The sequence below is a fragment of the Mesoplodon mirus genome (assembly GCF_964341445.2).
Source record: "Mesoplodon mirus genome assembly, chromosome: 13".
Classification (NCBI taxonomy): domain Eukaryota; kingdom Metazoa; phylum Chordata; class Mammalia; order Artiodactyla; family Ziphiidae; genus Mesoplodon; species Mesoplodon mirus.
The window spans coordinates 87,036,757-87,160,501 of NC_138989.1; the positions used below are offsets into that span (position 1 = coordinate 87,036,757).

The 123,745-nt window shown below is 46.0% G+C and overlaps 1 protein-coding gene across 6 annotated transcripts; it reads left to right on the forward strand.

Moving 5' to 3' along the window:
- Window positions 1–24,962: 24,962 nt before the first annotated feature.
- Window positions 24,963–119,655, forward strand: ZNF236 (zinc finger protein 236). 6 transcript variants are annotated; one of them, XM_082641184.1, is made up of 32 exons: window positions 24,963–25,365; window positions 38,233–38,279; window positions 39,511–39,675; window positions 48,943–49,121; window positions 51,660–51,784; window positions 52,087–52,259; window positions 54,491–54,634; window positions 57,622–57,825; window positions 58,786–59,014; window positions 66,988–67,260; window positions 68,578–68,781; window positions 77,486–77,627; window positions 78,271–78,531; window positions 81,329–81,573; window positions 82,285–82,386; window positions 82,898–83,049; window positions 84,902–85,005; window positions 86,422–86,573; window positions 87,331–87,543; window positions 89,615–89,897; window positions 92,126–92,229; window positions 93,947–94,312; window positions 95,060–95,205; window positions 95,297–95,537; window positions 95,936–96,115; window positions 99,094–99,249; window positions 108,364–108,551; window positions 112,181–112,309; window positions 113,128–113,325; window positions 115,455–115,584; window positions 117,255–117,431; window positions 118,259–119,655. In XM_082641184.1, the coding sequence occupies exons 1-32, from the start codon at window positions 25,311–25,313 to the stop codon at window positions 118,381–118,383; spliced, it is 5,592 nt and encodes a 1,863-aa protein (XP_082497310.1). In that variant the 5' UTR covers window positions 24,963–25,310; the 3' UTR covers window positions 118,384–119,655. The 6 variants fall into 6 exon arrangements, with proteins under 6 accessions (XP_082497310.1, XP_082497314.1, XP_082497309.1 ...); XM_082641183.1 differs by having other exon boundaries at window positions 24,964–25,365; window positions 38,137–38,279; XM_082641186.1 differs by lacking the exon at window positions 24,963–25,365 and adding an exon at window positions 26,908–27,166 and having other exon boundaries at window positions 38,137–38,279.
- The last annotated feature ends 4,090 nt before the right edge of the window (window positions 119,656–123,745 follow it).

Consider the following 123,745-nt stretch of genomic DNA (forward strand, 5'->3'; position numbering starts at 1 on the left):
GTAGGGAACCACGAGCCCCAGGGCTGTCGTTTACTAGCTGACTGTTCCCTTCTGCCTGTGTCTAGGCTAACCGGCACCAGCTTTAATGGTCCAGGGAAGATCAGAACTCTTGGCGCTTTCCTCTGGAACATCTTTCAAGCGGCTAAGGGTAATGATGATTCATTTATTTATTTAAAAAATATTTTGGATAGTTTAGAAAAGGGTGGGAAAACCTACCCAAATATTCATAATGAAGTAGTAAGTGGAAAAGTACACGGTAACACTGTACATAGTAAGTCCTGAATTAAAAAAAAAATTGTCCCCATATGCTCAGCCGTTTATGGCTGGTGAGATCACAGGGCTTATTTATTTCTTCTTTTTGCTCATGTGAATTTTCTTCGATGAGATGTATTCATTTGTAATAAGGAAAAACTTACAATCTTCTAAAAGATCAAAAAGAAGCTTAAATTGTTTATAGAACCGTGAAGTATTTATATTTCAGCGAGCTCAGCATTAGGAAAGAATTCGTGTAAAATGGAAAATTGTGCACATAAACATAGAAACGGCTGCTCCTGGACCCGGGAAGGAGGTCCACTGTGGCGGGCATCCGCGGAAACCCCGGTTCTGGAAATGCTCCTCAGGGACCTGGTCCCGAGGGAGCCTCAGCCATGCGGTGCTTGGCTCGGGGAGGCCCGGCTGGCAGAACCCTTGCCGTTCAAAGTAAGGTTTCTGGTAACGCCATAACCAGTGCTGCTGTTTCACCATGAAAACTGAGGGGGATGTTTCAGAGCTGACCTCAGAATTATAAACGTGGACCCCATCCCTGGGCCTCCGGGAGGCCCCAGCCCCGATCCTCCCTCCTCTGTGGGAGCCCTTCCCTCCCTGGGCCCGGCAGCCGTCCATGTGGAGAGGCACGGCCCCTTGGCAGCACTTCTCGCCCCTACGTCTCACCCTCGTGGAGCTCCGTGGCACTCAGGCGCTCCCGCCGCTTTACAAACGCGTTTGCACAGGTGCGGTGGGTGGGAGTGGAGCTGCTCTCGCTGGTACCAAAGGGAGTCCTGGATCCTCCTGGCTCTGACCTCACCCAGCCAGCCGTCCCCGGGCCCGCAACCCAGCTGCGCGGCTTCGCCCAGCCCGGCGGTGGTGCGTGGAAGCTGCGCCGTGCCGCCCGTGAGACAATCTCCCGGGGTCTGTGGGGCTCAGCTTGTCAGAGCCCAACGTTCATGAGGGATTTTAACTCCCTAGAGGTAACACACAGGCCTGAAAGGGGTCCTGGTCCTGGCAATGAGTTTTCTCCACTGAGATCCTGGTCCCAGTGCAGGTGGAGGGGCAGCTACCTGGGGCAGCACTCCCCGTGGGGGTCACGCTGTGGTCACAGACACATGGTGACATCTATGTCATGCCCTCCGAGGACCACACCTGTAGGATAATGCTCTGCGTTAAGTTCACTCACATCTTCATAGGTGTGATTTCTTCTCCATTTGAAAACGTTATGGACAATACACACACTAGAAATGTTTGCTAACCTGGTTTATTTCAAGATACTATATATTTTGTTGTAAGTTTAAAAAATTCTGTAAATAGTCATTCATCTCTCGTATTTGGAAAAAGGTTTAACTTCATGTGAAAACCAAGCCTTAAACAAATACAAAATACTGCACGTGTACGTGTACAGCTGAATTAGTTCCACCCACAGGGGGAGACCTACACCAGTAGATGCTAGTGGTCCTACCAGCTAGAAGCCACCTGGATAGCAGGTAGTTCTCCATCTCATTGAGCTACCTGCCTGGAACCCTCTTTAGTGGTGAGTTATTACTGATACAACAGCCTTCAGATGTCAGATCCACTTTCTTCAATACATTTAAAGCCCCGTTTCCCAGTACAGACCTGCAGTGGTTTGCTTCAAGCTGTACTCATGGCGTGGTTCCAGTCCCGCCCATTTCCAGGCAAAGCGATGAGTAATGACCCACTAGTGTGGCAACATCAAGGACTGTGGTAACTTAAAATTGCTTAATTTAATTGACAGCTTCTCCTGATGAGCCTGTGACTTTACTACCCAGGAGGGCTGGGCAGAATTAATTAGGTGAGGGAGGAGAGAGTCCAACAGAACCATGAGTGATTGTGATCTTTTGAATAAATTAGGTTTTTTTCTCCAGGTCGCTATGAACATAAATGACGACCTCAGAAATGATAAAATAAGGTCACTCCACTTTTCAAATTCGAAAGGAAGATTGAAAATATTTGGGGGACATAAGACTTGCTTAGGGGGAGGGGCTGCTCGTGTGGTGATGTTCAAGCAGCCCAAGAGCAGCCAGTCCACGTGGACAGGAACCCGTCCCCCCGAGACACAGGCCTGTCGGTGGTGCGTCCTCCGGCCCTGGACACCCTTTTAGAAATGAAACCGTCCTTAAAAGGGTGGGTCGTCGCCTCGTCATCAACGTGATGGCTCCCTTGGCTCTAAACACCAGCAGCACTTTTTTTTTTTTTTTTTTTTGCAGTATGCGGGCCTCTCACTGTTATGGCCTCTCCTGTTGCGGAGCACAGGCGCCAGACGTGCAGGCTCAGGGGCCATGGCTCACGGGCCCAGCCGCTCTGCGGCATGTGGGATCTTCCCGGACCGGGGCACGAACCCGTGTCCCCTCCATCAGTAGGTGGACTCTCAACCACTGCGCCACCAGGGAAGCCCTCATTGAAGTTTTGATATACATTTCCTTATTGACTGATGATATTAAGCATTTTGTTCATGTGCTTATTGGCAGTTTGTATATCTTCTTTGGAGAAATGTCCATTTTAATCCTTTACCTGTTTTTTAGTTGGGTTGTTTGTCTTTTCGTTTTTAAGTTGTAAGAGTTCTTTGTATATACTAAATGTTAGATCCTTATCAGATATGTGATTTGCAAATATTTTCTTCCATTCTGTAGGTTGGCTTTTCATTTTCTCAGTACTGTCCTCGGATGCACAGATGTTTTGATTTCGATCAAGTCCAGTTTATCTATTTTTTCTTTTGTTGCTCAAGCTTTTGGTTTCATAGCTAAGAATCCACCGGGACATTGATAGGGAATGCACTGCATCTTACATCACTCTGCTGATGCTAACATCAGAACAGTGTCTTAACCATGTCAAGTCTTCCAGTCCCCCTGATTTTCACAAGGCTGCTTCTCCTTTTTACTCAGATTTCAGCACTTAACTGCCTCCTTCTGTTTTAACTCTCGTATGGTACCTACCACTGCACAGTGCTTTCCTTATTTACTTGTATTTTTGGTTGCTTCTGCTCCGTCTTTGTCCACTGGAATGCAAGCTACTTGATAGCAGGGTCATCATGCCTGTTTGTTCGATGCTTTATCCCAGCATCCGGAATTGTGCCGGCACCTAGTAGACTCTTAACAAATACCTGTAATGACGAATGAATGGATGAACCAGTGAAAATCGGCTGGGTGAACAGAGCACGTTTGCCAGGGAGCAGAGGGGGAAAGTTATTCTCTTGTAACCAGAAGTGACGGCAGGGTGATCTCGTGCCCCCGACACGCAGACGCTCTGCAGACAAGCCTTGTCCTCTCTTACAGCTCTGAACTTATGAAATGGATTAACCTTCAAGCATCAGCTGTGAGAAAGTAGGTGGAATTGATTGCCATGGTTGCTAAGAATTCACGAAAGGCACCTGTTGTTACATTTACATTTCCTTCCATTTTGTTGTAAATTGTGTTTTATCCATCAGTCTATTGATGCTGCTGAAAGCCAAATGAAGTGAAAAATGTGTTTTCTCCTTAATCTAGTCTAGAATCCCTATGGGAAGAGGAGCTCTTTGAATCAAGAGGCTGTAACCTCTGTCCTCCAAGTGACAGTGTGGCATCAGCAGGGTCAGTGGTTCACGCCGTTCTCCGCCCGCCTGATGTTCATATGAAACACCCACTCGCAGTGGTATTTCTCCCCTCACTTGCTGACTTTTCACCGGCACTGACACAGAGCATCCCAGACCTGACCCCTAGTCCAGCAGGTGGCCTGTCATGTAGTGTGCGGGCATTAAGAAGACAGGCCACCAGAGGGGCTGGTAACGGGGCCTGAGTGTGCGCAGGGTGGCCGAGACTGACGATTTAGGGGCTGTGAACCCAGGCCCAGGTCTGCTCACAGAGCAGAAGATCTCAACAGCTTACCGTGAGCGCAAAGCAGAGGCCAGATGCTGGGCGAGCACAAGAGTGAAGAAGCGGGTGTCTGTTCTGAGCCCCAGAACAGAAGCTGCCTCTAAAATGAGGCGTCTCATAAAAGGAGGAAGAAACAAGAACATGCCCCGGGCGCCTTTGGGAGCCACGCAGGCCAGCGAGAGGGAGCCGGGCGAACGGCGATCTCTGATTCTCTCTGCTCTTGTTTACTCTTGCTTGGAAGATACGGTAAAGCGTACAGATATGCAAATGCATCTGGAGCCAGGAAGATGCCGAAGCACGTGGGTGCCAGCTGGACCCGATTTTGGCAGTGGCCGCAGAGAGTCGAGCACTGCTCGAGGTGCAGGGTCGGCACAGGTGCGACGCACCTGTCGGAGGGGAGCGGGGTTGCTTAGAATCTTGCGTCACGCTCAGCTGTGGGCCTGGGTAAGCAAACACCCATCGGTGTACCCTTGCCAGCTACGCCTCGTGCTCCAGTCATGCCGGGGTGCCGGGGCCGGGGTGGGGACTGCCTCTCTGCTGCCCCCCCAGGTCCTGCACCCACACCTGGAGTCCCCCCACCCCGCCCACCGTCTTCTTCCCTAGCGTCCTCAGTCCCGTCCACCCTTCAGGTGTCTTCCCCGGAGAGGTCCTTTCACCCAGGGCTGGTTAGCATATAGGAGAAAACTGCTTTCCTGTTTTGCTCAGTGAATCAGTACAGGGAGTAAAACGGAGAAGGTACTTCGACACAAGGGGAGAAGGAACTACCTGCAGGAGACTAGTTATATCCCTGGCGGCCGACAGGTGCCCACAGGAAGCACGTTTCAAGGATGAGGTCACGTCTCCATTGTAGCGACAGTGTGGAATCTCTCCTCTATTTATAAACAGACCTTGAAAAACAACAAGTGATTTAACCAAATACCTCTTTAATAGGACGTTATAAAATGACTTGGGTAGAAATGAAAATTTATGGCTTTCTCTTTTAAGAGGGGTCAAACGTTGACCTCCAAGGAGGGCAGGACATTTCCCTGTGCTTCTATCCTTTCCTCTCTCTCCTGCTCTGCTCTGTGCTCCATCTGTCCGTCCATCCTCTTGACATGAGGCCTCCTTTTCACTGCTAACAAGCGGAGCCTCCAGTTAACCCATGTGTGGGGAAAAAAGCCTTTCGGCATCTCCACATAGGCTCCAAGTATGGTGTAGGAGGATTCATGATTCATTGACTTGACGCCCGTGCACAAGTTGCTCTTTTCTGGTTGTATAACTGAAACATTGTCCTCAGACTCCAAGAGGAAAGTGCTTGTAATGTAAGGATGGAAACGAGAAGCAGCCTCCTAACCAGGACACCATGAGAGCTCGTGGCGCATGTGAGTCTGGACACAATGGGAGCCTTTCACACTTCAGGGCAAATCCAAATGTCAAATAATTCTGGAAGCATAATGTGTGGCTTGTTAACGCGCATGAGCATCTTCACGCTCTTTGTGCGCTGAGGAAGAGGCAGTTGGAGCAGGGGGCAGTGAGAGGGGGCGTCTGTTCAGAGCCCCTTCTGCCCGCGTGTTTGCCCTGCGGCACCCGGAGCTTGCCGGGCACACATGCCGCCACAGAGCAGGTTCCAGAGCCAGGGCGCCGGGCCCAGCATCCTCCAGGGGTCAGAGACGTTCTACCAAGCTCACAGTCGGAGACCATGGAGTGCTTTGGTTCAGTTACTGATTAGTCACCATAGCGATGTGCTCATGATTCAAGTATAAAATACCCTTACAGATCAATGAGAAGGCAGCCCAATGTCTCCACCCCAACAACAAAAAAAGGGTCAAAGATCCAAGCAAGTATTCACAAAAGAAAAACTGGGAAGGACAATGAACAAATATAAGAGGTCCAGCCTCACAAATTGCTAAAGAAAGGCGAAATAAGAACATGGTAACGTGCACCTTGTGGCTGCACAAGATGGTAAGGACTTTTCTCCCCTAAATGGTAACGCTTTGTGTTCCTGAAGATTCCGGAAGTAGGCACACGGATGTGCTGCTGGTGGGAACACGAGTGGGCTGTGCTTTCTGGAGCGTGATTCGCCCTCATCTGTACAGACAGAGGCTCGGCTCCAGTGGGGTCACGTCCGTGTCACCGCTCACCCTTAGGAGGACTCGTGCGTAAGTGTGACATGGCATTTCTCCATCACCACGCTTTCCAGGAGGTGGAAACTCAGAAGTCACCTCGGTGCTGGAGGGCAGGACTCCCAGACACTGCGGGTGGTTCTGTCTCGTCTCCCTTCCGACCACGGGAATGGGATGTGGTGATGCTTGTAGTTACCTTTTTCTTTCTGGATTCCTGTGCACCGAACGGAATTAATCATTATCCCGGCTTCATGAAACATGGTCCTGGTTAGCCCATGCCTGGCGCTTTTACAAACTTGTGCCTTTGTGATAATGTAATATACGCCTAGCAGCCCACCACTGCACATGAACGCTTGAACTCGGCAATAACTGCGTCTGTGTGAGTCCCTCCCTGCTCCTGGCTGGCCAGACCCCCCGTTCTTCTTCCCTTGTGCTCCTTTTTACATTATATTACATCACATTATACTATATACGGATGTATATAATATTCCAGAAAATAGATTTCTAACTTTGCAGAAAATGTACCATGCTCATGATGTCTTGGAAACTTACTTTACTCACTGAATATTTACTGTTGAGATTCATCCATGGTGTTGCATGTTGCTGTAATGTCTTCCTTTTCACTGTTTCTGTTTTCTTATTACACCATAATTTGTGAGTCCATGTTCCCATTGATGAGTACGTGAAATGTTCCCAGGTTTCTGGGATGCTGCTGAGGGCAGACGCAGCATCCCCGTATACATCTGCTGCTGGTGTGCCTTTGCGGTTTTCCTCTGTTGTGTTAGTTTCCTGGGGCTGTCATAACAAAGTACCACAAACTGCGTAAAGCAACAGAAATTTATTATCTCACTGTCCAGAGGTCAGAAGCCTGAAGTCAAGGTGTTGGCCAGGCCAGGCCCGATGGGAGGAGGGATCCTTCCCTGTCTCTCCCAGCTTCTGGGGGTTCCTGGCAATCTGTGATTCCATGTACTTAACATTTTTTAGGTGACAACGTTTTAGAAATGGAGAACAGATTAGTGGTTGTCAGGGGTTAGAGGTGGGGGAGGGGAAGGTAGGTGGGTTAGAAAAGGGATCCTTGTGGTACTGGGTCTGTTCAGTGTGGGGTTGGCGGATATACAGACTATGATGTGATAAAATCATATGGAACTCAGTACACGCGGAAATGAATGTAAGTAAAACTGGGGCATCTGAGCAAGATGGCTGCATGGCATGTTCTGGTTGTGATTGTGGTGCTAGCCTTTTGCAAAATGTTACCGTTTAGGATTTAAAAGGGAATTTATTTCCCCCTATGTTTGTTTACGTCTTTTTGGAAGAATTGTTTGCCATAAATACCAAGTAAGTAAACAAATAAATATATAAGCAAATCTGTTGCCCCTCCCCCGGGGGCTGCTGCTGCTCGGAGCTGCTCGTCATTAAACCAGGAGCTGGAAGAGCAAATCCATGCTTAGTGGGTGGAGTGCCTGCCCCCCTGACTTTTAATTAGGGCCTCAGATCAATAGCGCGGCTTGTGTTTCTCTGTCCCCAGCAGCTTCGTGTGTGCGGCATTTCTCTTCAGAGTAGCAAGGACATGCCTGGCACTGCTGCTCAGGTTCAGCCGCCCAGGAGGACAGCTGCCCATCTAGATGAGAACCGCCCAGGAGGACAGCCGCCCATCTAGATGAGAACCACCCTGGCACTGCCCAAGTTCAAGTACACGCCGTAGAGCAAAGGCACCCACCCAGTCTGGGGACAAGCCCTCCAACTGGTGTTTCCAATGCAGTCATAAATGGATATAAACTTCATTTTATTTGCAAGAGTATCTCCTTCTGGTGCACATAAGCAGCTATGACTTCCTTCTTTCCTGTCGGTTTCGCACGTGTTACACCAGTGGGGCGTGAGGAGGAAATGCAGGGGGAGGAGAGACACCTGAAGCGAGGCCCCGGTTGGTGTTGGTCACTCAGGTCCGGAGTCTCCCGGAGAGCTTGACCTGCCCCACCACCATCCTAAACCCGCCCCGTGTTTGTAGAATACAGTTCGGGGGAAACCTGCAGCCCCTCTCAGTGTCCAGACACCCGGCAGGGGAAGCCCTGAGCTGGAGGAGGGAGGACGCCTAGGCTTGGAGGCCCCCGCGGGGCAGAGGGCAGGGGTTCTCCAGCCTGGCCTGATCGCAGCCCAGGTGGCTCAGGCTCGGGACCAGGATACGAGCCTGGGGGACACGCTCCATCGGACGGAGGCGGAGCGCACTCACCGTCTACCGTCCGCATCCGGCCACGGGAGCGTTTCCCACAGGTCACGTCAGCCGGCTCGACTGCACGAGCCCAGATACCAAACCTCGGCGTCACAGTTGAAGTAGTAGTCTTAGAGGGGCCATCCCACCTGCCCCACACCCTGCAGAGCTAAGACGTGGCTGAGCCCAGGCACAGTAGCAAATCATGGTCCTGGGAGCTGAGTCGCCTTGCCAGTGCTGCTGCTGCTGGATCGGTGATGCCCCCGTGGCCCCTGAAGCAGCCGCCAGCTCCCCCTCCAGCCAGCCCAGCTCCTCTCTCCGCAGCCAGCGCTGCTTGTCCGTCTGTCCTGCTACTTCTCTTCCCCTGTGTGGCTGCGAGGTGAAGGAAGCTGGGTCTCTCATAGAGTGAAAAGCCTGCCCTCCAGGGTGACAACTGCTAGATGCCCAGAGGCCCTGCTTTTGCTGCTGTCGGGAGTTTTGTGTTTTTATTTCCATGTTTGAGGTCCCGTTTCACATGATGGCGGTCGACAGAAATAGTCATGCTATATCCACAGTGCTCGGTTTATGCCAGGCTTTACTCGGTTAAAATAAAACACTGTTCACTGGCTACAGGATTCACCTTCCGTCTTCACCTTTCAGCACTTCTGACCTCTGTCACAGCCCCAGGCCAACAAGCCCTAACTTTTATTTTTATTTCATTTTATTTTTTGGGGGGGGTACGCGGGCCTCTCACTGTTGTGGCCTTTCCCGTTGCGGAGCATAGGCTCCGGATGCACAGGATCAGCGGCCATGGCTCACGGGCCCAGCCGCTCCGCGGCATGTGGGATCTTCCCAGACCGGGGCACAAACCCGTGTCCCCTGCATCGTCAGGTGGACTCTCAACCACTGCACCACCAGGGAAGCCCCCTAACTTTTATTTTTGCCACAGCACAGTTCATATGTGAAACTTCTGGCTAAAGGTGTTCAGGCAAAATCCAGCATCTCATCCATCTGAGGCTTCCTGGGTTCCCTCTTCTTTTTTTAAAAAAATTATTTCTTTATTTTTGGCTGTGTTGGGTCTTTGTTGCTGCGTGCGGGCTTTCTCTAGTTGCAGTGAGCGGGGGCTACTCTTCATTGTGACACGTGGGCTTCTCACTGTGGTGGCTTCTCTTGTTGCGGAGCATGGGCTCTAGGTGCGCAGGCTTCAGTAGTTGTGGCATGCAGGCTCAGTAGTTGTGGCTCGTGGGCTCAGCAGTTGTGGCTCGCGGGCTCTAGAGCGCAGGCTCAGTAGTTGTGGCGCACGGGCTTAGCTGCTCTGCGGCATGTGGGATCTTCCCGGACCAGGGCTTGAACTCGTGTCCCCTGCATTGGCAGGCGGATTCTTAACTGCTGCGCCACCAGGGAAGCCTGGGTTCCCTCTTGACTTCTCTGCTTTGCCCGTTTGGGGCTATTCCTTCCTGGTTCCAGTACGTTTGCCACCACTTACCCTGACTGTCCCCTGCTGTCCCGTCCCCTGGGGTCTGAGTCCAGCTGGTGTCCTCCGTGTGCCTCTCTCTAACTTATGGCCTCCGACTGCAGTCCGGTCCCCGGGCGCCGGAGCGGGCCCGTCCCCGAGCCGTACTCCAGGCCAACGGCGCCACCTCCACACGCTCTCTCTTCTGCTCCCCGTCTCCGGTCTGTTGTTGGGTGTCACCCCGTACCCGGCGCTGACAGGCACATCTGGTGTCTCTCTGTGGCGCCGACGCCCCTGAAGCTTGAGCCCCTCTCGTGCAGGCTCCTCTGCCCTCCTCCCCGGCATCCTCCCTGCCCCACTGCACTCCGCTGCCGGGCCCCACGTGGGCTCCGTCGTGCTCTGCCCAGCTGCAGTCGGAGGACATCCTGCCTCGGGGGCGAACCACACACCCTCCCACGGTCACAACCCAGCAGTGCGGGTGTCAGAGGCCAGACGCCGGGCTTCTTGATCGAGTCCATCGGTACGAGTGGTGTCCGTGCTCTAAGTGACTGGCACATCCTCATATTGGCTGCTTGTCCTAAGGAACAAGAGCCATTTCTGGTAGGAGGGGCCGAGTAGACGTCCCCCAAACGGACCCAGTTTCCTTTCAGCCCCCAACTCAGTGACTCTGGAGCACAGCCGCGTGCCTGGAAGGGCTGCCCAAGGTCAGGGTCCCCGCCGAAGACGGGATGCAGGCGACGTGTCCCCTCACATCTCTGTTCAAACCGTTTGTCCTGCAAAAACAAACAAACGAGGAAACGAAGCACAGCAGAGCACCGGGTGTAATGTGGTGAGGGGCTGCGGACGGCCGTGGGGACGCTCAGAGTCTCGGGGATTGTGACGCCGCCTCCCGTCAGCCACCGGCGCCTGCGCAGTGGGCTTTTCGAGCACGCAGAGCTCGGCGGTCCAGCTCCGGGGGCTGGGCTCTCAGGTCAGCCTTGGGCTGTTGACATTAACTGTCTAAGGTGACGGCGATTGTCTCATTCTAGACTGGACTTTTCACTGAGCTTTTTCATCGCGTTTTATTCGTATGCACTTCTGTTCCTAAACGTGTTCAGCCCAACAACAACACACAAAGTGCAAGCTTGTCACAGTCGCCTCGGATGGGCTTGTGATTTTCTACCTACACCTTTGCTGTCTGTTTCAGACCTTAGCTGAGGATAAAGCGAAAGCTTCAATTTCCTTCCTCTTGTAGTGAAATGTCAGACATATCCCTCAACTTTTGTGGACTTCTTAAGGTAGCCATTTCCTGTGTCTTAAAGGTAAGTTTCAGGGCTTCCCTGGTGGCACGGTGGTTAAGAATCCGCCTGCCAATGCAGGGGACACGGGTTTGCGCCCTGGTCCAGGAAGATCCCACGTGCTGTGGAGCAGCTAAGCCCGTGAGCCACAACTACTGAGCCCACGTGCCACAACTACTGAAGCCCGCACGCCTAGAGCCCGTGCTCCACAACAAGAGAAGCCACCACAATGAGAAGCCCACGCAGCACAACGAAGAGTAGCCCCCGCTCGCCGCAACTAGAGAAAGCCTGCGCACAGCAACGAAGACCCAACACAGCCAAAAATTAAAAAAAAAAACTTTATATAAAAAAGGTAAGTTTAAAAAATATTTGAATCATAAAAGTGTTAGAACTAGCGAGAACATTAGCAACCACTTGCTTTATGTTAATAAACTGAATCTCAAAGACGTTAAGTGCCTTACACCATGAGTAAATATGTCACCATAAGAACTCTGGCCTCCTGTCTCCCACTCATTGGTGTCACTATACAGAACATTTCTTGGAAAGATCTGGTATGCAATAGAAAGTTGCATCGTCTTTGCTACACATCATTGGAACTTAAAACTCACCTTTGGTATAGTCAGCATGTCTACAGTCATGCTATTCACAAGACCTACCTCTGGGAGCAGTAGGTATTGTTACTGTCAACTGAAAGAAAAAACTCACAGCAGAAGAGCTGTGAGTTTAAGTTTTATTCAGGGTCTTACTGAGGACTGCAGCCTGGGAGACAGCCTCTCAGGAGCTCTGAGTAAGCTGCTCTGAAGAGGCTGGGGGAGGGTCCAGTGCTTGGGCTCAGGCATCAAGTATCCATCTTGGTAAAACACTACTTGTTGCTAGTCACAAAGAACAGACATCTCAAGTTAATGATTTTAGTGCTTTTCTATGTACGGAAAGATGCAAGAGTCTGAGTTCATTGAAATTCTTGCTAAAGTACCCTTTTGCCTGTCTAAGGGGCCTGCTTGTCCAAGCACAGAGCACCCTGGTACCATCATTCCCCCCGTCTGAGGCAGAGGATACTGTTGGTCAGCAGCTGTAGTGGGTCAGCCCTTGCAGAACTGCACAAAGCTCTCTGCTCTTCTTTGTTTACATTGTGTATGTTATGTATGTTAAGGTATTGTTATGGACTGAACATGTGTGTCCCTCCAAAATTCGTGTGTTGAACCCCCCCCGTGTGATGGTGTTAGGAGGTGAGGCCTGTTGGAGGACATTAGGTCGTGAAGGCGGAGCCCTCATGGTGGGATTAGTGCCCTTGTAAATGAGGCCCCAGAGAGCTCCCTCGCCCCTTCTGTCACGTGAGGACACAGCAAGAGGATGGCCATCTGCAACTCAGAGGAGAGCCTCCCCAGAGCCCGACCATGGTCTCACCTGATCTCAGGCTTTCAGCCTCTGGAACCATGAGAAATAAATGTCTGCTGTTTATGAGACATGCAGCCTATGGTACTTTGTTATAGCAGCCTGAATGGACTGAGGTATGAAAAAAACTAGGAAATAAATATAATTTCAGTCTGCATGTTGAGTTCCCCAGGCAGACAGTGCTGAAAGAATGTTGGTGTGTGTTAAGCCTCCTGCACCATGGGTCATAATAGTCCATCTGTTTGAAAGTAGAGACATCTAACCGAGGCTGCAGCCCATGAGATATGAGCATCCGTGGATACTATGAGGGTTGTTTAGCTTTAATCATATGTCCACAGAAATGATTCTATGTTATTGCTGCTCTTTTACTTTAATTGGGAGATTTAAATAATATACCCCAAAATGTTGTATGCATACAACAGATGGTATGGGAAATAATTTTAGGCAACACCCCAACAAATGTTTTATTTAAATATCTCTGTATTTCATATGTATTAAAATGTATTGCACAACACATGTTGATTAAAAAACTGGTACCCAAAATAAAGTTAAAACTCAACACCAAGAAAACAAACAGCTCAATTTTAAAAATGGGCAAAGATCTGAATAGTTACCTCATGAAGGAAGATATGCAGATAGCAAGTAAGCATATGAAAAGATGCTTTGAATCATATGTCATTAGAGAATTGCAAATCAAAACAGCAGTGAGATACCAGGACACACCAATCCGGAACGCTGACAGCACCAAATGCTGGCGAGGATGTGGAGCAACAGGAACTCCATTCACTGCTGGTGGGGATGCACAGTGGTGCCGCCCCTTTGGAAGACAGTTTGGCGGTTCCTTATCAAACTAAATATAGTCTCATCACGTGATCCAGAAAGCACACTCCTTGGTATTTACCCAAAGGAGGTGAAGACTTACGTTCACACAAAAATCTGCATGGATGTTCATAGCAGCTTTATTCATAGTCGTGAAAACTTGGAAACAAACAAGATGTCCTTCAGTAGGTGAATGGATACATAAACTGTGGTTCATCCAGACAATGGAATGTTACTCAGCACTAAAAAGAAATGAGCCATCAAGCCACAGAAAAGACACGGGGGAATCTTAAATGCACATGGCTAACAGAAAGAAGCCAGTCTGAACAGGATACATACCGCATGATGCTGACTATATGACATTCTGGAAAAGGCAATATAGAGATAGTAAAAAGAGCAGTGTCGGCCAGGGGTTCAGGGCGGGTGGGGAGAGGGTGATTAGGTAGAACACAGAAATGTGAGGGCAGTGAAACTATTCTCTGTGATACTGTAATGGTGGATACATAACACACATTTGTTAAGACCCATAGAACTGTACAGAAATGAACCTTAAATTATGAAATTTGGTTAATACTCGTGTCAATATTGGTTCATTAACTGCATCCAATGTAACATACTAATGTAAGGTCTTATTAATAGGAGAAAGTGTGTATATGGGGGGGAGGGTATGTGGGAACTCCCTGTACTAGACGCTCAATTTTTCTGAAAATGTAAAACTGTTCAAAAATCAACTATTAATTTAAAAAACCCTCAGGCGCTCTCCTCGGCAGCACATAGACTAAAATTGGAACGATACGGAGAAGATTAGCATGGCCCCTGAGTAAGGATGACACACACATTCCTGAAGCGTTCCATATTAAAAAAAACAAAAACAAAAACCTCCTCAGAGTTGTTGCTCAATGAATATTGTTATTATAAGCGTCCACTGTGTGCCAATCACCGCTTCAGCGCTGGAGGTCAGGCCTGTATCTTAAATGGCCCCGGGTCTGCGCTGCGGCGGGGAGAGTGCAGGCGGCGCGATCTGCCACCAGGTGGCGCTCCTCCTCCCCGACTCTGTCTCTCTCATTTCTTCTTCTTTTTCTCCATTCTGCTCCTGTCTTTTCCTTCTTTCCCTTCCGTGTGTACACTGTCATCCCTGGATCTAGTCACCTGGGGAGGGAACCCAGACCCGCCGTTTCCACGAGGGCGGCCTCCACCTTGGCGGGGGCGGGGGGGGGGCGCGGGGAGCTCCGGTGCCCCGGGCGGCACGTCGCAGCCTCTGGGTCCCGGCGCGGGTGGGAAGTGATGGTGACCGGCCAGGGCGCTGGGTGAGCGCGCGAGTCTGCTCCACCTGCATCAGTCCCGGGCCCGGGTCCCTTTCCCTGTTCCTCCCACCCCGCCTCTGCCTGTGTGATGAATCTCCAGACCCTGCAGCTCACCCGCTGAGACCCGGCCTCGCCCCCGGCTCCCCAGCCCGGGGTAGGGCGTTCACACCCGGACCACCCCGGGCTGGTCCCCAGCCTCACGGGCCTTGCCTCCCCTACAGATCTCCCCGCCTGGGGAAGCGGATTCGACAATCCAAAACCTAGCGGAGGAGACCGACCGACCCTGCGCTAAGAGACCGGACAGCATCAAAGTGATTGTGTGACTGTGTGGCTGGGGGCGGGGTGGGGACGACGCGCTGGATGCGACAGAGGGAGGGCAACCAGCGGGCCCAGAGCGGGGATGCCCAGGTCAGGTCACCGCAGCGCTGGGGACACAGGCTCGGGGCTGGGGAGGGGTCTCCGGGGGAATTAGAAAGGATCACGATGAACAACTTGGATTCTTCTTGCGACAGGGAAAAAGGCTGGTCCACGAAATTGTTACAATTAAAACTTGCATTTCTCAAATGACAAACCAAAATGGGCCACAGAATGGAAAGACGTTTATAACACATTTATCTGATAAAAGATTAGTATTCAGAATATGTAAAGAATTACTATAGATCTTATAGTAAAAAACATAAACCTAATGCTTAAAATAGGCAAAAATAAAAACAGGCAAATCAGTGAAGAGGAAAAACAAGGGAAGAAAAGTTCAACCTCACTAGAAATTAGGAAAACTCAAATAAGACCCCACAGGTTGACAAAAATTAAGAAGTCTGGTCATACCAGACGGTGATGAGGGTGTTTTCAGACACTGCTGGTAAGAATGTAGATTATTACAATCACACTGGAAAATCATTTTAAATCTCAGTAACTCCACTCCTACAACCCAGCATACTTATGTCCACATGTATAAGAATGTTCAGAGCAATTTTATTTGTAATAATAAAAAAAAGAGAAATAGCCTAAATTTCACCAACAGAATAGATAAGAAAATTTAATATAGTTACATAACAGAACTGTTTACAGCAGTGAAAATGAACAAGATACATATCTCATCACAATATAGAAAGAGAAAATAGCTGCATAAAGATACATACATTCACAGGCACTGGGGCTGGGTGTGTTTAGGATTCAGGGCAAATGGGGTGGGATGTGCCCTCCCTTTAAACGTGGCTGGTTCTGTGGGCCCGGCCTCCCAGGGAGGGGCTGCTACTGAGCCACATCGTGAAGCTGGGCTCTTGAGTTTGCTAGTGAATCATGAGTACATTTTCATTTTTCTTACAGCCCAGAGTAACGCTCACACCTGTGATCAGTGGGCAAGCAGGACACCCCGACCCCTGATCCCTGGAAGTGTCCTGCTCGAGGGCCACTGACTTTTAACTGTTATCCAACAGACTCTCCCTGGGGGAAAAAAAATAGTGTTTGATGGTTTTTGGTTGAAGCATAGAGCAGTCACAGAGTTAAAACTGCTCGGGATGTCAGAGAGACACTAATTCAGCTTTCTCATTTTACGGTCTGAGACCTGGAAAGGTAAGGCGATTTTCCTGGGCTCACACAGCCTGACACCTCTGTTTTCTGTCAGCAACTCTGAGGAATCTATGGGAGAAAATGTGTTGGAAGTTGTAAAGCAATTGTTGGTGTCTTAGAGTCTCCTCACTGATGGCAAACCTGATTTTTCCCGCAGTTCCACCCCATCACTGCTGATCAGGATCCACATCTGCTTTCCTTATTATCCAAGACACTCTCCCCCTGCACACATCGTTTGCTTCCTTACTTGAGTGGTGTTTGAATGACGTCATTCCTTACTGCACATCAGCTGACTGTGCTTTTTGAAATCATGCTCTTGGTAGCTCCGTAGTTTACCCCTAACTGCCCCCCCCAGTCACTTTCTTGCTTGTGCTCACACCATCCCATCCGTGTGGGCCTGTGCCTGTTTTCTTGGGCTACTGAGTGCTTCTTGAGAAAGTCGTGAGACAGGCTGATTGGTGTTACAGTTCTAGCTTATACCTAGTAACCATTTTATTTATCTACTTATCATAAGTTATTATTTCTATTATCATGTTATTTCAATTTTCTTAGCTGCCAAACTATACACCTAGTAACCATTTTATTTACTTATCATAAGTTATTATTTCTATTATCATATTATTTCAATTTTCTTAGGTGCCAAACTAAGTCGGTTTACTTCTGAAAGTACTCCAGGCAGTTTCAGCTTCAGGCAGATTTCAGAGTCTAGTTCAGTTTGGAATCTGTGAATTCAAGCAACTCTGGAGTGAACTCGGATTCCCACTCCCAGATCTCAGCTTCTCAAACGGCGAGGTATGTACTTTAATTTGCTCATCTGGTATGGGAAAGAGCACAGGGCTCTGGATACATAGGGACCTGCTTTCCAATATGAACTCCAAGACCTACTGTGTGACCTCAGGCAAGTTATTTAAACTCTTTGAGAGACTTTTGTAAAATGGGAGTCTACACTTCTATTCCTGGGACAACTGAAAGAGATTAAATGTGTAAATGTGCCTGGTGGCAAATTAATACCCAATGGTTTTGCTTGCATCTTCATTTTAACTTGAAAACTGGCTGCTGGTATTTAATTCTTGACAGATGAGAAACAAACAACAACAAATCAAAAAACCTAAACATTATTTCTATGACTTGAAAACTGTGCTAATGCTAAACTCTTCCATAAAATGCAAGAGGAAGGAATACCTCACATTTCAATCTATGAGACCAGTATTACTCTGATAGTAAGACCAGAAAAACACATTACCAGGAAAACTACAGACTAATAACTCTCATGAACACAGATGTGAAAGTTCTTAACAAAATTTTAGCAAATCAAACATTCATTCATGATAGGAACTCTCACCATCTAGGGAAAGAAGGGAATGTCCTCAACTATAAAAAACCTATAGCAAAAATATAATTAATGGGGAAAGACTGAATTCTTTCTAATATGAAAGAGGAAAAAAAATTTGCTGTTATCATGACTGTCCATTAGTACTAGAACTATTATTAGAGGTTCTAGCCAGTGCAACAAAGCAAGAAAAAGAAAAAATGGCTCCATATTGACAAATAAGTAAAATACTTAATTTGTAGAAATCATAATCATTAATTTTAAAAACCCTTGGGAATCTACAGAAAAAGCTAGACTGACTTATAAATAAGTTTAACAAGGTTTCTGGATAAAGAGACAATATTGAAAAATCAATTGAACAATCAAGTTGATGCTAGATAAACAATATATTTAATAAAACCTCAAAAATACGAAATGGGAGGAATACATTTGACAAAAGATGAGCAAGACTTGATCACTGAAAACTACAAATTGTAGCAAAGAGAAATTAAAGAAGACTTGAATAAATAAAGATACTGTGGTCATAGACTGGAGGACTTAATATTGTTAAGGTGTGAATTTACTCCAAATTAATCTAAGGATTCAAAGTAATTCTACTCAAAAACTCAGATTTTTTTAAAGAAATTGACAAGCTGATTTTAAAATTCAGGAAATGTCAAAATGACTTAGAATAGGCAAAACAACTTTGCAAAAGAACAAATTTAGACAACTTAACACTACTTGGTTTCAAGACTTATTATAAAGCTACAGTATTAAAGACAGTGTAGCACTGGAGAAAACATAAGCAAAAAAGTAATAGAACAGAATAGAGTTTAAAATAGACCAATACATATATGATCATTTAATTTTAAACAGTGTTGGCATGGCACTTCAATGGAGAAATAATAATCTTTTAAATAAAAGGTGCTGGAACAACTGGATAGTATATTGAAAAAAATAAAACTCAGCCCTTACTTCATACCATATACAAAAATTAACTCAAGATGGAGAAAGACCTAAAAATAAGAGCTAAAACTTCCAAAAGAAAACATAGAAAATCTTAGTGACTTTGGCAGAGTTTCTTAAAAATGATAAAAGTCATGGAACAACTGGTAGTTTAGACTTCAAAAAAATAAAAACTTATGCTATTCAAAAAACACTTATGGAAATAAAAAGGCAAGCCACATACTAGGAGAAAATATTGCAAAACATATATCTGACAAATAAATTATATTCGGAATATTTAAAAAACTCTACAATTTAATAATAAGGTGACAATCCAATTAAAAATGGGCAAAAGATTTGAACAGACAATACATCAAGGACAATACACGGACAGCAAAGAAGCAGATGAAAAGATGCTCAACATAATTAGTTATTAAAGAAAGGCAAATTAAAACCACAATGAGATACCATTACACACCCACTAGAAAGACTAAAATTCAAAAGGCTGACCATTCCAAGTGCGGGTGAGGAAGTGAACCAACTGGAAGATCATGCATTGTGGGTGGAAATGTAAGACAGTACAACCACTTTGGAAAACAGTTTAGTAGCTTCTAGAAAAAGATACGACTACCATATCACCCTGCCATGCCACTCCTAGGTATCTACCCAAGAGAAATGAAAAGTATATGTCCATGCCGAGACTTGACACAAATGTTCATAGCAGTTTTATCTGCAATCAGGGCTGGTATGAGGGCAAGGCAAGTGGGACATTTGCACAAACCTGACAGTGAGCACCTCCTTAAGTTTGCACACAAGGTGCCCTGCTTCTCTCACCCTAGTCCGGATCCTGTTTATAACAGTCAAAACCTGCAAACAATCTAAACCTCCATCTAAGGTGGGTGGTTAGAGAAGCCGTGGTCCCTCCACACACCGAAACACTATTCCGTGCTTATTTCAACAGCGCGAAAAATGGGACAATACAGAGAAGATGAGCATAGTCCCTACACGGGGACGACTGCAATTTTGTGAAGCATTCCGTATTTTTATAAAATAAATAAGTCCTAGAAATATAATGTAACCATAGTTACTAATGGTAACTATAGTTAGTAATACCGTATTGTATATCTGAAAGTTGCTAATAGATCTTAAAAGTTCTCAGCATGAGGAAAAAACTGTAACTGTGTGTGGTGATGGATGTTAACTAGACTTATTGTGATCATTTCACAATATTTACAATTATCAAATCATTATGTCGTACACCTGAAACTAATACAATGTTATATGTCAATCATATCTCAAAACAAAAAGAAATAATATTCAGCAATAAAAAGTAATCAATTATTGATTCATGCAACAACACGGATAAATTTCAAAACAATTATTCTGAGTGAAAGAAGTTAGACAAAAAGCATACATATTGTATGAATTCCATTTATACAAAATTTTAGAAAATTCAATTAATCTATAGTAACAAAAAGAAGATCAGTGGGTGCCAGGGAAATAAGTAGGAAGTAGGGGGTAGGAAGGAATACAAAGGGGAATAAGGAAGTTTCAAGGGTGATAGGATATATTCACACCTTGATTGTGCTGATGGTTTCACATCTGTATGTGTCAAACTTATTAAACTTCACTCTTTAGTATGTGCAGTTTATTCTATGTAAATTACATCTCAATAAAGCTGTAAAAAATAAAATGAGGCACAATAAAAACTTAAAGACATTAATCCTTATTGGGTCCTGATTGGGAAAACAAATTTCAGGGACAATTAGGAGCATCTGAATATGGACTAGGTATTAACCATTTTAGGAGATTATTGGTAATTTTTGTAGGTATAATGTATTGTGGATATGTAAGAAAATTCCAGTGTTCTTAGGAGATACATGCTGAACTATTTAGGGGTAAAATGGGATGTCTACAACTTATTTAAAATAGTTTGGAAAAAAAAAGAAAGAAAAAAATAAATAGATAAAGCAAATATGGCAAAAATAGTAAGACGCTTGAATCTAGGTGTCAGTATACAGGTGTTCATTTGACTATTCTTTCAACTTTTTGAAAGGTTTGTTTGATAATTTTATCATTAAAAAGTTGGAAAAATTTACCAAATGCATTTGAAAAAGAACCAAATTACAAGAGATACAACAGAAAATAATTGAATTATCAAACTCAATGAATAGGTTTAACTCTAGACATGGCAGAAGATAAAATCAGTGAACTGCAAAATACATCTTAAAAAAGTATCCATAATGCACTACAGAGAGAAAAAGAGGCAGAAAATATGAAAGAAAAGTTAAGAAACATGGCAAATAAAATGAGAAGGCCTATGATAAATCTGGTTGGGATTCCAGGAGAAAGAGAAATTTCACTTACACTTTTCAATGAATTCTTGAAAGTGTAAATAAAAAGAATCCATACTTAGGCATACCATGATGAATCTGCATGACACGAATGGCTGAGAGAGGCCTTAAAAACTTCCAGTGAAGATGATAACCTCCAAAGAACAAAGACTGATAAGACTCTTCATCGCCCATGACAGAAGCCAAGCTAAAAAATGGAACTTTCAGTGAGTGGACTGAAAGAAAATGATTGTCAACCTAGAATTATTTAACCATAAAAAGTACTTTTAAGAATGAGGGCAAAATAAAGTAATTTTCAGGTGAACAAAAAATGAGAGTGTTTGGCACTGGTCATGCTTACTAAGCGAAGCTGTGCAGTACGTGCATGAGACAGAGGGAAAGAACAGATGAAGGTCAGAGGTGCAAGGAATGTGATGGACAAAAAAAGTGGAACATGGAGGTATATTTAGATAAATTAGACTAAATAAAATAATATAATAATATCTTCTAAAGCTTAAAAGTAGAATTAAAACACAGAACTACGTGGTATATAAATTAGGAGAAGGGTAAAGATATTTATTAACATTCAACTTTTGTAAGTATCATCTTGAAGTTTCTAGGGTTCCCTTACAGAATACAGCATATAACTTTCAAATCAGAAAGGAGAAAAAGTAGAGTGAGAAAAAAATGTCAATCCAAAAGAAGGCAAGAAAGTAGAGAAAAGTAAACTTAGATGACGGAACAAATTGAAAGCAAAAAAAAAAATAATAGGCACAAATATTTTTCATACCGTGTTTAAAAAATCAACACCAGAAGGCAAGTACAAGACTACTCATAGCCGCATGTTCATTGAAAAACAAAACCATAGGACTCAGCAATGCCACTCCTGGGCATATACCTGGAGAAAACCATAATTCAAAGACACATGCACCCCAATGTTCACTGCAGCACTATTTACAATAGCCAGGTCATGGAAGCAACCTAAATGTCCATCGACCGAGGAATGGATAAAGAAGATGTGGTATATATATATATATACAATGGAATATTACTCAGCCATAAGAAAGAGCAAAATAATGCCATTTGCAGCAACATGGATGGACCTAGAGATTATCATACTGAGTGAAGGAAGTCAGACACAGAAAGACAAATATCATATCAGTTACATGTGGAATCTAAAAGGCACAAATGAACTTATTTACAAAGCAGAAGTAGAGTCACAGATGTAGAGAACAAACTTATGGTTACCAGGGGACGGGGGGGAGGGATAAATTGGGAGATTGGGACTGACATATACACACGACTATATATAAAATAGATAACTAATAAGAACCTGCTGTATAGCACAGGGAACTCAATATTGAGCAAAGAAGCAAGAAGCAGAATTTGGAAGAACGTTAAGAAAAAGTTCCAAAGCTGGGCCAACTGACGAATACTTCATTTATTTAAAGACATCTAAATAGACTGTACAACCATAAAGGCAAGGGGATGATTATTATAGTATCAGGAGAGCAGGTATCTCTAGGGGGAGGACATTTTCAGTCAGGATCCCATGTGGAGCTTCTGCGGTGTTGGTCCTGTTTTCTAGCTGTGCCCTGTGTGGTGATTCTTGGGAGGATATGTTTTATGCCCCCTTTTTAAAGTCTGATATAGTTATCAACTTCAAAATGAAAAGGAGGAAAAGCAGTCCTCCATGGAACCCTCTGACACACCCAGGAGGGTGAGTATAGAAAACCAACCTATATACAACCTACCAAGGCTGAATCATGAAGAAAGAGAAAATTTAGATAAGCCGATAATGAGTAAGGAGATTGAAACAGTAATCAAAAACCTCCCACCAAAGAAAAGCCCAAGATTAGATGGTTTCACCAGTAAATTCCACCAAACATTTAAAGAAGAATTAACACCAATCCTTCTCAAACCCTTTCAAAAACTGAAGTGAGGAACACTCCCAAACTCATTTTACAAGGTCAGAATTATCCTGATACCGAAGCCAGATAGACACAGCAAAAAAAGAAAACTATAGGCCAATACCTCTCAAAAACATGGATGCAAACATTTTCAACAAAATATCAGCAAACTGATTTCAACAGCACATTAAGAGGCTCATACACCATGATCAAGTAGAATTATTCCTGGGAAGCAATGAAAAACAATAAACGTGATATACCACATTAATAGATAGAAATCATCTGTTCATTTCCATAGATGCACAAAATGCACTTCACAAGATTCAACATCCTTTCGTGATAGAAACTCTCAACAAATTGTGTAGAGAAAGAATGTACCTCAACAAAATAAAGGCCATATATGACAAAACCACAGCTAACATCTTACTCATGGTGAAATGTTCAAAGCTTTCCCACTATGACTAGGTGCAAGACAAGGGTGCCCACTCTCACCACTTCTATTCAGCATTGCACTGGAAAGTCCTAGCCAGAACAATCAGGCAAGAAAAAGAAATAAAAGTCGTCCAAATCAGAAGGGAAGAAGTAAAGATGTCTCGCAGATATGTGTAGGTATGCATGTATGGTGAAGAAAGAAACCTGTGAAACTACATGGGGGGCACAGTGATAGAGGTGCAGCCCTCTTTCATGGATAAAGTGAGAATCTTGTAACTAATCATGTTTACTTTTCTGCTTGGGCTAAGAAACCTGGAGTTTGATCTTCTATTTGCCTTTTATAAGGATTTTATTAGTTTGGGTGCTTACTCACTTTTTCTGTTTTTTCCATTGTCCTGATTTCCTCCTGTTTTTCCCGATATAAATTGCTTCAAATCCTTTTCAGAACAAAATAGGATATGCACTCACAAACACATCACCATCATCCAAATTGATTTATAAATGACCAAGGATTCTTATTATCTGCCTCCGATCTATTTTCTCAGCCTTACAAGGTACTCCAGCCCTAACATGCATATGGTAGTACTGTCATATTTTGTCTAAACTTAATGTAGACTTCTGCTTTGATGCAACTAGGATCATGGGATTAACAGGTAAGCAGATTTGGTTTGGGTCTTGGATTTGCTTACAGGCTATGTAGCCTTAAGCAAATTACTTAACCTCTCTGAATCTCATTCGTAAAAGAGTACCTTGAAGGAATGTTGTATGGATTAGAAGTATTTTACGTAAGGCACTAAAACATACTAAGAACAGGAAATGTCAATTGCTAAATCCCATTTGCCATTCACTGGCTGCCTGATGTTGGGAGGTTGAATAACCTGAGCGTGTTTAGTTTTTTCAGGAATTGGATGTATACAAAGCCCGTAACAGATAAGACTCTTCATTTTAGGTTTTCCTTCTTTACCCTGTTGCTTCCACGTAGAAAACCCTTTACCATCTGTTAGCACCCAACCACTTACTAAGTTTCAGTTAAGACAGGGGTCTTTTGTATTTATTTTTCTAACTATAATTAACCTTGTGCTTCTCAAGGTTCTCTGTGGATTCTTGACTAGTTTTGTTTCTTGCCCCATGGTTCCAAGGTTTTCGGGGGGACAGATTGTCTTGTTAAGCTTTGTATTTCCTCATAATACCCTGCGTGTAGTTGGTGGTCATTATTTATGGCTTTGCATTAATTTTTCTGAGGATACTAAGACGATGTTAGACTACTTTCTTTCGGCTTTGCTTGACCTCACCTAACACTCTGCCGTCATGCTCCTGTTCGGGTTTTGGGTTAAGTCAGTATGGGCAACAACAACAAAAACCAGATGGACACATCTGAAATTGTAAACTTTAATGCATTACATCAGAGGATGGGAACATAAGTGACTTCTGGGTGGGTCCTCCTCAGTCCAAGGTCGATGTTTTGGGTCAATTTAGGCTCCCAGTCGTTTTGCCCCTGTGGTTTTCCAGGGATGCTCTCAAAGGCCTTCCGGAAGCAACCCGGGGAGATGGAGCGCTCAGTTTTCCTGGAATTACACGAGCATATACACACACAGGACGCAGACTACGCACGAGGCACAGGAAGGACCCGTGGCTGGGTTGTTTCTTTTACCTGCCTCCACCTGGAAAGCTCCTTCTCACCACCTCTGCCCGTTACAAGGACACCTTTCCTACTTACTTTCCCGGCGGCCTTACCGGCTGCGTTGACTTCGGCTGCCCAACACCTCAGGAGGCCCCGCCGCTAGGTGACCGCGGCCCCTCGCCCTCCGTCCGCCCAGGCCCGAACGGCCGACCGCGCATGCGCACGGCGCCGCTCCCCGCCCCCACCGCGCGCCCGCGCCCAACGCCCCTAACACGGCCCGCCGGGCCATGGAACCCGCCGAAGTTGGCGCGGTTCGACCTCTCCCGTTCGCTCGCTTGGGCGTCTTCCCCCCGTGAGGCCCGCGGGCGCTCGGCCGGGGCTCGGCGGCCGCTCGAGCCGCTCCGCCCGCCTCCGCCGCTCGGCCGGGTGCGCGCCGCGCACCCGCGCCCGGTCCCCGCGCGTGCGCGCTCCGCCGAGTGTATGTGTGTGAGTGTGTGTGCAGCCGAGGGGTGGGCCGCCGCCGCCGCCGCCGCCGCCGACGATGCCGCGGGGCCGCCCCCCGAAGCCCAAGGAGAGCAAGGCGCGCGGCGACACCGGTAAGCGGACCCGGCCCGGCCGCGCTGTGCCGCTCCGCGCGAATATAGTCCCCCGATGCGGCGCAGAGGGCGCCGGGAGCGGGCCGGGACAGGGGCGGCGGAGCGGGCTGGGGTCTGGGGCCGGGGGCCGGGCCCGGGCCGGGGTGGGTGCCCCGCCGCCGCCACCACCACCGTCGCCACTGCCGCCGCCGCCCGACTGCCGGGTCGCAGGGTGCGGGCGGAATGATACCGGCGCGGCGCGGCCGGCCCCTCCGCCGGGCTGGGCCTACTTTCCTGGGCCGCGCGGGCGGGCGGCGGGGCCGGGGGCGAGGCGCGCGCCGCCGCCCTCCTCTCCTCTCTCTCCTCTCTCTTTCCCTCCCCCCCGCTCCTCCTCCCCCCTCCACACCCCGTACTCCTCCCCCGTCCTCGGCGTCTTCCTCCCGCTCCCCCGCCCGCCACCTTTCTCTCGCTTCCCCGCCCGCCACCTTCCTCCCGCTCCCCCGCCCGCCGCCCTCCCGGCCCGGCTGCCGCAGGTCGTGGGAGGCCTTTCTGACGAGAAGGCGCCGGCCCGGTGTGCGTTCCCGGGGGTGGCGGGCCCGGTCCGACCGCGAGCTGCCGCGGCCCCGGGGGGGCGCCCGCGGGGGGCTCGGGAGCCGGTCCCCCCGCGGTGACACGTGGGCCGAGACCGTGCGGGGCTCGTGTCCAGGTGCACCGTCTTCCGGCCCCGGGCTCGGTGGCCCAGCGTCACCCTCCCCTGAGGCTCGGGACCCAGGCGGGCGGGCGCTCGCTCGCTCCGGTTTTCGGAAGAGAAAGAGGTCGTGTCTGGAAAGGAAGGCCGTTGCGTCCGTTCCATTTTGCCTCTGCGGCGTTTGGGAAGAGAGGGGGAGAGACTAGGTGTAAGCTTAGCGGCGTTGTCGGGAGAGGTGTCGCTGGAGAACAGTCCAGGTGTGCACGTTTGTAGTTGGCTAGTGGCTGCTCAGAGTTCTCGTTAGTGGCTGAAGTGTCTGGAAGGAGGTCTTAAAGGCCTTGCTCCCTGATCGGGCCTTATTTTGGTCAGTGTTAATTTTTTTTTCGTTAATATGATTTATGCAAAAAATAACGTAAAGTGCAGTGTCCCCAGTCCTTAGTCACTTGGAAAAGGCTTAGGGTAGAGGAAGAATGTGAACCTTACACTGGAATACGGCTGGGACCTCTTCTTCCCCCAGTCTTTCCCGTCTGGGCCAATGGCATCACGTTCACCTGCTTTTTCAGGTCCTAAACGGAAAACTACTTCTGTCCCTTACTCCCCAAGGCATTGCATAATTTTGTAGCTTCTCCCGCAGAGGCGTGTTTCCAGTCGGCAGTACTCCCTCCCTCTCCAGTGTGACTGCGAGGCGGGCCTCCGTGGGAGCCTTCTGACTGGTCTCTGCTGGTCTCCATCACCTGTCCGCCTGAGGCATCTCTTTCAAATGTAAATAAGATGGTCACACCGTGGTTAGAACTATCCAAAGGATCCTTCATCCCTTTAACTTACAGTCCCACTCCTTGCAGGCTCTGCTTGATCTGGCCTTCGTCTGACTCTCCTTTCCCTTTCCTTGCCCTCAGTCCTTAGCTCCTGGACGAGGCCACGTTTGTTTCTGCCTCAGGGCCTTTGCTGTTCCCTATTCTGAGAATCCATCCCTTGCTCATTCTGGGCTTCAGCTTCCTGAGAGAGGCCTCCTTCCTCAGACCTTTCTGAAAGTTGCTTTCCCTGCCTTACACCAGTCATTCACTAACACAGTGGTTCTCAGAGTTGGTTCATGGGCCCCTGGGAGTTCTGGAGACAGTTTCAGGCATCTGCAAGGTAAATATTCTTGGAGTGATACTAAGTCCATTGGGCTTTTTCACTTGGTTAACAATTGCACTAATCATACACAGGCCGTTAGGGGTGAAACTGCTGACTCTTTAGCAGGAGCCATGGTGGCGACACCCAGTCCTGTGAGGCTACGCTACATTCATGTATTTCACTCAAAACAACATATTGCAACAGAGAGAAAGCAGAAGCAGATATGAGCATCCACCTGTCTTCTGCTAAAGGAGACCTTGAAAAAGATGTACAAAAGTGAAGACTCCTCTTAACTATTTTTTTGGAGAGTATGTTTTACACAAAAATATGTATTTGTTAACACGTAATAGATTTATTTTTCAGTGAATAAGTGTTTTGAAAGTTGCTCAGTTTTAATTTCTAATAGGGCAGTTGTCAATAGGTATAACCTATAGAAAGTTAAGGTCTTTGGGGTCCTCAGTGATGTTTAAGAATATAAAGGGGTTCTGAAACCAAAAGGTTTGGGGACTGTTGCTCTAACAGTGTACGATTTTAATTACGATTTTAATGTTTCTCATAATCTGAAATTATTTTGCTTGTCTTTCTGTGTCACTCATGAATTTTATTCTAAGAAAAACATGGAAGGTAGGAGGTGGGGATTTTTACACAACACCTATATTTCCTCTATATTTTTATAGGGGAAATGAGGCTCAGAGAGCTTAAGTGACATGGAAGGTCTACCCAGCTAGTAAGTGTCAGAGTTGGATGTGAATCTGCCTTTGAGTCCAAAGGGTCCATTGCGTTGCTCTGCCCTCATAACTATAAAGCCCTACACGTGGGTTAATTCATTTATTCAGCAAGCATTTTGAAGCACTTCTTGTCGTAGCTGGGCACTGTGCTAGGGGCTGAGGGTGCAGGGTTTAAGAAGAGAGACGAGGTCTCTGCCTTGGGTCTCAGGACAGTGTGTGTCCTCTGACGGCGGGAACACTGTTTATGGCAACAGATAACAGTCACTGGTGGTCTAGGCTTCCCAAGGAAAATGATGTCAAAACTGAAACCTCCAGAAATGAGAAGGGGAGGCCTGCTCAAAAACATTTCCTTTTTTTTTTTAATGCAACTTAGCAAAGTGATTATTATACATATACATATATTCTTTTCGAGATTCTTTTCCATTATAGGTTATTATAAGATAACGAGTGGAGTTCCCTGTGCTATACAGTAGGTCCTTGTTGTTTATCTGTTTTATATATAGTCCTGTGAATATGTTAATCTCAAACTCCTAGTTTATCCCTCCCCCTCACCCCAGTCCCCTTTGGTAACCATAAGTTTGTTTTCTATGTATGTGAGTCTATTTCTGTTTTGTAAATGAGTTCATTTGTATCATTTTTTTTTAGATTCTACATATAAATGATATCATGTGATATTTGTCTTTCTCTAACTTACTTCACTTAGTATGATAATCTCTTGGTCCGTCCACGTTGCTGCAGATGACATTCTTTCATTCTTTTTTTTTGTGGCTGCATACTATTCTGTTGTATATATGTACCACATCTTCTTTATCCATTCCTTTGTTGATGGACATTTAGGTTGCTTCCATGTCCTGGCTATTGTAAATAGAACTGCTGTGAACATTGGGGTGAATGTATCTTTTCGAATTAGAGTTTCTCCGGATACATGCCCAGAAGTGGAATTGCAGGATCATACAGCAACTCTATTTTTAGTTTTCTAAGTAACGTCCATACTGTTCTCCATAGTGGCTGTATCAGTTTACATTCCCAGCAGCAGTGTAGGAGGGTTCCCTTTTCTCCACACCCTCTCCAGCATTTGTTATTTGTAGACTTCTTGATGATGGCCGTTCTGACTGGTGTGAGGTGATACCTCATTGTAGTTTCGATTTGCATTTCTCTAATCATTAGCGATACTGAGCATCTTTTTTTTTTTTTTTTTTTTTTTCCGGTATGTGGGCCTCTCACTGTTGTGGCCTCTCCCGTTGCGGAGCACAGGCTCCGGACGCGCAAGCTCAGCGGCCATGGCTCACGGGCCCAGCCGCTCCGCGGCATGTGGGATCCTCCCAGACCGGGGCACGAACCCGTGTCCCCTGCATCGGCAGGCGGACTCTCAACCACTGCGCCACCAGGGAAGCCCTGAGCATCTTTTCATGTGCCTGTTGGCTATCTCTATGTCTTCTTTGGAGAAATGTCTGTTTAGGTCTTCTGACCATTTTTTGATTGGGTTGTATGTTTTTTTGATATTAAGCTGTATGAGCTGTTTGTATATTTTGGAGATTAATCCCTTGTCAGTAGCATAAAAACGTGTCTTAAAGTAATAATTAGCTTTAGGACATAAGTAAAGAAGTAAGCCTCATCTATTACATAAATTGATGGGGGAGTGTTTGTTGAGCACTTGCCTTTGTGCCTGGCACTGTCCTGGGAATATAAAGATGAGTGAGATAGGATTTTTTTTATCATTGTTATTTTAGTTTACTCTTAATAAGCCGTAATGTGATCTGGATGGAAACTACATTTTGGGATCTTGTATGGCTTCTGTTTTTCCAATAGAATGGTGCAAACCTTTTCTCCCTAGCTTGAACCTGTAGTTGGCCTCCTGCTAAGTTTCTGTTTTCTGTTGAAGGGATATTTGTTAATACTTCATTTCCAGAGAGCTGAGACAGGCAGACCTTGAGCCAAACGAATAAGCAATTCCTTTCTTGCTCAGATTACCAATTCAGGCCATTTTAGATTTTCTCTGATGAATTCAGTAACTCTGTATCCTTCCTTCAGGGGGAGGAGACTGCTAGCGTAGCTAACAGAGGTAGAGCTTGAACTTCTTACAGGGCAGCAGGGGAAGTGCTCTGAGGCTCTAAGGGGACTCTGCTTCCCTGGCAAGACTAGGTGTCGTTGGTGGGTAACAGTTAAGGGGAGATAGATCCTGCTTAAAATAATTACTCTCTATCAGTATCAGGTATTGAAGGATGAAAAGATTTCTTCAGAAAGGAGCAACCTGTCCTCTCCATAATCGAACTTTTTAGGTAGACAGAAACTTGGAGTATTTAGTATTTTGAAGAAAGTGTGATTAGATAAGACACAAAATCTGAAGATTTTATGACCCTGGAATCAAGTCGTGAGTTAACATGGGTTCAAAATCTTGGTCTTTGACACAAACCTAGCCTGGGAAAACCATAGTAAACCGAATTCTTCATTAGATAGAGTCAATTCTGCAGTTTTAAAATGCTTAATGTATATCAGCGTTTTTACATTGTCTCCATACGCAAAGACAGTGCTCAAGGAATTAGCAATATTTTTCACACTTCTTTTTTGTGGTAGAACTCTCTCACGTGAAATATCGCAGCAAGACCTCGGGTGGTGGTGTTCACCCTTGGAGCGCATTATGGAGTCATGTGGGGAGCTTTTAAAGCTCTTGATGACCCGGCCTCATCCAGTGACATCCGAGCCTATGGTGGGACCCAGGCATCATGGCTTTTAAAGCTCACAGGAGATTCCACTGTGTGGTCAAGGCTGAGGTCACTCTGCTGGGAAGGAGGGAGGGAGGGAGCTGGGGCTCCGAGGTGCCTTCCTCTAGCATTTCTCTCAGCGAACGTGAAACCTGTTGCTTTTCTGGGTTAAAATGAAAAATGTATGTAATCTAATAAACTGCAGGAACAGACTGTGCTCTCTTAATACCTCAATTCTTTAACTGAATTCAAAACCTCAGTTGTCTGTGGGTCAGACACTAATGCATACTAGCGAGGCAGTTAAAGGTAGTAGGTGTTAGCAGTTAATAGCTGGCTCTGGGGTTTCGGAGAATTGGAGTTCCTGTTTTTTCTACAGGGGCCGGCTCCTACTTTGCTCCATTTAATGATTGCCACAGCTAATACTTCTCCACAGTGGCTGCACCATTTTGTGTTCTCACAAGCAATGAATGGGAGTTCCTGTTGTTCTACATCCTTGTCAGCATTTGGTATTATTGATTATTTTGGATTTTTAGCCCTTCTAATAGGTGTGTGTTATTGGGTATCTCATTGTTTTAATTTGCATTTCCCTTATGACTTATGATGTTGAGCATCTTTTCATATGCTTGTCATCTATATATTTTTGGTGAAGAGTTAACATGTATTTTTATTATTGATCCATAGGAGTTTTTTATGTATACTGCATATGAGTTCTTTGTACTTTCGTGTTCACTCTCTCAAGGATAATCTTTTCCTGAAAGAAGTTTTTTTTATTTTATTTTTTTTGCTGTACGCGGGCCTCTCACTGTTGTGGCCTCTCCCGTTGCGGAGCACAGGCTCCGGACACGCAGGCTCAGCGGCCATGGCTCACGGGCCCAGCCTCTCCGCGGCATGTGGGATCCTCCCGGACCGGGACACGATCCCGTGTCCCCTGCATCGGCAGGCGGACTCTCAACCACTGCGCCACCAGGGAAGCCCGTGAAAGAAGTGTTTAACCTTAATGTTGTCCCATTTATCAGTCCTTTCCTTTATGTGTGGTACTTTTGGGACCTGTTTAAGTAATTTTTGACAATTGTAATCATGAAGACATTTTCCTGTGTTTTCATCTGGAAGCTGTATTATTTTACTTCTCGCCCTTAGCTTGATACACCAACCCAAATCGATTTTTGTTTTTGGTGGAAAGGTCGAGGCTTTGTACACGTGGGTCTAATTGATCTGCACTATTTATTGGAGAGATCAGCCTTCGTCGCACCGCAGCATCACCTTTGTTGTCAATCCGGTGACTCTGGAGCTGAAGAATTGTGTTTGCACTCAGTTCTCTTCCAGTGTGCGTTTGTTTCTGCCTATTCAATTTCTTATTGTCTTAATTACTTTTAGTCCAAGTTTTGGTATCTAGTATAAATGTAAGTCCTCTACTTTGGTTTTCATTTTCATGGTTATCCTGATAATTTTTGGTACTTCTCAGTTTCATCTAGATTTTATTTTTAAAATTTTTTTAATGTGATTTGAGAGGTTTTAAAAAATATTTATTCATTTAGGCTGTGCCGGGTCTTAGCTGCGGCATGCGGGATCTTTTTTTTTTTTTTTTTTTTTTTTTTTTTTGCGGTACGCGGGCCTCTCACTGTTGTGGCCTCTCCCGTTGCGGAGCACAGGCTCTGGATGCGCAGGCCCAGCGGCCATGGCTCACGGGCCCAGCCGCTCCGCGGCATATGGGATCCTCCCAGACCGGGGCACGAACCCGTATCCCCTGCATCGGCAGGCGGATTCTCAACCACTGCGCCACCAGGGAGGCCCGCATGCGGGATCTTTTAACTGCAGCACGCAGGCTTCTTAGTTGTGGCATGTGAACTCTTAGTTGCAGCATGCATGTGGGATCTAGTTCCCCGAGCAGCAATCGAACAAGGGCCCCCTGCGTTGGGAGCGCAGAGTCTTACCCACTGGACCACCTGGGAAGTCCCTCATCTAGATTTTAGAATCACCTTGTCAGTTCCGTAATGATTAATGACACTGAGCATCTTTTCATCTACTTGTTGGCCATTTGTATATCTTTGGAGAAATGTCTATTCAAACCCTCTGTTCATTTTTTAATTGGGTTGTTTGTTTTTTGTGGCTTTTGTAAGAATTCTTTATATGTTCTGGTTACTAGGCCCTTATCAGATATATGACTTACAGATACTTTATCCCATTCTGTAGCTTGTCTTTTTACTTTCTTGATAGCATCCTTTGATGCACAAAAGTTTTAAATTTTGATGAAGACCAGTTTATCTACTTTTTCTTTCGTGTCATATTTAAGAAACCATCACCCCTCCACAGTCATTAAGCTTTTTCCTTTTGTCGTCTTCTGAGAGTTTTATAGCTTTAGTTCTTAAATTGATGTCTTTGATCCATTTTGAGCTATTTTTTGTGTGTGGTGTGGAGTGAGGGTCCACCTTCATTCTTTTGCCTGTGGATATCCGTTTGTCCCAGGACCATTCGTTGAAGAGACTGTTCTTTCAGTGAATGGTCTTGGCCCCCTTGTTGAAAAATCAGTTCGCGATGGAAGTATGGGTTTGTTTCTGGACTCTCAGTTCTATTCCATTGGTCTGTATGTCTGTCCATGTGCTCGTACCTCATACTAAATTTCAAGTATACTTTATACTAAGACATTTTAAAATAAATACACAGCCAGTAAAATTGTGAGTTCTTCTTGTGCTGCCTAAAATCCCCTCACAGACGGCTGGTGGTACGCTTGTCACACTTAGAAAACACTATCTCTGCACATTTTTAGGAAATATGTAGTTGCTAATCATTGTGTAGCAAACCAAGGCCCTGATGCTCATTGTTGCATTTATTGAAAATGCTTGGCGGAAAGCCTTTAGCGGGTGGGGTAAGAAGACGTGGAGTGAAGCACGTAGGTATCGGGCAGAATGGTGAGATACAGAGAGAGCTGCCTTCATTGTGCTGATTTTCTGAAAACTATTATTTAGGGGAATGTCCAGTCTTTCTCTCCCATGACTAAGACAAAGGTCTTAGTTTTAAGGAGATTATGCCTAAGTAAATGTTAAGGCTATTTACTGTAGAAGGTAAAGCATGGTATATGTCAGCCCTTTATGCCTTTATCACTCTGGGGCGTCCCTGGGGTGCCACGGAGCTTGGAGGGTAACAGACATTGCAGGGATTGCGGTAGTGCTGGCTGGCCGGTGTGGAACCCCGGTTTACCCTCTGGGACAGGGGCAGCAGGCTTCTTCTGTAGCGCCAGATGGTAAATGCTTTAGACTTTGTGGGTGTTAAGGTTTCTGCTGTAACTTTGAATTGCTGTCGCAGACCCAAAACCACCACAGTAATACGTAAACCAGTGAGCGTGGCTGTGGTCCATGAAACTCTGCTTACCGGAGAGGCTAGACCCTAGTTAGTTGACCCCAATCTGGAAGAGAAAACAGGAATAAAAAGGGAAGTTGCATATTAGAGCACTTTACTTTGGGGTAAACCTTCTATTGATATATAACGTACAGAGAAGAATAGAAATTATGTTCAGTTCAGTGAATTTTCAGAACAAGAACTTTCTCCTATAATCAGCACCCAGATTATATGGGTTATATTAATAATTCATATAATTATTTATATAATTTCTTAGATTAAGAAATGGGATGTTACCAGCACCCTAGAAATCCCCACGATGCTCCATCCGATCAGTACCCTCGTAAGACTAACCACTGTCCTGATATCTCACAGCCTGGATTAGTTTTGCCCATTTCACTTCAGAGTTTTACCTAAAAAAGCTCAGCTGTGCTAAAACCTGAATGCTGACAAATGTGGGAGGAGCAGTAGAAAATGGGAGAAAAGAAAGTAGAAAGGAATTTTAAAAAAAGTAGAAATGAGGGGAAGGAATGGTGGAGATTAGGCAAGGTGGTACCGATCTGAAGTGGGGGGGGGGGGATGCCTGTCAGAACTCCCAGAGGCCTGCTTGGTGACTTCAGAGAGCACTGTGGTGTCAGAGGGTGACAGAGGGAGCGCAGGCGGCTGCTGGTTGAAGAGCTGGGCTCTGGGAGGAACGTGGGGAACGACGGAAAGAGGGAAGTGAGGCTGGTGCCTGTTGAGGGCGGAGGAGGGGGAGAGCAGCTCTAGTTTGGAAAGATTTTTCTTCAGAACTAAATAAAAACAGGTTAAAAGCTGGGGGTTCAGTTACTTTAGACATTGAAAATGCCTCATCAGGATTTACGGGTAGCTGAGATCTTAAATGCACAGTGCTTAAGAGTTTAAGTCGAGAGATGCGAATTTGAGTTAAATCCCTGAATGCTATAAACGCAGTAGGTTTTGCTGGAACTTGGTGTCACATCGTAGGTCTTTTGCATAGAAGAGATCCACCTCGGTTCTTCCAACTGGGGCTGTGGACGACCTTTGCCATGCGGATAAGCTGGCTGGTCTGATGTGCCGGGCCCGTTCTGGGAAGAGCAGTTTGAAAGCCGGCTCGTCTTGTCCCCGCTGTCACATGCCAGGCCTGCCTGTGGGTAGGTACCGTGGGAGAGCGTGGTCTGGAGTGATGGGTAGGGTGTAGAGTAGCAAGGATGAGCATTGAAGAGGTGGCCGTGCTCCGACACGGTTGATAGGCTCTTGTCCCCATAGCACCAGGAAGCATCATCTTGTTTCACCTGCACAACTCTGTGATAGGCTTTATCATTTTGGGGTGATGGAGACACAACTATTATTATATACTGTTTAGAATCTCTACATAAAGAGTTAAACTGATTTTGAAACTGGTCTTCAAGTTTTCCTCAAGGAAGCAAAGGTGCTCAATTTCTGATCTTCGTAAACCGGGTTTTGTTTAATTTTGATGGTGAAGTGGAGCTCTTGGTGGCAGGAAGGGTGAGCAGTTGAGGAGAGCGGTGGGCCTGTCTGTGTGTGAGGGGACGTGTATGTGGGGACAGTCTGGGTCCTGCCTGGGGTCCTACGTCTGGAAGCTTCCTTGCACCACTGAGATCTCATGACGATTCCTCCCCGTCCTCTCAGAGGGCAGAAGCACATAGGTGAAAAGTACTGTTCTGGATGAGCTCTTAGGTTTGAGCACTGCCAAATGCAGATGGCTCTGTGCTCATTCCCATTCCGTCTGGGGAAGCAGTAGGAATATGTGCGGCCCAACGTCTCACGTGAGGTTCTAGCTGCCTCTTAAAAATGCAGCCATACTCAGCAGGACTGATGTGAATTGGTCACACCTTAACCTACATCCCTAGCCCCTTAGAAATCCGGGGGCCCTGTGGCTGCAGAGACCGCCCACCCCCAACAGTGGACATGTGCACACACGTGTATGTTGGCGTGTAGTTTTCTCGGAGTTGGTGGATCTCCTGAAGCCCATCCTAAGGATACGTGAATTTCATAGACCTCTTTCTGAGCAAGTACTCTGGGGACCAGACATGTGAATGAACTTGAAGAGCTGGTGCCTAATTGGGGTTGTTTTGAGGCCTAGGACTCTCCCAGAAAGGGCCAGCTCTGAGCAGAAAGAAAGCCGAGTGTGGGGTTAGCACCCCCCAGCCCTGGAGAAAGGCTTTGCTCTCTCAGTGCCCAGAGGGACAGCCGCGAAGCAAAGTGAAAGTCTAGAGATGCTGTGGACTTTAAAATTAGACCCAACGTGGAAACTAAAACATGTTTTGTTTTGTTTTTTTCCTTCCCAGTTACACTGTAATTTGAATTGTTGTTTTAAGTTTGTCTTTGAACCAGATTAATACTATGTTATCAACAGCGGGAAGGGACCTACTGAAAAAGTCATTTTATTACATTTGGAGCTTTGTTAAAGAGCGAAGTCTTGCTGCTTAGGATAAAACTATTTTCTAGAAAAGTCTTAATTCATAAGCAAAATGACATCATTTTTCAGTTTTAAATGTACGATTTTTTATCTCAGGGATTTATCTATCAATTGCAGTTAATTAAATGAAATTAATTCTCCTTTTTAGGTAACATATTAAGTAGTTTCAGCATAGAGACTATGAAAATTGTCTCATTCTACATCCTGAAATAGCATTTTAATTTTGCGTTTTAGAAATTAAGTTGAGGGGCTCTTTTCTTATTGTATTCAGGCTTTAGGTTAAAACACTTACTACTGAGTTCTTAAAACACAGTTGTCAACAGATATTTTACTTGTGCCTTTAGTGTTTCTTCCCATAGTACACACTTTTCAAAAGGGAATAATATATCAATTAATGTGGTCCCAGCAATCATTTTATTTGGGCCTGGGGAGTCATACAACATTTTGTTATCAGTTTGGTGTAGAGATTTTGAATGTATGGGCTTTGAATGTGGATAGAGTTAAGGATAAATAGAATAAAAATTATGTGTATCTTTCTCTTAGTAGATCCACTTTGTTTCTGAATGAAGTTACACTCTTTTGAATTGCATCAGTGTTTCTCAAAACTGGAATCGCTTTACTGGAGGATCTGCCGGGAGGATGTTTTGGAGCTCTTGCCGGCTTTCTCCATCCGCTTCTACTCTGTCTCCAGCATGGTTCCACCCCACCTCCCATCGTTGGAAGTTCACAGCTCTTGCTTTTAAGCAGATTCTGCTGTAGACCAGGAGGACTGTTGGCCAAACAGGGGACTGCAGGCCATTTGCTCAGAACAGGCATGTAAAGGTCTAGAGAAAATGCTGGAATGCTGTGTTCACCACATGGACGTTTGAGAAATAGAAGACATTCCTGAGCTTTATTGAGTCTTAAAATTAACCCCTCACCCAACTTCCAAATTTCTAATATTTTGGGGGTCAAGTTGGATACAAAGAGTTGTACGTGACATATCTCTGTCTTTGTCTAGTTAATATGGATTGTGTATTTGTGCCAAAATTATAAGACTTAGAGTATTATTTTCAAGAATTGAAGACGTTTAGGACATCTTTATTTTATGACGTTCTTGGTAAATTTTTGTGATTATTGCATATTCTTGTTTGAAAATACTTTTAAGTTTATAGCCATTTACCTAAATGTAAGCACACTGTACACTGAAAGCATACTGTAAAACCTGAGGATTGTTCAAAGCACTGCAATTCTTTACCTTCCTAAAACCATAACTATGTGAGAGAACAAAAGTTTTTGCCTTTTTGACTTTATCTTGCTTTGCAGCAGTTTTCAGAGGTAGATTGAATTAGTGAATCAGCTTTTATACTTCTACTAGAGTTTTGTTTACTGAGTGATTTAAGAAACTGGGTTATTGATGAACGCTCAAAGTGACTTAGAGGAGAAGTGCCTCTGTGATTTGTTGTGACTTAGAAATAGTATTGAGCAGGCAGGCAAGGTTAAGAAACACGATGGCTTTTGTGTGTCGCTGAGTGGATATTAAGCCTCAGGAGTTTAGTTTCAGGTTTCTGACAATCCTGTTCACAGGTGTTAGAATCCTGTAGTCCATGTCTCAGTCATCTCAACGTTTCTCATTTCTAACTTAAAAACGTGTCCATTAAAAAAATTTAAGGTACCATTCATTTCTGAAATCTCTCATAAATCTGACATAATTTGGTTTCGAAACAATAACCAAATAATTTAGTTTCATTTATGTGCTGAGAATAACAACTGGTATTTATTGTTTATACTTATGCAATTTTATAGATGGAGTTTTAACATTGAATGCGGAGAACACTAATTATGCCTATCAAGTTCCAAACTTCCATAAATGTGAAATCTGTCTGCTATCTTTTCCAAAAGAGTCCCAGTTTCAACGCCACATGAGGGATCACGAGCGAAATGACAAGGTATGTATTTTAAAAAGGGATGTCAGAAATGTGAGCGTTGAAACTGGAGGAATTGTGAAAATCAACATGTAAACATTTTTCTTATTCCTAAATTGTGGAACATTCCATATTCTGTAAATAAATATTTTGATGTTTTTTTAGTTGTAGTTGTGTTTCTACCCATCATTAGATAATGAGAGAAAGTGAGAGCTAGTCTGGTGAATCTAATGAAGTTATTTATGGGTAGACAAAGAAATAATCTTAAAATACGACTTTCTTCAGTAGTTTCAATCTCCCTTATCTTGATGTGTTTTTCTCCAGCAGGGAGTGTTACCTTTAAGTGGTCTTGCATTTTAAGAAGGTATTTGAGATGTTTTAGATCTTACTTCCGCAGGGAGCAGCACTCTCTTAAATAGGGATTTGAACTCTCTTGCAGTGCCCCCTGTGGGATATGTCAAGCGTGTTAGTGTCCTAATGGAACGAGCTGCCTGATAGTTGGAAAGTGGCAGCTAAAACTACAGTGAAAAGAGTGATTGCCGACTTTTCTCCAGGTTAGGAGGCTGTAAGCTAGTGAGCCATCTGAGACCAGAAAAACACCAGGGATCTCTTTCCTGGAGGACGGGATCTGACCAACTCCAGCCTTACTTTCGGCATGAATGCTGCTGTGACTATGGTAATGCGGTACGGACACCAGTACCCACTGGCCTTACTCTCCCAAGCTGAAGAATCTGAAAATACTGACCCATTAGGGTCTTGATATTTACAAGAGAAATACCAGTGATTACTTTAGCTTTCTACTAGTAGGGGGCAGAATACCTTCCATTTGGGGGAAATTTTAGATGGGGATAAGCAACTCTGTTAAAATCTAGTGAAAGTTTTCACAGTTACTTAGTTTACTTGTGATTTTGTTCACAGCAGTGGAGGTGTCATGAAAGAGGGGAGAAAACCCCACCCAGTGAGTTGAAGTGTCTCACTTTTATTTTCATAGCGGCTACATTCTGATACGTTTATAGGCAGCATTTCTTATTAGAAATATTTTCTATATAGATGTGGTGTCTCCTTATACTCCTTTGAGAAATTCTGTAAGGAGCTTTACTGTGTCCGTTTTGGATTTATTGACTTCAGGTCCAGAAGGACTTCAGAAGTTCCTTAGGAAGCTTATCTGTGGATTATGCTGCTTGTTAATATTTGAATGACATTTATTGTGGAAAGATTGTGTTTCAGTGGCTTCTCGACTTTTTTCTCCACCTAGCCACATCGATGTGACCAGTGCCCCCAAACCTTTAATGTTGAGTTCAACTTGACACTTCACAAATGTACCCACAATGGGGAGGATCCTACCTGTCCCGTGTGTAACAAGAAATTCTCCAGAGTGGCTAGTCTCAAAGCACATGTTATGCTGCATGAAAAGGAAGAGGTAATTATTTCAGCCTATACTTTGTTCACTGAGTTTTAAAATGCATCTGAGGATTTTTAAAATGCATCAGGAGGATGTTAGGGTTAAACTAGTTTTAAAAAGCCTTTCGTATAGGTTTCAAGGAGTCAGTTATCATTAAATTTGCCTTGGCTAGTCTCCAGGTCACTGGTAAAGTGTTTGTTTCGGGGTCATGTCAGCACCTTGGGGCAGAGACATTTTAGTGTGTAGTATATTTGGGGGATCAAAGTATGTCCACAGTGGCTGGCAGAGGTGCCCCCCACTCTTTTTTTCTTAATAAAAATTAACTTTTTTAGGATTCTGAGTGCCAAAAGTAAATTTTCTGCCTCCGAAGATGGTAGAATCTCCTTGCTTGGCTCCTGGATCCCCTGACACGTGGGAATTTGGGAGAAGAGAGGAAATTCATGATGACCCAAAGCAGTTTATGCACCACAGTGAACAGTCCTGAAAGGGCCACAGGCCTAGTCTTGGGACAGAGTGAAGGGTGACAGGGCCGTGCCACTGGTGTGCACCAGAGAGGCCTGCTTGCGCTGGGGACAGGCGGGCTCCCTGTGCCGTATGCACGGCTGTTGCTTAAAGTATCACCCCCCATTGTTACCATAGAAAGCTAGGGAAATGCAAATATAAAAAGCAGTCACCCAGGGACAAGTACAGGTAACTATTTGGTATAGCTTCCTCCAGAGACAGAAAAACATACAGCGTTTAAATTGCATATATAAAATTTGCATCCTGAAAATTGAGTTTATTATACTTCGTATATCGCTTTGTGTCCTCTTTTTATGTCTTTAATTTGTTATATAAAATAATTTTTATCTTTTAAAATCTTATTGTATAAGTAATACATGTTTATTTTGGAAAAAGTTAGAAACTAAAGATTAACAAAAGTAACATAAAAGAACCAATAATCACACCAGTGGGAGAGAACGCATATGCAGTTGACCTTTGAACAACGCGGGTCTGAACTGTGCAGGTCCACTTAAACGTGGAGTTTTTCAGTCAGTATGTATGACAGTACTACATTGTGCTAAGTTGGCTGACTCCAAGGATGGGGAACCGTGGACGTGAAGGGCCACCCTGAAGTTATGCTCGGATTTTCAGCTGCGCGGGGTCGGCGCTCTAGACCCTTGTGTTGTTCAAGGGTCAGCTGTGTAGTCTTTCAGGCTTTTTTTTTTTTTTGGCTATACATATACTTTTCCATAATAGTTTATATACTTAAGGATAGTTTTTTTAGTGCAAATACATACTGTTTTGTAACCCACTCTTTTCCTTTAATACATTGTGAATACGTCTTTTCCTCTTTCACTTACTGAATCATGAGTGTTTTCCCCATGTCACTATTTTAAATTGCTTTATTAAAGTCTTCAGCATCTGGATATAGCATCATGATATTTTTACCATTTCCTTTATTATTTAACCTTTAAGTTGTTTATATTTTTTCAGTATTATAAATAATACATCTTTGCATGTATCTTTAATTGTTTCATTAGGATAGATTGCTAGAGTTGGATTTACTGAATTAACAAGGCTTTTTCAAGTTCTTTATAGAATGCCACGTTATGTTTTCGAGAGCGCATGCTGCTTTATACCTTCTCCTGCAGACTGCAGGCCTGCCTGTCTCACTCAGCTGTAGCGCTGTCCAGAAATGGCCATTGTTTTCATTTTAAAAGGCAGAAAGTGTTTAATTTTGGAATAAGTTCACACAGTGAGACTCAGACAGCAGAGAAAGGGTTAGAGAGTGAGACTTAAGTCTCCATCGGGCCCGACTTTCAGTCCTCCTCCCAGGAGCTGCCTGCACAGCAGTCTCTTCTGCATCCTCCCAGGGGCTTTCAGTGCGCGTACACATCTCTGCATCCCCACTGATACCACCCAGTAGCAGTATTCTGTGCTTTTTCTTCAGTTGACTCTATCTTAGGTATTGTTGCAGCAGCCGCATGGTGTTACATTGTATGCTTTGTGTACACCTGTGTCATAATCAACAGGTTTCTGTGTAGGTTGTTTCTGCCCTTTGTGTGTAGCTGCAGTGAGCAGTCTATTCATTGACAGGTTCTGGGTCTTACGATTTGCTTAGAAATGCTTCCCAAGTGTACAATCACTATTTTTTAAAATCCCACCGTGTCTTCTAATGCAGGTCCACAGGGTGTAGGGCGCACCTGTATTTCAGAAATCCTGAGTTCACGCTCATCCCTCCAACCCCAGCCCCTCTGCACAGGGCGCCCACCTGCCCCCCAGTTCCTGGTTGTGTGTCCCTTCCTCCACGGCGGGGCGGGGCTCCCAGCAGTGCACACGCCCCTCCCCTCGTGTGCTCGGCGGTCCTGTGTTAACACTGGAAGTTGTTTCACAGTTGCTTGGCCCAAACCGCTGTACATGAAGCGCGTTTCAGAGTTGAGGTCAGTACAGGGTTGTTGCATTCGTTTGCTTTCTCTTTTAGGCCCCCTTCCCATTCTCACGATCTGTGGGCCTCAGTTTACTGCCCTCCACTAGGGTGGGGCTCGTAAGACCAGAGACAGACAGCCCCATGCAGGCAGAGTAGGGATTGAGGGCTGGGAAGTTAGTCTTTGAACATTAGGGTAGTAAGTAGTAGCCGTCAAAAAGATAAAAACAAGGGGCACTCAGGAGACTGGCTCCTTTCTGTAACCCCGCCGCATTCCTGGGACCAGGTTCTTGGTTTTCAGTTTGACTTTGCTGTATTTCTCTTTGCAATGATAAACAAATGTTTGTATGTTTCTTATTTTACTTTTCTGGTTTATTATTAATGTGGACTTTAGAATTTTGCCTAATTAAAAATTAATTGGTATTTTAATTTTGATTGCATAAAATTTTTAGATTGTTAAAGGGGAGAATTGAACATGTTTAAAATATTGAATCTTTATTGTCAAAACATTCAGTATGTTTTGTTCAGATGGGTTCACATTATTTAAATTTGTTCTTAAATGTTTTAACATTTTTTTAAAATATCATTTAATGGCTCTTTCAAAGATGTATTATTTGTTATCTGTCTATAGGAAAGCAGTGCTTTTTTGTATATTAGTTTTGTAGCCTGCTGTTCTACCAGATTCTCTGAGTTTTCAGGTGTACAGCCTCATCTACAAGTAATAATTAGGTGATGAGATTTTTGGTTTTGTTTTGTTTTCACCTAGTACATGGGGGGTTTTAAAGTAAACCCGATCTCACCCCTCGAAGTTTCGAACAAGTTTGAAATAGTTGCAGGCATCATGTTACTACTGCGCCTCTAAGTACTTCAGCTGTATCCCCTAAAAACAAAGACACTTTTCCTCAGTATCACAAAACAGTTACCACACTCAAGAATTTAACATTGCTCTAATCATCCATCTTCAGACGTCTCCATCGGGAGGGGCAAGGACTGACTTCCGATGAGAGTAGGTGGAGAAGGGAGTTGTGAGCAGAAGCGATACCTCTGCCTCTGACCCTAGAAGAGAAGCGTGAGGACAGGTTCCGGTGGACAGGGGACGCAGGTGTGACAGTGGGAGTCCAGGCCCTTCCTGCTGGCTTAGGGCAGCTTTCCCTTTCTTGGTTTGCAGCTTCCTTAGTCTCTGTGTCTCAGCAAGTTTTCCACTGAGCCAAACACTAAGAGTTCTTTTTCTGAAGTAGTTAAATCTAAGAGGTCCAATAAGTATTTATGTCTTAAGTAACTTAGTAGCCATTTGAAAAACTACCGTATGTAAATTAGGTACTGTGTAGCTTTTTTTTTTTTTTTTGCGGCACGCGGGCCTCTCACTGTTGTGGCCTCTCCCATTGCGGAGCACAGGCTCCGGAAGCACAGGCTCAGCGGCCATGGCTCACGGGCCCAGCCGCTCCGCGGCATGTGGGATCTTCCCGGACCGGGGCACGAACCCGTGCCCCCTGCATCGGCAGGCGGACTCTCAACCACTGCGCCACCAGGGAAGCCCTGCGTAGCTTTTTAAACCCTGCAATTTTCCTGTTTCACATTGAATTTCACTCATTTTCACTCATTTAACCACAGCAACTACTGAAAGCCAGCTTCACAACATTACGATGTCATTGAAACTGAATGGTATTGAGCCAGTCATCCGTGTGACGTGGGACGGTTGTCGAGGGTCGTGTGTCTTCCCTTGAGGGCCCCTGCGAGTCTGTCATGGTCACTGCCGCCTCCCTCTCAGCCTGGATTGGGGCTGCAGAGCCTCATTTTTCTCTGTGAAATGGAGGCGTTGCCTTGTCTTCACAGAAGAATGAGGTGGTGGAGAGGCGCATGGGTGTGGGAAGCCTGCTTGTGGGAAGCGGGAGCAGAGCCTGACCGGGGACAGACACGTGGGTTGTGTTACACGTAATACAGGGGTCGTGGCTGCGAACGCATCTGTGTGTTGGGTGGGAGGGGAGCATGTGGCTTCTTCACAGCGCCCTTCAGCCGGGTAGGAGGTCAGATGGTTGTTCGCATCAAGGTTCCGGTTGACGAAGCGTGTGTGACGGGATAGCGAGTGAGTCAGGTGTTGGCAGAGGGTTGAAATGATGTAACCTGCGGTCTAGGCCGCATCAGCAAGGGGGTGAAGCCTCTGTGTGTGTGTGTGTGTGTGTGTGTGTGTGCGCGCGCGCGCGCGCATGTGCCTGTGTGTGTCAATCCTCTAGGGGGCTCACGGCAGCGGGTGGGGTGGGGGGAGATGATTGAAGCGGTTTCACCTGTCCTGGCGCCCCGGGTGGCCCCAGCGCTGGGGGTGATGGCGTAGGGCAGGTGTGCCCCCGAGCCAGGGCCCCGCAGCTCTCCCAGCCGCGCACCGCCGACGCAGGCCAGTGAAACTGCTGTGCTCCATCCTAATGCTTCTTCAGATACACCTTTAACATTTTTCTCTACCTTCTCCATGACTGGAAAGAGAAATAACGGTAATTCATCATTTCCAGACACTCTGAGGTTTTTATACATTATTTTCAAAACCTTCCCTTTATTCTGTCTTCCACACCCTTTGTCCAGATTCTTTTCCAGACTGTCCCCCAAGTGGAGCTCACAGTCTCTGATGTCTGCTTTTACGCCGTTTGCTTGTGTCGGTTTCTCGTTGCTGTGACGTCGTCTCCTGAAGTGGCAGCCCCGTCATGCGCAGCAGCTGTGACGGCAGCTTGTGCAGCCTGGTCTCATCTGAATCCTTGTTGCGTTGGTGAAGCTCCAGCTGTCTTTGTCTTTCACTGTTGTAGGACCGTAAACAGTTCATAGTTTCTGACTCCAGATTTTTTTTTTTTTCCCAAAAGGCCTTTGAGAAGCGTGTATTTTCTGAAATCAGTTGACTTTCATTTCTATTACTACTAACCTGTCTTCTATTTTCTCTCTTGGAATATAACAGATTCTCTCTTAGATCAATAGATAATCACAGGAGAGGAAAAGGGTTGGAATAGTCAGAAGAGAGGCTTTTGTGTAACTGGTTTGAAGCTGGGAATGGGAACTGAAAATGCTTTATCTTCTTGCCCTTGCGCCACTGTGCTGCCAGGGAGAAGGCTCTGGAAGTTGAGAAGTGATATTCAGTAACTTGACCTTAGTAACCCCATGCTGAACAGGAATTCAGGACTAGCGGTTTCACATGAGCAGAACAACAACAAAAAGGGTTTGCAGTGCTTACTTCTGACGTGAAAATGTGTTGGCAATATGTAAAAACTAGGGTGCTCTTTTTTTTAAAAAAGGGCTGTGTTCGGGTACAGGTTCAGAGTTTTCCTCTCTCTCCGCACAGTCTGGTGCCGTGCAGTACAGAGCTGGTGGGGTGGCCGAGGCAGTCCGGGACCCCACATACTCTGCTCTCTTTGAGGGTTTCTGTACCACGTGGCTGACGGCGGAGGGAGGGAGGGAGGTGGCGCGTCTGCTGTGGGAAGGCCAGATCCAGAGGCGGAGCATCAGCCTGCTGCCATCCCGTCAAGTGGAAGGGGCACGGTCGCTACACGGGGTGGTTAGTGTTAGGAAGGTCGGCACGCAGCCATGTGCTCAGCTAAGAAACCCACTGTATAGAAGAAGAATAGATACTGGAACACAATTATCAGTCTTTTCCATGTATGTTAAATAATGCACTTTAGCTACCTTTGCCTATTTTGTGTGTTTTTATTTCTTAGTTAATTGATTTGAATGTGGTATATCAGTATCGACTATAGGAATAATTCCTTCCCTTTAGTTGCACTTAAAATTAACCGATAAGAATCCAGCTAAGATGAAGTAGACCCTTTGTGCCCCTCTTACAACTGAAAATACCTAGAGATCACACAGCCAAGCGATCTAGAGGCTCCTGAGGGTGGGAAGAAGGCGGCAGGCAGCTGAGGGCCTTCAGGACTTGAGGACCATGTGGCAGTGAGCCCCCGAGCTGCTTTTTTGCCTGCTGTACATCTGGACCGGGTGCTGGAAGAGCCTGTAGCCTTCTGCCAGCAGGCGTAGATGAAAGCATGCCAGAAGATTGGTTGCCAACAGCCCAAACTGGGAAGAGGGTGGTCTCACAAGAGAAAATCTTGTTGACACTGCCAACCCTGTTCCAGCCAAATACCCACTGAAGAGCTCGGCGGGGCTGAGAGGAGAGCGATCGCCTGCACCGTCCTGCTCCCTGTCCCCTGGAAGCAGGTGGCCCTCAGCTCCCCTGACCCCCGGGCTTCAGTAGGGAGCTAATCTTGCATCCGTCTCCTGGCGGAAGGAAGTGGCACCCAGATCCGCCCCCTCCGATGGTGTTAGAGAGCCCGGCTGGAAGCCGGCCTTCCGTCCTCTGCCGGGCAGAAGCAGGCCGTGCTCTGATTCCCCGCCTGTGTAGTCTCTCCGCCGGCAGCACTGAGACTCAGCCAGGTGATGCGGGATGGACCGGTCTGCACGCTGCTTCCCGCCCCCCACCCAGGGCCCAGGGCAGAGGGGCCCTGAGAGGTGGCCCTCCAGTCCCCAGCTGGCCCTGCCTCTGAACAGGGTGACACCTGCCAAGAGATGAGCCCAGTGGCCTGTGATGGGGACCAGTGCTGCCGGGGCTCAGAGGAGGGCGGTGTCCTGTGGGGTGGGCTAGGGATGCTCTCCTGCACTGAGCGCCGTTTTGAGGCAGACTCCTGTAGGAAAGGAAGAGTGGCTGCTGAGAAAGCCCAGGCAGGAGCAAGGACAGCACTTGGGCATTGGAGCCTGGGGGCTCGAGAGAAGGAAGGTCGTGGGCAGCCCCGGTGGGGGAGGCAGCAAGGGCCAGTGTTACGGGGTGAGTGGCCTAAAGGCGCTTAGTACTTATCGTATTTTATACTGTGTTTTACTTTAAAAAATTATTATATCTTCAGCCAGATGGGGGCTGATAAGAGTGCTGTATGTTTCCCTGGATGATCTGCTGGCCACTTAGCGATCACTGGAATTCCCCCAGGACCACCTGCTTCTGGGGCAGGCACTAGCCACTGCCTCTGCCTAGAGGGCCTGCCGGGAGCTCCGACTGCGGGGAGCGCAGTAAAGTGGACGTCCGCCAGCTGCCCACAGGCCTCGCACTCCCCACTGAGACTTGCTCGAGGTGCCAGGTCCTGGGCAGGGAGGGAGGCCCATCCTGGCTCCTGGGTCTGGCTGGGTGTAACACAGCGGCAGCACGAAACCTTCCATCATGAGGCCTGTTTCGGTTGTGGCCCAGCATGTACTTGATCCTGCTTTCGCCGTATGAGCAAATTGTACATAAACCAGAGTTTCCACTCAGAAAATTCTGATCAGTTTCTGAGTAATATCATGTAGATGTCTCCTGAAATATACTAATCTGCTCATTTGGTGAAAAAGTACCTGAAAAGAGGATGGGTCTGAGCCAAAGCAATGAAAGAATCACGGTGCGGGTGGGAGGGTAACAAGTCAGGGTTTATCTTGTGATTGTAAGTTGTCAGTGAAAGGAGAATACTTTGCTGTACAGATTCAGGGTGTGGCAGATGCCCCCAGTGCCACACTCAAGATAGGCAGCAAATTTTGTTAGGTGGCTTTTAAATTTTTGACAGTTCCCAAGAAGAAATGTCTTTATTATCAGCAAGATACTAACAAGATAGTCCATTATTTCCTTAAATTATTATATAGTAACACTAAAGTTACTTAAATTGACGTCATTGTTGGATTGCTCAAAGTATTCCATTCATCCTTGTCTTTTCTGCAAAGGATGCTCTGAGTAGTATCAATGAACAACCTCATGTTAATGCTGTTTCTATGCACTTACGAGACTGTCAGGTGCAGTCATTAGAAGAAAGTCTGATGGGAAGACAGCTATATATTTTGTTGTTTGGAAATAATAGTTTATGCTCATTGACAGGTTACACTCATTCTTTGCCATGTTTGGATCACTTAAATAAATAATTGTATTATAGAAGGTCACATGAGTAAACTCATTGAACTTTGTACTGAGTCAGCAGTTCATTACCGGGTACTTCCTCTGTGCCAGGCACCGTTCAGCATCTTACATGCGCTGTTGTCCTTAACTTTATAACAACCCTGTGAGGGCAGGCGTTGCTGTCTCCACTGCTTCACAGACTTTGAGCGGTCAGCACCCCCAGATACACACAGCTGGTGACTGGCAGCCTTCATGTGAACCAAGGCCCAACTCCAGAACATCTGGACCAGTGCTATCCTAATTGAAATTTGAGTAATTTAAAATTTATAGTGGCTATATTTCCAAAAGTTACAAAGAAAACAGATGAAATATATTTTATTTTAATATATTTATGAAAATATATCCAAAATATTCTAATTCAAATGTTAAAAGTTGAGCTACCTTTTTTTTTTCAGTAAGTCTTTGAAATCCTGTGTGTATTTTATACTTACTCCACAGCTCTGTTCGGGTGCTCAGCCAGGCACTTCTGGACAGAGTCGCGGACTTCTCGTAATCGACTACCCATAAACCAGATTGAAAGAATGATAGGTGTTTCCATTTAAAAATTTACCAGCTGTCATTTTCTTTTAAGGTAGCCTATTAAACTGTCATCTTAATTGAAATTCTTTCCTGACCCTTTTGTGGTACTGAAGTCATTCTGCTTCTCCTTAAAGTTTTCACAGCACAGATGGACAAAATGCCGTTTACCCAGCAGCCAATTTGAAACAATTCGCTTTGCTCAGAAATTGTATTGTTCTCTCATCCTTTTCCCTATGTTTCTATCAGGAAAGAAATCATTTTTATATGTTCATATTTGGACATGATGATATATTTGTTGAGAGGTGAAATAGTGTTTGTTCCAGAGGAAAGCATACTTTGTGTATCAGCCATTTACAGTATGAGTTCTTTCACGAGGTGATGGCTCTGAAGTGTTTGCTCTGTTCATGGGCGGTCTTTGCCTTTGCAGAACCTCATCTGCTCTGAGTGTGGGGATGAGTTCACCCTGCAGAGCCAGCTGGCCATACACATGGAGGAGCACCGCCAGGAGCTGGCTGCGAACCGGACTCACACCTGCAAGGCCTGCAGGAAGGAGTTCGAGACGTCATCACAGCTGAGGGAGCACATGAAGACTCATTATAAAATTAGGTGTGAGCCTTTTCTTGGGCTAAAAAAATTATACAGTACATTAAAAATGGGCATGCTTTGCTATGATGGGTTACGCATCTTGGCTGCTTTAGAAACAAGAACTGGGCAACTCATCTCATGTGGTGTCGGGATGTCTTTCATAGCATGTGTTATGTGTCGTGTCTACAGTAGGACAGGAAAGGTCGAAAATTTAAATGTCAGACTGGTGGGTAGATGTTGTTAGCTATATTATAATGTTAAAAGGTGCAGAACAAAGTATTATTGGCAATACATTTTTATGGGCAGGTAACAAGGTGTGTAGAGTGGATTCACAAAGGCCACATTAGCACCCTGTTTACTGAATCGGTTTATTTATACTACCTATTTAGAACTTACATGTTTAAATAGTTACTGTGCTTAGTGTGTATTTAAATATATAATAAAACTTCATTTAATCATTACAAACAACCCTTCAGGCCTGATACTTTTATGTCCCCATTTTGCTGATGAGAAAAGGTAGGCTAGAGAGACCAAGTAACTTTCCCAAGGTTTTACAGCCATAAGTCAAGTGTTAGGGATTTAAACCCTAATAGTCTGGCTTAATGCTCATAATATTAGCAACCACGCCTATATTTACGTACATATATACATTTATTCCTAGTAAAACTTAACATGGCTTCGAAATTTTGTATTTGGCCTATTCCTGATTATATATATATATATTTACTGATATTTCCTTCTCAATGATATGAAATGCAGAGTTGTTCCTGGCCCTTTGTGCTAAGTTAGCTAATGCTGATGATCAGTGGTCACACTCGTTGAGCTGATCTCTACAACAAACTATAAACGCCCGTATTGATTAACTTTTTAATGACAGTATCATCAGTTTAACTTGCCACCCTTCCAAGCTCCAATATTTAGGAGCTGTTTAACAACCAGCACCACGACAGCAAAAGGTCCCACACCAGTTAATAAAGTTTGTAAAGTGCCTGAGTGCTTTGTAGTATTTATGTATTCTCTTCGGCACTGTGTTTTGGAAGCGTGGACTGAACATCTCCATATGATCAAAGTTCTCCTGTCTTTCCCCCTCCCTTCATATTGCTGGTTGTTGACTAATGTGGTTCCCACCTGATGCTTTGTTATTTCGACGATTTTTAAACTCCCAAAACATGACGCGTGTGTCTGTCACACTAGATTTTTATTGTGATGCCCTTCTAGCACAGGCTCTTTTGATTGTCCCCAGAGGTCTTGGAGAGGCGACTGAAGGCACGTACGTGGTCACCGCGCACTAGAGTGCCGGCCCCCGGGCCTCCCGGGGGCCAGGCAGACTGCTTCCATCTCACGGAGCTGCCGTTTAGCAGGGGAGACAGACAGCGGCCAAGCAATCGGATTAGCTGGTGCAGGTTTCAGGCAGTGGGCGTGCTGAGAAGGAAGTAGGATTGGATTCACCTGGGGTGATGCTCCAGGGATGGGGCAGTTGCTGAGGCACCTGTCTGGTGTAGGCCTTTCTTAGGAGGGCCGCTTGAGGTGGGACCCAGGTGAGGAGCAGGGGGAGGCGGCCCTGCAGGTCTGGGGGGGGCGGTGTTCCGGGCCTGGTGGGCGGGGAGGGGAGCAGTTGCCACCGTCTGAGCCGCAGGGGGAGGCCGGTGTGATGGGAGCCGGCTGCGGGGTGGAGTGGCGCTCCTGGGGCTGAGTGCAAGGCGGCAGGGTCTCGGAGCTGGAGGGTGCTGAGCCCACCCGGGAACGTGGGTGTTACCCAAGGGCTGCGGGAAAACCTGGGAGGGTTTGGCCCATGGATCCAGCTGCCCAGCCTTCAGGCCGCAGCCTGGCTGCTCTGTGGGTGAGGTTGAAGCAGGGAGACCCGTGGATCAGGGCCACAGAATGGCGGCGCTGCTCTCAGGCCATGCTGGTGGCTGCAGGGTGGAGAGATGGGAGCTTCTTTGGAGGTGTTTTGGGGTGAGACCAGCAGCTTCTGGAGATGGACTTGAAGTCAGGGGTGAGGGAGAAGGAAGAATCCAGTGTAACTTCTAAGGTTTAAACTTCACAGCTGGGAGCTGCCGTCTCCTGTTGTGGAAAGGAGCAGGCTGAGAATTAACAGGGCTTCATTTGGGACTTGCTAGGTTTGAGGTGCCCGGGAGCCTTCAGGGGGTGTCAGGTAGAGAGTTAGGTGCCCAGGGCTGCTGCGCAGGGGGGGGTCCGCGTTGTTGGAGATCGTCAGCGTCTAGGAGGAGCCTGGAGCAGGCAGCACACACTCGTGTCGACATAGAAACCACACTGCACAGGTCTTTGTGTTTGGTCATCACAGGGAAAGCTTTATCTAGAAGAGACATTCCGACTCTCCTCCTCCCCAACCAAAAAGATGAGTTTTATGATATTGATACACAAGACTAATACATGTATGTGTGTGTGTGTGTGTGTCCTACACACTTACATGTGATTGATTTCTCATTAAAGCAGTTTCTGATGGCCAGTCGGCTAACCTTTCCCATAGGATTTTGATTTAGAAGTGGTGGCACAAGGGATTCGACTTACTGAGTATTTTCCCTCTATTTATACTAGGGTGTCAAGTACAAGGTCTTATAATCGGAACATCGACAGGAGCGGATTCACGTATTCATGCCCACACTGTGGAAAGACGTTCCAAAAGCCAAGTCAGTTAACTCGGCATATTAGGATACACACAGGTACGAGATGCATTTACTTTTGGGTGATTTCCCGTGGGACCTTAAGGGAAGAAAAGGTGCTTTAGAGCCAGCTAGACCTGAAATTTAATCTTGCCTTTTCCATAGTTTGCTGATAACCTTGGTATTACTTGTGAGATTTTGAGTAGGTAGTGAGACGTGTGAGTCTGCGGCCACAGGGGAACGTTCTGCCTGGAGGGGTAGGTTCGGGGTCTTGAGTGAGGGTAACTTAAGTATTTTCTTTTAATCCATCAGATGCTCGCACAGTATGGAATGATGTTTTGATCATTTTTCTCCCTCTCTAGGTGAAAGACCATTTAAATGTAGCGAATGTGGAAAAGCTTTCAACCAGAAGGGGGCGCTGCAAACTCACATGATTAAGCATACAGGTGAAAAACCCCACGCCTGTGCCTTTTGTCCTGCCGCTTTTTCTCAGAAAGGGAACCTCCAGTCACACGTGCAGAGAGTTCACTCAGAGGTAAGCGTCACACTTGGGGGTGTGGTCCTCACAGGTGTGCAGTACGTCACAGGCTGCACGGATGGCTCTTGAGTTAAGAGTGAACCTGAGAAATTCTTCATTTTCAGTGTAGACAAAGTTTGTGCAGAGCAGACCCTGTTTAAAAAAATACATATATGTATATGTACACATAATGCACACAGACATACACACATACATGCAGACCCACACGTATACACATACAAGACATACACAAATATACACACACAGATATACACACATACATACACATATACGCAGACACACATATATATACACACATTTGAACCTTTCTGGCTTATACATGGGAGAAATATAAAATACTGTTTTCTGTCAACAGTATTATACCTTTGATGAATAAATGTTTGGAAATAATCATAATACCATTCTTAGTTGTGGTCCATCAATCTGAATGCTAACCTATGTCATCCCTTTAGTGAACCTGAAACAGACACTTCCAAGTGTAAGAAATTGAAAGACAAGAAATGAAATTGAGGAGAAAGTATCTTTCTGGTGCTGGTATTGCTGACCTTGCATATGGGCCCATTCACATTTTCCATCAGAGCCCTGCTCGGTGTATTTCCCTCCATGCTGCATGTTAGCTAACTATTTCAGCCAAACTGATGTTCCTAATTTTTTTGTTGTCTCCAGGTAATACTGATTTGCAAACTCTGGAAGTATTTCTCTTAAACTGGTTCAGCTATGCTCTTATTATTATTTTTTTAAATATTTGTTTATTTATTTATTTTTGGCTGCGTCGGGCTCTTTGTTGTGGCATGCAGGCTTCTCTCTGGTGGCCTGTGGGCCTCTCTCTGGGTGTGGCGTGCGGGCTCAGTAGCCCTGCGGCATGTGGGATCTTAGTTCCCTGACGAGGGATCGAACCCGTGTCCCGTGCATTGGAAGGCGGATTCTTAGCCACAGGACCACCAGGGAAGTCCCCACCTTTGCTCTTGTTAATTGTCATGATTTGGTGTCTTATTTAGTCTAATTGTAGATTATGAAGAAATATTTAAGCAACACAAATACTCCTATCATGGATCATTTATTTTATATAACTACAATACTTTGGAGGATGACAAGTATCACATTCCTAAAAGCATATGTATATCTAACACTAAAATGAAGAAAACCCTACATACTTCATATAGTTTGTAAAGAGACTGAGAATTTCATATGCAGTGAAGTCGCTTTTAAAGACTAAGCTTTATTATCTAAGACCCAGAGACACTAGGAAGAGCGTGTACGTATGCGTGAGGTCACCTTCCGATCTGAGGAGAACACGTGTGGGCTGTGTAAGTGACTCTGGTGGAGCTCCCTCTGTGTAAAGGTGATTGCTGAGGAATAACAGTGTGTTTAAATGCACAGCAACTGGAAAATGGCACCTTAGAACAGTCCCAGGGCGTGCTCGTTGGTGCTCCCGGCTTTAGGAAACCCTTTCAGGGAAGGCCGGGGACTCGCCTGCCCCCAGCCTGGGGACATCCTGGGACCTGCGGTGGGACAGGAGCAACCTCTAAAGATTGTTTGTAACATTATCTAATCCTGTGATGAGTCTAAAGCCGTAAAGTTCATTCTTAGCAAGGTGCTAGGTGGAATGGAGGTCTTAGCCAAGTTCAGAGCTGGCTGGGCTTGTTGAGTGGTGCAGAGAGGATACTGTAGGTGCTTCCTCTGTGCCTGGGTGGCCCTGTCCGTGTTACTGCTCTGTAGTCCACTCTTGGCTCTGTCATAGTGTTAAAAAGTAGTCACTATTAAACAAAAAGTAGTCACTGCCGTGGACTATTGGACTTGGTAATGGAAAATGTATACACTGCGTGGCCATCCATCCTAACTTGTATGTTCAAGGCTCAGAGTAAAATTATATCTAACTGTCTGGCCTTCGTTATTGAACACTGCTTAACCGTTGAAGAAGTTGAGAACATGTCAGACATTTTTTTTTACCAGAGCACAATAACTGAAAACTATGATTTTTCACTTGAACCAGTTCTGCCAGTTCTGATTTATAGAAAAGACTGAAATTTCAATTAATCTCATACTGCCAATATTGATTAAAGAGTTGGGTCATTGATTCTAGACCTATCTAACTTATAAGAAAAGGTATGATAAAGGGCTAGATTATTTATGTCATTTTAATTGAATGATAAATTATGATTTGCCATAATTTAAATATTTTAATCTAACAATTGTAAAAACTTCTTTTTTCTTTTTTCTTTTTTAAGGTCAAGAATGGCCCTACCTATAATTGTACAGAATGTAGTTGTGTATTTAAAAGTTTAGGTAGCTTGAACACTCATATCAGCAAGATGCATATGGGTGGGCCACAGAATTCAACAAGCGCTGCAGAGACTGCTCACGTTTTAACGGTAAGCTTAGTAAGCTGGTTGATAGAAGGTATTCTTTTACCAAATCTATCATCTTTATTATGACCTTGAAAATTGAATATTATTAATAGTATTTAGTACCGTAAAGGTGCTATAAAAGTTTCCTATATGGAAGTATGGTGCTACTTTTATTTGTTTAATGAGTGGAAGGAAATCAAATTTTTAAAAACTTTAGAATAATATTACATGATTCTGATTTATGGACTGTCATCTGAACTGGTTAGAAATAAGACAAAATGTAATCGTGTAATCATTAATTTATGAACTTGTAATTCCTATGGTCAGTGTTATTGATGATTATTATTGAATATTCTTTATCCTTATGTTATATTTTAAGAATCACTTCTCTCTTTAAAGTAATATTTCTCCAGGTCTAATGTGACAGTGATCCTTTTTCCTGAGACCTTGGGCTTTTGGGAAACTCAACTGTATTTTTCAGTGCATGTATTTAAAATTGTATGACCCCCAAACACACCCCCTTTTACTCCTTTCAGCCTCGATCTGCCACTTCTACTGCGCTCCCAATTGATCCTAAGTGGCAGCATCTAAGCATAGAGTTTGGTGTCCTGACCAACAGCAGAGGCTTTGGACGGACAAGTCTCGGGAGTGTTGAAGTAGCTCATGAGTGCCTTCAGCCGATAGTCTGTGTTAAGTCAGCAGCTGCCTCCTACCAAACGAGAAAATAGGCCTAGTTTGTATTTAGCTCCCAAACATGAGGTTCACATTTAGTGTTTACTTTTTCTTTTCTTTTCTCGCAATATTTGCAGCTTAGGATGATTCCTCAACTTACTCTTGATCAGGGAGGACGTTGTAAAGAAGGTCTAAAACTGGAGAATAATTAGAGTCTAATAAATTATGTCTTAAATTCTATTTTGGACTGAGTATTTTTTAAATAAAATTTTCAGTGTATAAATCAAGCAAATATTCATTTCCTTTGGCAGTATGCAAATCAAATATGTAGATGTAGTGAATTACCTGGAATGATAATGCAAATCATTTTTAAAATTTATAGTCTCAGCAAAAAACTGAAAATGTAGTATAGGGGTTTGGAAACCTGGGATCCACGCCACCTTTTACCCTCATCTGCGTGTGTAAGAGTGCTCTGTGTCAGGTTATACGTACTGTTTTTCAGGACTGTCTAGGGATCTGTGTTCAGCCTCCTGAACACTGTCTGTTATTTTGCCTCTCCCATTTTCTGAATCTTGACCTTTTTGCTTTACCTTGGAGGGTTTTTTGCAACTTTATCTTTTTTTGTTTTTAATTTTTTTAATATATCTATTTATTTATTTATTTATTTTTTGGTGGTATGCGGGCCTGTCACTGCTGTGGCCTCTCCCGCTGCGGAGCACAGGCTCCGGACGCGCAGGCCCAGCGGCCACGGCTCACGGGCCCAGCCACCCCACGGCACACGGGATCCCCCTGGACCGGGGCATGAACCCGCGCCCCCTCCATCGGCAGGTGGACCCCCAACCACTGCGCCACCAGGGAAGCCCTCAACTTTATCTTATAATTCTTTCCTTGAATTTGTTTTAAGCTAGTGAGGTTTTTAATTTCTCAGATCTTTCCTTGTGATCTGATCGTTTCTTTTTCAAGATACTCTTTTCTGGTTTGAGGTACTTTCCTTTGGAATCTAATCAGCATTTTCTTTTAAAAGTTCTCTTCTGGTCATTGAATTGTCTCTCTTGTGCATCTCCCCACTCCTCCTTCTTTCCGATGTCTTATAGTTCTTGGTTGCCTGTATTTAAGAAGGGGGGCATCAGGAAACCTGCCTCTGAACTTCTTATGCATCAACAGAGCTGGTTGAACTCCAGGGTTACTTATAATTGGCCAGGGAGCCAGCTCTTAAAATTGGGGTCCCTGGTGGCAGAATGTAAAAGATTTTTTGTTTAATCCAGGGAACTAAGGGCCACAAAAGGTGCCCTAGCTCTCCCCAAATAGTTTTTTCATTTTTATCTCTTTTGGAGGCAGTCCCCCATTTTTTTGCCTGAAGGTAAGTGCCTAATTGCCATCCGTTCTATGGAGGAAGACAGGGGATTCATTGTCAGTGTTAAGTATTTTAATTAATAGACTTTATTTTTTGGAGCAGTTTTAGGTTAACAGTAAAAGTGAGCGGAAAGTACAGAACGCTCCTGTAGACTCTGCTCTGCAGCAGCTCACATGAGTTACTACCCCCATTGTTACACCTTGCACTGGTGTGGTGCATTTGTTACAATCGATGGATGAGTACTGGTGTATTGTTGTTAACTAAAGCCCACAGTTTATGTTAGGGTTCACTCTCGGTGGAGCATGTTCGTCGGTTTGGGCCAGTGTATCGTGCCCTGTTATCCACCATTACAGCATCGCACAGGGTAGTTCTCTGCCCCTACCCTCTTCTGTGTATGCGTTTCACATTCCTGGGTTTCTGAGGAATCAGATCAGCTCTCTCTTCACATGTTCTTGGCTGTAGCTTTACAGAGCATTTATTCCTCCAGTGCCCCTATTTTTCGGGAATTAAAAAAAAAATTTAAACCACAGTGATTTCTTGCTTATTTTCTATATTTTGTAACTCTTTTACTCCTTCATTTTAATGGACTAAGAGGGAGATGAGGTTTGTGTGCTTCATCCCCCATCTTGAAGCAATAGTCTTTACCACCACTTACAAGACTTGAATTGTAGTAGAAAAAATTCATTGAATATATTTTTTTAAGGGCCAATTTTGTGTCTAACTTAAAAGTCAGTGAGGCATTTTATTTAAAATTTATGTTTGGATATGTATAGCTGACTCACTTTGTTATAAAGCAGAAACTAACACACCGTTGTAAAGCAATTATACTCCAATAAAGCTGTTAAAAAATTCATGTTTGGGGCACTAATTTTGGGATTTTAATGCTCATAAGGGAGATATGCCTGTTTATTTCCTTTTTTAAAAAAATGGGTGTACAAATTAACGTAATCGTTTATATTTTTAACGAAATGTTGCTGTGTTTCAGGCCACGCTGTTTCAGACTTTACCTCTTCAGCAGGAGGAAGCCCAGGTCACATCTGCTCCAAGTCAGCAGAGTTCCCAGGCAGTGGCCGATGTCATCCAGCAGCTGCTGGAGCTGTCAGAGCCGGGGCCGGCGGGGTCCAGCCAGCCACCTCAGGCTGGCCAGCAGCTGAGCATCACGGTGGGGGTCAGCCAGGACATCCTGCAGGTGAGACACACTTACCTGCTCCTGTCTGTGTTTGTCAGGGACTGGGTATCATCACTGAAAACGAAATATTCAGGTCTTGTCAAAGGAAAGGGATCTTCATTCAAAATGTGTCGTAATTGAAAAAAATATATTGAAACAAAATATGCTTGTTTGATTACTTATGGACAGTGCAGTATTTGAAATGATTTATTACTCGATAAATAAAAAGTTTAAAACTCGATCATTTTTTCTCTGTAAGTGAATTTTCTTGAAAAGTGTAGGCTTTTCAGAACTTCCTTTTATCTATCCTGGTTGACAGAGGGTAAGGAATATTTCATCCTTTCCCGCCGCGCTCCTTGGAGATAGCACTGCCTGTCTTGACAGTGTATGAGCGTCCCTGCTCGTGTGGCACTGGAGCGCGCCGAGGGCAGAGGGCTCTTCTGAGTCTTCCCAGCCCAGCTCCATAGCCACCGCCTTCATTCCCAGGCAGAGACAGCCTTCTCTCTCCTCTCCCTCTGTTTACTTGCTGACGTGAACACTAACCTCTCCCCTCTACCTTTGTGGTGACAAGTTGGCCGGGGTGTGAAGAATCTCAGGTTGTCATGACGGCTGACGTTGTGAGGGTGACCCCGCTGTAGTTTCAGCCAGTGATTCCTAAACGTGTTACAGAGAGCTAGAGTTGTCTGAGAGAAAATTTCTAAAAGGCAAGTGAATTAATTTCAGTGCCCTTGAATTTAGAACTGTAAATGCTTGCCACACCAGATTTTGGGTGGAGGTGAGATGTTATATCAGGAGGGATGTTTCAGCCTCCAAGGGCTGGGCGTTTCGCTCAGAGATGACTGCTTGGCAGTGTAGCTCTTAACGCCCAGTGGGATGGAGTCAGAGTTCCGTAGGTCAAACTTGGTCGCGTCTTTGTAATTGACTTTGGTGGGCAGGTGTGGGCATCGTGCCTCCTAACCTCCTAGTTCTGTTCTGTCTCAGCAAGCCTTAGAAAACAGTGGGCTGTCTTCAATTCCAGTTGCAGCGCATCCCAGCGACCCCAGCCACGCCAAGGCCGCGGCCACTCAGGGCCAGACTCCAGACGCTCCCAGCGTTTCAAGGGAGCCAGCTGACCCTACGGCCGCAGAGGGAGAAGAAGAACAGGAGAGCCCAGAGAAGTTGGATAAAAAAGAAAAGAAGATTATAAAGAAGAAATCGCCATTCCTACCTGGTAATTTTAGTATGCTTTAAGATTTAGACACTTTGGGTGGCCTATTGCTGCTTTTTAAGAAACACGCCCTCCTTTTTCTTACTGAAGGTGGTATGTTTGTTGAAGGCTCTGATAGTGTCTACCTAATAGCATTTGTTTATCGTAAACTTCGTTAAACTTACCCACGTCCCTGTGATTAGGGCCCCTCCTGACTCGTCCCTCCACTGCTGTCAGGCCCCTCCTTCCCTCCAGACCTTCCCGCCAGTCTCTGCCCCTTTGTCCCCCAGTGCCGCCGCCTGATGCTTCTAAAGCCCCTCTGCTCGAAACCCTCGGCCCTTTCCTGCCGCACCTGCTCCGGCACCTGCTCCGTTTCTCGGCCCACAAGCCCTCCGCAGCCTGCCCCAGCGTGCATGTCTGTCTTCCCTCCCGGGTCACCTGGATGCAAGCTTCCGTTATGGTAAACTTGGATTCCTGCAGTTCTCTCAACATTCTCACGTCTTCTGAATGGCACGGGTTTCCCCAGGCTTTTCTGCATCATGAATGTCTTCTTCCTCCTTCTCCTCTCCTGTTCTCTGTGCAGACTCTGGTGGTCATTTGAGGCCAGATCATGGCGCCTCGTTGTAGGAGCACAGGTCTCCCCCCTCTCAGTCCTGCAGACTAGAACGTTTGGGACCCCCGCGGTCCCTCACGTCACTTGTGGACAGCTAGAATACATTCCCTTCATTTCCGAATACCCCACGGTGCTCAGTATGGCTCATTGCACGGGAGCACGCATTAATGCATCTTTCTTGAAAAAAATAGATTCCTGCCTTCTGGGAAAAGCATTCCTTTGAGAATATTTTCTCAGTGAATGTAACTACTCTGCCCCTCCCAGGTGTCTTGGGAGCAAGTGCTTTCTTTCTGGAGAGCATGGAGTAACCCTGTCATCTCTATTAACACTTCTTTCTGAGAATGTATTTTCTCATTGTTAACGTGCGATTGTGAGATTCTCGTTTCTCAACCCACAAAACATTGTGGCCCTACTCTCCTTTTTCTTTTGATCTGGCCCCTCCTCCCCGAGTGAAAAATAGGACAATGGAATCTAAGCAGTTTATTGTCTGGGTTTTCCTGGGATCTAGAGAGGCAAGAAGGAAATAAAAGGCCATTGCCACATATTTTTAATAGCTATATGACAGCCTTGTAGGTTACACGTTTAGCTGTGCATTCTTGAGCGTCTCCTTTATGTGCCCCTGATAAACTGATGGAAACCCATGGTCCTTGCGAAACATTTTGTATGAGTTAACTGCTAGTCGTCATGCTGAGCCTATGAACATGCTCTGATGTGGCTGCAGGCAACATACACCTCTTCAAGTGAAAGGCCAGACCTGGCTTCCTGAAAGTAACGAGGAAGGGAGACTTCATCCTGGGCCGTCCCATATCTTCAGGTGTTAGAAACAGCTTTCTCTTTTGCACTGAGCATTATTAGATGGAGATTTCAAAATGGAACTGCAGTTAACCTTATTGTACATTGTTTTAATGTGGAGTGTTGTGTTCATCGAGTTTGTAAAGATTATGCAGATTAATTTTTTTTTTTTTTTTTTTTTTTTTCCTTTCTTTTTGCGGTATGCGGGCCTCTCACTGTTGTGGCCTCTCCCGTTGCGGAGCACAGGCTCCGGATGCGCAGGCCCAGCGGCCATGGCTCACGGGCCCAGCCGCTCCGCGGCATATGGGATCCTCCCAGACCGGGGCACGAACCCGTATCCCCTGCATCGGCAGGCGGACTCTCAACCACTGCGCCACCAGGGAGGCCCCCAGATTAATTTTTGAAATACTTGAATAAATGAAGTACTTAGAGCACTTAGCAACTTTATAGAGTTCTAGTAAATTTTAGATTAAATGTGATCCTTACTACAGGTTGGAGCCAGCTTTTTTTGTTTTAACCATCTCTCTGATATTGTGATGAGAAAATTATTATGGGGACATGTTTCTGTATAAAGATATTCCTCTTGATTAAAACTTTATAGGGACCAGTATACGTTTAATGTAACGATTGTTTCTGAAAATACCTCTTCAGGGGTAGTTGACACCATCTGATACCCTAAGAAGACCCTGAGCAAACTATTCTTGTCTCGTAAGTCGTAACATTTTCTTAACAGCTTAAAATTAGCCTTAATTACATTTCCAAATTGAACTCTGCCATCTGTAGCTATCACTATTTGATTTATTCAGTTTTGTGAGAGTGAATATTTTTAGTAGAATTTGCTTTGTTATTTTAAGAGGTATTTTGTGTATCAGTTAAACGTTTAACAAATGCTGTTATATTTATCATAAAACTTGTGACGTATAAATCATTATGAAGCTTTAATAAAGTCAGTTAACCTTTAAAATGTCAGCTTCCTTATCTGTAACAGGGGTAGATAAAAGGGATAGAATAAATGGAAGAGAACTGAATAGCGCCTGACACATACCAAGTGCGTAATGAATACGTACATTTTAAAGTTATTTTTTATTTTTATTTTATTTTTTTGTGGTACGCGGACCTCTCACTGTTGTGGCCTCTCCCGTTGCGGAGCACAGGCTCCGGACGCGCAGGCTCAGCGGCCATGGCTCACAGGCCCAGCCGCTCCGCGGCATGTGGGATCTTCCCGGACCGGGGCACGAACCTGTGTCCCCTGCATCGGCAGGCAAACTCTCAACCACTGCGCCACCAGGGAAGCCCTTAAGTTATTTTAAAAGCAGGTGAAACTTGCTCATGCCCCACAATTCAAAAGGTACACGATGGGATACAGTGGAAAGCGGGGAGTCCCCTCCCTGCTCATCTTGGTCCTTCACGCGCCCCTCCCTCAGGCAGCTGCCGTCACTGGAGTCCTCTGTGTCTTTTAAACAAGCTTAGGCATATTATTATATATTATATATTACTGTTTTTTAGCAGGATGTATGGCATACTGTATGTATTATTTTCTGGTTCACTTTTTCCCACCTGATAGCTTCTTTTACAAGATGCCTGAATAGTATTCCCTTTTATGGGTAAATAATATTTAGGTATTTGCCAGTACCAATAATACTGTCATGGATACGTGTATAGCTGTAGGGTACATTTCTGGAAGTGTCAGAGCTTTCAGAGGGTAAGTTCTGTAAAGATTGTTTTAAAGTACTGATTTTGAAATAATTGCAGGCTTACCAGAAATATTGCAGGAACAGTAAATACAGAGAATTGCCTTTTGCCTTCATCTAGATCCTCCCAAGTGCTAAATGTTCTGCTGCATTCGTTTTCCCTTTACCTAGTAGTATTTTTTGAGCTGTATCTATGGCATGTATTCTTTTCTAATTTGTTTGGCTTTTGAGTTAAAGGGGAGAGGTATTTTCTTTTTGTATAGCAGAAGGGGGAGAAATGTTTTTATGTAGCCAAATTTGTCAGTGTTTTATGACTTCTGGACTCGTGTAATACTTAGAATTCAACACTGACATTATGGAAAAAGTGCCTCTTTTATCTAACACTTATACTTCCGTTTTTTTATACATCATTACAAAATGATCACCATGATATGTACAGTTACTATCTGTTTACTCTCATATTTTAAACCAAATCTTTGACTCAGTTTTATTTTTTGTTTCCAGATGGGCACCCAGCTGCCTAGACACCATTTTTGAATAAGTCACATTTTCCCCACTGGAAAGCAATGCTGTCTTTATCATATATTACACTCTCAAAACTGTATGGGTCTTTTCTGGACTTGATTCCAGTAATCTGTCTTTTTATTCATGTGTTGTGATACCAAATGGCTTTAGCTTTATCGTGTGTTTTATAACTAGGATACCTAGTCCTCTCTCACTACACTTTTCTTTAAAGTGTATTTTTTACTGTTTTCACATATTTATTTTTTCATATGTACTTTAAAAGCGACTGCTAAACTTCCAAAACTAGTTCTAAAAGAATTCCTATTGGTATTTGTATATAAGTGATTTAATCAGAGAGAATTGATGCCTTTATAAATTTTTGTCCTTATACCAAAGAATAGGGTTAATAGGAGATTATATGAAATCATGTGTGTGAAACTTTTGAAAATTGTAAAGCACTATAGAACTTAAGGAATCTTTCATTCAATAAAAAAAATAACTTAAGAAAAAAGAATAGGGTATGCATTTCCATTTTCTCAGATCTTTTTTTTTTTCCATATTTTAGTACTATTTTAAAATCTTCTTCTGGATTTTGTTGGTAGGTATGAAGGATGTTGATTTTCACGTATTAAAATGTGGGCCTCTTTCTGAGTTTTAGTTTTTTAGGTGTATAATCATATCATTTGTAAACAATGATTTTACCTTTTCCTTTATAGTTATTACTGTGCATTTCTTTATCTTAACTAGTTACGTTGGCTAGTATCTCTCAAACATGATAAATTAATGGCAGTGTGATAGTGGACTCTTTCCTCACCTTAATAGGATTGCTTTTAGTATTTTCCTGTCAAGTCAAATGTTGTATTGATATGTTTTATTCACCTCCTCCTGTTTTTAGGTAGTTTTTTAAAACTTAAAAGTAGACGTTGAATTTTAGTAAATGCCTTTTCGTCTTGAAGATGACTATGCATGTTTTTTCTTTCAAAATTTATTAATGTGTTTGAAGAGAAAAGCTATTGCCCAGCACCAAGAAAGATTGCCACGTGGGAATGCAGAACTGGTTTTCCAGATCATTCAGTTTGTCAAAGGGTCAGAAATCTGGATTCAGTTTTCTGTTTCTAACACTGCCTGGGCCAAACAAAATATATACAGGCCAGATTTGGAGACAGCTTCAGGTTTGAAGCTTCAGCTTCAGCTTCAGCTGCCAGTTTGTATCTCTCTTCCAGTTCATTCCCAGAAATAATTAGAACCTGGTGACAGTTTTATGTCATCTTATGTAATTAAAGACATATTTTCATTTTTGTTTGGAAAAAAAGTCTGATTTGGGGAGATGATTTCCAGATTTTAGCTGACATATTACGCTTCTGTCTTATCTTTTTGTACGTTGTTTTTCTGATTTGTCATGATAAGACCTTTAGGTAATTATTGCACTTCTTCTAATACCTATTCGTTTTAAGCAATCTTAAGTTTTAGACTTCCTTAGTATAAGCAATATCACCTAAAATAAATATCTTTCTCTCACTTTAAAAACCAATTCCTTTGTTTTCTACTCTTTGCCCCCCACCTGCCGTGGTGTGTGTATGTTCTTCTCTTTGTTCTCGTTATTAGAAAAATATTACTTTTCATTCTTTTACCTAACCTCTTTCTCTATGTTAATTAGTCCCATAAAGAGTGTTATATTCAGGAAAATACATTTTCTCTCCTTACAGATTCACTGGCACATAAGGAGAAGTCCTTGTATTTACTGATAACAAAGAGAAGGAAACAAAGAGCTTTTCTTTTCCCTAATAAAACTATGTCTGTAAAGACACAGTTAAATAAAGAGTGAAAATTTTTCTGATGAATTTCATCAGCATGGCCCAAATCTCTTTGATTTCAAGTGGATTCCTTATTGTAGGTGTCTGTTTAATTTCTGGCTAATACATCTAATTGAAGTTTAAAAAGCTGATTCTGCCAAATTAGAAATTTGCCAATTTAGGTATTATTTTACTAATTATATTTCCGTAAATTCCACTTGCAATTTTTCTTCTGAGAGGAATAGCTTCAAACCTGGATCAAGGTTGAATAACAGTATGGGGTTGGCCAAAAGATTTGTTTTTTTTGTTTTTGTTTTTGTTTTTGTTTTTGCGGTACGTGGGCCTCCCACCGCCGTGGCCTTTCCTGTTGTGGAGCACAGGCTCCGAACACGCAGGCTCAGCGGCCACGGCTCACGGGCCTAGCCACTCTGCGGCATGTGGGATCCTCCCGGACCGGGGCACAAACCCGTGTCCCCTGCATCGGCAGGCAGACTCTCAACCACCGTGCCACCAGGGAAGCCCCGTTTGGTTTTTTCTGTATGATGGCTCTAGTAGTACTTAGTTGTTTTTAACTTCATTCAAAACAATTTTGTTAGATTGTATGACGGCTGTCCTATCAGCATGCATTTAAAAAAAGACTTAACCAAAACTGGTGAATTTTTGTGTAGCCATTTTAATATTGAAGAGAAGAAAAAAAAGCAACATTTTCAGCATGTTACGCTTTATTATTTCAAGAAAGGTAAAAACGCAACCGAAACGCAAAAAAAGATTTGTGCAGTGTATGGACAAGGTGCTGTGGCTGATCAAACGTGTGAAAAGTGGTCTGTGAAGGTTCATGCTGGAGATTTCTCGCTGGATGATGCTCCACGGTCGGGTAGACCACTTGAAGTTGATAGTGATCAAATCGAGACATTAATTGAGAGCAGTCAACGTTATACCACGCTGGAGATAGCCAACACACTCCAGATACCCAAATCAAGCGCTGAAAATCATTTGCACCAGCTTGGCTATGTTAATCGCTTTGATGTTTGGGTTCTACATGAGTTAAGCGAAAAAAAACCTTGACCGTACTTCCACGTGCAATTCTCTAGTTAAACGTAATGAAGAGAAAGCGTTCCGTTTTTAAAACAAATTGTGACGGGCGATGAAAAGTGGATACTGTACGATAATGTGGAACGGAAGAGATCGCGGGGCAAGCAAAATGAACCACCACCAACCACACCAAAGGCCGGTCTTCATCCAAGGAAGGTGATGTGTATATGGTGGGATTGGAAGGGAGGCCTCTATTATGAGCTCCTTCCGGAAAACCAAACAGTTCCAACAAGTACTGCTCCCATTTAGACCAACTGAAAGCAGCACTCGACGAAAAGCATCCAGAACTAGTCAACAGAGAACGCATAATCTTCCATCAGGATAACGCAAGACCGCATGTTCCTTTGATGACCAGGCAAAAACTGTCACAACTTGGCTGGGAAGTTCTGATTCATCTGCCATATTCACCAGACCTTGCACCTTCAGGTTTCCATTTATTTTGGTCTTTACAAAATTCTCTTAATGGAATAATTTTTAATTCCCTGGAAGATTGTAAAAGGCACCTGCAACAGTTCTTTGCTCAAAACGATAAGAAGTTTTGGGAAGATGGAATTATGAAGTTACCTGAAAAATGGCAGAAGGTAGTGGAACAAAAGGGTGAATACATTGTTCAATAAAGTTCTTGGTGAAAATGAAAAATGCATCTTTTATTTTTACTTAAAAACCAAAGGCACTTTTTGGCCAAACGCAATATTTAGCGTTGCAAAAGAATCTTCTATATTTGATCATAAATCCTGAACTCATTCATGATCAAATATGCTGTTTCTTTGTTTTAACTATTTATCAGTTCCTTTCTATAGCATAAGAATTTACCATTTCCTCATTATTTTTATTTGCATTTTTTTTTTTTTTTTTTTTTTTTTTTGCGGTATGCGGGCCTCTCACTGTCGTGGCCTCTCCCTTTGTGGAGCACAGGCTCTGGACGCGCAGGCTCAGCGGCCATGGCTCACGGGCCCAGCCGCTCCGCAGCATGTGGGATCTTCCCGGACCGGGGCACGAACCCGTGTCCCCTGCATTGTCAGGCAAACTCTCAACCACTGCGCCACCAGGGAAGCCCTTGCATTTTTTTATTAGTGATAACAGATCAGCTCAGACAGTACTTACTGTAACTTCATTCCTTCTTTTCACGTTCTCTGAGTTAAGTTTGGAGTCATTTGATCACACCTACTGTTACTTACACTTAGAGCAGACTAAGTCTGCCCTGCTAATTCTTGATTTATGTCATAGTACCTGTCTAGTTAGCGTTCTTATCTCTCTTAGGCTATGATTTGTGTTCGTATGGGGCTGTTAGGATTTTCTGCAAGATTCAATCATAGTCCTCAGTCATTTCAGTTATTACGGAAATTTCATCTTTTCCCACAGTTGATCATATATCCTCTGCTGTGGAAAAAGGTGTATAGCTTTTTATAGGTATGGTGTGCTGTCTAAATCTAAGCCTAGAAGGACATTAATAATTGGTGTAATGCGGTTTCGAGGCCAAGCTGGACCATTCTTCTTGTAATCTTCCTCCAGGGTCGATCCGCGAGGAGAACGGTGTGCGATGGCACGTGTGTCCCTACTGCACCAAGGAGTTCCGCAAGCCCAGTGACCTGGTGCGCCACATCCGCATCCACACCCACGAGAAGCCCTTCAAGTGCCCGCAGTGCTTCCGGGCCTTTGCCGTGAAGAGCACACTGACGGCCCATGTCAAAACGCACACGGGCATCAAGGCGTTCAAGTGCCAGTGCTGCATGAAGAGCTTCTCCACCTCGGGAAGCCTCAAGGTGCACATTCGCCTGCACACAGGTACGGGGGCCCCCCCGCCGCAGGGGGTTCACAGCGGGGTCTGTGGTGGTGGCTGAGTGTGTGGAGCACTGGTTGCTCTTTATTTTAATGAGTGTGACAGTGACCTTCTGTGGGCTGGGCACACGGTGCATGCTGTTCAACAAAGTCCACGTGGCCTTGGTCCTCATGGAGCCGATGGCCTAAAGAGGGCGCATTAAACTGTACCACGAACGAGTGGGGGCAGGAGTGCAGGGAGTGAGGAGGGGAGACTGCTGTGGGGGACGGGATTCAGATGCAGCCCAGGAGGGCCTTCCCGAGGAGGAGGCTGGCATCGCCCCCGTGGGGCCTCTGGGTTTTAGCTGGCACACTTCAGGCTGGGAGTGTCTGTGCTGAGACCTTAATATCAGTACCCACTCTGCCTTTCAGATATTTTGTCATCAGTATTAAGACACAAGAACTTTCATATTCAGGCTCCAGTTCTGTTCATAGCAGTTTTATTGAAATATAATTCACAAATCATAAAATTCACTCTTTTAAAGTGTGCAGTTCAGAGTTGTGCAACCGATGCCACTATCTAATTTTCGAACATTTTTATCACCCCCAAAAGAAACCCTGTACCCATTAGCAGTAACTTCTCCTAACCCTTTGAGGTTCCTGGGCTGAGCTGAGCATGTGAATGAGTATTTGAAAAAGCTGAAATGAGACTGTTTTGATATATGCCTTTCTTTGGAATCTGCATTTTCATTTGCCAATAAAATTGTAAGAAAAGGAAGTTTCCTTCAGAAAAGGGAAGTCATAGCAGAGGATTGTTAAGAGGATGTTATTACTGTCATCATCATCAGCAGTGACATTATTATTTATAATCAAACCACCACCATTTACTGCTCGTTTACCAAATGCTGGGCATTGCTAAGTGCTATTCAAACACAAGTGTATAGAATCCCCGCAGCAAGCCTGGGGCCCCGTCGTTATTCCAGTTACAGACAGGATGATGTGAGAGAGGAGAGCAGCCTTACTCACGTTAGCGTCTTAAGGACTACTAGTTGTTTGAACATCCGTTTTACAATTTTAGGCTTTCTCCTGAAAATAGTAAATGCCCCCTTTTTTTTTTTTTTACTTAAAATGCTCTTATTACATGCCTAAACATCTGTAACGTGCACTGTATGCAAACAAGGGAGAATAACTGTCAATTTATAATGTCCATGAAATTATAAACGTATGGCGTGAAACAACAAATTGAGAATTCAAATCAGTATTAAAATACTAGAATTTTATGTTGGCATTAACTGAGATGTATTTCTTTGGAATAATTCTACAGTCTGTTTTATTTTTTACCAGGAGTCAGACCTTTTGCTTGTCCTCACTGTGACAAGAAATTTCGAACCTCAGGCCACAGGAAGACTCACATTGCTTCTCACTTTAAACACACGGAGCTCAGAAAGATGAGGCACCAACGTAAACCTGCAAAAGTTCGTGTTGGCAAGGCGAACGCTCCAGTCCCCGATGTTCCTTTGCAGGAGCCGATCCTCATAACAGACGTAGGTAAGATTGTCCTCCCTTGGTACTTTGCAAAGGGCGTATGAGCATCATGGTCTGCGTAGTTAGAGAGTTGTCTGTGTGGTACCAGTGGAGTTGTGGTTAAGCACTGTTTTGCTTTATGGGCCAGCAGGTTTCACAATGAAATTAAGATCCTAGTTCTGGCTCAACTGCTACTCAGATTATGTTCTCGGTAAGAGGGAAGTGCTGTGTAACTGAAGATACTTATATGTGAGTCCTCACTAAGGAAGACTGTACCTCAGTGGACATGTGGGGTGGATGGGTGTCCTGAGTGGGGCACACAATATGCTGTGTCATTTACGTCTTAGAAGCCCTGCATGCTGTGTAACAGATCATTATCTGGGCTGCTTTAACCTTTGGATTAAAAGGTAAATCTGCCAGCTTTTAAGCTCTTTTTAGGCTTGGTGTTGTTATGATCAAGGTAAATTATGATTTTGTTAGAACTAAAAAAAACCCACTGTTTATGAGAATCTTCAGAAAAATGATTTTTGTAGGTCCTAAAACAAGATTAAAGGAAACTCATTAAGTTCTGTGCAAGAATTTACATTTTTATGCAGTTCTTCTGTATTTCATCGTCTTAGGCAAGATAATCTAGTCTGTGAACAAAATTAATATCAAACAAAACATAATTTAATATAAATAAAGCTTAAATGGTAAAAAAAGAGAGATACTGTAGACATGTCAGCTATAGTCCACTAATAAGGTGATCAATAGTCATGAGCTTTTATGTATCTAGGAGCATAGCATCAAAACATACAAACCAGAAACAAAAGAAAGGAGAAATATTCAAATTCTGAACCATAGTGAGAGACCCTCAATTAGACTGGTGTAAACACAGTGAGACTGAGGAGGATTTGAAGCACACATATAAAAAGGGTGAGTGAATGGCTTTAAAGCCTTGTACTCCAAAGTACACACTCTTTTAAATATGCATGAAATAGAAGTTGATCACATTCTAGGGTATAGAGAAATTTCAGGTTTTCAAAAATAGGTACTGTGAAGGATACAGTCTTTGATTACTGTTCAATGAAAACATAAATTAATAGAAAGTAGCTATCTAAAGTTTCATTATATGGAAAAGTAAGACTCAAAACTGCAATTACATCCTAGAAATGGGAACTTTTTTTTTTTTTTTTGTGGTACGCAGGCCTCTCACTGTTGTGGCCTCTCCCGTTGCGGAGCACAGGCTCCGGACGCGCAGGCCCAGCGGCCATGGCTCACGGGCCCAGCCGCTCCGTGGCATGTGGGATCTTCCCGGACCGGGGCACGAACTCGCGTCCCCTGCATCGGCAGGCGGACTCTCAACCACTGCGCCACCAGGGAAGCCCGAAATTGGAACATTTTTATAAACAGTTTGATGGACCAAAACTATTATCAGAAAAGACTGATAACAGCTTTTAAGAAGTATTTCTTACTAAAAAATAAGAACAAAAATAAATAAAATATATAACTCAAAAAGGTAGAAAAATAAAAAAGCAAGTAGCAAAAAGTAATAAGTATAATAATTTAAGATAGAAGACAAAATTCTAGTGAACATAATTTTACAATTTTTAAAAAGTTAACAGTAGAATAGATACCTTGACACGTCTCTAGTAAACTAAAGACCAAGAAAATATCTGGAATATTAGGAAGGAGAGTCAAGCTATAAGCACAGGTACAGATGAGATAAAAATTGTTTGCAGATGCTCTACAACATTTTGCTAATACACTTGAAAATTTAGATGAAATGGATTTTTTCTAGAATAACGTGCTTATCAGAACTGACTCTAGAAGAAATGGAAAACCCCCGAAAGACAACAAGTTTAAGAGCATACTCCCCAAATACCAGCCTGCAATGATTTTACGTATGATTTCTACTAAGCTTCCTAGGAACTGTAATTCTTAGGGTGTTTAATTGTTTAGGGTATAGACACTGATCGGAACTCCCATGGTAGGTTAGAACACTCTGATGTCCTTGTGCAGTTGTGGCAGCTCACAAAACAACAGACCAATTTCACTTAATGTGTATTTAATCTTCACCGTAGTCTCTAGGTTCTCAGTGATTTGTGTTATTCTTGAAATGCAAAAAAATCTCTGAAAGTCAGGACAGACTAAAAACTTACTTAGCAGCCCTAGAATTATCCTTCATGCTTGAGGGTAACCCTCAGATTACCAGTTTTTTCAGGTTGCCATGACTCAGGTTACACACCTGTGGGTTTCTTGCCGTTAAGTTTACAAATCCTCAGTTGAGTTGAACTGGAGCCCTGATTCTCCAAACTTTTTCCAAGGTTAAAATGGAGAACATTGTGCTTTTAGCTTCACAGACACCTGTATCTTAGACTAAATTAGTGGAAGCAGGATTCTCCTTTGTTCTAGGCTGAGTGGGACACATGGGGGAAGTGATTCATAGAGCTGGCTTCACATTGTAAATGTAAAATATTTCAATATTTATTTTACACTTCGTCGTTATTTGTATTTGTGTCTGTCTCTTCTCTCAGAAGCTGAGCTCCTTGGGGGCTATGTCGAAACAGTGTGACTGTAATTATGTTTGGGGGACAGATCTTGATAAAAACACGACAGAGAGGGTTTAGCATAGATGAGTTACAATTATGTGACTTAACTGGGAGATGAGATGCTCCAGTCCAGTCTAGTTACTTGAAGCTCAATACCTTTTACACTAATTACTGTCACTTAGGAAAGTATTAGAATGCATCAAAAATTACTACAGCAAGTAACTTAATCTCTGCATATTAAGGGAGCATTGTTGGATGGAATAGTCCCGTATAGTTGTGTAATTCTAAAAACTTCCAGAGGTGCGTGGGAACTTAAAAATAGTCTTTCCCAAACTTGCCTACATTCCTCACTCTTCATTTTCACAGATGTAAAAAGTGGGCCCTAGAGAGGGTTCTAACATTGCTTTTAGGTTCTACAACTAGAGCTCATGGTAAAACTAGAACCTGGGTCTTCAGACTTCTGGATCAGGGTGTGGTCAGTAAAGCTTACTTCCTCCCACACCCGTCGCCTTGCACCCCCAGCGCAGGAGTGTGGAGGAGCCGCCAGGGGCCCAGATAGCCACTGGATCTTGGCATCGAGCACCAGTTGTCTTTACTGAACACAGATACCGCGTAGTTCATTGCACTTGGGGCTGTTTTCACTAGACATGCGGTGTACTGTACTCTAAATGCTTTCTCTTCTAAATTCAAGAACTAAGTTTAAATAAAACAGTGTGCAGACTGGGGAAGTATTGGAGTCAGGGTGATTGTAATATTTTGATCTGTAGCTGCTTCTGGATTTTCAAATCACATGTGTACATGACATATCTATTTTTTTAAAAAGAAATCACTGTGTTTTCTATATATGACTGTGCGTATGTGTGAGTGTGTGTAATGGTGTATGCTCCCACCATTTTTGTGGAGCATAGATGTTTGAAAAATATTTTCTTCGAAGTGAGCCAGGCTTTGGTTACCTATTATCTTTTAAATTTATTTATTTTAAATTAAAAGTGGGCTTTTGTTTTGTTTTTAATTAATTAATTAATTAGTTAATTATTTACTTACTTATTTGGTTGCACCGGGTCTTAGTTGCAGCAGGTGGGCTCCTTAGCTGTGGCTCATGGGCTCCTTAGTTGCAGCTCGCCAGCTCCTTAGTTGCGGCATGCTAACTCTTAGTTGCGGCATGCAGGATCTAGTTCCCTGAGCAGGGATCGAAGCCCGGGCCCACTGCGTTGGGAGCGCAGAGCCTTGACCACTGCACCACCAGGGAAGCCCCTAGTTATCTATTATTTTAAACCTCAGCACTGTAATGATTGATCTTCCAAGTTTATACTCATGTTTTAATCACATTGATATCAGTGCATTTATCTTGCTTTTTCTTTCACATATTTGTCTAACCTAGTATACCAGATTTATTTTAAATGTTGTGTGTGATACACGTGTTATGCTTGTCATCATTCTGTTCTTCTGTGATTTGTGGTAGCTCTTGTAAGACTAAGTTGTAGTTTCCCCCAAGCACCATAACAACATAAAGCTTTTTCTTCTGTTAGTATAGAAGGAATTTTAGGAAGTTTTAAGGACATTTCTAGTTTGTTTTTGAGGCGTATTAGCTGAAATTTATCCATGCCTTTCTTTAAGATTAGTAGTTTCCTTAAAATAAAATACATATATATATATAAAGGGACTGATGGTCTAGTAGAAATGACATAATGTAGCCAAGACCTCCAGAGTGTTATGTATGTTTAATTCACCTTTAATTTTTTTCTTCAAAGATTAAGACCATATAATTAGCCTAGCTTTTTTTTTTTTTTTTTTTATTTTTTTTTTTGGTACGCGAGCCTCTCACTGCTGTAGCATCTCCCCTTGCGGAGCACAGGCTCCGGACGCGCAGGCTCAGCGGCCATGGCTCACGGGCCCAGCCGCTCCGCGGCATGTGGGATCTTCCCGGACTGGGGCATGAACCCGTGTCCCCTGCATCAGCAGGTGGACTCTCAACCACTGTGCCATCAGGGAAGCCCCTTAGCCTAGCTTTTTAACAGAACTTTGTAAAATTATTAGACGTGAAAAATAAAGCATCGGAAAAATGAAGCCTGTTATTTCACTTTCTGAGGAGCTCAAGGTGGGACCCCTCCCCTCCTCCCCAAAGATCTCAGAATTATCTGGGGTTCTGTTTAAAAATAAATATGCCTGGATGCTGCCCAGAGACTGTAATTCTGTGTCTAGCGGGGAGAAACTAAGGTAACAGTTGTATATACTGGATTGTTTATTGCAGCCCTGCAGTAGTGTACAGTTAGAAACAGGCAGAATGTCCGCCAGAAGTGCATTAAGGGAACTGGGTACACTGGCACAGTGGAATTCCTTGCCAGCATCCAAAGGGTGATGGGGATGATGTCATATGTAGTGACTTGGAGAGTTAAGTATATGTATGAAGTATGAACAGGTCGTTCCAGAACGGTGTGTATGGTTGATCCCACTTACGTTTTTGCATTACAAACTCTTCTGCTAGAGTGGATACTAAACTGTTCATTGTGGTGGTCTCTGACGGGTGTTACTGGGCACGTTCTTTTGCTTTTGTTTTTATGATCTTGTGAATTATTTGAGAAAGGGCCAGAGGACTTGCACAAGAGCATATTGGAAGGGACTGGGTAAAGGGATTCGGTGCGTGGAGGGCAGGTGGGGCTGGGGAGGACGCGAAGACAGGCTGGGAGGTAGAGCTGGGCCGGGACAGGAGCCTCGAGGTCCTCAGGCTCGGAGGGGGCCTCAGGGGCCAGAGCATCCAGGCCAGCTGCTCGGCCACAGACCTACTGTTGTGGAAAAGAAAGGAGCAACTGAACATTCTGTTCATGGGACCTGTTGATGATGGAGAACTTGTTTGCTGTGGAACGTAGGTTCCAGAAGCCACAGGAGAAAGAGCTGGGAGAACAGTGGGGCTGGAGGGGGGACCCTGCACCAGAATGGGGGTGACTTGGAGAGGAGGGACGTCCGTGGGCCTTACAGGGCTCACAGCTTCAAGGCCTGGCGCAGACAGCCAGTCTGAAGTCTCCCGGTAGATTCTGGCGTCAGGCTGCTTCAGTGCAGTCTGGAAGTCAGGGCCTGCCGCAGGAGACGGGTGGCGAGCTCTCTGAAGGTGCTGAATCGGGTGCAGCCTGGAGCCTTAGGGGCGCAGCCCGGCTCTGCCGTCTGACGAGCTTTGTGTCTGCACTGCAGGCTAGGGAGGCGCTCACCTGGAGCCCTGCTTTGCTAACTGACCTCAGGTCTGACTGGGAGGCAGTGAACCCCTGCACAGCCCTGCCCCCAGCACCCAGTACGGCTTTTTTTTTTTTTTTTTTTTTGATGTGGGAAATGGCAAAAGCAATACTTTGTTTCCTTATTTGTGAATATCTTATTTTTTTCCCTATGAGACAGATAGAAGACAACTATAGGAGGGCTTTTTACTTTTTAAAAATTACCTTGTGAATTTTATTTACTTTACCTACTTTCACGAATTTATACAATTTATATAAATAATTTATATAACTAATTGCTTAAAATTATTTCACTTTCCTGTGTTGCTTTTTAATGTATATCTTGTCTGATGAAGTCTATAAAATTAATGTCTCACGTTTGTATATTTGTACAGTCCATTTTAATTGTGGGAGGACAGTTTTAAATTTTTTTATTGGTGTTTTTCTTAGAAATCACTCATTCCGTTAAGTTCAGCAATGAACAAGAAAATGGCTTATCTGATATTACTTGGCGCTTATAGTTTTAATTAGGTGGTACTTTATGCTAATAGTTACTGAACCTGTTTGCATAAGATACCGGGGAACTGTGCCTAACAGTTGCTATTATGTGTTGCCTGTGGACCTTCCTTGCAGAGCATTTGAGGTTCACAGTTTCACAAGCTTCGCAGTGACCAGAGGAGCCACCCTTTTTGGCTGCCAGTTTGGAAAATACTCACTTGAGTTTTCTGTTCTCTTCATAGAATCTAACATGATTCCATGAAAGTAGATGTCCAGTAAAGGTTGACCGTCAGACTGTGAATCAACAATCTTGGTTGGAATTTGTGCATGCTTCTTTCCTTCCTTTCTTTCTCTGATTTTGTAAACACTGAGAACAGGATCATTAATGTATTCGATCGTATCTACGTGTCCTACTTGGCCGGTGCTCTTCGGCTCAGGGCTACATCTATGACCATGGGGCAGCCCCAGGCTCCAGAAGCTTAGCCCAGGGAGTGGGGAAAGAGAAAAGAGAACCAGCAGTGACAAGTGCTGGGACAGAAATGAGTCAGCGTGTGAAGGTGGGAAAGTGAGGCTCGTTAAGAATCACAGCACGCAGCTGCCTGGGTAGGAGCTGGCGGTGGGTGTGGAGGGAGGTAGGGACTGGTGCCAGGAGGCCGAGCCAGGTGGTCGCGGTGGCCCCGTTCTCGGTGGCAGACCACGGGAGGTGGCTGAGCAAATTGCCATTCGGGTCCCGGCGCACCGTGCCAGGGACATTCTTCTGCTGGTGACACGAGAAGGCAGAGCAGAACGTTCAGGAGGCTGGTCTAGGTGCGTGTCTGACACACAGCCACGCAGAAGAGTGAACGTGCATCTGGGTTCGGGAATCGTCCCTTGTACGGCCAGCTTGCCTCCGAGCGCCAGGCGTGTCAGCCTGTCTGCAGCAGACTTAGCGCATGTGTCCTGGGGAAGGTGGTGGGGTGGACTGAAGGACTGAAGTTTTCTCTTCTTGAGCGCCAGAGAGGAGTTGTTGGGAAAAAGGGCGAGGCCGTGAAGGATAGAGCGATGCTGGAGCTGCCCGGAGGGCAGGGCTTTGTGTGGTCCCCACGCAGCTCCCCAGTCCTGAATCCTTGTGAAATGGGAGAAGGTTTGGCAGCTCTTCGAGTGTGTGCCCTGTGGATTGTACACACATCAATCACAAGGGAGGTTCTGTTATTTTTTTAAATTATTTTTTGGCCGTGTCACACAGCATGTGGGATCTTAGCTCCCCAACCGGGATCAAACCTGTGCCCCCTGCCTAGGGAGGGCAGAGTCTTAACCACTGGACCGCCAGGGAAGTCCCACAAGGGAGGTTCTGAATTCTCTTTGCAAAATAAATGAGCTCTCATGCAGCATCGGGAAGTGCGGGTCCGTTCAGTTACGTCTCACATACGAGCGAAGCAAAATAGAAATAGCAGTGGAAACGGCAGTGGAAATAGAAACGAGGAAACAAGTTTAAGAACACTGGAAAGTGGGATCTCCAGGACTGGCAAATGGCACACTTAACGAGCGGCTCCAGGAGTCTGAAATCCCTGGCCCCCGCGTGACTAGGTGGATGGGGTTCCTTACGTACAACTAGGAGAGTTGGGAGGAACAAGCAGGTTTTAGGGGACAGGATTGAGCTGTAACCCGCACTGTTAGGGACAGTCTAGACAGCAGTGTGTTAGGAGGTGCCTGTTGGTAATCATTGCATGGAAGTGCATGGCACAGCTGAGGGAGCAGGGAGTGTGGCCAGTCCAGAGTCTTGGCTGACAGCTGCATCGTAGAATGCCCAGGTAGAACTGATAGCGTACGTCTTCCTCTTGTTGTTCCAGGTAAACGTTAAGTAATTCAGAGTGTTCAAATATATGTTTGTCCTGAATTTCATAAATAATTCAATTGCTTGATCAAGACTTACTTATTACACGGTCAACCTAAGGGCATTCTTTATTCACTGAAAGTATGTAAAACCTGAAATATTTAAGGTTGTAATTTTGCTGTTTACAGATTTTCTTTTAATAAAATTTCTATGAAAACCCTGACTTTCTTAGAACAAAAGATCATGTTGGAATCATTTCTGTCTTGAGTTTGTTATAGTACCTAGGGTACAGTCTTCATACTGAACAAATAAGGGACTTAAAAACTCTGATTAACCTAAACGTTGATGTAGTTATATAAATTGCATGCCAACAGATGCTCATATAGAAAGTTAAATGTAGAAATCCATGAAAAATTGGCTCTAGAACAAGGAGAAGTAGTTGTGACGATATAAATGTTCCTTATGTCGAAAGAATATCTATCTTACGTTAACTTTAACTCTGTAAGTGTTTCCTGATAGGTGTTCTTTAAATAGCGAGTTCCTAACACAACTAAAATAGCCATTAGTCGCAACACTGGAATCTAGCTCCTCAGGATTTTTATCTTCTGGGTAAAGCAGATGCCTTTTGACATTTCTTAGTAGCACTGACAGTGAATTATTTCTGATTTTCTTTTGGTTTCTAGGTCTTATCCAGCCCATTCCAAGAAACCAGCTTTTTCAAAGTTATTTTAATAATAATTTTGTAAATGAAGCAGATAGACCGTACAAGTGTTTTTACTGTCATCGTGCCTATAAAAAATCTTGCCATCTTAAACAACACATCAGGTAAGGTAATGTAGATTCAGAGATGGAACTTTACAGTTACAGTGATTTAGTGATCTGGTGACTCGTGGAAATACTAAGAATGGTAGTGTTAGCTTTTGTTATTTAAAATGTCACTTTTGACCCCAGAATATTTACTGATAATTGATGTTTTCATTCTTCAGTGTCTTGACCAAAATGTTTTACCCACAAACCGCCACTGAATTTTATTTACGCTCCTATTATATCTCAGTATTTGCGATCTCTGGGACATGTCAGAGAAGTATTTGTTACATTAGGATTATGCTCTTTCACAGTTCCTCGGGTGTATTCATCAGGTTAATTCTTGGTGCTAGCAACAGTGAGAAGGAAGTATCGATAGAAACCTGCTCACACGAGGCCATGAGGGGTCACGGGAAGAGCACAGAACGTAGAAGCGGGTGCGGGGTCTGGTTTTGTGTCGGCTGTGTGCGAGCCCCGGGACTTCAGATGCGCCGCCTGGGCGCTGAGTCTCAGGTCCCGTTGTGGGGACGTGAGAGCCGAGTCTCTCTGCTGCTGAGCTCAGAAAAGGGGTGGCCAAGTGAGATAGTTACCAGGGTGCGTTCTAAATTAGAAAGCAGTGTGAAAGCGTAAGACGCTTATTCATTACCGTTTTTATTCTTTTTAGATCACATACAGGTGAAAAGCCTTTTAAATGTTCTCAGTGTGGAAGAGGCTTTGTTTCCGCAGGAGTGCTCAAAGCACACGTCCGAACGCACACTGGACTTAAATCTTTCAAGTGTCTGATATGTAATGGAGCTTTCACTACTGGAGGTAGCTTACGGCGACATATGGGCATCCATAACGACCTTCGTCCCTATATGTGTCCCTATTGCCAGAAAACATTTAAGACCTCACTAAATTGCAAAAAGCACATGAAAACCCATAGGTAGGTATAATTCTGATGGTCACTTTTTAACAATCCTTATAATTCCCAGATGATGGTGGGGAGCGTTTTGAAGAAAATAGTTGTCTTTGTTTCCTTTATTATTACTTCTAGCGGGAGGTGTATGAGCTAAAGAAACTTCTGTATCAGTGTTTAATGACCTATTGAGAACCATAGACTAAAGCACATCATTTTTATTTTTAATGTAGTGTTGAAGTAGTCAGTGTTGGCCTAAATGCTTTCTAAACTCTCTTAAAACTGATAATCAGTGGTAGATAAAATGCTAGATAGACAGTGTCTACTATAATGAGGTAATGAAGGTTTCAAAAAAAATCTTGGTCAACTCTGTGACCTCTAGGCATATCATTAGTGTTATCTGAATGGTAATTATTGTAGGTTGTTGACAGAAAGAAAATATGTTTTAGCTAACACATAAATCCATCATTAAAGCTAACTTAGATTTTTTTTTTTTTTTTTTTCGGTATGTGGGCCTCTTACTGTTGTGGCCTCTCCCGTTGCGGAGCACAGGCTCTGGATGCGCAGGCTCAGCGGCCATGGCTCACGGGCCCAGCCGCTCCGCGGCATGTGGGATCCTCCCAGACTGGGGCATGAACCCGTGTCCCCTGCATCGGCAGGCGGACTCTCAACCACTGCGCCACCAGGGAAGCCCTAACTTAGATTTTTGCTTGCTTAGAGGGCTGCCTCATCTGTAAATGGAGGTGACCCAAAGAGCCCTTACAGAGACTCATTTCTGACTGTTTCTGGAGCTTATTCAGTGGTGCTTCTGTGAAGCCACAGAATTCTGTATTGTAACGGAAAGCCTGGACAAGGTGACCACGACCACCTCCTAGGAGACTTTGAGAACAAGAGTTACCAGGCTTACCAGGAAAGAGTATTAGCCTTCTGCCCTAGAATGTTTACCTTTGAGCCGTATTTTAACCTAGATGTCTCTGTCCAGGTCTTGCCTACCAAACAAAACTCCCAACTGTTAGAATAAGGTAACTCTGAGAAATAGTGTTTTGGTTTTATCCCTCTGGATGCCGAAGCACACTTGACAGAATTGACTCTCCTCGATTTTGGCGCTGTTGATCGTGTAGCGAGGAGTTTAAGTGCTTCTCGAGACCATCTAGGGAATATGAGCTTGGCGGTGTCAGTTAGGGGACTCTTGCCAATTATATATCCAGTTATACTTGGCTGCATTTTATGGAGGAAGCTCTGTGCTTCACACGCATTCAGGAACTGGGGAGTTCATGGGGGTGGAGATGCTCAGAGCGTGCGCTGCTGCTCTCCTGCCAAGAGAAATGGGGTGTGGCCACAGCTTGCCCAGAGCGCGGTGAATGACGCCTCTCCGCAAGACGCCTGGCCTTCACAGTGTGCTTCAGCGGTGGTGGTGGGAGTACAGTTTACAGGCTCGGAGGTCAGTGCTGCAATCTCTGGGAAGAGGGTCAGCTGTTTGTAGCCGGGTCATTTCTGTCAGTGGAGTGTTGCTTTGGCCACTGCTTGTCCAGGGTTCTGCTGAGGGTCACGTGCCACGCTTACGCCAGGGGAGAGTGTGCGTGACTCTCAGGTGGCAGCGTAAGGACGGGTAGGTCTGTCATTGCAGAGTTGGGGTTTTATCTTATAGATGGCGTGTACTGTGAACCTGCCTGCGAGCAGGCAGCAGCTCCAGTCGTTGGATCCCTTTGTTTGAAGTCTTGGGAATTCCTAAAATGCCATATACACTTACATTAAAAATAAAAAGTCGCTGTAGTAAGAGTTGTGAAAACACCCAGGCAAATAAACAGAAAACAAGGCTCCACCAGTCACGACAGAGGGCACACTTCCTCTCCTTCGGGGCGGCAGCGGGGACCCCGTGAACCCATGGCACCACTGTACAGTCACCCTGTGGTGGAGGTTGTGACAGTGCGTGTTCTCTCCTTTGCTGCTTGTCAGTACGTTTTTGTTCCCCCCCCGCTCAGTAAGAGTAGTCGAGAAGTGACTGTTTTTGATATCAGAAAATAGAGAGGAAAGGCTTTGTTTGGAACTCGGAATGGAATCCTGAACCGGCAGATTCACGGGATTCTGGCATCCAGCGTCCGGTAGAGCTCGTGTGAGTCTGACTGGAGTAGCCCCTTCATGGCTGAGATACTGTACAGCCTGTTACTCAGATCATTGTCGGACCTGGGTTTTTGTTTGTTTGTTTTTTCCCCAGTTTTTTTGATTCATTCACTGAATTCATTGTCCATTTTTCTCTTTGAAAGAGAAATTGCTGGCCTTGATGAAAATATGCCAGGTATGCTTTGTACACGTAAAAGTACTATTAACAGGAATAATGATCTTGCAGAAAACCATCGCGGCCACATGCCTCGTGGTCCAGGTTCTGCAGCCTGTGGCCCGCTGGTCAGTGAGCCGCGCACGGCCTGGCAGAGACCCGCACGCTCCTCCGGGTCTCTCCCACGTGTGTGTGCAACACTGAAAGCAGTCTGTCAAGGCGCTGCCTCATCTCATGCAGTTCTTGTTTTGAACACCTCAGCTCATCGCAGAATTTGAATTGGGAGAGTTCAGCTTTGAAATGTGGCGTCTTTTGTACCGTTCAGACTTTGAAAAATCCTTGTTGCCTTCAGGCCCCTATAGTCTGTGAAAGTGCTTAGGGATGAGGGCACGTGGGTTTTCTTTCAGATTATTTGTAGTGTTTAACTCTCAACTGGATTGCCGCCGCGACTTCAAAGTGAAACAGTTTAAAGTGCAAACTGTCACTGAATAAACCGCACCTCGCGTGCCCGCGGTGCTGACGCTGCGGACTGTTGTCCATTTTTTGAAGATTTGAGCTGGCCCAGCAGCTCCGGCAGCACCAGCAGGCCTGCCCGATAGATGACGGCGCCGTGGACCAGCAGGGCATGCGCGTGCCCGCCCAGGTGCCGGTGGAGATTGAGAACGCCGTGCTACAGCCGACCGCTGAGGCCGTGGCCGACAGCCCTGGGGCCGTGCTGGACCTGGGGCCGCCCACCGGCGTGGAGGCGGGGCTCAGCCAGCAGATGGCGGGTCAACCTTTGGAAGCAGATGAAGGTGAGGCGTTCAGGGCTTTTAACTCTCAGGAGTTTTGCAGCCCTTCGTACTCCAGTCCCCGCTGGCCCTCTCGTCTCTGACCTTTTAAATAAAGCGCAGTTTGTGCCGTGTCTGAGCGTGAGCGAGTCTGCGGTGCATTTAGAATGGTAGACATGGGACCTTCTGATACGTGCTGCTTGTCACCCACTTTCACCCCGAGCCTACCGCGAGAGAGTCTTTGGTTTCCACTGAGTGCCCATCTGTGTGCTCACGCGTGTCCTGGTGCGTGGCTCCCGGACTTCCCGGCGTGAGGCTGTGGACTGGGTGCTGCTGGCGGCGGGAGCTGAGGCCCCTTGGCCAGCGCGCTGCCTCTTGTGGGGAGGTCTCGCTGCAGAAAGATGCCGGCTCACCGGGGAGACGGTGAGCTCAGTGACAGAGTCGGCTCAGGCTTCCGGCCTCCTGCGGGCCTGACAAACGGTTGGCCGGGTCAGCTTGCTGTTTACTTTATGGGCGTCCCAAGAAGTATTTGGTCTGTGAGCAGGGTTTTGTACTTTTTAACCCAACATGTGTAAGTTTGTACCCTCTGTATGAATTGTGTTCCTACTGTCTTTTCCAAACAAGGAGGCTGCTTTTTGGAAACTCACCGAAGCATCCTTTTGGACAGGTTGGTAGATGTGAAGCAGCTTCCGGGTTTACGAATTTTCCGCCCCCGTCTGTGCTTCTTGTCTTCAGACAGGCTTGTGGTCCCGCAGCACACTCTGGAAGGGCACGTGGGCCAGTACGAGGAGCAGGCTCCCCCGCCGCAGCCCTTCGAGCCAGCGGGTCTGTCACAGGGTCAGTGGTGGGCCTTACCCGGGGCTCTCCAGTGAGCTGCGCCTGGTTGGGGTTAACTTTACAGCAACCTTGAGTGTTTATTTTAGTGCTCTTCTGAAATTTATGACCAGTTACCGAACCAGATAACCTCTTGTGTGGGTAGTGTGTGTGTGTGTGTACACATGCACACACCCGGTATTTTGTAGTCTGTTCAGATTTTCCAGAAAGGAACTTTAATGACCATTCTACACCTGGTTTCTAGCCAAGGAAAGGTAATTGAGTAGAAATTGGGACTTATCTGTGGCTGGTGTGTCAGCCTGCCCTTCAAGGATGGGAGCTGAGCGTAGCCTCTTGCCTGTGAGCAGATCACTTTAGAGCCTGCTGATAAAAACTAATAATCCTGATTCCCGTTCAGAAAGTAGACATGTTCCTTTAAATACCTTTATTTGTAAAACCAACCTTTTTTGGTTTTGTATGTGTGTGTGTAACTTTAGTATTTTTTGTAGAACTCATGTCTTCTAATTTATTTCAGGTTTTACAGTGACTGATACATACAATCAACAGACTCAGTTTCCACCCGTCCAACAGTTACAAGATTCTAGCACACTGGAGTCTCAAGCCCTGTCCACGAGCTTCCATCAGCAGAACTTACTTCCAGTTCCTAGCTCTGATACGATTAATGTAGTGAGTATTGCAGAAGTCTCATCATTGAGCAGATTCTATCTTATTCTTCACTGTAATTATTTAAAATTTGCTTACTTAAGAGGGCATGCTAACTTGTTGCAGCTTTAAGATTGCTGCATCACCTGTGAAAACCTCAATGTTTATCATATAGGGCTTCTATTCCCTTAAAACATTTTTGTTTTAAGATTTCATTCCCATGATGTGGCTTTACCTTTTTGGTTAAAAGTCAGGAAAGTCAGGAGAGTGTAACTGACTTCCGTAACATCTGAAGGATATCACCTTGCTTTAGCGAGAAAACCTAAGCATTTTAATATGTGGAATCTTAAAAGAAACATGATAGAATGAAAATATAATGAAGGCTGACATACTAAAGATACATATTTAAATGCATCATTTAAAATTTTCATCTCTTAGTCAAGTTGGAGGCATTTAAGTTTTTGTTTTGGTATTGATTTTGCCATTTTTGGAAATCTTTCGGTAGTGGTGAAAATGATTGGCAAATCAATTGTTTTCTCTCTTTTTTTTTTTGCGGTACGCAGGCCTCTCACTGTTGTGGCCTCTTCCACTGCGGAGCACAGGCTCCAGACGCGTAGGCTCAGCGGCCATGGCTCACGGGCCCAGCCGCTCCGCGGCATGTGGGATCCTCCCGGACCAGGGCATGAACCCATGTCCCCTGTATCGGCAGGCGGACTCTCAACCACTGCGCCACCAGGGAAGCCCTGGCTCTCTTTTTTTAATATTTACTTTTTTAATTTTTGGGGGTGCTGCATTGGGTCCTCGTTGCTGCGCGCAGGCTTTCTCTGGTTGCGGCGAGCGGGGGCTACTCTTGGTTGCGGTGCGCGGGCTTCTCATGGCGGTGGCTTCTCTTGTTGCAGAGCACGGGCTCTAGGCGCGCGGGCTTCAGTAGTTGTGGCTCGCGGGCTCTAGGGCGCAGGCTCAGTAGTTGTGGCGCACAGGGCTTAGTTGCTCCGCGGCATGTGCGATCTTCCTGGACCAAGGCTCAAACCCGTGTCCCCAGCGTTGGCAGGCAGAATTTTTAACCACTGCGCCACCAGGGAAGTCCTTGTTTTCTCTCTTTAAAAGCCCCTGTGGGTAACTTTTGCCAAGTGGAGGACCTGGACCCTCCAGTGAAATTTTCAGAGCCCGTTTTCCCAGTTCGAAGCTGTGTAATTGACAGTAGGCGCTGAATCTGGGTGGTGGGGGGCATGCCTCTCTGTGGCTTGCCTTCACTCGGCCCTCTGAGCAAGACTGCACACCCGCTCACTCGTGGCTTTTCGGGGCGGGTCCCGGAAGCCAGGGGAAACACGTGCACGCAGGCAGGTTCTCCCCTGTTCTGGCCTCTCCTGCGCCTGTCCCCCACGTCCTGAAGGTCAGCCTGCGCTCTGTCTGCTGAACACGGGTGTTTCCTGCAGATCTGTGCCCAGTCCCTGGGCTGCACCACCTGTGGCCGGAAGGTGTCAGGTTAAGGGGCTGCTGTCTCCAGGCCTCCTGCTCCTGGGCTGGGAACAGGCTTTCTCCCCTGTGATTGTGTGACAAGTGAGGGGACTTAGTACTTGAAGAAAGCAGGGCGTTTTGTTCACTCTCAGTAAGAGCAGAGATGAAGGAGTAGTCTCTTAATAGACATAAAAAATATGGAAAGGTTAAAGCAAGTTAATGGAAAATAAGTATTTCTTCATTAAAATGGGTATAGATGATTTTTGTTATTAATTTGGCCCAAATGATTGCAACGACCCAGTTGGGGTTTCTCCCTTTTAAATCCACATTTATGAGTGTTCTTATCCTTAGTTGTTAGGTGTTTGTATTCATTCATAGATGTTCAAGCAGTCTGCTCTGTGCTTCTGCTATGTTTTAGACAAGTCGTTTGATTCAGGAGTCATCCCAGCAGGAGCTGGAGCTGCAGGCGCCACGTCCCCCATTCCTGGAGGACAGCGAGGAGCACAGCCGGCGCTCCTACAGGTACGCGCACTCCTCTGGGTACGCGCGCTCCTCCGGGTACGCGCGCTCCTACCGGTACGCACGCTCCTCCGGGTACGCGCGGTCCTCCGGGTACGCGCGCTTCTACCGGTACGCGCACTCCTCCGGGTATGCGCGCTCCTCCGAGTACGCGCGCTTCCACCGGTACGCGCGCTCCTCCGGGTACGCGCACTTCTCCGGGTATGCGCGCTCAGACTGCAGCCCGTCCTGCTGCGCCCAGTGCCCACCTGCACCGTTCCTGCAGCTTCACAAAAGCTCTGGGAAACAGGGTCTGTCGTCACCCCCATTTTATAAAGAAAGTATCTGAGACAAAAGAGACTCACTTGCTAAAGCTTCTACAGCTAATAAGTGACATGGGCAGGGTTTGGATGCATCAGCCTGTACCTGTAAACTACTCTGCTGTAGCTTCCTGTCCCCACTCTAGGCCGCTGTTACTGTGTTTTCAGAAATAACTTGAATTTATATCGTGCCTTTTTGTCCACGGCTCTTTGTGTGTTTTATATATAACCTCCTGATACTTAACTCACACTTCCATTTATTCAACAAGTATTTGTTTGTTAATGTTTAATTTGGGATTTTGCATGGGTATTTTTAAGTGAGATTAGTGTAATGTTTTCTTGTGATTCCTTTGTGACACCTGCTTGGGCATTCCTGGACTTCTGGCCATTCATTCATTCCCCATTTGTTCATTCAACATTTATTAAGAACTTGCTGCTGTGTGCTCTGTGTACCTTCCTATCACAGATTAAAACCTGGAAATGGAAAAAATAGGGAAATAAAATGGAATAAGCTTTCAGAATTAAAAAAATTTTTTTAATAATATGTAAATAGGAATTTTGAAATTTATAATTGTTTCATTCTTAATTTTAATATATTTCATAACAACTGAGAGGAAAATAGCACTACATATTTATATATTATTCAAAATAGCTCTAGTAACATCTGTTTGGTAAAGTATTTTCTCAACTAAAGAGTATACGAACTGACATTTCCAAGTGTCTAGACTCAGAGGTGATTCTGACCCTAATGCAGCAGAAGGGTTCGCAGCGTCTTATGACTTGGTAAAGAAAATAGCACATAATAAATTCCCCGTTATGTTTAAAGGAATAGTTTGTAGTTAATCAAATTTTATTTCTCCTGGAGAATTGCTATAGGTTTTACTACCTTTGAAATAATAAAATATGTTTCAGGGCACAGTCTGAGCAGAATTTGATCTAACAAGTTTTTCTTGCTAGTATTTCACAGCGTTTTAAGTGTTGGAGAGCATACCTGGTTTCTGTAACAGTTATGCCTGATTGTTTACTGATTGTTGGTGAAGAGTGTTTGCTTTTCTTCCCTTCTCAGGTGTTGCGTTTGTGATCATGCTGTGAATTAACGTGGTCTGTGTTGTGTGTATAGATGTGACTATTGCAACAAAGGCTTTAAGAAGTCCAGCCACTTGAAGCAGCACGTGCGGTCACACACCGGGGAGAAGCCTTACAAGTGCAAGCTCTGTGGACGTGGCTTCGTTTCCTCTGGGGTCCTCAAGTCCCACGAGAAGACACACACAGGTCATTGTCTGCCTCGCACTGGACGTAAACATGCGGAAAACCATACGTGATTCTAGAGCATATGAATTCTAGCGCATTTTCATCACACCCCTCAGGGCCCCCAGCCCCAGGCAACCACAGACTTGTCTCCTATCTGTGTGGATTTGCCTGTTCCGAGCTCTTCCTGTAAACGGAACCATACGACCCGGTGCCTTTTGTCACTGGCTTCCCTCACTCAGCACGTGTTCAAGGTCCAGCCACGTTGTAGCATGTGTCACACTTATTTTTATAGCCGAACAGTAGTCCACTGTGTGGAGAGACCACGTTCTGCTTGTCCACTCATCAGCTGTTGGACAGCTGAGGTGTGGCCGTTTTTTGGCTATCAGGAATAATCTTGCTGTGAACGTTTCGTGCGTTTCTGTGTGGATGCAAGTTTTCGCTTCTCTGTTTAGGAGTGGACTTGCTTGGTCATATGATAACTGTTTAAACCTTGGGGTTTACCAAACCAGAGTGGCCTTTCCAGAGTGGCCGCACCATTTTCCTTGTCCACCAGCAATGATTTCACATCTTGTCAGGGCTTAGTATGGTCTGTCTGCTTCATTATGACCGTCCGTCTTCTTAAAATAACCTCTTCTTGAAAGACCCTCAATTCCTAAAACTTGGAGACCACAGCAAGTACATGCTCTTCGGTTTTGCAGCTTGTTGAGCGCATCTTTGCTTTGATTGCGTACGGTTTTCAGGTAACGAACGTGTTCTGACCCCGTCTCTGCTGTCGCAGGAGAAAAGGCGTTCAGCTGCAGCGTCTGCAACGCTTCCTTCACAACCAACGGCAGCCTCACCAGGCACACGGCCACGCACATGAGCATGAAGCCCTACAAGTGTCCGTTTTGCGAGCAGGGCTTCCGAACCACAGTTCATTGTAAAAAGCACATGAAGAGGCACCAGACAGTCCCCTCGGCTGGGTCAGCACCGGGAGAGGCAGAAGGAGGAGGTGTGGTCCCTTTGTTGATTCAGGTTTATCGTCAGCCGATGCTGAAACTTAGTGATTAACTCGTTTCAGAGGTGATTTGTACCAGTATGTTAACTTATTTCATTTTCTGATTATGAAAGCAATCATAATCTGCTCTTTGAAAGAAAGATTCAGGAAGGCACGAAGAGGAAAACTTCTTACCTCACTGGTCCCCAGACACCAAAATACCAGCATCCCCGCACAGGGCAGGCTGTCGCCCTCGCACGCACGTATGCACGCACGCACGCGTAGGTGGACCCGAATTCCCTAATAGGAGATCACGTTAAATGCAGTGTTGTCGTCCATGAGTGTTTATTACAGGCGAATTTGATATTAGTGAGCACGGATGTACATCAGTTCTAACAACTGCATGGAATTCCATTGTGTTTCATTACACAGTTTCTTGTTGCTGGATGCACAGTGGCTGCCCAGTGCTGCAGTGTAACAGGAAGAGCTGGCGGTCAGGGGGCTTTAACCCTCGACGCTGTGCTTATTCACCACGCACATTCTCATCTGATCGACACGAGATACCATGAAGCTAACTTAAACGATAGACGAGCTGATGGGCCCAGTTCCCACACCAAGTATAGTAATCCCAGGAGGATTATTTTGTGCTTATACTTTTTTTTTTCTTTGCGGTATGCGGGCCTCTCACTGTTGTGGCCTCTCCTGTTGCGGAGCACAGACTCCGGACGCGCAGGCTCAGCAGCCATGGCTCACGGGCCCAGCCGCTCCGCGGCATGTGGGATCCTCCCGGACCGGGGCATGAACCCGCGTCCCCTGCATCGGCAGACGGACTCTCAACAACTGCGCCACCAGGGAAGCCCGCTTATACTTTTTGTACCTATGAGATGATTTCTTTTTAGCAAGTTCCAGAGTGAAATTACGGTGACAGAGCGTGCAGCTTGCGTATTCTGACACATGGCGCCAGTGCACAGCGTTTAAAATTTTTTAAACGACCTTGTTCCATACGCAGTGTGAGTTATGCTGTCGATAGTTTACCTGGTGTCCTGGGGCCTGGGCTCCTGTCTGTGCTGCAGCCAGCACTGTGCACCTCACACCGTTGATGCTGGCGGAGTGAGCATGCTGAGATGGGGGCGCGACTCAGAGGGCCATCCGTCAGTTTTTATTTCACTGTTTTGGCTCTGATCGCCGTCCGTTTTGCTATTTAGTGTTTCTACTGTTTTTTTTTTTTTTTTTTTTTTTTTTCCTTTTTGCGGTATGCGGGCCTCTCACTGCTGTGGCCTCTCCCGTTGCGGAGCACAGGCTCCGGACGCGCAGGCCCAGCGGCCATGGCTCACGGGCCCAGCCGCTCCGCGGCACATGGGATCCTCCCAGACCGGGGCACGAACCCGTATCCCCTGCATCGGCAGGCGGACTCTCAACCACTGCGCCACCAGGGAGGCCCTCTACTGTTTTTTTAAAAAAATTTTCTTAGCCATCTGTGCAATAATAAAGTCCCCCTGTCCCCCGTCCCCTGTCCCCAGCCAAACCTTTTTTTTTTCCTTCTCGGTTACATTTTAACAGCAGCTTATTCTTTTTTTTTAATGGATGTAAATATATCCTTACATTTCACTGAGAGATTACTTAAACATACATATTTTTTAAGTGTTTTCTTTCCTTTCAGTAAGTCTTTTGAATGGGCGGCTGTTCGCTAGTTATCAGTTTGGTCTCCTCCTTCGGGCTGCTCATCTTCTTACGCCAATTCACTTTGTGCCCGTGTTGATAAATGAATGTGTGTACGAGTACTGTTGACTCGTGCGGACACTGACCCTTTCAGAGCCCACTGCCTGCCTGCTGGCAGGGCTGGCAGGAAACCGTCAGCCGTGGCATCTGCCCTTGTCAGTGACCCCTCCCCCGAGGCATGGCCTTTCCACCCTGACCAGCTTCTCAATAGACAGTGGTGGGAAAAAACCCTTTACCATGGCAAATATAGCCTCATTGAGTTGCTAATTTTAACCTTACATATTTAAGTTAAATGTTTAGTTTTCATTGTTTTGTTACAACTTAGTTTTTTATTAGGATTTGATCCTTTTTCCTGCGTTTTGTTTAGAGATGGGTCTGGAGGAAGAAGAAGACAGTTCTGAAAGAAATGTGTCTAGAAAGGCTCGTCCCGAGGTCATCACCTTCACAGAGGAGGAGACGGCGCAGTTGGCCAAGATTCGGCCGCAGGAAAGTGCCACCGTCTCAGAGCAGGTGCTGGTGCAGTCGGCCGCTGAGAAGGACCGCATCAGCGAGATGAAGGACAGGCAGGCAGAGCTGGAGGCCGAGCCCAAGCACGCCAACTGCTGCTCCTACTGCCCCAAGAGCTTCAAGAAGCCCAGCGACCTGGTCAGGTGCGGTGCAGGCCCTGATGCCCCGGGGGCGGCCGTGTGGTCTGTGTGCTCCTCTGCAGCCCTCGCTGTGGCGTCTGAACCTGGTGCCTTCTGAGTGGCTCCTTGCCTTCTTGAGTCACGGTTTCAGGCCCGCGTGCGTTCTGCGGCTTCCTGGAGGCTCGTTGAGCACGTTAGCTAGACGTCTGCTTGCTCTGTGGCTGCGTGTGCGTGTGTCTGTGTGACGGCGGCAGCAGGAAAGGAGAATTAACCTCATTTCCTGAGGGAGACGCGGCGCTGAGCCCAGCCTCGTGGTTCCTGCCCACCCCACGGGGCCAGCGGTCTGTATGGCGCGAGGCTCCATCACACGGGGAGGTGGCCCGAGCGCTGGGGGTCCAGACCGCGTCAGCCGCGAGGCGGTGATTGACGTGCGGTCTGGCAGCGTGGCGGAGGGCAGCCGACAGGCGGGCTCCAGGAAGGCAGGCCGAAGCACAGCGCTCTCTTACAACAGTTAGAGGTTTTTCGTTTACTGGGGGGCCGGGGGGGCGCTCGTCTTTTGCTTCAGGAGGTGGAACTGCTGGGTAAAAGGTAGAGGGTGATTGAGGGAGGAGCTGTCGGGATTTCAAGACGGGTAATAAGAGAGCCGGCTGCTTCAGAAAACCAGAGAGGCGTCTTCCTGTCCCTCTCTGTTGCACAGAGCCCTGCGCGTGACGGGAGGGCAGACAGGCTGCCCGAGAAGCTGCTAGGCTGGAAGTGCTCATCACCTGAGCGCAGCCACGAACCCCTGCCCTTGTATTCCTGCCGGGCGGGAAGGGGCGTATGCCAGCGAGACAGGGACGGGTAGACGGGCGAGGGGCAGTGGGCAAGGCCGGTCCGAGCTTGGGCGCGGGGCCCAGATGGCGTCGTGTCCCGGCGGGTGGGGAGGAGGAAGGAGCTAAGAAGATGCCAGCGTGACTCCAAGGCCGGGAGTGAGACGCTGGAACCCTCAGCTACGGAGAGGACCGGGCGGTGGCCGCAAGGGAGCAACACGCTGGCTCTGGGGCAGGGCAGGGCCCCAGCGGGAGGCAGGGGTGCGAATCGTGGATGAGGACATCATGCTGGGCAGCCCCGTGGGCGTCGTCGCGCCGCTGTGAAGGCCTGCAGCGCGCGTGGCCGGAGGGTGGTGCTGACGAGCAGCCAGCGGCCCGGAGGTGCGCCCAGGAGGCGGGACTGCCGACCCTGCACCCCCGTGAGGAGGCGAGGCGGCAGATGCCCCTGGAAGCGGGAAGCCTGCTGCGGCCTGGCAGCCAGCCTGCCTTCTCCTCCATCCTTCATTTAACAGTCGTGCGAGGCTCAGCTGCCCCCACTGCGTACTGGACAGGCGTCCTGGTGAAGCGAGCCAGGACCGAAAACAGCGGAGGAGGCTATGAAGGGAGAGCCTTCCCCTCCCCAGAGACAAGCGCTATCAGCAGTTTCTTCTGTGCGTTTTTTCAGAAATGTCTACACATACGTCAGCATTAACTTCTGCAGTTCTGGTCTCGGTTTAATTTTTACATATATCGTGGGGTCTCAGACAGCTTTGTCAGTACCCACCCACCTCTTTCATGCTTCACGGCGACGTCTTGTTCTGTCGTGTGGGCATCCCAGACCCCTGTTGATGACTGCCTAGTTTTCAGTGTGGAATCACTAGGCCAGCCCCACTGTCCTGTGCTCTGTGTGCACCTGTGTGGGTGCCCGGGGTCAGTGCTGATGGACACACCCACTGGCCTCAGAGGGCTGTGCCGTTCATATCCCCCAGCCTCTGAACACCTGCTCCCAGGCCACCCAGCCAATGGTGGGTCACCATCAGACTGATGGGAAAGGGATGGCTTATCATGTTAACTTGCTCCTTTTAAATTCTGAGGCTGGGTAATACCTTTTCATGTGGCATTTGGGTGCGTGTGTTTCTTCTCTACGCTGCCTGTGTGTTGCCTGTTTTTCTACTGTGATATTTCTTGTCTTACTGCTGATTTGTAAGATTCTCTTTGGTTTTCAAGAAAGTTAGCCTTGTTTTCATTGGTCTTGCAGATTACTTTGTTGTCTTGTGGATTTGTTTATGGTACTATTTATATAGAGTGAAGCTTAAAAGTTTTGTTTTGCTGAATTTATTCAGTACATAGTCATGCATAATTTTTATTTATATGGATAGCTATAAGTTTTAAATCATGAAGGTTTTTGTGAATGCATATAAAGTTAAAAAGAAAGACACTTAATTGCAAATGCTTTCTGGCTAGGCATGTTCGAATCCACACTGGAGAAAAGCCATATAAATGCGATGAATGTGGGAAGAGTTTCACTGTTAAGTCTACCCTAGACTGCCACGTGAAGACTCACACAGGTAAGAACAAACACTACACTGTTGGTAGATGCCTTCCGACAGCATTTTATACTTGTTCCTATGTATTTTGCACACATACTTTCAAGATGAAACAAAGCTTAAAAGTCAGGAACCACGAAGAAACGAATATAGAAGATGTGTGATTCCCAACATGGAGAAAGTGGTATCTGACACCAAAGGAAAGGATCTAGGTCTCAGATGTGGCGTTGTAAGTTGTCTCACTCAGAGTTAAATACCTGTGTTAGAAAGATTACCTTTTAGTCTCATTCAGGCCAGAGATTCAGTTTGTTGAAATTTTGTGAAAACTGGGGATTTCACAAATCTGATTACACTTATCAGGTAGCAATTCTGTTTCTGTGGGGGGGAAATCTGATAAAGGAAAACAATTAACGTCCAAATTTCATGGCCATTTTCTTCATCTAATGTGAGGAACTGAAGGTTAATCATCCTACGTAAAACGTACTCAACCTTTGCTTCTTGATGCTGCACGGTGCGCCCCTGTGGGTTAGAAGGCGGGCCCTGGGCCTCTGCCCGGTTGGAGTCTGTCCTCAGACCCGCCCACCCCTCATGTAGAAAGTGGGGCAAACACGAGTACCCCCCCACCCGGTTTAAATTGCCTAGAAAAGTAAAAGTAGCGCCTGGTAAACACGGAGTAAATGTTAGCGTTGTGAGGACGTGTAGGATTATGATTATCAAACCAGTTTACACTCTGAAGTTTTGGCCGTAAGCAGAATTGACCAAGAGAGTACAAGTGGAATTTCACACATAGGCGTAAAGTCCTGTGATTCTTTTCTGATGGGTTCATGTGTGGAATTAGGTAAACAGATACACGAAATCCTTCAGCTGCGTATTCTACGGACAGTTCTTCTGTTGTTTCCTTAGGATCTGTGCTTGACCCTCCCCTGCAGCCCTGGGTGCTGCCAAGGGTTGGGAGCGACCCGCTTAGCGGCTTTGCGTCCCGGGTCTCGCATGGTAGCTCACGGGGCAGGTGCCGGCGACCCTCAGGATGCCTCCTGTGCACCAAGCCTCCGTGTCGGCTCCCTGGTGTCAGGACTAGGAAGAAAGTCTCTGGGAAGACACCTTCCAGGGCTCCCTCTCAGGTGACTTCTGAGGCCCAAGCAGTGCGAGGGGAGCAGGTGCCACCAGTCCCAGGGCGAGTCGCCGGGCGCCCGCCCCTGGACACAGTCTGTGCTGGTTTCCGAGAGCAGGGGAGGGAGACAGGAACGGGCGGGCGCTCCTTGCAGAGACTCCAGGGCAGGGTCGGGGCTCTGCCGCCACGCCCAGCCACGCCTGCCTGGCCTTTCCCCCGCAGCGCGCCTGTGTTAGAGGACTTGGCGCTCCAGGAACTGGGCACGTGCGTCCGGAGCGCAGTCTGCCGGGCGGCTTCCACCTGTGCCGGCGGCTCGGGCGCCCCTTTGTCAGAGGAGACCGGTGAGGCGTGAGCTCACGCTTCGTAAAATCAGGGAGCGGAGCCCGAGATGCAGGGCGGGTCCCCGCTTCCAGCAGGGCTCGGTGTGCCTCCGTGTCGTGGAAAGACTGAATTCGGATCCTCGACAGTGAACTTCGCTTACTTTTAAGTTTTCCAGCCACCGGCCCTCCGGAGCGAGGGGCCCTGGGGAGCGCGGGGGTTGGTGGACGCAGCGCGGTGGCAGCCAGGCCGATGGCCGACGGGGGCGAGCGCTCGGCCGGCCCGCTGACGCTCGGCTCCTTCTCCCAGGTCAGAAGCTCTTCAGCTGCCACGTCTGCAGCAACGCCTTCTCCACCAAGGGGAGCCTGAAGGTCCACATGCGTTTGCACACTGGAGCAAAGCCGTTCAAGTGTCCCCACTGTGAGCTGCGTTTCCGCACGTCCGGGCGGAGGAAGACTCACATGCAGTTTCACTACAAACCGGACCCCAAGAAAGCCAGGAAGCCCGGGCCCCGGGGGCCGCCGGAAGGGCCGCAGCCCGTGAGCGCGCCCCCTCCGCCCTCCTCCGACCCCAGCGTGTTCATCATGAACAGCCCCGTGCTGGCGGGGCAGCTGGACCAGAGTCTGCTGCAGCAGGGCCTGCTGGGCCAGGCCGTCCTTCCCGCCTCCGTGTCGGGTGAGTAGGGCTGACAGGCACCAGGGCTGTGGACGCCGGGACGGGGGGCGCGACCTTCAGCCTCAGGACATGCCCTTCCCGAGGGTTTCCCGCGAGGCCGTGGGGGGTTGAAGTCCTGACTTCCAGACGCAGCTGCCTTTCCGTTTCCCGTTCTTTCTAACCGTCACTTATGCATTTCACTCTTCGGCTCTTTGTTTAGTTTGATGGGCGTAAACCTGTTTCTTTTTTAGTATTCTCACAAATTTAATAGCGAGACGTAACTTATAGCTACCCGTGAACCTTGTTTTTCATATACGAGAGTTATCCAGTTGCTCTTGGGTCCCACAGTATTTGAAAAGCATTACATTTTAGTCAGTTGGGTTTTTTGTACACTCACAAACGACGTAGCAACTGTTAATAGCTACTGGACATCTTAAGTGGCTTTCTTTCAGTTTCATGACCCATGGCGCAATTAAAGCATAATAAGACAAAATAATAGCGTTGTTTTAAATCTTGGGCTAATCAGTGTGATCTCTTTGAGCCTAGTTTCCTGATGTGTTTAAAATGGATAATATTATTTTCTATTTCACAAGGTTTGTTTTGTGATGATTAAATTAGATATGTATGTGCCTGTGTGAAGTAAATATTAGTATTTGTTAACTAGGTCATGTCGGTATGTGTTTAGAACTTGTGTATTTAGAAACCCAGTGCGTTTTTCCTGTTTGAGAAAGTGTCTGGTATGCAGTCATTCCTGTTCTTCCTCTGCAGCTGGTGGCGACTGGACAGTGTCTTTGACAGATGGAAGCCTGGCCACCCTCGAGGGCATACAGTTACAGTTGGCTGCTAACTTGGTTGCACCCAGTGTTCAAATCTCTGGGATCGACGCTTCCAGCATTAATAATATCACGCTACAGGTGCGACGCCTACCAGGCTTTTCTGTGCTTTCAGATGGTCTGAGTCACACTCAGTGTGAAATTTCCATCACAACAACCTCTGTGCTTTCAGATTGACCCAAGCGTCCTGCAGCAGACGCTACAGCAGGGTAACCTGCTTGCTCCGCAGCCGACCGCGGAGCCCGGCCTGGCCCCGCAGCACAGCTCCCTTCAGACACCAGACAGTACAGTCCCGGCCAGTGTGGTCCTCCAGCCCATCTCAGGCCTGTCCTTGCAGCCCACGGTGACGTCTGCCAACCTGACCATAGGCCCGCTCTCGGAGCAGGATTCCGTGCTGACCACCAGCAGCAGTGGTGAGAGCTGCCGCCTCGGTTGATTGTGACAGCTGGAGTTTCGGCTCGCTGCTGACAGTCACAGATTTGGTTTGGGGGCACTGGGATGCTGTTTTCTTCTCTTTATAAAGCTTAACGAATAAATGTCCTAAAAATAAAGGAAGCTTTTCTGATGATATATGATGTTTAGTCAGTATATGCACAGAGATTGCATTCATGGAACCGGCTTCCTGTTTCCTCATAAGGCTTTTTGTTTGTTTTTAAATCATTTCAGATGAAGGAATTAGAGATGACTGATACTGTATTTTGAATCCTTCTCTTCTTAAAGTAACAGTTGCACTAAAATATTTTAATATGAAAAAGGAGGAAATGATTATTTTTTTAAGCCCAGCTTTGTTCTGTTTTATAACGATGACCAGGGACACAAGACCTCTCTCAGGTGATGACATCACAAGGCCTGGTGTCCACCTCCAGCGGCCCCCACGAGATCACCCTGACCATTAACAACTCGAGCCTGAGCCAGGTGCTGGCGCAGGCTGCTGGGCCCACTGCTGCATCGTCCTCGGGGTCGCCGCAGGAAATTACCCTGACCATCTCCGGTTAGTCTTAAAATTTTTTAAATCCTTTCACCTGCAGTTTAGGTAACTCTTTTTTGTATCTTTTTCCTGCAAGACTGAGCTTTGCCTAAATCCAGTGCCTCAGGAAGTGTTTGTAATTTATGTGAGAAACTCCAGTTTAGTGAGAACGATCATCCTGCAGTTCCCATCTGATACCAGGGATTAAACGTGGTGGTCCCTCATGGCACGTCCAGTTTGAGCCAGTTAGCTTTGTCAGATATATTTTGTTTAGCCAAGAGCAGAAAACCATGGCTTCATAATTCTTACCATGCTCCTTTGAGCTAAAGGAGTTGAATCGGTATAAGTGGTTACACTAGGAGATTACAGATACCTACCCCCCGACCTTTTCAGAATTTTTCTCAGATTATGTAGAAAATTATGGTAGAACTAGGTAAGTGGGTGGAAGACACCCTTTGGCAGCCCAGGCCACCGAGGTTGGCAACCTGATCCTCCATGTGAGTCACCAGCTAATGTGTTCCCTGTTCCAGGCCTGTGATGTTCACGGTCAGTTCTTCCCCTTAGAGAGCATTAATTCTCACAATATGTTCTCATCTAAGTTAGCTTGGAGCATATTTTACAGGTGCGCTTTGCCCACATGACTCTTACCTATGAGCTCTTCATGTTAACTGAGTGGTTCTTAAATTTAGCAACAATTTTTTTGACCCTTACAGTGCACCAGGTCCTGTTCTAGTAACTTTGACAAATATTAACTCATTTAAGTCTCATAACAACCTTATGAGATTGTTGTTTTAAAAAAAAAAAAAAAAAAGAAAGAAAAGAAAAACATTTTGCTGGGGTCAGAATAACCTCCCTGGAGACACGGTATGGCAGTGGCTGGAACACAGGGCCGATAGCTGTGTGAGCGGTCAGTGTAGTTATTACCTCCGTTGCCTGAGATTTCTGCAAAAATCATTATTGGAAAAGAAAGAGTAGTTATTGAGAAGAAAACCAAAAGCATTCTTTCTTAAGGGGTGTCTTTATTCCTTTCAATTTATGTGAGAAGTTTGAGGAACTATTCCTGGATGGAGCTTTGCTTCTCAATGACACGCAGTGGTTTTTAGATGCTAACAGGCAGCAGAAATTAACTTTGAATTTTATCTAATTCACTAACTTTCTTCTTTTTTATTTAATATATGTGTATTTATATATATATATATATATTTGAATTTTAATGTTGGAAACATGGAAGAGTTATTTTCAGAAAGCTGTTTTGTTGATCGAATTAACTTTTTTTGCGTAATCTCAATATTTGAGGGGTTGTGCTAGTCCTATACAAACAACACATAATGTGGGATTCTTGTTTATAGTTCGGCAAATGTGTTTTTGTGTTTGTGGCTTGTACTTCTGTTTCTCCTATGTTTTCCTATTATCGATCATTTAGTTATTTTATTGTTAATTTTTAGTATATTAGGTGAATATAACTGCAATTAAAAAAAATAGCTTAGGGCTTCCCTGGTGGCGCAGTGGTTGAGAGTCTGCCTGCCAATGCAGGGGACACAGGTTCGTGCCCCGGTCCGGGAAGATCCCACATGCCGCGGAGCGGCTGGGCCCGTGAGCCATGGCCGCTGAGCCTGCGCGTCCGGAGCCTGTGCTCCGCAACGGGAGAGGCCACAGCAGTGAGAGGCCCGCGTACCGCAAAAATGGAAAAAAAAAAAAAAAAAAGCTTAAAAGGGTTATCCTAGGAGAAATCTTTGTCAGTTGATGAAATAAGCGTTGCCCAAACTCTGGGCTTAAGATTTCTTATTCCCTTACTTCTCATTATTGTGTGTAATGAGAATTGGCTGTGGGGACTACTAACTCAACATTTTCTTATCCCATTCTGAGAAGTCTAGAAAAGCTTTTAATTTGTGGTCACCTGTGGAAAGCATCTAGCTGTGCTATAGAAATTTTTGGTTATTTTGTAGAATGTTCTTTTTTCCATGAATGCACAGAATTATAAATGCTTATGAATGCTAGAATGCAAATACTACTTCAGTTAAGGTGTACAGACCTTTAGCAGTTCATAAGCTGTTTGGGAGAAAAGTTAAACATTGGGTAAAAGGCGAGGAGAGTCCTCAGTCTCCCCCAGTTGTCTTGTACAGTAAAAGTCCTCTTACCTGATGTCTTTAGTCTAGTTATTAATAAAAAGCCACATCAAGCAGAGAGTCAGAAAAACGATGCCTACACGATTTTGAGCATTTATCGGCAGGTCTTTGAAGATGGGTCTGCTCTGCTGGTAGGAGTTCTGCACGTTTTATTTTGCCCACACTTCCACCCCTGTTGCACAGACTCATTCCACAGTTTTGTTTCTCTAGTGTGGCGTGAGGGTGTCGGTGATTATGAAGCTGAGTGCAGCATCCTTTTGTCTTTTGGTTTTCATTGAAACAGCTTGGGTTTTTAATTTTCATGTTCTTCTAGTAGTTTCCATACTATCTGATTACATTATACAATTATGCTGCAATGTAAAGGTTACAAGCTAATGAAGCTGACAGAAGCCCATGTCTCTCGGTGGGAGTACATCACGGCGTGTTTGAGCCTGCTGTGCGTGTCCAGAGTGCCGTGGGGCAGTGACCCTCCCGCAGGAGACCTGTAGCGGCCACTGCTGCCGCAAGGGAGGCCTTGGTACCCTCCCTTGTGCCCCTCGATGCTGCAGCTGGGAGTCCACCATGTTTGGAAGTATTTCCAATTCGGTTTAAGTTTTATTCAACAAAGTGTGTAGCTCTAAGTGCCTAAATGCTGGGTTAAAGTAGAACTCTTAAGAAGCACTTAAAAAAACTTTATAGCTTAACAAGTGTGAATAAATAGTTTCATTTCGGGAAATGTATTTCATGGTCTTATTTTCATTTTTTTCCTCTTTAAATAGTATTAAAAATGAAATAGCTTTTTCACTTTTAAAAGGATGTTATTCTATGTTTAACATACTTGCCCGTATGTGAATGAACGTGTTACTCTCAGATGCCACAGTGTTGATTTCTGTTTAGGTCAAGATCTCATTCAGCACGGTTCTAATGGAAGTGGTGAGCTGAACGGGAGCATAAGATTGTCAGCGCCTGCGATCAGTAATCCGTCTACGGGCGCCACCTTGACCATAAGCAATGATCAGCTTCTCTCACAGAGTGCAACGTTAAACGCTTCAGGTATGCAGCTAATGATCCAGCCACGAGAGGCTTCATAACGTTTCATAGTTATAGGGCTCTGCACCTGGTCAGCGGAGAGAAGTCACCTGTCTTCTTGCGTAAAGAGTGTGTCGACTGCATGTTCTAATACGTTTGATGTGATTCTGTGACGATTAGTGGCTTATGTATAATTCTAGGACACAGAACTGTCTCAAGTGTTATTAACCTTTTAAGGTTTCCACCTTCTAAAGAACAAAGGTAAATAATCTTATTCAAATATGCAAGGCAGTGTGTATGTCTGCAAGTCACAAAGCTGTCCCTGTGTCAGCCAGGCTGAAAGTGCCTCTGACTCGTTACTTTGTGCCCTGTGGTGGGAATGTTTGGGCACCAGCTGAACGTAGGATGGCAGAATTAAAAGAAGACATCTTACTAAGGTTTTGAAGTATAGGCTTTAATAAAAAATAAAAGTAAAAGAGCTCCATAAAGTAAGTCACAGCTTCATAAGTAAACATTAACAGTCGAGGATGACATACCTGTTTTCCTTACCTTGTAGAGATTTCATAACTTTCTTAGGCCTCTTTATTTTCTAACTCTGTATATCATTTTTTGGGAAAACAAAAGTTTAATCTTTAGATATGTTTGTACCCCCAGCTAGACTTTTTTTCATGCTTAATTGAAATGCTTTCTTAGCCAGTAATTCTTCTATTCACCAAAAGGTTGCGGTGCGTACTGTATGGTAAGGAGTATACTAAATCTGGGTGTGTCATGTTGAGCAAGGCAACTATGGTCCCCTTGCGTTTTGGATCCTGGAAGTGAATAGAGCAGACGTTTATTGAAGAACCCGTAAATCAGCGTAGGATTAACGGCAGTAGCGATACATAAAGGGGAGAAGGGCGCCCAGGGAGCGCGTCTCGGGGCGGGGGCTCGACTGGTGGGGGCGGCCCCCCGAGGCGGGAGCTCTGGCCGTGGGGGGCACTTCCGTCCCGTGAGCGAGGGCTTGATGGAGCTGCTGGTGCTGCGGGGTGGGGACTTGCTGAGCCGCGGCGGGCGGTGAGCCGAGGCAGCTGCGCGCAGTGAGGCCCCACTCAGGACGCTGAGGGGCGTTCTGTCCACGCCTCCCCTTGGCCAACGGGCAAGCCGACACCCGGCTGGTGAAGAGCCGTGTGGGAATCACGCGTTGGCGGGTCTGGGCAGATCCACAGCCTGGACTTCTGGCCGATGCCGGTGTCCGCTGTGCCACTGCTCGCCGTGTCTTCCCGGCTGGCTCTACTGTGGTCTTAACTCTGTCCCTGCTGCGTCGCTTTGCTTGTTTCCTTTTGGGGCTCTAAGAAAATTGTATTCCAGAACTGAATTCTTGTACTTATTAATTTGAGATGAGAGTCTTTTTGTTAAGGGGAATTTTGTTTTACATTCTAATTGGCTGTGAAAGCTAGTACTGTCAGGTTATAATTTAGCCTGTAATAGGTAAGACATCTACAGTATATCATGTACTACTCAAGTTACATAGCAAACTTGTTTCTGCAGCTGTTTCCTGAAAGTCTTAGTTTGTGTCTTTTTGTAAAGGACTAGACACTGTGTTCTTTCTTACACCTCTAGGGTTCTGATCAGCTCTCCCACCCTGTGTGGTGCGTGGTGCGTGGTGCGCGGTGCGTGGTGCAACATGAAGATGTGTCTCTTGTGTTTGACTGGAATGAGTGGTGTCACGCTCTGGTGGGGGTCTCTGTCCTGGAATGTTGAGATGTCAGGCTCTCCCCGCCTCCTGCTTCCCTGAGGAGTAAACTGGCTGTGGGTGGTGGAATCTTAGGTTTCCTTGGAAGCCCTGCTTCATGTCTGTAGTGAGTCCTGGGCAAATCGATGGAAAGACAAGGAGAGTTTTCGGTGTTTCCCTTTAAATGGAGGGGTGCTTTGCACTACTTGGTGACCCTGGACGTTTGCCAGTACAGCAGATTACTTAAAGCTGGTGATGTTCTGATCAGAATGGAGAAGGGGATGGAGGGAGAGCCCAGGAACGCAGAGGGCTCTGTTCTGGCCACCTGTATTTCTTTAAACCTCTCTCTTCTGTGAGTCAGACATTAGGTGTTCCACCTTGTACATCTGCCTCCACAGATACAGAGTGATGGTCTCACGGGCAGGGGAAGAGCAGTCAGTTGTGTACAGGGCTCCTGTATGCCACGCACTGATGTTTCTTTAAAGACAACACGCATGCCCCTTTCTTCTGATTTAATTTTGTTTTTCTCTTAAGTCTTATTGTTTTAGAGCCAGCTGAGAACTTTTCTTCTTTTTGACGCCACTTTAGCTTAATTTGGTATCTTATTAAAAACATTTTTTTCAGGAGTTTGATGATATTAGAAAATAAAACATGTGCTCATAACTAAAGAACATTTTTTTAATAATGTAGTATCAGTTATTATAAATACAGGATTAATTTTATATAAGCAGCTCAGCTGTATTATGATCTCAAATACCTTTGGCATCTTTGAATAATCCTGAATATAGGAAACGATTCTTCATACGCTGAGCCACTTGATCCTTGACTCTAAGCAGATGTTTTTGGGGAGGTTTGCGTATTCCACTAGTGCTAGTTATAATTGAGTGGCTGATTTCATCTATACCCTGTTGTCAAGAGATTGCATCTTAATGGACAACATTTATCTTAGAATCAGCCAGCCCTAGGCCGAGCTTCAGGCCACACCAATAATAACTGAAGTTGAAATGACTGTGAGATCAAACATGCCTCTTCTTAGATGAGCACCAAAATACAAACTTTCGGTGTCACCTGGTAAAAGTCATGTTGCAGGCCCTTGATCAGAGCACGGTGACTGTGCGCGTGGTTGTCGTCGTTAGCGCTCTGTGTGAGCAGGACGTGGTGGGCTGCCAGCTTCTAGGGCAGCTTTTGGGCTCTTTGCGCCGTGGTTGGAATTAGGCTGGTACCGTTTAGGGATTTACAAATAAATCGATGTGCCCCGATGAGTCAGAATTCCACATCCAGAACGAAAGCATGTGCCTTTGTTCAGATGTGTGATATGGGTTTGAAGGCCATTTCCAGATCCGATCCAGGTGACACCCATGACGAAGGGTTTTCCTAGAAAACGGGCAGGTATGCTATAAGTACCCTTACAGAGGCAGGAAGTTATTAGTAGAGGCTTGAGATTTAGCACAGCTTTTCAAGGAATTGAACATTGTCTGTTTGTTCTTACCTGAGTCCCTTTTTTTTTCCTTTGATTTTAGAATACTTTAATTAATTAATTAATTAATTAATTTGTAAACATCTTTATCGGAGTATAATTGCTTTACAGTGGTGTGTTAGTTTCTGCTGTATAACAGAGTGAGTCAGCTGTACATATACACATATCCCCGTATCTCCTCCCTCTTGCGTCTCCCTCCCACCCTCCCTCTCCCACCCCTCCAGGTGGTCACAAAGCACCGAGTTGATCGCCCTGGGCTATGCCGCTGCTTCCCACTAGCTGTCTGTTTTACGTTTGGTAGTGTATATGTGTCCACGCCACTCTCTCACTTCGTCCCAGCTTACCCTTCCCCCTCCCTGTGTCCTCAGTTCCATTCTCTACGTCTGCGCCTTTATTCCTGTCCTGCCCCTAGGTTCATCAGAACCTTTTTTTTTTTAGATTCCATATATATGTGTTAGCATATGGTATTTGTTTTTCTTGTTCTGACTTACTTCACTTTGTATGACAGACTCTAGGTCCATCCACCTCACTACAAATAACTCAATTTCACTTATTTTTTATGGCTGAGTAATATTCCATTGTATATATGTGCCACATCTTCTTTATCCATTCATCTCTCGATGGACACTTAGGTTGCTTCCATGTCCTGGCTATTGTAAATAGAGCTGCAGTGAATACTGTGGTACATGACTTCTTTTGAATTATGGTTTTCTCAGGGTATATGCCCGGTAGTGGGATTGCTGGGTCGTATGGTAGTTCTATTTTTAGTTTTTTAAGGAACCCCCATACTGTTTGTAGATTTTTTCATGATGGCCATTCTGACTGGTGTGAGGTGATATTTCATTGTAGTTTTGATTTGCATTTCTCTAATGATTAATGATGTTGAGCATTCTTTCATGTGTTTGTTGGCAGTCTGTATATCTTTGAAGAAATGTCTGTTTAGGTCTTCTGCTCATTTTTTGGATTGGGTTGTTTGTTTTTTTGATATTGAGCTGCATGAGCTGCTTGTAAATTTTGGAGATTAGTCCTTTGTCAGTTGCTTCATTTGCAAATATTTTCTCCCATTCTGACGGTTGTCTTTTTGTCTTGTTTATGGTTTCCTTTGCTGTGCAAAAGCTTTTAAGTTTCATTAGGTCCCATTTGTTTGTTTTTGTTTTTATTTCCATTTCTCCAGGAGGTGGGTCAAAAAGGATCTTGCTGTGATTTATGTCATAGAGTGTTCTGCCTATGTTTTCCCCTAAGAGTTTTATAGTGTCTGGCCTTACGTTTAGGTCTTTAATCCATTTTAAGTTTATTTTTGTGTATGGTGTTAGGGAGTGTTCTAATTTCATTCTTTTACATGTAGCTGTCCAGTTTTCCCAGCACCACTTATTGAAGAGGCTGTCTTTTCTCCATTGTATATTCTTGCCTCCTTTATCAAAGAAAAGGTGACCATATGTGTGTGGGTTTATCTCTGGGCTTCCTATCCTGTTCCACTGATGTGTATTTCTGTTTTTGTGCCAGTGCCATACTGTCTTGATTACTGTAGCTTTGTAGTATATTATGAAGGCAGGGAGCCTGATTCTTCCAGCTCCATGTTTCTTTCTCAAGATTGCTTTGGCTCTTCGGGCTCTGTTGTGTTTCCATAGAAATTGTGCATTTTTTTGTTCTAGTTCTGTGAAAAATGCCATCGGTAGTTTGATAGGGATTGCAGTGAATCTGTAGATTGCTTTGGGTAGTATAGTCATTTTCACAATGTTGATTCTTCCCATCCAAGAACATGGTATATCTCTCCATCTGTTTGTATCATCTTAAATTTCTTTCATCAGTGTCTTACAGTTTTCTGCATACAGGTCTTTTGTCTCCTTGGGTAGGTTTATTCCTAGGTGTTTTATTCTTTTTGTGGCAGTGGTAAATGGGAGTGTTTCCTTAATTTCTCTTTCAGATTTTTCATCATTGGTGTGTAGGAATGCAAGAGATTCTGTGCATTAATTTTGTATCCTGCTACTTTACCAAATTCATTGATTAGCTCTAGTAGTTTTCTGGTAGCATCTTCAGGATTCTCTGTGTATAGTATCATGTCATCTGCAAACAGTGACAGTTTTACTTCTTCTTTTCTGATTTGGATTCCTTTTATTTCTTTTTCATGTCTGATGGCTGTGGCTAAAACTTCCAAAACTATGTTGAATAATAGTGGTGAGGGTGGCCAACCTTGTCTTGTTCCTGATCTCAGTGGAGATGGTTTCAGTTTTTCACCATTAAGAATGATATTGGCTGTGGGTTTGTCATATATGGCCTTTTATTATGTTGAGGTAAGTTCCCTCTATGCCTACTTTCTGGAGAGGTTTTATCATAAATGGGTGTTGAATTTTGTTGAAAGCTTCTTCTGCATCTATTTAGATGATCATATGGTTTTTCTCCTTCAATTTGTTAATATGGTGTATCACATTGATTGATTTGCATATATTGAAGAATCCTTGCTTTCCTGGAATAAACCCCCCTTGCTCATGGTGTATGATCCTTTTAATGTGCTTTTGGATTCTGTTTGCTAGTATTTTGTTGAGGATTTTTGCATCTATGTTCATCAGTGATATTGGCCTGTAGTTTTCTTTCTTTGTGACATCTTTGTCTGGTTTTGGTATCAGGGTGATGGTGGCCTCATAGAATGAGTTTGGGAGTGTTCCTCCCTCTGCTATATTCTGGAAGAGTTTGAGAAGGATAGGTGTTAGCTCTTCTCTAAATGTTTGATAGAATTCGCCTGTGAAGCCATCGGGTCCTGGGCTTTTGTTTGTTGGAAGATTTTTTATCACAGTCTCAATTTCAGTGCTTGTGATTGGTCTGTTCATGTTTTCTATTTCTTCCTGATTCAGTCTTGGCAGGTTGTGCATTTCTAAGAATGTGTGCATTTCTTCCGGGTTGTCCATTTTATTGGCATAGAGTTGCTTGTAGTAATCTCTCATGATCCTTTGTATTTCTGCAATGTCAGTTGTTACTTCTCCTTTTCCATTTCTAATTCTATTGATTTGAGTCTTCTCCCTTTTTTTCTTGATGAGTCTGGCTAATGGTTTATCAATTTTGTTTATCTTCTCAAAGAACCAGCTTCCAGATTTATTGATCTTTGCTATTGTTTCCTTGATTTCTTTTTCGTTTATTTCTGATCTGATCTTTATGATTTCTTTCCTTCTGCTAACTTTGGGGGTTTTTTTTTTTGTTCTTTCTCTAATTCCTTTAGATGTAAGGTTAGGTTGTTTATTTGAGATGTTTCTTGTTTCTTGAGGTAGTATTGTATCGCTACAAACTTCCCTCTTGGAACTGGTTTTGCTGCATCCCATAGGTTTTGGGTCGCCGTGTTTTCATTGTCATCTGAGTCCCTTTTTAAGATAATTTTGATGAATAAATTGAGTTCTGCTTTCAGTGAGAGAAGGATCAATTCTTTGTTTACTAGTTCTTTGTGAGGTTATTTTGGCCTCCATTTCTCCTAGATTTAAGTACAGTTACTTATTTCCCAACAGCTCAGAAATGTTCACGGTCCCCACCTGTGGGTGCACTTTAAAATCAGACGCTCTTCCCACTCTTCCTGGGGGTGAGGCCAGTCAGGGCATCTTTCCCGTTCCCGACTCCCCCCCTCCTCTCACCACTTTTTTGTTAATCTCAAGAAAAAAGTGATGTCGCACCTTGTCAACTTGTTATGAAACCCTCCAGAATTATCATTAAGTTTTCTTAGAGGCTGTGAAGACTTATCCCCACGAAGACTGAGAACAGGGTGGGTTTGATGAACGTACAGAGCTTGTTAACCCTTTAAAGGTTACTCTTTTTGAGTTAGAGTCATGAAGTGACGTAGGGCTTAGATGGCTGTGATGTGTCCTGGGGAATAGAAGAAAGAAGAAAAAATAAGTGGGAACTAAAAGTAAGAGTCTACAGTCTTTACTTCAGTATTGAATCTTAATTTTCCTGTTAAGAGTATTTAATTTGGATTTTAAATTATGGCTTCTAGAGCTTTAAGCAAATACTTTCATATGGCTAAGAGCTCTATATTAAACAAATATAATTACAGCTGTTAATTATTTTAATCATTTAATTGCACGCGTAAGAAAATCTTTAAACACAGGTTCTTTTCAACCAGATTGAGACTAGTTCTGCCTGAACTAGGATCATCCTTCTTGTGGGAAGTCTCTTGAATTAAGAACATTATTAAAGGTTGCTTCACCACACTGTTTGAGTTGAAATATGAGCTCTGGCCTTCCGTGAAGTTGTTCAGTCTTTTCTCTGAACTTTGTGTCAGGGTTCACCTTAGTTAACGAACCCACAGGCTTCTGTTTTCTCTTTGCATTCCTTGTGCTGCACGCTCTGGAACCTTCCACTACCTTAACCGTCCTCAGAATGTCGGACGTAGTTCACTGGTTGGAAGGGGAGAAGATCTGCAGCTCCTTAGTTGCAGGAGTTGTGGTGAGGTCTGGAGTCCTGGTGGCTACTCCGGGATGAGCCCTGCCAGCCTGTGGTTGTGGTCTTTGTCGACGTGGCCCTCTCACCACCGTGCTTCTCCCAGCCCGGTGCCCTGCCAGCCGACCCCGTCCTCTCCTTAGGGTTCTGAGTGAACAGCAGCTCACGTAGCTGCTCCACGCCAGGTCCTGCAGGGCCCTTCTTGTTCATCTTCACCCCTCCCGAGAGAGTCGCACCTGCATGCGTTTGCGAGAGTTCGGGTGTGTGGAGGGGATGCCCGGTGAGGAGGTGGCCCGGGTACCTCCGCAGATCCACACTCCCCTCCCGTCCTGGCGGCCGGGCACGCGCGCTGTGCAGACGCGAGCGAGGGGGGGCTGGCGAGGTTCTCGGGAGCCGCGTGGCTGCTTCAGAGCGGAGACTCCCAGCCTCCTAATGGTTGTACTGCTTTTGAAGGTTCCAGGTGTGTGCAGCACAGTGTGGGACTCCGGGAGTGTGGATCTGTGGAGGACGCCAGTTACAAGTAAGTAGCCTGGTTCCCTGTGCCCGACCCGGGCAGACCCAGGTCTCAGCAGAGGACCGCGGGAGTCTCGTGGTGTTTTGTGTTCAGACGTAATTAGGGACTAGTGTTCGGAATTTCTGCTTTAGGTGTCATCTTGGGGTCGCTAGCACCTGGCACGGTGGCTGACGCAAGTGGGTGATAAGTCACATTTGCTAGATGAATGGAAGGACAGCTTGTGAGAATTGTGCGCGCGTGTGTGTGTGTGTGTGTACACGTGCATGTGCATGTGTGTTATGCTTACAAGTAAAAACTTAAAAAAATTGTGTTTTGTTGGTGCCCGCCACAGGACTTTGATAATACCATGCTAAGTCCATTTCATTTGCCAGTAGGTGCATGAGTTTCAGTTTTGTGGAAGAGAAGGCCTTCCTTTCCTTGCCCAATTTGTCCCAGATGTCTTCCTTTCTGTTATATCATTAGCTACAAGGGGAAAATATGATAGTGTTTTGTTTTGTTCTCCAACGAAAATGAAGGTGTCCTGCAGGGTAAATTAGTATTTAAAGGATTGCAAGAGGTTGATTTTGACTGCCTGTGTTTCAGAATAGGTGAACGTAAGCAGAGTTGTCAGATGTTACACTGTGGAGCTGGTCGTCGCTCAGTGGGTCCCGTTTCATTCCTCTCTCCAGGCTGGTCTCTGGTCCTGGATGAGTTCAGTGTCCTGGAAATTCTTGTCTGAGTCTCCTTCTGCACTGGCAGCGGTGACTGGGCCTTAGGGTCACTTTTTCACTCTCTTTTACGGCTTTTTTCTCTGTTTACACTTCAGAAGCAGAGTACATTTACGTGTAAGGACATGTAGATATTTACAAAAGCCTTGCCATAACGTTGGAATCAAAGATACTGTGATTTCCTTGATGCACTTTCACAAGCTTAGGCAATGTAAATGCTGATTATGACAGATTCGTTCCTTTATGAAAACTGTCTTCCCGTGCAAATAACATTGGACTTACCTACTTTCCCATTTTGCCTTTTCTGTAGAACTTAATGCCACAGCTGGAAGCCTGCCTTTGACAACACCCATGTCCCCATCTGCCACATCTGCCCAGAACCTGGTCATGTCCTCATCGGGAGTCGGGGGAGAGGCCAGCGTCACGCTGACGCTGGCTGACACTCAGGGTTTGCTCTCCGGGGGGCTGGACACGGTCACGCTCAACATCGCTTCTCAGGTGGGTTCCTGTGTTCCCCCCTCCCCACGGGGTCGTCCCGGGGAACTTATCACTTTCCTGAGTGTGTGTTCTGAATACGCTCTTTCAAAGCTGAAGTGTTTTTTTCTGATTAAATTGAAAAAGTAATTTGTTAAATGCAAAGTGGGGAGTACAAGAAAATCCAGACAATACAGAAAAGCATTTAAAAAAATCCACTACCCAAACGGAACTGCACTTAATGTTTGAGTGTGTATACCCTTCTAAACCTTTCTATGCATACGTACAGATGCGTATTCTCTAACTTTTACAGAAATGAGCTTGTGTATATATCGTGTAGTGTAAACTTCCCCCCCCTCATTAATTATATTGTGAGTATCTCCCCACCAGTGATTTTAGCCATGCAGATGTCTGTAATGACTGCACCACCGTTGGTCTTACAGATGAGTTTACCGAGGGGCACTGCGTTGCATCCAGGGTCTTGTTAGTAGTAGGCGGAAGGTCTTGTGCTCTTTATCACTTACGTTCTTAGACGAATCCCTGCAGTAGACGTGCTGGATAGAAGGGGTTACGTTTCAGATAACGCATGGAGCTTAAGATGCCGAAAAACCTTTCACAGCTTAATTAGAAAACTCATGAGAAGGGATGATTAATTACAGTAATGAATCCCTGTAGTAAAGCGCTGTAGGAGTTTCAACAGTGGAACTGTCTGCTGGTCCCTGTCTGTGCGTGTGCCTGGCTGTGCATGTGTCCGGCTGTGCATTTGCCTGGCTGTGCATGTGCCCGGCTGTGCGTGTGCCTGGCTGTGAAGAGACAGGCTGGGCAGCGGAGTAGACAGTCACCTGCTCTCCTGGCTGGAGCCTCGTCTGCGCTCTGGGCTCTCATTGTGCAGGGAAATGCTGACGGCTGTGGCATCCAGAGCAGGCTCTCTTCTGATCCTGCCACAGGTGCGTGCTGGCTGTTTTGACTGCGGGAAGATGGGCTAGCTCTTGCAAGTCCTCGCTCTTTCCCTTTGTAGAATGGTCACGTGTCCTCTGCTCGCTCTGGGCTCACGCCCTGTGAGGTCCCCTGCCAGCACGCCCAGCCCTTTCCCCAGGGAACACGTGGGACACTGCACGTGAGGGGCTTCTGTCCCGGCCGACCAGAACGCTCCCTCCCAGGTGATATTGACTCTGCAGCCTGGGCCCCCTGAGCAGTTGAGGGGGAGCGCTGCTCCCCTCAGCCAGTGCTCAGCGGTCTACAGAATTCATGTGCACTTGGGGAATGAGAATTATTACAATTTCCACCTCAGTGTAAATGAAATATAGCAGAGAAACAGACTGCAAGTAATGATACAAACCAAATATAAGTGACTTCTAGATGATGCCATTTTAGCGGATTCAGGTCATCATTTCTGTAAGTATAGCTAATTGTTGAGCATTTATTTTATTAGGCACTTGATTTTTGAATCAGGGCATTTGCATTAAGAATACTTAATATTAGCCTTTGAAACACCAACCGTAAGCTAGTAAATCACATCGTATTCAGGATTTTTTTTTAATTAAGCTTTTTTATTTTGAGATCATTGTGGATTCGCAGGCAATTGTAAGAAATAACACAGATCCCGTGGACCCCCTACCCAGTTTCCCCAGTGGTAGCATCTTGTAAAACCAGGGCACTGCACCTTCCAGGTGTTGTCATTGGCACAGTCAGGACGCAGAACACGCCCATCCCCACAAGGATCCCTCGGGTTGCCCTTTTAGCCACATCTGCTTCCCCTTCCCCCTGACAACTGCTGATCTCTTCTACAGTGTTGTCATTTCAAAACAGAAAGGAGTTGTAATTTCCCCTTGAGAAACCTGTGTGAGCTAAGAGTCTCACCTGTCTTAGCTTTAGTTGGGAATATGTGAATTTATTGAGCCAGCACTTCTTCAGGTGGGTCAGGATCGCTGGCCAGCAATTGTCCTTGTTCGTGATTAATAAAGTAAGGAGATGCGAATTTATTAATGTTGATGGACAAATATGATTGATTTTTCAAATCCGGGTACCAACTGTCTAATCCGGGTGGGGCCAAAGCCAGCCACAGACACGTGACAGTGCCGCAGTAACTGCCATGTGAAGGCAGCAGTATTCAACTGACTTCCCTCTGCAAGGGGGTCGTGGACGTGATGCTTTAGTAGGGTACATGGGGACTGTTCAATCCATCCCACGGTGGTGTAAGAAGATTGGACTGATGGATGGAGATGCCTAAAATATTATTTCACTTCTTAAAACATTGCCGATGGAAAGTAAAGAATCTTAATTTAAGCGCTCTTTTTTCTAGACTCTAGATGACTTTGTGAATTTATTTTCTGCCCCATATACCCCCTGTTCTACCCCGCTGCCTTTGTTTCCCCATCTGCCCTGGGTGGTGTCTTTCCAGTAAGCAGTGCGCCTGAAGTCCTCGGAGGGAGGGAGCGTTCACAGTGCCGTCTTGCCCTGCGTTTCCTCTCCCCGCCTGCTCCCCGGCTCTTTGTCTTCCCTGTTGGAGCTCAGCTTGTGTCAGTCCCGTGAGGACATTAAGCAGCAGCCTTCACCTTCAGCTTACAGGCTTCCAACGACATGGGCCATGGTCTTTATGGTCGTGTGACCCCTTACCCCTTTAGCATTGTGCATTGATGGGGATTCTTCAAACTCATGGTTTTGAGTGAGTGTTTTGATGATGTGTGAAATACGCTTAGAATCAGTTTTAATTGTAGCGGTTCAAGTTGTATCCTTAGTATGGAGCCAGCATTTGCAATGCAGTGTTGGCTCCTTTAGGTTGAACTTCGTCTCTGCACTCACCCCCTACATCACCCTCACCACCTCCATTCTCTCTCTGTGTCTCAGATTCACAGTCAGTTGATAAAGGTGTGCTGGCGTGGTAATAAGACTCAAAGTAGTTTTGTATGGTTTACCAAAACCGTATGTCTAATTTTAAACAGATGGTCTTTATATATATATTTGTTTTACAAGGTTACTGAGATATAATTTACGTATCGTAAAGTTCACCCATGTATTTAAAGTGTGCGATTTAATGCTCTTTAGTATATTGGCAGAGCTTTACAACCATCACCATATCTAATTTTTGAACACTTCATCACCTGAGAAGAACCCTTGTCCCATTAGCAGTTAGCAGTCACTCCCCAGGTCCCTCCCTCGACCCCAGATCCACCCCACCCCTGCAGGTCTCCCCCAGCCCCTGGCACCCACCGATCCACTCTCGGTCTGTAGATTTGCCTATTCTGGGCACTTCCCATAAATGGAATCCTACGACTCTGGTCCTTGTGACCGGCCTCCTTCACTGGCTTGCACACATTTGCAGCCGTGTCATCATCATCCTGTTTTATTGATGAATGCTGTTCCATTGTATAGCTGTACCACATTTTGTCTGTGGGCTCATCAGTTCATGGATATCGGGGTTCTCTGCCCGTTTGGGCTGTTGTGAATAGTGCTGCTGTGCACATTCCTGTACAAGGTTTCAAGTGGATGTAGGTTTTCGTTTCTCTGAGTGGAATTGCCGAGTCATATGGTGGTTCTGTGGTTAGAGGGCCTGCCAGCTTGTTTTCCGAAGTTACTGCACCATAAGAGATCTTTTGAAGTATGACTGGATTTGATCATGTTACAACTTCTAAAGCAGTAATCACCTCTGCCAGGGTCAGCAGTTCCCAGCCTTGCTCACGGACCCCGCTCTCTCCGGCCCTGGGGGTGCAGGCTCGCCCCAGGTCATCCTGGTGAGCCCCACTCCACAGCCATCGGCAGCCTGTGAAGAAATCGCCTATCAGGTACAGCACATGTTTTATCCACAATCTCTCATAGTTTTCAAAAAACGTAGCTTCAGAAGGGATGGGATGGGGAGGGTCCTGGAGAGTCCTGCATGGCCGGGCTCGGGGCCAGCCTGAGGGGGTGTGTCTCCCGAGAGACGAGCAGGTGCTGAGCAGGGAGGACCCGGGGGTGGGGGGTTAACACTGGGTCTCGTTTGTTCCATGATTTTCCAATAATGCGGAAATCTAGTTTTAAATTTATCATTATCTCCTTTATTTGCCCCCTGATCAGATTGCACGTGGCCGTTTACTTGCCTTTGTTCTGTTTGTAGGATTTCCTGTCATACCTTTGCTGATCCTTTCAAGTGTTGCTATACTTTTTCATAGCATACACATTCACGTGTGTGTACATGACCTATTTGTCCTCTGACTAGTCCTTTTTCTTAAACGCAGTTTGGCAGCGGGGATGAGGGTGGACAAACACTTAGTGTAAATGATAGAGTTCCACGTATAAAGGCCTAAAAACTCCTGGAGTTTTGCAGAGAAGTAAAGACAAGGGGTGAGGACCTCGCCCGCAGCGGCCACAACAGTGACCTGGGGGCCGGGTCTGCGGCCGGGGTCCCAGCCGGCGCCTCACTCCGCTCCCCAGAGCCTGCCCGGTCAGCGTGCTTGAGGCGCGCCTGGGCCACTCGTTGCAGCTGCTCCCACGGGAGGCCGGGAGGCCGAGAAGCCGGCCACCTCCCACAGATGACAGCCGAGCTCGGGGGCTGGGTTTGGTGCGGGGGTGCCTGTTCCCCTCGCGCCGGTCCTGTCAAGCCGGGATTTCTGACCCGCTCCAGGTGACGGACGTGTCTCCTAACCTGGCCCAGGGTGGGCAGCCCGAGAAGGAGGGCCGGCTGCACCAGTGCCTCGAGTGTGCCCGCACCTTTGCCTCGGCCGCCCTGCTGCTGCACCACAGCAAGGAGATGCATGGCCGGGAGCGCATCCACGTCTGCCCCGTGTGCAGGAAGGCCTTCAAGCGCGCCACGCACCTCAAGGTACGCCCCCCCACCAGCGTCGCTGCTCTTCGCTTAAGGTCAGAGGCGCTGCACGGGCCTAGGACTCAGTGGGGTCAGGACTCTTCATAGGGAGCGACACGGTTCCCATCTCTTTTCGAGGAAAGGCCCGTGGAGGTGAACATATTTACAGATCACCTTGAGATGCCGTTTCTCCCATCGCGGGGACACGTATGAGAGCTCTGTCGGCACCTACGAGCAGGGCTCTGGGGAAGCAGGAACTTCCGTGATGGCTGGCAGGCTGCAGAATTGGTCTGGCGTCCTGCAGGGGAATTAGGCGATACCTAACCATGCGAGAGCGGCTCCCACCGTGAGAGTTGGCACAAAGGCATATATGCCCACCCGAGCTCAGGGTTAGGTCAGCGTTGTTCGTAGCTGCCAGTCATTGGAGACAACCTGAGGGTCTCAGTCTGGGACGTCCACACAGTAGAGGAAAGAGTGAGGAAGGGTACTGTGATGTGACTTCCAGGACCACTGGTCGGGGGGAGTGCCCGGCCTGTGACTTCTGGGCCAGAGCCCCTCCTCTGCTGCTGCTCAGTTACCAAAAGCGTGAGGATCCTGTGGCGCCTGACTGCACAGTGAATCCCACACCTCCTTTTTCAGGGCCTTCAGAGGAGGCAGGCAGTCAGTAAACCGAGTTTCTGTTCTCCAGGCCTCCATCTGCCTGGCACCTCTCACCTCTTTTTCTACTGTTTTCTGAGATGAGAAGCCCCAGTATTAATGTGTTCTGAAAAGAGGACTCCATGTTCGTTTTTAAAAGCAAAACCCTGACTGTCAAACGAACTCTTCTTGAAGAGGCCGCAGCCCGAGGCTGCGGAGGTCGTCGAGTGCTCCTTATGCCTGAGGGGCCCCGCCCCGCCCCCAGCCCCGCCCGACCTCCGTGTGCCTCTGCCTCCGCCACTTAGAGCCTCTGTGCTCCTGGTCGGGTCACGTAGCATCTGCAGCTTCAGTTTCCTGCTTTATGAAATAAGGGTGTTAATGCTTCCATTTTAGGGTTATTTTGAGGAATATAAAGTACTTACGCCCTGCACTTAGCTCTTAGTAGACAGTACAGAAATTATAACTATACTAAGGTTACAGCCAGATAGAGAATAAATCCTTTTGAAGAGGGAAGAGAATAAAACTAGTTAAAGAAAATTTAAGATGTTTAAAATCGTATGTTACTATATATAAGACATAACTCTTCCATAAACATCTAAAGTGGTGTGTTGTACAGGTTGAAATACTAAATCTGGCCTTTTAATACCTGTAAGTTACTTTCTCTTGATGACCTTCAGAAATCTGGAATTTCTAAAAAATTACATTGTGCCAGAAAATAAGGAAGTACCCATCCCACCCACACGCAGTATATGACGGGACCGTATCAGGGGGACACGGGGGCAACTGAAAGAGTTCCTAGGGGCCAAAAAGCTGGAACAGCCGGGCAAGAACACAAAGGAGAATTGGGTTATAGCCCGCAGTGCAAAACCTCCATGGCCGTTACTGGTGGAAACAGGCTAGTCTCCCATGCATAAGAATCCCGAGTAGCCCCTGTGGACGCTGCCCCCGAGAGGGCGTGGCCCCGCTCCTTAGGGGCGAGCGGCAGCAAGGGCACGTGATGGGAGGGGGTAAAAACGGCCACCCTTCCCTGGAGAAACCTGACAGACGCTACCTGCGTGATCAGAGTCGGTGCCAGCAGTGATGATATTGTGCGATGGAGATGGCACGGTACTCCCCACGGCCCACAGCCCACAGCCCTGGTCTGGTGATGAGGAAAACATCAGACACCTCTCAGTTGAGGGACATCCTGCAGACTATCCAGCCGGTCCTCTAACAACTGTCGCGGTGGCCGACAGGGAGGGAGGCCGAGACACCGCCCCGCCCAGATGCAGCCCGGGGGCTTGGGGGGAGCCTGGGTCTCCCTGGCCAGCCGCACGCCCGGCCTCCCATCCCCCGGGTACCACCTCCGACTCTGCTCCGGGAACGCCCACGAGGGTCCTGGTCGGAGGCGAGCCTGTGGTCCTCCTCCCGCTGACGGGCCTTTCTGCCCTGGGTTTTCCTCTCCCGTTTCAAGTCTGCAAAGTTCTGTTATGATCTTCAGTATTCTTCACGTGTGTGTTTGTCTTTACCAGGAGCACATGCAGACACATCAAGCCGGTCCTTCCTTGAGCTCTCAGAAGCCAAGGGTGTTCAAATGTGACACTTGTGAGAAGGCCTTTGCCAAACCAAGCCAGCTGGAGCGCCACAGCCGCATCCACACAGGTGACCGCGTGGCGGGACCCCCGCAGCTGTGCTTGGTTCTCCCTCTGCCCCTCCGTCTCCTCGGGACCACGGGCTCGGCCTCCCACCCTCTCGGATCTTCCCTGCGCCCCTCCAGGCCTCTGTTCACCTGGCAGCCGGGCCGGAGCCCTCGGAGGCTCCCCCTGAGCACCCCCGGCAGAGCCCGCCAGACCTCCCTGAGCCCCCGAGGCCCCCGGCCACGGGCAGGTCTCCCCCCGTCCAGCTCTCTGTCTGGCGCCCACCCTTTCCCGGTGGTCTCTGGCAGGTCATCGTCTTCCCAGCCCTCCTGTCCCTCTGCCGGCCGTCTCTGACTCACCTTCACACGGACGCCTCCTCCCGAGAGGCCCTGCCCCCCTGGTGCCCCGGCTGGCGTGAGGGCCTCCTGTGTGGTCAGCAGGTGCCCGGCAGCCCTCCCCGGCCCGCGGGCCGTGTGTCCTCAGGGATGCCCCTTGCCTGTCAGCGCGGACCCGGCGCCCACCGGGTGTCCGGCAAGTAGCTCTTGAGTGAAGAACGACCGTGCTCTTACTTCACGATGCGTTCATTCAAAAGCATAATGAAGAGAAATGACTGTTTGCCATTTTTAATAGCATAGATGCTTGTGAAGGGTTTGGCATGTGTGTAAAGTGGGCACCTTGTGGCTGTCACTGGGGCCACGTCCCTGCTCACGTGGGTGCCCCGTCCTCCAGCTCCTGACGTCTTCAGCTTCCCCTTCTGTCTCCAGAGAATCCCAGCTTCTAAGGGCGGTGTGATCAGAGTGGGCCCACAGGGTAATCTCCCTTTTGGTCACTCCCAGTCATATGACTGGCGACTCGTTCATCTGTGGCCGTTCTTTTTTCTCAGGCATGACGTCATCATAGTCCCAGCCCCAGGGTTCAGGGCAGGAGACCTTGGGGGGCCATTTTTAGGACTCTGCCTGCCCTAGGCGAGCTGCAGGAAGACCTCCCTTGTCGTCGGCTGTAGAGGGACACCTGGGGGGCTTAGGACCCCGGGGCAGCCCCGGGGGTGTTGGCACGTGACCCCGAGAGGCATCCAGGCAGAGCACATGGGAAAGAACCTTCAAGGCCAAGGGGAAGGGCTGTGCCAGGCCCTGGGGCAGGAAGGGACCCGGTCCCTGGGACTTGGAAGTGGGTGCGTGACAGCGAGGGATGGCAGGACTGCCAGGGCCGCAGGGGGTGGAAGCAGAGAGAGATGCTGCGTGGGGAGGGCCGGGCTCCGCGGTGTGGCTGTAGGGAGGGCGTTCACCTGGGCAGCTTTTCCCTCCATTTGTCAGTTTCCATGTCAGCTTGAAAGCAATTAAGTACCATTTGAAACATATTGTATAACTCGTACTTTTAGTCAGTTGGATTTGATATTCCCATGTCCTTAATGTCTGTTTGCTTTTCTGCTCCAAATGGATCAGAACCATTTTGTTTGAACCATATGTGCTCTGCCTTTATTTCTGGGTGCTTCAGGACTTCCCGTAGCTTTTGACCGCGGTGTCTTTCGTGGCTCCCCGTGGAGTGGCCTTGCTGGAGCCCTGTGGGTTAGCACCCCGAGCGAGGAACGTCCTCACCTGCTGTTAAACCCGCGGCCCTGCCTCGCAGTGACTGTGTGCTGTGTGTGCGTGTCGAGCGCCGTCTGTCAGGGACGCTGACTGTGCTGTCGGTCCCCAGGGGAGCGGCCGTTCCACTGCACCCTCTGCGAGAAGGCCTTCAACCAGAAGAGCGCGTTGCAGGTGCACATGAAGAAGCACACGGGGGAGCGGCCCTACCGGTGCAAGTACTGCGTCCTGGGCTTCACGCAGAAGAGCAACATGAAGCTGCACGTGAAGCGGGCCCACAGCTACGCGGGTGAGGCGTCCTGGCCGCTCGGTGCGCGGGGCTCTGTGTGCTGAGCGCTCCGCGCCTGGCCGGCCACGAGGGGCTGGCCCCGCGTCCCTGCCTCAGGCTCGGGGTCCGGGTCGGGCGAGTCTGTGCCCTGTGGCTCCGCAGACGGGCCTCCGTGTCGCCGAGCTGACTCCCCGGCACTGGTGCCGGCAGGGCGGGGGCATCCCTCTGGCTGCCTTGTTTCCCGCGTTGTCCAGGAATGCCCGCACCCTTTACGGAGACAGGCAGGGGCGGGAGGCTTGGGACGGGGGCCGGAACGCAGCCCGCGGAGTGTCTCCGACAAGTCAGGGAGGGTTACAGCCTGCGTCTCGGGCTCGCTCTGCTGGTCTGGGTGCTGTGACCACGAGGGGAGTTGGACGGCCTGAGCGTGGCAGGAGTAGTGCCCAGGGCTTTGCTGGAGCCACAGGGGTAGGACCCTTCGCGTTGTGAAGTTTTTGAGGAAGAGGAAGTTCTAACATCTACACGCTAGTGCTTCGTGCTTTACTTTCTGTTAGAAAAATCGTGCCTGTCGTTATCACTAGTATTAATTAGTCATCGCTCATCAAGGATGTCATGTGAACGTAGCCTTTATGAGCATGGGGAACAAGCGCTGTGTGCGCTCGTGTTCAAGTAACGGTCATTGTCATCACCGAGGGAATGATGAAACCTGCAGCTCAGATGACTCTTTTTTCACCGGGAAGGAAAACAAATCAACTTAGGAATTTCTTGTCTCCGTTTAAGTTGTCCTTATTTAAATGTGAATAATTTTGTGCTAGTGAATGTCTGGGACTCTTTCTTTATCACCACGGCAGGAACCTTGCAGGAACCCGCCGGCCCCCAGGAGCACGGAGGGGAGGTGCTGAGCCGCGCGCTCCACCTGGACGAGGTGGAGCCGGAACCCGCGAGCGAGTGGCAGACCCTGGCCAACGTTTTCTGACGCAGCCCAGCCCCAAGAACGTTTCCAGAGTGAAGTGTGGAGAAAAACAAAGCACTTGGGATTTCTGTTTTGAAGCCTCAAGTGTTAAAAATGTTACCACAATAGCTATAAAATTTTTAGCTATAAAATTATCTAAAGAATCACTGACTTTCAGAGACTTCAGGAAGAAAGCTGGGAAAGATGGAAGCACGTTGCTGTCGTTCATCTGCAAATCACTGAACTCAGGTACTACATCAGCAGTCTCACCTACTCCGTGGCCAGTGTGTCTAGTTAAAAAAGAAATTAACTGGATCTTACTCTCATTGTAGTGTGGTTTCTTTGTATTAGCAAAGACAGAAGTTAACGTGGAAAAACCCAGATAGGTTTTCCTTCATGCTTTCTGTTATAAGAAGCATAGCTCGTGAAACAAACATAAGATAGGTGCATGAAGTTCGGAAAAAATGTTACAACACGCAGGGAAGTTTTTTCCATCTTTTTCTCTGTGAATTTTGAAATGAGTAGACATTGACTCTAATTTTTAGTCTACCATAAGTTAATATAACTAATACCTTGAGAGATGGCTGGACCACTTCTCTCTCCATTACAAATATCTAATCATTAGTGACAAGAATGCAGCGTCTGGGGCGTACACCCGGGGAGTACAGTAAGCCTGACTCACAGGTGAGGATCCAGCTGTCCGCGCGGGGTGACGCCACTCGCGCTGCCCGAGCTGATACTCGGGTACACGGGTCGGGCTGCCGCAGAAAGCACAAGCCATGCACTGCAGGTCAGAAATCACAGAATGGTCTCCTGGGAACAAAGGGACCGCAGCCCTGTCCGCCTCAGTAATTAAGAAGCGTATTTGTACTTTGAGGGTAAGAACCCGTACGAGCCCTGTGGTTTTCTCTTCGTGCATAAGCAGGTGTATTTTTTATTTCAGGGAATTCTTTAGTATCATCAACGGTGCCACGTTGAACATGTCCCAAACCAAATCCTGGCCCCGCTGCCCGCGCTGGGGCAGAGTGTGTGTCGTTCCCACAGCATTCCAAAGATGGAAACTTCTTTACTTCATGTGAATCTCTCCTTTGAAATTATTTATATGTTCTATATATAAATACATATGTACATATACAGATATATGGGCCTCTGTGTGGCCGAACAGTATATTTTGTAAATAAGCACTAGTCCCAGTTACAGAGAGAGCGACAGAGTTTTTACCTCCCAACGAGCACTTCAGATCAGTATTGTATTCATTTTATTAATAAATGGATATCCTTGTCATTGTGACGTAAAGCTGGGGTTGGTTTTTTGTTTTTGTTTTTCCTGAAAAATAATCGCCTTTATTTTCTCTCTCGTTGCCTCGCTGGTTTCAGAAGAGAGTAGTTTTATTATATAAATGTTGTATGGACTTTGTATATTAAGAGAGGAGCTCATTTCAGATTCCTGAAGAAAGAGACATTTCACTGTTATTTTTTTGAAGGGGCATCTTTTGATTTTTTGTTGTTGTTCACACTTCTGGCATATGTATATAAGTAGCATTGATAGTGATATGAAACCTTTTGTTATGTGAAAATATTTAAGTCAGAAAACTGTTAAATAATATTACTTTTTTTTCCAATCTGCTTTATGTATTGTATATTTTTTTAAGGGAGGAAAAAAAAAAAGCCTTATTTGACTTATTCTTGTGATGCTGGACTTGTATATCCTGAGGTTTTTCTTGGATGTCAGTGTGTATACCTGGCTGCAGTCTGTTATTCAGAATAACTGTGATTGCGCCAGAGTTTAAAGGTTCTGCTTTTAATGCACTTTTCTTTTATAATTTTGTATTAAAGTATTTTAGAAATGTTGAATAATTCTGGTGAACAAATATCTCCAAAGTTGAAATGATTGAAATCTGAAAAATTTTGTTCTTGCTAGGTTATTTATTTTGGTTTCAGCATTAAATGTCATCTCAGGTCAGTCTCTAAAAGGGGTTTGTTTAATTCCTAATTGTATAGAAAGCATAGTTCAGTGAATTGTATTGGTGCACTGCCCAAGTAAGGCCTTACCAGGTGAATCTAAAGCCTACTTTTATTTTGGTTAACGAAAAAAAAAAATCTATCAATAACCTGTTTTGTGAGTTTTCTCAGTTGATTATCAGGCAAACACAAGACATTAATGTATTCTTTTGATTTACTTCCTAATTATAAAAGCTGCTTCTTTGCAAGACATTCCTTGAAAAATAAGGTTTTGTAAAGACATAATATCACTTGAACTTTTGGTGGAGTGGAGTACAGGTTGATCTTCATACTTTACTGGTTGATAAAAAGTCTTCTGACAAGAGATTTCTAGTCTCCTGCATAACCAGGGTTTTGAGGATAGATAATTGTATTTTTAAAAATATCTCATCATAGCGTATCTGCTTTGGAAATAACAATAAATAAAAAATGAAGTTAGGAAATGTGATTAATTTTTTTTCTTTTAAAATATTTAAAATAGTTTGGCACGTGAATTCCTTTCAAGCTCAAGTAGGTCCGTTTTTACAGAAAAGAATTTTAATCATATTTTCCTGTACCTCTGCACTTGAACGCTACCCTTGCAAGGTTTATTTGCAGATCTTCAGACTAAACATCAGGACATGGTGTGATGACAGGCAGGCCGTCTGTGTTAGGTAGCAGTGTCTGTTGTTTTGGCCATATTCAGAGGTATCCTGGTCACTTAAGTGCCTTTAGAAAGGGCATGACTGTCTTTAACTGTCTTCTGTGGTCAAGTAACGGTGAAGCTCTTAAGCAAGCGGAAGGAGTGCGTTCCCTTCCCACCCATGATACCGAACGGGAAACTGGGATGTGGCTCACAGGCCGCTGGGGGGCAGGAGGGAGCTGCACAAGTGGCCGCGTCTGCGTGAAGTGGTGGTAGATGCAAATGGAAACACCTGTGCAGAAACGTGCACTCCCACGCCCTGCCCCAGACTCTCCTTTGTCCCGCTTGAAGGCAGGCGTGTGGGTGGAGGGTCCTGCAAGAATGGGGCTCCGCCTGCAGCCTGTCGGCTCAGCAGGAAGCCCCTCAAACGTCTGTCTCCTTATCCTCTGACAGCACGCTACTGACAGCACGAGGAGGATCGGTCCTAAAGTGAGTAGTTCCCTTCCTTGCGTCAAGTTTCCGTCTCACCCAGTGTCAGCATTGAACTAGCGAGTGTTTCTCCAGGACAGTGTTTTGTAATTCCTGCCCATTGCCGTTTGTGAGCTTGAGTTTTACAGGAACGCCAGTATTTATGCGCAAGAGGTGCCTGCATTAGTACAGGGGCGGAACTCTGAAAAGGAGGTGGGTTTCTGTTCTTCCCACGGAGTTTCCTCTTTGCAGAAGAATGTTGCTAACTCATGAAGATACACATTTTTAACATTAAAAGATCGTCACTCAGATTTATGTAAATCTGAAACAGCTAAGGTGATTTTTATTTTCTCCTGGGCTTTGCTCAGAGGGAACGGTAAGAAGTTGGCTGTTCTTATTGCTTGTTTGTAGGAAGAACATTGCTCTATTAGTGTTTAAAATACGGCAGGTGGGGAAGGGGGCTGTTGTTTCAGAAATGATCAGATTGTGGTTCCCTCTACTGTGGATTGCAACTATTTAAAATGGCCCAGCCGAGTTTTTCCAGAATACGTGGCTTTTTGGTGGTGTAAGATTGCTGCTGATATTTAAACACAGTCAAGGGCGTGAGTTTACGGTGCGTCTTGGGCACAGCTGGGCAGTCAGGCCTTGGGGCCTCAGGTCAGGTTAGCCAGGGCGCCGACGGGCCGCCTGTCTTTAGGCAGCTCGGTTCACTTCTCTGGTCTGTAAACTTAGTTGATTAGATGTCTTCCTTCCCAGCTCGAGGACCTATTCTTAACCAGTGAGCTGTGGTGTATCGGGAGGTAGTTCTCCAGGGGTCTGTCTCATTTCTGCAAGTCTTAGGGGTAAAGCACTGGCCACCTCTGCCCCACGATCTCTTCAAGGCCGTTTGAAGAGAATACGACCTCGGGAGAGAGGACATCTTACCCCGGAGCCAAGTGATGCTTTTCTTACTGACCCGTGTAATCAAGGCGTGTCTCACTGAAGCGAAGGTCAGGCCGGCTTGCTCTGTGTTTATTGGAGACGCGGGTTCCCAAAGCTCTGCTTCCTCTCCCGGGACACGACACCCTGCGTGCAGGCATCACCTGGCCCGCTCTGGGCTGCGTGTGGAGGTCGGGGCCAGGGGTATCAACACAGACGCCGGGTCTCTGGTGCCTCCTCCTGCTGTGAGTAGCCAGCCCCTGCTCTCCGGCCCGGGAGCCTCGGTCTCCTGCCAGCACCCGGGAAGCTGGCGGGTCTTCTTCTAAGCCGGCAGGTGGGGAGAATTTCCCGCGTTTCGCAGCTGTTGGCAATATGTTCCCGGCTCAGCGTACTCTATGAATGGAAAATTTGTTTTACAAACGTCAGTGATGAATTTATTCTGCACCATCCAGAGTGTTATTTCTGTCACGGGGGAGATGTTCCCGTCATGCGGTTCCTTTAAAGTGTAAAGTCCCTCTGCTCTCTAAGGAAGACGTGGACAGCGGGGCAACACGCAGCCCCACCTTCTCCTTTCTGCCAATAAACAGGTGTTTCCCTGATCTTAAATTCTCGATCGACCAGAAGAGATGGTTCTGTGCCGCTAGTTTAGTATCAGAACAGGGTGATTGTAGGTTACCCTGTTAACCGGCTTCAGGGGAAGAAATTCTTACGGCTTAACACCAAGTAGCTCGTCTTGACGTTATCTCAGCCAGAGGTGGACAGCAGCTGGCCACCTGCCCCCTCATCAGCAGGCGTTGTTTTCTAGGTTCTCTCTGAATTATCTTTCTCAAGTTTAATAATCCGAAATCTTTCTCCTTCTTGTGTAAACTCTTCGAAGCAGTTTCAGATTTACAGAAAGGTTGTGAGAGTGGCACAAAGGAATCTTCATGCTCTTCACCAGAGACCCCTTTCTGGTGTTGCCGAGCGTGTGCAGGATAAGCCCTTTGTGCGGCAGGCCTGGTGCAGGCTCATGCCGGCACCTCCACCCTCTGCACCTGGGACGCCCCTCCCCATGTCCCCGTGGCTCCATTACCCCGACGTCTGAGAGCGAGTTCAGCAGCCGCCCCCGCCCTGCCGTGCCTTCCGGCTGGGCCGGGTCCTGCACCACAGAGGTGATGCTCTTCTCGGCGCGTCTTGCCAGGGTGACACGCAGTGTCCACACGCCCCACGACCGATGCTGTTGGTGTCAACCCTGTAGCCGTTTCCCCTGTGTAACCGGCGCTTGTGAGAGGCTCTGTGACCCCGCGGCCAAGTGCCTCATCCCGCTGACAGCCCCTGTGTGGTGCCCCGGCGGCTCCCTGCTTGCAGTTCTCTTAATTCCCTCTGCCGTCAGCAGCTG

What these genes read in the sequence shown, in the direction of transcription:
- ZNF236 (XM_082641183.1), top strand. Translation starts at nt 25,311, where the DNA reads ATGCCGCGGGGCCGCCCCCCGAAGCCCAAGGAGAGCAAGGCGCGCGGC. An exon ending in GTGAAGAAATCGCCTATCAG is followed by an intron (nt 112,310 to 113,127) that starts GTACAGCACATG and finishes GACCCGCTCCAG; the next exon opens with GTGACGGACGTGTCTCCTAA. An exon ending in GCGGGCCCACAGCTACGCGG is followed by an intron (nt 117,432 to 118,258) that starts GTGAGGCGTCCT and finishes TCACCACGGCAG; the next exon opens with GAACCTTGCAGGAACCCGCC.